Below are 144,179 nucleotides of genomic sequence, written 5' to 3' on the forward strand. Positions count from 1 at the left end.
ACCCCAATTCGGGGCTCAATCCCAGGACCCTGGGATCACGACCTGAGCTGAAGGCAGAGGCTTAACCCACTGAGCCACTCAGGTACCCCTTGGCTATTATAAATAATGCTGAAATATGTATAGAGGTACATATATCTCTTTGAACTAGTGTTTTCATTTTCTTTGGATAAATATTCAGTAGTGGAAATAACTGGATCCCATAGTATTTCTGTTTTTAATTTTTTGAAGAAACTCCAGAGTGTTTTCCACAGTAGCTGCACCAATTTGCATTTTTTTTGCACTCCACCCTCCCCTCCCCCACTCTGTGACTCCCAATTTGTGTTCTTAATAGGCACACTTCTGGGGGTGAAAGGGGGACTGACCATTACTTCTGGACAGTAAGCTAAACTGGGATATGCTTTGTGAACTGGGAAGTAAGGTCAACAATACCATAACCCAACTTAAATTGCATCTGAAATAATGTGGTGAAACATAAACAAATAAACCTTGCAGTTATTATTTGTTGTAAGGTTTAAATAATATTGAAATAGTATTTGTGATCTAACATATGTGGTCTAACTTGTAAATAATCTATGAGTGCTGAATTAAGTCCCTACTTCTTAATTGGCTATTTGGGTCCATCTTATATATCACTGAAAGCAATTTCAAAGCTCCCCAGTTAGAAAAAAATCCAATATTAATTCAATATTTGAAGACTTATAAATCTTCTGGATTTAGATCAAACATACAAAATATTTGGTTCTATGTCTGGGACACAACAATGTTACATTATATAGTTTTATTTTATTTTATTTATTATTTTTTAAAAAATACATATATTTCTTAAAGATTTTATTTATTTGAAAGAGGGAGAGAGAGGGGGAGAGAGGGCATGAGCGGAGGGAAAGGCAGAGAGACAAGCTGAGTGGGGATCCTGATGTGGGGTTCGATCTCAGGACCCTGAGATCATGACCTCAGCCAAAGGCAGACACGTAAAGGACTGAGCCACCCAAGCATTCCTATATAGTCATTTTTATCTTGATAAGGCTTATAACTTTAGAAATGGCTGAGTCATGTTTTTAAAAGTATGGAATCCCATTGTATTCCAGGTACAGTTTTAAATGGCGATAAAACATGCTAATGGAAAGGAGATTCATATTTTCGTTATGGAAAATTGTGTTTGTGTTCCAGAAAGGAAACTATTAAAGTGTGAATCTCAGGACACCTGGGTGACTCAATCCCTTCAAGATCTGCCTTCAGCTCAGGTCATGATTCTGGGTCCTGGGATTGAGCCCCTGCATTGTGCTCTCTGCTCAGTGGGGAGTCTACTTCTCCCTCCCCCTCTGCCCCTTCCCTGCTTGTGCTCTCTCTCAAATAAATTAAAAAAAAACCTTAAAAAAATAAAGTGTGATTCTCAGATATTTTTAAACTATTAGGTATAAAACATTGGGCTTTAAAAATAGAAATTTAAAGTAACTGAGCAAAACAGATGATGGAGTACACAGGAATAAAAATGATTTCAGTGCTCTGGTTCCTTTTTAATGGCAGCCACAGTATATCTTGAGATTTAGACCTCATCCAAAATAAACTTTAAAAATAAATGAAGTTTCTTTTCTTAATCCCATGCACCTTTACCAACTGCGTATTAAATTTATAAATGAGTATATTCATTTCACTTAGCACTCACAAATCTGGTTGTGATTTTTTTTCTCTTGGATTTTTCCAGGCTAAACTGGAGAAATATTTTAAGGGAATTCAAACATTAGAAAGACACATACAAAACTACATAAATGTCCAATAATTCAATGTGATATATATCTACATAATACATTACATTGACATATACACTCCATGTGTAGTGAGGTACATTTGTAATTGTGCAATCATTGTACATGTTTTTATATTTGCAATACATCGTTACACAAAGGCACAGGCAGAAATTTATTTTTCTTTTGGGAGGTGGGGACCAATTTAGGTAATTGCTGGTGAAAATTAAAGAATGGACAAAGGGACCACCTCCAATCATTAATAAAACATCTCAGGTCAGATTTCTCAGAGAAGCTTTCAAATCTGATTAGAAATTTGAAATATTGCTGTGCATATAAATGGGCAAGATAAAAAACACTCTTGAGGAGATATGAACACTCAGGAGGACGTCAGAAGCACATTCAGCTGATAGCAGGCCATGCCAAGAGATACCCAGTCACTGTTTTATTCTGTCCTCTGGTCCTGTCTTAGCAGTGCACCAGAAAACAATGCTGAAAACAAATTCGTGTCTATACTTTCATAAATATTTTGCAGACATCGGCAACTCCTCATTTCCTCCATTCCCGACCATCTTCTGCCATTTAGTGTCACTTTTCAGTTTCTCCCAGCCTTGTAAATCTGCATCTGCAGGAGCACATACAATGCAGGCTCCCATCTGCCTACCTATTGTGATGGAGTCAGGGTTTGGGGACCTGCAGCTGCAGGTTGTTGGGGACCAACAGAAGGTTTCCATGGCAACAGTGTAATCCACAAGTGGAAGGAGATGGGATGCCTCAGACTCCAGAATTCTATTTTGAAAGATCACTATTTTATCACTTTTCTATTCTGAAGCATGAATTAATTGTGCAAGATCTGGGTGGGAGAAAAGTCCTGCAGACTGATATAGGCATGTATGTACCCTTGGTGAGAGTACGTTTGGTGCTTCTGGATACCCACTGTCTGATCTAGGGGTTCTACCAGAGAAATGAACCTATATATCAGATAGATAGAGATAGAAGTTAGATAGATAGATGATAGATAGATAGATACTGATATAGGTAGACAGATAGATAGATACCTATATTAATAGATCGATAGTTCTACAGACAGACAGATACCAATATAGATAGATAGATACCAATATAGATAGATAGATAGATAGATAAATATACATAGATAGATAGGTGATAGATAGATAGATAAATGATAGATATACGACAGACAGATAGATACCAATATAGATATATAGAGAGGTAGATGGCTAGGTAGGTAGATAATAGATAGATAGACAGGTAGATGATAGATAGATGGACAGACAGAAAAGAGAGCAGCAGAGTAAAGCTTCAGTGCGAGGCACTGGAGCGTCTGATTGTGGAGCTGGCTGGGCAAATCCGACACAGCAGAGCAGGCCAGCTCTAGAAATTCTCAGGCAGGAGCCAATGGTAGCGATTTACAGGCTGCTCTTCTTCTTTCTCAGGGAAACTAGTGTGTTGTTCTTAAGGACTTTCAACTGACTGCATGAGGCCCACCCTGATTATCGAGGATAATCTCCTTTACTTAAAAATAATTGATTATGGGGGTGTATGGGTGGCTCAGTGGGTTAAGTGTCCAACTCTTGGTTTCAGTTCAGGTCATGATCTCGCAGTTGTGGCATCGAGTCTTGCACTGGGCTCTATGCTCACAGAAGAGTCGGCTTTAGAATCTCTCTCTCTCCCACTTATACTCTCTCTCAAATGAATAAAGTCTTAAAAAAATTAAGTGATTCTTAATGTTAATCACAGCACAACTAGTTTAGTGTTCAATTGCAAACCTGTGTACCATAACCTAGCCAGGATGGCACTCGAAACTAGCTATGGGAGATTCTGGACTCCAAGAAACAAACTGAGGGTTATTATAGAAGGGAGGCGGGGTAAGGGGATGGGGTAACAGGATGATGGTTTTAAAGAGGGCACGTGCTGTGATGAGAACTGGGCGTCATATGCAACTAATGAATCATTGAACATTACATCAAAAACTAATAATGTACTGTATGCTGGCTAACTGAACATAATAATAAAAAAAACCCAGCATATCAACCATAGATATTCTGAGGTTCACTTACTAGAATGTTTTGGAATTGTCATCAAGATGTGTGTCTGTCATCAGCTCAGTCTGATTATGTATCAGGAGTAGAAAGAATTAGCTTTTTTTTTTTTTAAATCTAATTACTTGGGAGGTAGAGTACAGCTTCATTGATAAAACCATGGGACTCTACACAGACTGGTTAACCATCCTGAGGTTTGGACAACAATTGCTCTGTGAGCTTCTAGCTGGAGAGGTAGGAAAATGCTCTCTGAACTTTGTTATACCCAACAGTCTTGTGCTCCAATTATCAGCAAGGACAATGATTGTTTGGGGTCTTGGGGGAACCAGGCCATACAAACGTTCATCCATACAACAAAGGAACTGAAGCCACCTACCTGTGAGGCAGAAACTCTCTATTAGCCACTGGGTTAAAGTTGTTTATGAGAGGATTGGATGAGGAGGAGTAGGGGGACTCACACCACTTTGTTGTTTTGTTTTTACCATAACCGACTGAAGCTACGGTCCACTTAGCTGTGTGGTTAATCCAAGGACTCTAGAGTCAATCAGCTTGAGTTAGTGCCCTGACATCACCACTTAACCTGAGATAGTAAACACAACAGGGTGATCTGGAGCAGTGGGAGCATGTAAGCACTAGCTTGAAGGGTAATTTGAGGGTCACATGAATAGATACATGTAAAGATCTTAGAATGGTGTTGGACATGTCCCAGGTAAGTGCTCAGTCCAAGGAAGCCAGTGTTGTGAATATTGCTGATGTTTCCCTGGGTACTCACTGCACATGCGTCACCCTCTTAAGGCCTCACAATACTCTTATGTGGTGTTTATAGTTTAGGGGACTGAGTTTCAGAGAGCTAATTACAACCCCAAGGTCACTGAGGTAGTAAGTGGAAGCATTTGATTAGCAAGTAATTTCAAAGCTGAAGATCTGAATCACGATCCTATCCTGGCTTTCTAACAGAAGAATTAAAATAATAAACTGAACATTTTTAATCAACAGAAATATTTCTACTATGCTAGTTTTGATCCTATATATTTCCAGTATCTGTTTATTATTGTTATTATTATTTGTATTCAGTCTTTCTCCGTCTTTAGCAATGTGCACACATGGATCGGGAGGTGTCACTTGTTGGGGACAGAACCTATTTTGTTCATTATGCATCTCCAGCGCTATCAATGTGTCTGGATCGTATTTAAGGCTTGTTAAAAAATAACTGAATATGATGTGCATGGCAGGAGCCACATTTTATAGTAAACCAGGATATCAATAAAGATATAAATATGATCTTTATCTGGTAATACATAACTTGTTTTGATCCTATCGACGGAGGCAAGAGAAATTCACTCTCTTGTGAAGGAAAGATGGGGCACCATCCTAAAGGAGACTAACAGAGGAAGCTGTCTCACAAGTGCAGGTTTTCAGGTAGAATTCTTCGAAAAATGGGGTGACAAAAATCTGGCAGAAAAAAATGTCTGGTTGGCTGAAACTCTAAATGAGCTCAGAAAGAAGAGTAGAGGACAAGGATGATTAAACAGACTGTCTTCCTGGATCCCCAGCTTGGTTCCATCCATAGCTAGAATATGGAGCTACAACTCACATGGTGGTAGCTTCAGTAGACACAAAGGACACACAGCCATTGTCAGCATCTGTTTCATACCTGCACTCTCTGTGAAGAGCTTTGGAGTCACCTGGTGTGACATAAGTGAAGTGGAAGGAGAACAATTTCCTCATTGAAAGAAAAACAGCTACTGTGATTCCAGGAGGATGAAAAGAAGTTGTCGTGATGTGAAGAGCTTTGAGACAAGTTGAAACTGATTCTGTGGTACAATGATCCCTGGTCTTTGAGGAATAGGGGATCAGGAAACAGGAATAAGCAAAAGGACCCCTGTCCTTCTTCCCCTGAAAGTAGGGAGGAGAACTTCACAAACAAGAAAACTGCTACTGATGGAACTAGTTGTAGAGTCAATACAAATTTTCTAAGCACAGTCACAGAGGGCCTCTTCTCCCTCTACCCCCAGCTACTGTGGCAGTCATAATATAGATGGGTTTCGGGGAGGTACACATCCTTGCACAAGTCCTTTCTGGAAGTGTCTGTAAACCAAGAGAGGAGCACGTATGATGTTCCTGCAGTTAGGAGACTGAATATTGTCCTCACAGCTTGCCGGATGGGGAGCTGAGGTCCAACTGTAATGTGGTATCCAGTGGTATGTTACAGGGATCTGTCCTCAGCTCCATATATGCCATTTGACATTGAAGGGAAATATTGGAAATTTGGGGGAAATCAAAACTGCAGAGTTCACAAATGGGGGCAAATTAGAAAACATTTCATAATAGATCCAAAACCTTAGAGGTCATGATCAACTAATCAGTAGGTTGAATAAAATTAGACAAAAATTTAATGGGAATCAATGTAATGACCAAAACTTGGGACCAAAAGGTCGATATCACATGCCCAGGAGGGAGAAGATGTGTTTGTATAGAACCCTACTTAGCTGACCCTAAGTTCATGCATGAGTAGTCAAGACAGTGTTCTGCATGCCAACGTTCTGATTTGGACTTGAACTGTTTCAAATAAATATAAAATCTATTATAAGTAATAGGAGAGCCATTTGGATGTATGAAATAGTTCTATCATATCTAGAATTTGGACTTCATTTTTATACCCGACTTTTTAAGTCATGGAACACGTTTATAAACTTCGAAGTCTTAAAACCAGGACTTGAGTTCTGACTCTTTACTAATATGTTTTCTTGGGCAAATCACTAAAGTTTTCTTTGTCTCCTTATCTGTAAAATGAGGAAAATAAGACACCATAATGTCCTTATGAATGTTGTAAATATGTTAATGCACTTACACACAATAAACAGCCAAAAAATGTTAGTGAAAATATGATTCAAGAGTCATAATATATCCTTCAAATTTACATGTTAGCATGGGGTGGGAGCTCAGACTAGGGCCCCCAGAGAGGGCTCTCAACCTGTCTTGATGTCACCAATAACACACTGAATGTGGTCATACTCCATCCTATTCCCTTCTCCATCACACCCACACTCTTACCTGAGTCTGTGGGAAGAGAGAGGAAGAAAGAGAAACTGGGTGGTTGATCTGTGTTTGGAGGCAAGCCAGTGCCACCAGAAATATACCACTGGTGTGGGAATTTAGTGACTAGAATCAGTCATTTTGCTGGAACTGAAAGTGGCTAGCCCCTATGGACTGGGTCCCTGGGACGGGACCTGTTTTGGGTTCACCAGTACTCACTTTTGCCTTTTCCTTTCTCAAGCTCTTAACTTCTCCCCTTATGGACTGTACTTGTGTCTCTAGGGACTCAAGAGGTTACTCTAAAACTTAAAATCATGAAAAGGCTCTTTGGGCCTCCAAAAGGAAGTTATTGTTTTAAAGAGCTGCTTCTGGGTGGAGCCACGTCTTAAGGTAGTTACTCCCTGTTACTAGTGATGTATAAATAGAGGCTGGATATAACTCAGACATCAGAAGGGAGCACGCAGGGGAACAAATGGTGAAAGATTTTCTTGGATGGAATTCTGTGAGTCTCGCTACATGGCTGAGTATTGTGCTATCTCTGTCAATGTGTGCCTTAGCATTTTTAAAACTTGAAGTGATAGAATGCTCTTTAATATTATATTCCACACTGGTATACTGGTATATAATGCTTATATATTTTGCAAATAGCTGTAATGTTGTTTTTACTAAATCATTGTGAGATTTATTTATTTATTTATTTATGTATTTTAGAGTGAGAAGAGACAGGGTGTGAGGGGGTTGGGGAAAAAGAGAGAGAGGGAGAGAGAGAGAGAGAGAAGTAGGGAATCTTAAGCAGGCTCCACACCCAGTGCAGAGCTTGATGTGGAGTTGGCTCTCATAACCTTGAGGTCATGACATGAGCCAAAATCAAGAGTTGGACGCTTGACTGACTGAGCCACCCAGGTGCCCCAACTGTTGTACACTTTTAAACATATTCTTATACTACCCACAAGTAGGTAGGTCACCGGTTATCATGACTCTTGTATAAAACTATTGTTAAAGTTTTGATTTACCATAATAATTTTTTAAACAAATCACAAACCTTGTATGATTTCATCCATACATATATCAATATGCATCACCTGCTTAAAAAAAGGATATTTTCTTATATAACAATAATGACGTGGTTATAATCTTACAGAATTATCAACAATTCATTGATAGCATCTAGTACCCAGGCTTTATTTAAAGACCATAATTTTTCTTAAAAGTATTATATTAGTTGATATTATATTAATGTTCTATAGTTTATTCAATCAGTGCCCTTGTAAAGGATATTTGGATTATATTTGATCTCTTGCTTTTATTTTTATTTATTTAGAAAATTTATTTTTATGTAATTTTTATCCCCAATGTGGGGCTTGAACTAAAAATCCTGAGATTAAGAGTCACGTGCTCCACCACCTAAGTCAGGCAGATGCTCCATATCTCTTAAAAATAATGTCACAAAGAATAATCTTGTGTCTAATTAATTACTTATTTCTGCCAGTGAAATAAGTTTCTAAAATTGAGTTTATTCAGTCAAAAAAAATTGTATATGTCATTTTGCTAGATACGGCCAGTATTTTTCCAAATAGGCACCATTTTGCATTTCCACCAGCTATCCATGAAAGTGTCAGTTGATCTATTGCTCTTCCAATTGAGTATGATGTCAAAACTTTGGTGAAATGTCAATCTAGTTTAAATCTGCTTTTCTTGGGGTACCTGGGTGGCTCAGTGGGTTAAAGCCTCTGCCTTTGGCTCAGGTTGTGATCTCAGGGTCCTGGGATTGAGCCCCGCATCGGGCTCTCTGCTCAGCAGGGAGCCTGCTTCCCCCTCTCTCTATGCCTGCCTCTCTGCCTACTTGTGATCTCTGTCTGTCAAATAAATAATAAATAAAATCTTTAAAAAAAATCTGCTTTTCTCATCTTACAAATGAGATTGAGCATTTGTCATATGTTTATTGGCCATTGATACTTCTACTTTGAAATATCTTTTCATATAATCTTTCCAATTTCATAACAACTGGTTGATCTTGTTTTGGGATTTTTGTTGATCTCTGTCTCTCTAATATAAGTTGCAAATATGTTTTTCCTGTGTCATTTTTCTTTCAACTTTGATTTTGTTTGTTTTTCATATAAACACTTTACTAAAAAAAATGTAGTTGAATTTGTTAATGTTTTTAATGGCTTCTTGATTTTGAATAATTCTTAGGAAGATATTTTTCTTCCTCTAACAAAATAGAAATGAATTCATCTTTGTTTTCTTCTACTTGTCTAATTTCACATTTTTATAATTAGATCTCTGATATATATGGATTTTATACTGGTTTACTATGTGAATGAGACCCATTACATTTTTATATATAAATAAGGATCATATGGCTTGGGACAACTTACTAAAAAATCCATCTAATTTGAGGTGCCATCTTTATCATATACTAAATTTTCATAGGTACTTGGTTGTATTTCTAGACTTTTTATTCTGTTCCATTGGACTGTCTATACAAGTGCCAGTATTCATTGATTTGATTAAATTGGTTTTATACCCACATTTTCCTTTTTAAGGGTTAAGCTGGCCATTTTTATTTGTTTACTGTTTTAACTTGAATTTTGTAACCAGTGTTTTAACTCCAAGAGGACAGTATCTACTGATATTTTTATTGAGATTGTATTAAATTTATAAATTATCTTGGGGGGAGCGTTTATGACACTGAGTCTTTTTATCCCACTGCATGATACATTTTTCAATTTGTTTTAGTCAAGTTTCAGGCTTTTACATATATTTGTTCAACTTTTTCCTGAATAAATTTATCATTTTTGTTTGTTTATAAATATGGTATTTGGTTCCATTACTGTATATAATAATATGTATATTGATTTTCCCAGATATGCAATCAACCCAAATAAAGATTATTTACCTCTCTTATTTCAATTATTATGTTTGTAAATGCTTTCACTTATCTAGTTGCATGGGCTATATCCTTCAACATCATTTTTATAAAGTCATACAGCTGAACAAAATCAATTGAAAACATTACTTATAAGCCCATAAACTGAAACATTCTAAATTCTACCAATTCATTCTTTATTTTGAAGATTTGGTAGAGTGTTTTTACCTAACATACCCTGCAAAGATTTTCAGATTAACTACCAAAGAGGACACATTCTAGATTACCGGTTGTTTAATATTGTAGAGAGAGCCTGGCTGGGATCAATGATATCCCTATGGTAGAATCTTGATTCTGATACTTACTAGATCTTTCACTGTGGACATAGAACTTATTGGAGTTAGTTTTCACAGGTAGAAAATGGGGTTTCTGCAAAGAATAAATTGATTTGACTATGTATAAATTGCCTCGCAAAATATTTACCACACTCATCAACTAATAATAGTTTCTTTCATCCTTCTATGAGAGCAAGAACAGTGTTTAACTAATCACAGCATTCTAGTAGAACATCTTGGATAGTGCAGGTTTTCAAAATATGTTTCCTGATTTAAAGTTTTACAGATGGAAAATATCTGCTGAAAATGATTGCTTTTATGTTTTTTCCAAGATACACTAGAGACATCAGTAAGAAGTAGAGGGAAAAAAACATTTTGTGTGTGACAACTTTCTGAATGTTCTCCCTTTTTATGCAATCACAAACCTAGCATGCGAGAATTATATGTATATTGCAAATGAGATAACTCTGACTCAGACATATGAAGTTCAACTAGCAAGAGTTAGATCTAGGAATTGAATCCATGTTTTTCTTCTACATGTCATTTAATGACCAGTACAGGCCTATTATGTAATAAGGCTAGGATTCAAAATCAGTCTCTGACTTATGGGCAGAGGCTTTCAAAGTGTTTAATATCAAGTGTTGTGTACATTTCAGAAATGAGTACTCCCATACACTGCACTTGATAATGAAGATTGTAATAAAATTTCCAAAGGTCGGTTTTGCAATTCCCAACAACAGTTTAAAAATAGTTTAGATGAGAATGCAAACTGGTTCAGCCAATCTTGAAAACAGTATGGAGGTTCCAAACTGAGGGTTGCTGGAGGGGAGAAGGGTGGAGGAATGGGTAACATGGTGATGGACATTAAGAAGGGCACATGATGTAATGAGTGCTGGGTACTATATAAGGCTGATAAAGCACTGAACTCTACCTCTGAAACTAATAATACACTATTCATTAATTGGATTTAAATAAAAAAATTGAAATTTAAAAAATCTGAAAAAAAGAAGAAAAACAGTATGGAAGTTCCTCAAAAAATTAAAACTAGAATTACCCTATCACCCAGCAACTGCACTACTAGGAAAGATACAAAAATACTGATTTGAAGGGGCACATGCACTCGATGTTTATGGCAGAATTACCTTCAATAGCCAAATTATGAAAGAACCCAAATGTCCAATGACTGAGGAATGAATAAAAATGTGGTATATATACAAACAATGGAATATTACCAAGCCATCAAAAAGAATGGACTCTTGCCATTTGAAATGACATGCATGGAATGAAATAAGTCAGTCAGAGGAAGACAGATACCACATGATTTCACTCATATGTGGAATTTAAGAAACAAAACAGATGAACATAGAGAAGGAAGGAACAAAAAAAAAAAAAAAAAAAAAAAAAAGAAAGGGAAGCAAACCATGAGAGACTCTTAACTATAGAGAACAAACCAGGGGTTGATGGAGGGAGGATGGTGGGGGATAGGCTAAATGGGTGATGGGTATCAAGGAGGGCATTTGTTTTTTGTTTTGTTTTGTTTTTGTTTTTGTTTTTTTTTAGAGCACTTGTTATGATGGGTACTGGATAGTGTCTGTAAGTGATGAATCACAAACTCTTCTCCTGAAACAAATATCACACTATATGTTAACTAACAAGAATTGAAATAAAAACTTGAAACAAAAATAAAAATAAAAAAAAAAACTTGTTTAAACCTAATGAGCAGATATTATCATATCTACGCATTTACCCTAAAGAAATCAGAAATGTAGATGTTGAATATTCTCCAGTGAGAGCTCCACATCTTTGCTTTTTCCTCTGGTATCTGAGCTTCTTACGGATCTGTTCTGCTCTCTTTCTTACTCCTCACCCTCAGCCCAAGTGAACTCAGCTTTTTCTTTTCTTTTTTTTCTTTTTCTTTTTATGACTTCAAATACCAACCTTAAATATGGCACCTTTCCAGACCAAATTTCTCCACATCTCCTTTGAAATGAAGATCTGTATTTCCGATTGCTTCATCGACATCTCAGTTTTTTTTGTCATAAAATAATCAAACACATAGTTCAAATCATAAACCCTATAATATTCTACATCCCATAGTCAAATGTGTTCCATTCTTGAGGGTCACAATGAGTGTGAATGGCATCACCTTCCACCCAATTGCTCAAACAAAACTCTGGATATCACATTTGACCACTGCTGTTCTTTATTCATCCACCATCCATTCACATCTGTCCTATCAACTTTGTCTTCTATATATCAGTGAAATCCATCCAATTCTTATTGTTCCATCCCTTTGCCACTTCTTTGTCCCGAGCTAACATCCTGTCTTCTTCAGCATCCTGTAGGGTCCCTTCGCTTGTTTCCCCTCCTGCTTTCTCTTTCTTCTTGTCATACAGTGAAGTTTGGGGCTGGACAGGGGCTCTTTCTAAAATACAAATGCAATTATGTCAATTCACTTCATGAGTCTTGCCCATAGATTCCCCCTTAGGATGAGTTTAAACAAATCAAGCATCTTGTCACCTTGCCTGCTACCAGCTCAATGCACCATGTGCCTTGTCCATGGGAACCACTGTCAACTCCAGAACAGCCTATATCCTCTTGTACCTCCAGGACTTCTTGTGTGATGTTTTCTTTGCTTGAATACCACAAGCTCTTCCCACCTACTCCCTGTCCATTTGAGAGATTTCTACTTATCCTCTATGTTGCCATTTAGACATTACTCCCTCCCAGAAGACTTTTTTACTCCCAGTTCTGAGTAGGTGGTCTGTCATACCTTCTTCAGATGCTACCACATTATGCTTTATCCAAATTGCTTACTTAACTTCCTTTAATGCTATGAGTGTGGTGATTGTATCTACAGCATTTATTCCCATGCCCTGTATCTCACTCCATGCACGATAAACATTCCACTAACATAGGCTGAGTAGAAGTCCTCCATTCAAGTGTTATTTGCAATAGTAAAACATTGAAAATAGTGTACCTTCTCAAAGATCTAAACATGGTTATAAGCACTACAGCATACCTATATAATGAAATCCTATATGATCATTAAAATTAAATTTCATGTTTTGAAGTATGTTTAAGGGCAAGGGATTTTGTGGGGAAATATAGGTTAAAAAGCAATTTGCAATGTGTTCCCAATTTTATACTGAAAATAGCTAATATTTGAGAGATTACCTTTGCAAACACTGTGCTAAATCTTTTAAATCAATTAACTTGCTTAATTATTATAAGTACAAAATAAAGTGGATACTATTACTGTATTCATTATAGAATTAGCAGTCACCCAAGTAGAGAGTGATTGAATAAAAGTAACTTTCTTTATTCAAGGATCCAAAACCAGGTTTTGCCTGACTTTTAAGTATACACTTTGAAACTCTAGGAAGAGACAGTTGGATAGATAGAGATTTGTGTGTACACACGCATATACACAAGTCAAATATAATATCTTCCTATTGTCCGTATTAGTTTATGGGAACATAACCTGTTCATGGTTCTCATCTTTGGAGGAAAGGAAGATAGGTGACTAATTGTAAAAATGGTTTTCCTCTCCTACTTTTCCCATAGTGACCATGCATTACTGCATTATGCTTCTCTATCTCATTCGTAGATTGAGAAGAAGCTACTTGGGAAACAAAGATGCTAGGACCATTTCCTCTTGCATATCCTGGTTTATGGACACATGTGTCAGCCAATCTTGCATATGTGAGGCACATATTATCTGTACCATGGAGATCCGTCTTAGACAGATGGAATGTGGTCATAGGCACATTGTTACTCTATGGACTGCATTTAGGTTTCGTTCAAATGGAACCCAAATACATAATTCTAAGAATGGAAATTGAGACTCTTATTCATTCACAATCACTTGACTGAATTTTTTGAATACTTTATATGTCAAAAACCTGGCAAAGATCAGGGAGATATAATTGATGCAAATTTCTGCCCCAGAAAGAAGGAATTCATAATAGGGCTGGGGGAAAGGAAATATTAGTAGAGGTGAGGGGTGCAGTGATTGGTCTGAAGGACACATGAGCAGTGTGACAGGGCATACAGCTCAAACGCAGGTGTTGGCTCTGATGGGCCTGGTAGAAACTGAAGTCCATGTCCTATATGTAATACCAGCCCATTCAGAGCACCCTCAATGAGGTTCAGATTTTATTTCAGATGATACTTTCAACATATGGCCCAATTAACACTGGTGTGGATAGCTGCCTTCTTCTCTTCTGGACATATGCAAATTGACAACACATTCTTTGCCCTCACTGGTTTGTGTCAGAGTTGGCGTAGAGGTCAGTTTTTACCTGTTCTTCTTTCTTGCCCCTGACCCTCTGGACTTTGTGCAGACTTAATTGTGTCCAGCTGGGTGTACTTTGCCCTTTCCCTGAATAGGACAAAGGAATACTTACCCTCACCCATTTTCAAAGGCTTTCCCTTTCCCTTTGGATTTGTGGTTCAACAAACCACATCTTCCTTAACTCAACTCCCAAATTACCTTAATAGCCTATGGCATCTAAAGGGTGACCCTCATTCTGTCCTGGATTCTCTGGTGCCTTTCAGCCACACCTGCAGTTATTTAAAATGGTGTCACCAAGCTGTGGTCAATTCCTGGCAACAGCTGTTAAGCAGCATTCAAATCTTTTATTCCTTACTGGACAGAGTCATGATTTATAATTAAAAGAGTTCTTTATGTTCCACTCTCAAAAAATAAAAAGAAATTACATCTAAATTCTCTTCTCTCTTCTCTCTCTCTCCTTCTCCCCCTACTTCCCTCTCTCTCTCCCTCCCTCTCTGTCTCTCTTTTTCTTTCCCTCCCTACCAGTGGAATCATGGCATCACAGTCCAATGTAAGAGCATTCATTGACTTCGGAACCTTAGGTTTCAGCCCCACACCTGAGAGTCCCAAATGTCATGTCAAAGCTTCAGTTTCTTCACCTGTAAAATAAAGAACAGTTTATGTTTGAGAGAAAAAATGGTGAGATAATGTTAAGAGCAGTAAACACCATAAATCAAAATAAAGGTAAGGGGATAGGGAGTATGGGTGGTTAGTTTTAGATCTAAGGATGAGAGAAAGGCTCTCTGAGGATGTGGCACTTTAACAGGAGGCCAAAAAGAATGACTGAGCAAACCATGAAATTATTTGGGGAAAGAACATCCCAGGCACAGAGGAGAGCAGATGCATCCAACTTAGTTATGAGGAGATGGCATGATAAGCTCAAGGGACAGTGAACCAACAGGTATGGCTCTAAGTCCATGAGTGAGGGGGGAGGTGATCTGAGACCTTGTCCTACATGGGCTTAGAGACAAGAAGAAGGTATTGGACTGGGGTATTTAAAGTTATTAGAGGGTTTTTAGCTGAGGGTGAGGTTGACATGATAACATTTTCATATTAGCACGAACATGGCACTGTGTGGAATATGGATTGCTAGGAGACAGCAGTAGAAGCAGGGAGACAAGGTTAAAGCCTGCAGAGGCAGAGGCTCGGACTCAGTGTTCGTCATGACATCCTAGAACAATTAAATTCAGGATAGAGGTGTGAGAGAGATGAGTAATCAGAACTAAAGCTTTTGTTCCAAGTGACTTGGTGAGAGAAGTCGCCATTTACTGAGTTTATGGGTGGACTGGTTTATGGGGGTGGAATCAGGAGGTTGGTATCAGATAGATGAAGTCTGAGATGATGAACAGGTGTCCAAGTGGAGATTGGGAGGAGAAAACTAGATTTGCAAGTCCAGTTTAAAGATGGGTCTGGAGAACAAAATTTGGAGTCATTGATGTATATACCAAATGTTATAAGGCCATTTGGTAAGGTAGGGGCTTAGCACTTGGAGTTGACCATGTGTGTTTTTGGTGACACATATGTGTTTGAAACGATGGGCATAGACTTCTGTTTTGGAGAACAGAAGCCCCACAGACTTCTGTTCTGGAGAAAATCTGGAGTAGAAACAGCTAGTATAGACATTTATATGTATGTATGTATGTATTTATATTATTATTATTATTTTTAAAGATTTTCTTTATTTGATAGAGAAAGAGTGTGTGTGCACAAGTAGGCAGAGCATCAGGCAGAGGGAGAGGGAGAAGCAGGATCTCCGCTGAGCAAGAAGCCTGATGTAGGGCTCCATCCCAGAATATTGGGATCATGACCTGAGCTGAAGGCAGCTGCTTAACCGACTGAGCCACCCAGGAGCCCCTATAAAGACATTTAAATTGAGGAGTTTTGAGACCAAAGGGGAGCCAGGAAATGATGCCTATGGAAATTCTGCCTATGGAAATTTTCTATGCTAAAAATAGATTATTTGGAAATACAACTTAATATTACAATAAGTAGAAAATTTGACCACATTTTTTTAGTTGGTCTGATCTGATCACAATCAAATGAAAATATGCAAAGATAAAAATCCTGGGAGAAAATACTTCCTAAGTATCAGTGGTGTTTTTTAAAATTTTATGGTGGGATTATGGATGATGTTAAAAAATTTATTCTTTGGGGCACCTGGGTGGCTCAGTGGGTTAAAGCCTCTGCCTTCGGCTTGGGTCATGATCTCAGGGTCCTGGGATCGAGCCCCGCTTTGGGCTCTCTGCTCATTGGGGGCCTTCGTCCTCCCCTACCCCCTGCCTGCCTTTCTGCCTATTTGTGATCTCTGTCTGTCAAATAAATAAATAAAATCTTTAAAAAAATTATTCTTTATTTTTGTATATATACCTTATCATGCATACACACTGCTTTCGATTTTTATTAAAATGCACACTTCTATCTCCCATTTGTTTATTTATTTGTTTATTTAAATTGTTAAAAATATTTTTATTTATTTATTTGAGAGAGAGTGAGAGTGAGAGAGATGATAGAGGGAGAGGGAGAGGGAAAGCAGATTTGCCACTGAGTAGGGAGACGGATGCAGGTCTTGATCCCAGGACCCTGCAATCATGACCTGAGCCAAAGGCAGATGCTTAAACCACTGAGCCACCCAGACACCCCTCTATCTCCCTTTTAATTATTTAAACACTGAAATTAAATTTAATGTGATCAGTATTGCCAATTCTGCTTCAAAGTATATTCTAGGCTCCTTCCTATAACTCGTAATGTGGGTTTGGAAAGTAATCTCTAACCTTTTCCTTATATTGCATAAATATTTAGGTACATTTGGAATCTTAAATATAATTTTCAGCCCAGAGTTTACCACTATGTGTATCTTTCTTTTTCAGTATGTACATCTTATATCTAAGCAAACTTGTCTTCTCTTTTCTCACCCCATTCTTTCATATGCACTTTACCTTAGCTTAATATCATGGAATAAACTTACAAATTGATAAAAACTTGGCAGGGTTTTATGTGTTTGTTTAAAATAATTCCTCAATAACCTTCTTTTCCATTTTGATCTTCCAATAAATTCTCCTGTGATTCTTTTAGGAAAGTCCTATAAATTGTAGAGTTTCTATGTCTGAAAAAAGTCTTGATTCCATCTAAAATTATTGCTGGGTTAATTGAGCTTAGGAATATGCTAGGTTCAATATCCTATTTCTCAGAATTTTCAGAATTTTGGTGATGCTACTTGGCCTTCTTCTATTCACCACTGCTGATGAGAAATCTGGAGTCAATCTGATTTCCATACCCTTGTAAATAATCATTCTTTTTCTACTGACATCTTCTAGGAATATTTCTTTTTTCAGTATTGATATTATGAAACTTCACTTCTTGTCTCTCAGTGTGAGTTTTTGATTAAATTTATTTAGCTCTGTGTACACATTCAATTTGAAGCCAAATGTCATATGAATGCATATATATGTACATATATATGCATTTATTTATTATTTAGGTAACAGTTCTTGGATATTTCTCCTATAGTTTTTTCAAATGGTTCTCCCTCATCCTCTCTTTACTCTCTATATAAATGTTTTCAGATGGATGGTGGAAATTTTGGTTTTATCTTCAAAATATTTAGATTTTTATTTCAACTTTTGTGTCTGTTTTTCTCTTTGTTCTGTGATCTGTAAATGTTTCTTTTTTTTTCTTTTTGTTAAAAAGATTTTATTTATTTATTTGACAGACAGAGATCACAAGTAGGCAGAGAGGCAGACAGATAGAGAGAGAGGTGGAAGCAGGCTCCCTGCAGAGCAGAGAGCCCGATGTGGGGCTCGATCCCGGGACACTGGGACCATGACCTGAGCTGAAGGCAGAGGCTTTAACCCACTGAGCCACCCAGGTGCCCCTGTAAATGTTTCTTAACATAACTTTCTATCTTTTCAATTTGCCATTCAATACTATGTAACTTGTTCTTCAGGACCCATATTTACTTCTACAAGTTCTTTTATACAAGTGTAATAATCATTACAGGACATATTTTTCTTTTTTTTAAAAGATTTTATTTATTCATTTGACAGACTGAGATCACAAGTTGGCAGAGAGGCAGACAGAGAGAGAGAAGAGGAAGCAGGCTCCCCACCAAGCAGAGAGCCCGATGCAGGACTCGATCACAGGACCCTGGGACCATGACCTGAACCGAAGGCAGAGGCTTTAACCCACTGAGCCACCCAGGTGCCCCAACAGGGCATATTTTTCTTTGCACAATCTCTCTTTTGTTTTTTTTCTTATTACCTGTATTTGTTTCACCACATACATTTTTTCTTTCTTTCTCCTAATGACTATCACCCCACCAGGTATTACCTTCTATTTTAAAGTGTTTTTGTTTGTTTAGTTGGTTGCTTGGTTTTCGTTCATTTACTTGCTCTATTGCTTTCGATATCCTGGGTCTAACATTTTCTCCTCTTTGGACTTGCTATTTCTTTTTCATGTAAATGGCCTGTCTCAAATGTTTGGTGAATCCTGGTTCTGTTCTGATCATCTGGGATAGATGCCTAAATGACTGAGCCACCCAAGCACCCCTATTTAATGTAATTTTAAATTCCACTGTAGTTAATATACAGTGATATACTAGTTTCAGGTGAACAATATACTGATTTGACAACTCCATGCACCACCCAGTGCTCATCACGACAAGTGCACTCCTTAATCCCCATCTCTTATTTTACCCATCCTCCCTTGTGTCCACTGTGAGTTCCTCATTGCTTTTCAAATGTACATATTATTAATTTTTTACATAGTTTATTAGTTAATTCACATATCTTTTTCATATCTTCCTTACTTATTTCACAAATCAACTCTCATTATTTTAAAACCATAAAAAGCTGGACATATGCTTGGTGGTAGGTGATTCCATCATTGATCCAATATCTGCAGAGGGTATGTGCTTCTGAGACTCTCATGGCTTTTTTCTCATGATGCCAACATGGCTGCTGCAATCTAGGTATTTCATCTTTTCACCAACATCCAATTAGGTAAGCTTGAAGTGGAACAAACAGGATTTTCCTTCACAGAAACTTCTCCCACACTTTCTTTCAGACTTCACTGGCCAGAAATATGATTGTGTGTGCACTCCTTCTAGGGAAACTGAAAAATGAACATTGTCTGCCAAAAGAGAATGAGATTTTTCATGATTGGGCCAGGTCAACCTCATCTGTTGGGTCTGGGCAATTATAATCCCAAAGTATATTACAAATGTGTTCCTAAGGAAAAGGGGGGTATGTGGATTTTGTAAAAATAAGTAAATCATCTACCATATTGTACCGTTTATCTAGTTTATTAAAATCCTTGATTTATAGAATCAAAATGGCTTCACTTTTATGATCACAAATAATAACAGAAAGCTTCTCAACTTTATATGACAATAACAGTGAAAGGAAAAACTTGAACTTCTAAGGGAGTGTGGGTTAAAATGCAGACTTCAAAAATAAAGAAAACTGCCTGGGTGGTTCAGTTGGTTAAGCGACTGCCTTCAGCTCAGGTCATGATCCCGGAGTCCCAGGATTGAGTCTTGCATCTGGCTCCCAGCTCCGTGGGGAGTCTGCTTCTCCCTCTGAACTTCTCTCCTCTCATGCTCTCTTTCTCTCTCTCAAATGGATAAATAAAATCTTAAAAAAAAATAAAATAAAAAAAATGAAGAAAACCAACTCCAGTCTTAAATCTTCCTCCTTTTCCAATCAGGAGGTACATGTGCCCAAAACTCTTCCAGAGAAGAAGAGATACATTATTTGTATTTGGCTCAGCTAAGATCAAACTTCTATACCTGGTTTATATAAGATTGTTTCAATGAACATCTGCTGACTGAATGAAGTTAGGGCAGAACTTTATGTGTGGATAGCGTAGGCTCTGTCTCAGCTCCAACAACAATAATAATAACATTGCTTTCCAATGAGAGCGGTCCAAAGTAAAAGTGCTAGCATTTTGACAAAATGAGGAGAAAAATGTTCTCTGCAGGGAGAAGTAACATAAAGCAAATTAGAAGATTAAGAAAAAATCTGGTGGAGAATATTTTAAGTATTTAAAAGTTTATAGTCTTAATATTTCTAGACATGATACAAATCCTTAGAAATAATAAAAATAAGTCTCCTTAAAAATAAGGAGACTAACCAAAGGAGAAGAATATAGATAACTAAAGTAAAAATGAGATTCACAACTTGCTGAAGATGCATAACAAAACAATGGCAACATGTATTTTCAAGCATTAAAATATGCAATGCAGGCAAGGGGATATCGAGACACACTTACATATTGATGATGTTGTTACAAACTGGTGCAACTTTTAAGAAATCAGCTTGGAATTGTGAATCGCAAGACTTGATTAGTGCTTATAAATTTTGACTCAATGATGTCCTTCTCATGTACCTTTCATTAGAAAATTTGAAATCCAGATAAAGTTTTGTGCATAAAGCTCAAATTACAAAACAAGAGCCATTTATACATTGGAATAATATATGTCTGTATGTTTATGGAGACTTCTTAAAGGCAAGAAAAATCCTTTTGATAAGCAGGAAGCAAAAAATCCAGATATCTACTTATTTCCGAAGCATCACCTTATTATGTAAAAGATAATTCAGGGGCTTAATCAAAAAATTTGCATGACTTCTCTCTAGGGATTTCTATTTGTTTTCTTGTATTTTTCTCCTGGTTCCAATGTTCTTTTCTGAAGGAGAGTTTGCTTTGACAAACTGTGAAATCTAAATGATAACGAGAGCAATGACATATCTGTGGTTCACCTTTGTGAAAATATTATAGGCTTTAAAACCCTTCTGCATTGATGGTTATCCCAATCCTATAAATATAAAAAAAAGGAAGTATGTTTTCTCCAATCTGAATTAGGAACATGAGGTTCAACTGAGTCAGTAACTTTGAGGTCCTCCAGCTAGTATGTGGTAGGACCTCAATTCTTGTTTCTTGGTTTCTAATTCAATGTTCACTCCACTCATCAAGATGTTTCTTTCCTTTGTATGAAGTGTGCAATTCTCTGCTTAAAGACTTCATTGTCAATTTTGCCGGCGGGGGAGGGGGTTGGTGGAATGTGAATCCCCCTTCTGGGTTTCAGTTAAACACTTCTGAATAATCCCAGGAGTCTTTTTAGTAGCTTAGTTGGGACAGGATTTTCTGTGACAAAATAACAGAGAATACAGAATCTGTCTATAGGACTAGATCTGTAAATAAACACAGAGGAATTCTCTGGATTGGTGCCACAGTGGAATCCACTGAGAAGCCATTTTGGCAGTTTGGAGAAAAGTAACATAGTGCAGGTCAAGAACACTTTCTTTCTATCACCATGACCTAAATATCTGTGCACTTTATTCTCTCTAAAATTGAGGAAAACTTTTCTTCTTCTGGCATTCTGGGTTGGGATGAGTATTAATCATACCTTTTACCTAAAAATTCCTCTTCAAAACAAAAACACCTGTGCATGCAATTAAGTATAAACTTAAGAGAGCAATTGTTTCCACTTAGTCTTTATGATCTAATGAGTACTGTATTAGTACATGTCCTCTGGGACTATTAACCCTTGCATAATATATTAATTCAAGAAAATCTAGCAATAATAAGTATTGTTATATAGTCATAAACTTACAGAAAAATACCCTGAAGAATCATGATTCAAAGAAGTTTCTGTCATATTATATAAAATAAAGAAAATATATAATAACCAGAAATAATTCTTAAAAAATAAAAATGAGCTAACAAATAACAAGGACAACAAAGAGAGAAACAGACTTGTAGATGGAGAGACTGAACTGGTGGGTGCCAAAGGGGAGGTGGGTGGGAGGATGGGTGAAATGGGTGAAGGGGATTAAGAGATACAAACCAGTTATAAAATAAATAAATCATGGGGATGGAAAGTACAGCATAGAGAATATAGTCAGTAATGATGTAGTACACTTACTGTGGTGAGCATTTCATAATGCTGAGTTCCTATGTTGTGCACCTGAAACTAGCTTAACATTATGTATCAACTATACTTCATTTAAAAACAATATTAATGACTCATCCCCACTCTTTTTTTTTTTTTTAAGATTTTATTTACTCATCCCCACTTCTTTTGAGCCACTGAGAAGAAAAAACCCTTCTCCTGCAGTAGGGCTAGTGGTATAAAACCTCACCAATCTAGCCCTATCAGACTGCTTCCCAACCCTCAAGAAACCATGTATCTTTCATTGGTCTAAGAACTTGCCCTTGCCCTTGTTCAGAATGCCCATCTTCCTCTTGCCCACATGATATCCTCCTAACATCTGCTTTGTTCTAGCACAAGGCTGATTCCTCCCTGAAACTTCTAATCACTCCTTGACTATATCTCATAGTATTTAATAAACAGCTAATTTTGTGCAGTTATATCAAAGTATTATAGTTATTTGTACACACAACTGTCTTTCCCATTGACTGCAGATTCTTTGGTTGTATGGACATGGTTCAGGCATCCTTATCACAGGAATGTAATAAGTACTCAAAAATGTTTATTTGATAAAAGTGAAGGAAAACACCCAGTTTCTTATATTATGGTTGGCTCCTTAACAGGTTTTCTCTCCTATAGTATTAGAATATGCTGAACAAAAATATTTTACAATACAGACATGAATATGATGAAGGTTTTTTCTGTACTTAAAGGAGACTTGAAATGGAAATTGACTCAGATTGTACACTTCAAGGTAAAATGAACCTCTTCAATTTTTGATAGTGAATGGAAAAATATAATTTTTTGTTTTTCAAAATGTCTAAACACAGCAATAAAGAGCATCAAAATGTATGCTTACATAGTGTTATTCTGTATATCTAAATGTATATGACCTAACAGTGGTAATCAGTGTAAGCACACATGGAAATCACCCAGGAGCTGTATGAAAATACTGATGCTGTATAAAAATACCAATTGGGCCTCACCCAGTTGGTGGCAACGTATGGTGGGCTGAGGTTAATAACTTCTGCCTTACAACTAAAAAGCTTCCAAATGTCCTATGGACAAATCTGGAAGCAAGATGGCCCTTGGTGAAGAATTAGCTCTTAGCTTCTGGTGAATGCTTAAACCTTTTCGTGAGTCATGGAATTGAAGCTGAGAAGTGTGTTATCTGCCTCTGAATTAAAACCAAAAAAGCAAAACCACAAACCTATATAAAATAAAACCTTTTCTTATTCTCTGCATTAGGGTCTTTGGCACACCAATGGACCTAAAGCACAGAATTGGAGATCCAACATGGAACCTTCATGCTCATTATTACAGAAACATGAGATAGCTCATTATCACAGGAACATGTGGTAGCATACCTCTTTGCATAATTTCCTTATGAAATACCTTCTATATTCTTTACAGATGGACTGTAGATAATTATCTGGAAACTCAAACATTAATAATTTCCTATACAGTGATTGAAAAAAGAATCCATTTGAGAAACAGCTTCCTCTCTGCCTGGAGCCAAATATCCAATAGATATTGTAATGAAAAGAAAGCAGAGACATATCCAGTAAGGGTTTAAACAGAAGTGAGTGACCTGTATTTTATTATGGTATGCAGCTGTTTTTATCATACACACACACACACACACACACACACACACACACACACACAAATAAATCATAATTAAATGACTTTGGGTACAAAGAATTTGAATCAGAATACAGTTAGCTTTTTCACAAAATCCAAATATGTGTTTTGCTTATATTTGCAACAAGCTGTGATTCCCACGTGAAAGGTATCAATCTATTTCCTTTTCCTGTCAATCACTTATGCCATGCAGGGTGCTGGTATGTTGGGTCATGACCTTCATCCTGGGCATGAGCCAAAAGCCACCAGTAATTTGGCCAGTGTAATTATTTAGACTGTTTCTAATAAGCCTAAAAATGCGATGTTAACATTTTTCACATGTTTGTAAGCTTCAAGTTATCCTCAGCATACCGTTGAATACTTTTCTGTAGTTATATTCGAAGAAAATATAATTTTTCAATAGCTGAGCTTTGACCATTGTTTTTTGTTGGAAACTACTTTGCCTATAAGACCATAAAGTATTATTTCTTTAAAACTCTGGTATTTTCCATGATAGGTCAGACTTTTGACAATAACCAAAATCCATTCAACATGAATTTACTGAGCATCTACTAGGCACTAGGTGCTGGGGATTAAAAGAAAAATAGGGCCACGTCCAGGTAACTTAAGTAGATTCACTAGCAAAAATTAAATTGACATTTACTATGAGACACACGATTTGAACCCCAGCTCTGTGGATTAGTGGGTATGTGGCTTTTGGATGTAAACATTATTGTACATACAGGGAAATGAGGCACAAATGTCCCACAGCTGGTATGAGGCAGAACTGATATCTCCCTACACCTAGGAAGTTTGACCCTAGAAAGTATAACCCATAATGGTTATTCTTAACCATTATGTCATCCTGGATCTGGAGTCTGAGTTGGTTGCTTGGTTTAAACAGAGAAGAATGTCAAATGTCACTTTGAAGAAATGGGAACATTGAACATGTATGGACACACACACACACACACACACACACACACGCACACATTTAAGGTAGAATTCAATGGTATACAAAGAGCCCCATTGCCTTAACCTGAGCCAGTGATCCCTATCACCTTAAGGAAGGTTATCCTCAAAATTAATTTTCACATGGCAAAGTAAGAATAAAATAAACTGGTGCTTCTGAATTTTTTCTGCTAGATCCAGGTCCCCATCATGAACATTCTTCAGGACTGGTTTTCCTGATTGACCTGGAGACCTGTTCCTGGTAATCACATGAGTAAAAGTCTTTAGCCAATAGCAAGAGCCATACAACAGAGTTCAAATGTTATTCAGATTCATTATTTGCAGTTGAAGAATTTGGATTCACTTAGCTCCAAAAACTTTTATTGAGTAGAAACTGTAAAAATAGCAATCTGAAAAAAAATGGCAGTCTGGGTATAACGATTAAATTTATGTGTCAAGTGGAGTGAGCCACAGGGTGCCCAGAGGAAGTTATTTCTGAGTGTGTCTATGCAGATTTTTGTAGCTGAGATTAGCATTTGAATCAGTGGAATTCAATAAAGTCAATCACTATCCCCAGTGTGGGTGGGCTTCACCAAATTGGTTGAAGGCCTGAGTAGAACAAAAGGTGGAGAAAGGAGGAATTTGCCCCTTTTCCTGCCCCAGTGCTTGAGTGGGACATTTCATGTCATCCTCTCCAGCCCTTAGACTGGGATTTACATCATTGGCTCCTCTGGCTCTCAGGCCTTTGGACATGGACTTGAAGTACACCGTGGCTTTCATGGGTCCCATCCTTGGAGAAGACAGACTGTAGGACTTCTCAGCCTCCATAATTTCATGAGCCAATTTCTCATAATAAATGTCCTTCAACATTGTGCTATTTCTGTTTCTCTGGAGAAACCTAAGAGACTGGGAATACAAGAGCAAATCTAAAAGGACCCTTGCCTTTAGCTGCCTCCTTGGGTGGAAGGGGCAAAGGTACGTGCAGGTAACATGGTTAAGGTGGAATGCTCTGCAGAAGGAGGCTCAGGGGCTGAATGAAGGCACCTAATAAGGAGATGATACCAAAAGTCAATTTTCTTATTCCATTCATTTAACAGAATGGACATTCTCTTGAAATACAAAGTAGAACAAGGCTGAACGAGTCACTATCCTCTTTACTACCTTTTGTAAAATCCTCTAAAAGAATAAAATGGTGGGACGCCTGGGTGGCTCAGTTGGTTGGGCAGCTGCCTTCGGCTCAGGTCATGATCCTGGCGTCCTGGGATCGAGTCCTGCATCGGACTCCTTGCTCAGCAGGGAGCTTGCTTTTCCTTCTGCCTCTGCCTGCCGTTCTGTCTTCTGTGCTCACTCGCTCTCTCTCTGACAAATAAATAAAAAATCTTAAAAAAAAAAAAAGAATAAAATGGTTAGTTAGGAAACACACACACACACACACACACACACACACACACACACACACTTTCAGGATAAATGTATTTCTTCGTTTATAATCCTGGCCCATCCACTTTCTAGCCATATTATTTTGAGCATGTAGATTACTTAACATCTCCCTGGCTGTTTTTCCTTCTCAGGAGTGGAGCTATTGATGGTATTAAGGATGATGTCTAACTCACAGATATATTACAGGGGATAAAACAGGAAAAAATATAAAGCCTTTATAGCATAGTGCCTAACAAACAGTGAAAGTTCAGTAACTTTTATTTATTATCCTATGATGATGATTATTATAATCAAGTGGAAATGCCTTTTGCGGACCTAAATACAAAAGTGGAAAATGGGCCAGCTATTGGCCCTCTCCCTGAGCAGGGTGAGAAGGGCAAGGGGATATCTGCATTCTGGTTCCAAAACTTCAAGGAAAAAAAAAAAAAAGACTCGTGCACCAAACGAATGTCTCAAAAGGTAGTCATCTTTGGCCTCTAACCCATACTTTGCCTGCCTTATTTATGTCATCCACCGCAAACTCTCAGATAACATTTCTGCAGGGTGACAGTCTGACAGTCTAAGTTTAGAAAAGAATCTTTGGGCCGGAACCAAAAATGCAAAATAGCAGAAGGCTGGGACTTGTCCTTCAGCGACTAGCAAAGGAAATGATAGCCCATTTGACTTAATATTTCAGGCTCAACTTTAAGCAGGTACCAGAGGCAATTCAGTTTCCTTGTCTCTGAGTTGGACTATCACAAACTTATCTGCAGAAATGAGCGAGGTGACCTAATTGCTCCTCTGCTTTTCTCATGAATTTATCTTCTTGAGTGACAGAACATTGCTTTTTTAGGCAGGAGCCTTCTGTTTAATAATTCAGTAATTAGATACACCACTGTCAGCTGTGAAATTCCTAACAGCTTTTCAGTGACAACATACTGCCAGCTTTCATGGTCCTCCAAGGTCCCTCTCAGATGTCTGCAACAGGAAGGACAGCGGGATGTGAGAGCCTCACTCAGGTGTGTGCAAATCCAGGTGCAGAGGCGGCTGTGGGTGCAGAGGCGGCTGTGGGTTGATGGCCAACGGCTCTCATTTCCTCTCCTTCAGATCACATTAGCTGGGAGAGCCTAGGCATGACTTGAGAAAGTGGGAGAGAAGCAAAAATAAAATGCCTCATCCTTCATGCATTAAGGATCCTCCCAAGACTTTAGCCTCGGGGTCATTCAATGAGCATCACCTCGCTGGAGAGGAAGGAAGACAACTCAGCACACAGTTGTGTAGATTCTGCCTCCACAAAGGTATGCGTTTTGTTTTGAATCTCAAAAAAAATTTTTTTGCAAGTATTTTATCATTTTTCCCCCCTAGAAGAAACCTCCAAAAGAAACAAAGAAAGGTGAAAGGCACTAACAGCAGCATGCTAATTAGCAACTACGCCCTAGCCACTTCGCATTAGCCGACTTAGGCACAGTGTTTTATGTCTTTGTTCATTGGCAAGGACTTCCAGCAGCCTAATAATTCACTCTCAGACCAAGCTTTATCAAGAAGACACTGTGTTTTAGAAACTATAAAAGATCATTTAGGGCAGTAACAAATTACTGCTTTTAATAAAATGCTTTCTTTTTTCACTCAATAGGATACTGTAAAAAAAATAGTCTATAGAGAAATATCTATAGAAAAGGAACATTTCTGTCTTTGAGAAAATAATACTGGGAGAATGATAATGTAGTTGTAGTGACTCATGGTACAAAAGGGGGAGAAAAAGGCTCATTGTCTGACATCTCTCTCTCTGTTGCTTCCCTGTCAACCTGCCTGATCATTCCTTTATAAACTCCTTCCCAGGTGCCTCTCTCTCCAGGCCCCCTCCTTCCTGCTGGGTTCCACAAAGATCAGTGCTTGGCTGCTTACTGATCTCACTTTCCACACTATCCCCAAGATAGTCTGCTCTAGTGGTTTCAAAAAGGAAACACGGTCCAGAGTATTTGCTCATGCAGATTCCTGGCCCCCATCCCTGACCTGCAGAGGGAGAATCGCTAGGGGCTGGACCCAGGAATCTGGGCTTTCATGACATTTTTCAGGTGATGTTAGATCTGGGAGTCTAGGTTACAACGTCTCGGAAGCTGGCATCCTGGAAGCTACCCAAAGACTGGAATGATCTGTATCTGTTGCGGTGGTGGTTCCCTTCAGCCTAAGGCAAGTCTATCTAACTGCCAGATAGATGTACATATCTGAATGTCACTGGGACTTTTCACAGACAACACACCCAAAGCGGTCCCCCCCGACCCCAATGCATCCATGGGTGACTATTGTTGTATCCAACCTTGCAGAGGAGCAACCAAGGCTCTTAACTCTCCCTCAACCTCTACATATAGACATCAAAACCTAAGATGTGCCTCTTTGACCCATTTTCCTTGCCTTGTCCTAGTTTAGGGTCACCTAAAGCTTCTCTTGGACTAGAGGCACAATGATTAGTCTGAGGCTCCAAATAGGAAGTGAATTACCTGTCACTTCTGCCTTTGGCTGCCTCATCATCACACGAGGATTTTTATTTTCTTGCCTCCATAGACTCTGGACCTAACACCTGGGACAAGGGATTCCTGTTCCCCAAAAGGACTCAAGCATCATTTAAACCTTCGACTTGTGCCTTCTTAATTACTGCAAGTTCCTCCCTGCCCAGAAGCCTGTCCCTTTCCATTTATCAGGGACTTCCTCTAGGTTTTGAGGACTTACAGTAAACCTCTGTGATCAGACCCCCAAGCTCTGCTAAGGATATGCAGAAGGAATGTTTTTGGAATTTAGAAATCTTTTATTCGCTCCACAAAGCTAGGCTTTTAAGACCACAGACTTAAGAAAAAAAGAAAGTTAGTGTGAAATTCAAGCTGAGCAATGACTTCTTTGTTCTAGATGGCATTTGCTGCCCCTCACCCCCAAACAATTAATGCCATTGATCCAAAGGGTGAGAAACCTCAGGGCAATGTGATTGACAGGGAAGGAAAAATACATTGTTTTCAATATCACCCGCCCCTTCCCTTCCCCCACCCCCCACATTTTCTCCCCAGGCCAGACCTTTGCACCTTTGAAAAGCACATTTGTTTCAAGCAAGTGCTCCCCACCCCTCCTCCCAGGAAGGAGGGTGTCAGTTTTCTGTGTGAAGCTGCCCCCCTGAAGGAAAGCTCGTCCACGCTCTGAGGTTGTGTTGAATCCCATCCTGGCAGAGCGGACTCCATCTTTAATGATGCTGGACAGAAATAAATGCCCTGAAATGAACATGGGTCCTTGTTACCCAGAGGAGGCAGAAGTGGCATGTTGGGGACAGTCGTACTGCCCATGCTCAGGACACATTGGACATGCATCCCGTGTGGGTTTGTTTTTGTATGTCTTGCCTTTGCCCCTAAGGATTTCACTCATACGTCCATTCCTGTTGGCTGTGAGTAGAGAAGAAAAGTGAAAATTGCAAACAAAGGAAGAAGCAGGGAAGTAGCTGGCTGAGTCGGTGCTGGATATTTTTGTTTTTGTTTCATTTTGTTTTGTTCTTTCAAGGGAAGCCTTAGGAAAAATAACACTATGGGGGAAAAACTTGGATTTTAATACTATTGTGCGTTTGGAAGGGAGCTGAGACATAGAAGACTATCATGGCTGGATGCAAAGTACATCATCGTGAAATTATGATGGGTAGAACTGAGTCCATATAATCTTAGATGCTGAGTTGGTTAAATATTCAACCTAATTCTTGTTTCTGAGACCATAATTACTCTCTCTCTCTCTCTCTTTCCCTTTCCTTCTCCATGCATCCCACCCCCTCCCCCCGCCCCAAGTACATGTTTGGGGGGAATATAACTCAGCAATTATGCTGTGCATATCTGGTACAACAAAGCAAAACAATTTATAAGCATTTTGTTAAAAATAAATGAAGTCAGAGCTTATAAATATTTCAAACACTTAATGACAATAAAAGTGTATTATTTGGTATAACTTTATCTGTTTAAAGAGATTTGTAAAATATAACAAATCGGAGATCTTGTAGACCATCCCAGTACTTTTTTTTGAGTTCTATCTTCTGTGTTTTCATAGATCTGTATATTCAATCTCAGAGCACAAGGGTCATGTGCAAGAGGCAAAGCTTAATAGCCCAACCTAATGAAAAATAAACTATTTTATTCACAGGGGAGCCACATATGAAGTATTTGGAAATAGTTTTTAAAATCCCCTTTCCTCTGCTACACATGTGCCTTAAACTTCAGAGTTACACTAGCACAAAATTTTCTTCTTTCTCTCTTCACTTCTCCCCAACCAGCATAGCTTCCCTTCTCTATATTCCTTATTCCTACAACTCTTATTATGCTGTGGCTTACAGTCCTATGTGCTTTCCTCACCTTTCCCCAGTGACTTTGGTTCTTTGCCTTCTTTGGTCTTTGGATTCTACATTATAAAAGTTTAAAGAGCAGAACCCTGATAATAACATTCTGTGTCTCATCAAGCTTTCTATAGATCCCCCATGGATAGCATAGTGCCGTGGACAAAATGGACCTTTGACCATGGGGCCAGGAGGGGAGATGGAGAGACAGAGAGCCTAGAGCAAGTGAAAAGAAAAGCTGTGTTAGTTTATGAATTTTTTTCAAACTCTTTGGATGGAAATTTTACAAGAAAAATCTTACACATGACGAGTTTCTACCTTCCGGATTATTATATACTGTAGCAAAACATTAACATGGACCAAAGTATTTTTCAGTTAATCATGTAGTTAAATGGATGATCAAACACAGTTGATTACCAAATAACAGAGAATTGTTGGAAGGTCAATTAAATGACAGAAAGTTTTATTTTTATCTGGAATCTTTGGCACTTGGTTCAACCAGAGTCTCGTAGGCTAGAACTAAGCAGTTCACTCACGGGACTGGAATGATAAGGATGGGGAATAAAGTCACTATATGGTGAATATTTTGGATTTGATCATGGATAGGAAGTTAGAAATGACTCAGGTGGGTGAGGGGTAGTGGCAAGTTGTTACAAAGACTGAATTCAAGAACAAGGTAACTCAAGGCTCGATGAACAAAGAAAACTCACGGTCATAGGAAAATAAGGAGCAAACCCATCTGAGATAAGAAGTTTTATCCTCAGGGGCTCACATCCCTGTACCATTTAATTTTTGTTTCAGGTATTAATATATGACACAGCTAGTTTTGCTTCTCCCATCTACTATTATAAGTGTGAGAAATAAAAGCATTTCTTACTTCTCTAAATTTTCAGATGGTCTGGTTTTACATTGTTCTTTATTCTGAGAATTCTTAGAGTAAATGTGCTGATGGGTATTATAATCTTACAAGTCAAGTTTAATATTATGTGCAATGGAAACTTGATGATGTAAGTGAGAGTTTCTTAGCCTACTGAGGTGACAGGGAAACACACAGGTGTTAAAATCTTCCATGGATTTGAAAATCTTCCAGTAGATATGTGTGCTTTGTCATAAGCTCTTAATTGATTCCCTATATCCATCTCTGTGTGTGTGTGTGTGTATGTGTGCATGTGTGTCATTTTATTGCCACCTCAATGGCTTCCTTTTGTACTTATTATTTTGTCATCACTGCTTTTACATAGTGTGGACATGTGACAAGAATATACACACCCTAGCCTCTGTCGAGGTGACAGAAACTCCCAAAGGTCAAGAGTGCCATCTTAAGCCTTTTTTCTTATATGGCTTATTTCCGGTATGTGAAAACCTAGGACCCATCCCCTTATGACACTAACTGAGAAGTTCCCAGGTGACGGGAAGGCAAGATATTGGAACGCAACTTAGGGCCCTAAGCAGTACCAAGGATAAATCTAGGAGTTCACAAGCCAACTTCTGGAGGACCTTGCTACTAGAGCAATGTTACATCAGAGCTGTAAAATTATTCCACACTAAGTCAAGTAACCCGGATTTGTTATCCTCACTTCATTTCATTCTTTCAAATATAGTGTTAGAAGACTTCTTTCATGCCTTCTTTACATTATTAGCTTCATTCTTAGACTTATTTCGCATATGATCCTTGTGCGTGTTCTTCCTTGTGTTCAACAAACCGCCAGTTGGTTGCTTGGCTCTACCTGTGTGGGGTAGGCAGGATAATGCTCCCCCACCCCCAAAAGATGTCCATAGGAACGTGTGCCTATGTTATGTTACATTGCAAGAGGGAATTAAGGCAGCAGATGGAATTACAATTGCTAATTGGCTGACCTTAAAATATTATCCTGGATTTTCCATGTGAGCCCAATATAATCAGATGGGCCCTGAAATGGGAAAGTGGGAGACAGAAGAGTATGAGAAAAATCTCACAGGCAGTTCTGGATTTGGAGATTGAGGGGACCATAACCAAGAAAGGAGGGCAGCTTCTAGAAGCTGGAAAGGCAAGGAAACAGATTCTTCTCTATAATCCACCAACATGGATTTTGGCCAGTGAGATCTAATCAGACTTTTGACCTCCAGAACTCTAAGATAATAATTTTATGTTGTTTTAAGCTATGAAATTTGTGACAATTTGTCACAGCGGTGATAGGAACCTGATGCACTGGATAAGGAGAAACAACATTCAAAAGTGTTTACTAGTATGCTTCCTCTACTAGACTGTGAGTTCCCTAAGACCAGAAGGTGGGTATCTTTCTCTTTCTTCTTCTTTCTTTTTAAATATTTTATTTATTTATTTGTCAGAGAGAGAGAGAGAGCACAAGCAGAGGGAACAGCAGGTTGAAGGAGAAGCAGACTCCCTGCTGAGCAAGGGGCCTGACGCAGGACTTGAACCAGGACCCTGGGATCATAACCTGAGCCAAAGGCAGACGCTTAACTGGCTGAGGCACCCAGGCACCCCCCAAAGGTAGGTATCTTTTACTCCTGCAGCCCCAGGATCTGTAACACTACATAATAATTTCTGATTCAAAACAGATAAAGAAGAGAGAGAATAAAGTGGAAATTCTCACTGTATGCTTAAATCTGTGCATTAATAAATATTCTCCTTACAGATAGACTACCTGAGAGTATGGGCTATGGCTCAAATACAGGTGTCAAAAGACTAAATAACAATTTTCTCATCAGTGGTTTTGATGCTTTGTTCTATGTGAGCCCTAGTGATTCATTTTCAAAACTGTTATTAAGAAGGTAGGTATTAGGGCACCTGGGTGGCTCAGTGGGTTAAGCCTCTGCCTTCAGCTCAGGTCACGATCTCAGGGTCCTGGGATGGAGTTCCGCTCAGCAGGGAGCCTGCTTCCCCACCCCCCTGCCTGCCTCTCTGCCTGCTTGTGATCTCTGTCTGTCAAATAAATAAGTAAATAAATAAATAAGTAAAATCTTTAATAATAATAATAAAAAAGAAGGTGGGTATTAAGGAGGGCACATATTGCACAGAGCACTGGGTGTGGTACATAAATAATGAATCTTGGAACACTAAAAAAATAAAATTAAATTTAAGAAAAAGAAGAAGAAGATAAGGCCTCAACCAGCTGCATAGCTAGAAAGATTTGGCAAAATACAATTATGGGATATCACCAAAGACATATTTAAGGATAATATTGTAATAATACATTAAACAGAAATAATGTTTATTAGTTAGAAAGAGACAAAAAAACGCTTGTTATTTGAAAATAATGTAATAATACACCTAGTAATTCTATAGAAATCAACTGAAATACAGAAATAATAACATTTTGTAAAGTGGCAGGATAGCTAAGTATGAAAAAATCAATAGATTTCCTTTAAGCTACCAGTAAGAATCCAGAACATACTAAAAAAGAAAAGAATGAGTCCACAACTGTTCAAAACAAAAAATTCTTAGAAATAGCTTAAGCAGAAACACTGTAAGCTTATAATTAAACCACAGAACCTTACAAAGATAAAAGAAGTTTTCAATAAATTATATATGAAATATATAAATATATCTACATATACGATATCCCATATTGCTCTAACCCCTTGTTCCTAGAATGGCTATCATGACTGGAAACAACAACAAATTCATTTATAAAACTAGGGAGATTTCCAAAGAAGTGGCATACAACTTGTTACAAAATCCTTCTAGAGTTAATCTAGAAGAATAGATGAGAAGAGGCAAGATATATTTGAAAAAGTACAGTAATAGAGGCATAGCTATTTTATAGTATATTAAAACATAAAGTTAAAATAATTAAATTATTAGATACTAGGGAATATACTTACAAAATTATTAAAAAAATGTTTATGCCCGTAAAGTAGATGTCCTTCTTTGAGTGTGTTTTGATCTATGATGTAACAGTGAAAACACTTGAAAGATGTGGAACATGACCAATCACTCAATGAATCATCATGCAAAATTTGACTATTTTTTTTTCAAAAGTAAGTTAAATATTTATGTTACAGCCATACATTAAACAACTTTATTAAACTGAGGACAATTATGAACAATTAGGTTACTTAATGTCAGGGTGGAAAAGGAATCACTAAAGTGTAAAAGTAAGAGGAAAAGTACACATAGATAGTAATATATGAAACTTTTATATCATTTAACGCTGAGGAAGATAAAAATGGCAAAAATGGGAAATGTATTCATGATGAATAAAAAAAGACCAATAACTAATATCATTTCTATTTAGAGAATTACTAAAAACCAAAGAAGAAAATACTCAACATTTCAACTGAATTTGCAAAAGACATTTACACAAAATTCACATATAAAGAGCCATAAATCTTCAATAAGCAAATATTAAATATATTTCCAATCTAACAGTAAATTAGAAAGAAAACAAGTTAAAAAAATTAGAAAGAAAACAAGTTAAAAGAATAAAAAAAAGTTAAAAGAATTACTTCTAACAATTTAAAAGAACTTAAATAAGTTAAAGAATATGGCTTTACTTTTCTAACAACTGGGCAATATACACAAAATGTTTCAATACTATTTGACCAGATTTGATTGTGATAAATTGTGTCATTTTCTATGGGTAAAAATGTAAATTATCAAAAATATCTTGAAAGCAATTTGTCAAACTATTGTCACGAGTCAGGAATATATAAGAATTGTGATTTAGAAATTCCTTTTCTATGAATTTACCTTCCACAGATAAGCAGCATGCTTATAAGCTTTGTACATAGGATGTTTATTATGGTGTCATTCTTAAAATAACAAAATATTGTTACCAATTTACATGTACAAAAGTACAACAGATACAACAAATAAAATGCATGTTTTATGAAACATTTTCTGACAGAAATTCTCTTAACACAATTTTAAAAAAGCATTATGATCTCAATTTTATGTATAATTAATACACACACATATATATCTTATATATATGTTTTGAAATGTTAGGAGGTAGGTTAACCTATTAAAATAACCATCTGTGGTTGATGAGAGAAAAAAATATTCTTTATCTTTCTCTATTTTCTAAATTTAATGTAATTTTTTACATTAATTTTATAAGTAAAGCATACACACATTTTTTAAAAGAAAGTACTGAAAAAATTATTTATTTTTAATGTTGCCCATTGAGATAATGAATCAAAAATTTTAAATTTTATTTTGGTACACACTCCAGGAAAAAAAAAAACAACAAAAAAAAAACAATTGCAGCATCCAAAAATAGATGACAAAAATAGATTTAAATAGGATAGTAAAAGGATTTATATACTGAATCTTGCACTATTAATTTGTGGTTCTAGTAAACTTTTCACTTGCTTATAGGTCTCTGCAACCAAGGCAACTTTTAAGAGTAGGGAGACACCAATTGCATAAAGAAACCTTGGATCAGGGCGCCTGGGTGGCTCAGTGGGTTAAGCCTCTGCCTTCAGCTCAGGTTGTGATCTCAGGGTCCTGGGATCGAGCCCTGCATTGGGCTCTCTGCTCAGCAGGGAGCCTGCTTCCTCCTTTCCCTCTGCCTACCTCTCTGCCTACTTGTGATCTCTCTCTCTGTCAAATAAATAAATAAAATCTAAAAAAAAAAAAAAAAAAAAGAAACCTTGGATCTCAGTTGACCATAACAAAAAAACACTGTGATATTTGGGTCAAAATCACAGCTATGAATTGTTGCACTGGTTAGTTGTCAATAGAGAAAACTCTTCCCCGAGGAAATCATGGAAGAAAAAGGAGGGTGCTGTGGAAACTTGACAAATTTTTTAATATAATGGTTGAATGAGAAAAACAAAGAAAAGTAAACAAGACCTTCTTGAAATTTGGAATTATTTGTTGAAAGGCTATTTTATAAGAAGCAACAAATCATTCTGAGTTTTGATCAGTGAACATTGCCCAGTTCATTTTTAGTTAGTGCTCAGTTAAACTCAGCTGAGATATCAGAAAATGAATTATATTATTCATTTAAGAAATAAGAAACAAGAATGAGAAAAAATAAGAAAAAAGTCTTTAAATTTAGGAAGAATGAAGAATATCCTTGATATTAGAAAATATGGCATGTTTCCCTCAAATAGTTTTGTAGACTTTTTTTCATTGTATTTTAAATTTCCCAGTGGCTGTTGGACTCTTTAAATGATAGTAACCATACAGGGAAAATATAGATAATTGCCCATTTGGGGAGAAAACAGAATTTTAGTTTATGCTTGCCAGCTTCTTTTTTATTAATTAAGTAAGCTATTAATGTTTAAATGTTTAAAAACTCTGTCTCTGGAATTTAGAAGTCACAGAGAGAAACTCTACTGGAGAAAAAATAATGTTGGAAATGTTGCCCTCCTTTGAAGAGTATTCCAAAGATTATGGGGCTGTGTACTTTGCTTTTTCTCCAAGTTAGCAGGATAATAAAGATGATTTTGGTTTTGCAGATGTTTAAAGACATAATGCAAAGACAAATTTTTTAACTGGAACCCCCAAGAAATGTCACTTCTGTGTCTTGCCAAGAGAGATCCAGCGTTCTGTCTACGTAAACATCTGCTGGAAAAATTTTAAAGGGAGGCATTTTAAATAATGATGTTTGTAGCTTCATGCCTTTAATAAGCTAGGAAAATAATGAAAATGAATTTGTGATACATTCCCTCCCAAAGCAACTTTTCTTCACTAACATGCATCAAATTAGAGGATCAGAAAGTGAAAACATGAGCATTGTGTTGGGTGGAAATGGTTAAAAACATTTCTGTGAATTGTCTATCAATCATCCCTGAGAGACACTCATAAATCACAGGTTCCTTTAACTCCAGAAGCTCCACCAGTTCATTGTTATGCTCACTTGTTTGTGGCAATTATGCTATGTTTATATTTACATAATAATTGGATTTTCTATTAAATTAAACCAAAAAAACCTTTAAAAGCGGAGTCAGGGAACCATAAGTTAGCTATACAACCTGAACAATGCAAATTCATTTGTAGTTAGAATGGAAACTTCATCTTGTTCAAACCAATGTAGATGTTTGGGGATAATTCTCTGTAGGAAATGCAAAATATATAGCCAGGCTCTTTAAGGTTCCAAGAAAGAGACACACATGGATTGCCTTTGGTAATAGGTGTTTATTGCAAGGATACACTAGAATGTAATTTAGCAAGAAATGTTCTCTCGTAGCTCCTCTGGGTTTCACTGCTTCAAAGAATCAGAGGTCCTGCAGGCATCAGGAAGTGCAAAGACAATTTAGTGTAAAAAGAGCTCAGTGTCTTTTGGATGAAAAACTAAGCTCAAATGATCTCTCCCATTAAACAACATTTTTACTTCCTCCAAATAACTGATTTGCTTGATAGCTTTGCCACCATCCAGAAAGGAGAATTCCCATCATTAAGGCTTTCAGAGCACCTCAGCTCAAGGTACTCACGTACCAGTCTCTAGATGGAAGGTTTGGATTCTCTTGACACATGGAGTTCAAGAAGTTGGTGACCAATTCAGTGAAGTAATGGTTTAGGTTTTTTTCTAGAAGTTAGCAACAGCCATAGTTGAAACAGTTCTCTTGGAGTCTTCTTGCAGCATATTCAATACATTAATAATGGATTGAAATGCATAAAGCAAGGATTCAGTGCACAAACCTTCAAATAGAGCTCATGAGGGTCACCTGAAGCTAGCTTCAGAGACCCATGCTATACTAAAAAAACAGTATTGGTATTTAGTACTTCCTGAATGGTGGCCTGAAAGCTCACTGGACCTTCTCCCCAGTAAAACAACAATTAAATTGGTGAAAATTCTGAGGAAACAATTATTTGTAGTTTATGAAAAGTGTCCTAGGGGCATATAGCAAATGGGTAAATTTTCATTCAAGAAAATCAACTCAAACTCAGTAAGAACAGTGAAAGTCTGTGATGCTGGAGCCTCCACCTGCTCCCTTCATGCTGCTTCCTTCCTCAAGCTCCATATTAGAAGGTCTACCCACCGCGGCTCTGCTGTCTATCAGTGCAGAAGACAAGGGAGTCCTTGAATGCATTCCTCATACCATCTACAGAATGATCACTGTCACAAAAGGCTTGAGTACAACTTTTGAGCAAACTACCTCTATGATAACTTATTCTGACCTGAGGGTAGCTCCTAGGAATCCAGGCATAAAACTTCCTGGTAATCTGGAAGACTGTGTGCATGCTTAAGGTCATGCCCTTTCAGAAGTAATTGGAGGGTAACTCCAAGCTATTAACCTCCAGCTACAAATATAGCTTGAGTAAGTAAATAAGTAGATAAGTAAACAAGTAAACAAACAATCTGAATTGTGATAGCAGCCCCAAGCCACACACATATCCAGTGGTAAAAGGTAAAATTCATCTGACTAAGTGGGTGTAGTGGATGTAAATGTGGTCTTTGATGAATAAGTGGTTTATGTTGCCCCAGGAGCAAATCCAGGTGGCAAGAAGAAAACAAGGGTTAAAATCTGAGTGAGGATATCAGAAACTTCATACTGTATGGAAAATAGATTTGGCAAAATTAGTTCAGCAAAATCACTAAACAAAGAAGCAAACAACCTAGCAAAAAGCAATGTGTGGGTGAAGGGAATCAGTATATAGAGTTGCCAGAATATATAATTCAATTTTTTTTGGTTTGTTTTCAACAACAACCAAAAATGAAGTGTGCAAAGATATAGGAAAGTGTCAATCACAAAGGAAAAAAAAATAGATATTAGGAAATGCTTTTAAAGAGGTCCATTTTGTGGACTTAGACAAATATTTCAAAGCAATTGTTGTAAATATATTCAAAGACTAAAGGAAACTATTCTCCAATAATTAAAGGATGGTATAATGACAATATATTATCAAATAGCATATATCGGTAAAGATACAGAAATGTTTAAAAATAATCAAATGGAAATTCTGGCACTTAAAGTGTAATAACCAAAATAAAAAGTTTACTAGCAGGGCTCAACAGTAAATATGAGCAGGCAGAAAAAGAATCAGCAAACTTGAAGACAGATTCAGAAGACATCATGCAATCTGAAGAAAAGAGAGAGGAATGAAAATAACAACAACAAAAATAGGGCCTCTAAAAAATTCAGGACAATAATAAATACACTCACATACACATAATAGAAGTGCCAGAAGTAGAGGAGAGAGAGAAAGGGACAGGGAAACTATTCAAAGAAATAATGGATGAAAACTTCCAAAATTTGATGAAGACGTTAATGTAAATATCCGAAAAAGATCAATGAACTCTCAGTTGGATAAAAGCAAGGGGATCCATCAACATCCAGACACGTAACAGTCAAATTGTTAAAAGTCAAAGATAAAAATAAACTTGAACGCAATGAGAGATAGAGGACTCATGTACAAGGATTTCCCACTATGATTAATGACTATTTTTATCAGAAACAATTGGAGGTCAGAAATAGTGGGGTAGCATATTCAAAGTGGTAAAAGTGAAAATAACTGTCAACCCAGTATCATATATATAACAAAACTTTTTTTCTAAAAAATGAAGGTAAAGTAATACTTTCTAGGCCAAATAAAACCCAAGGTAATTTTTTCTAGTGGACCTGCTTAATAAGTACTAAATAAAGAAAGTACTTCGGACTGAAAGCATTAACACCACAGTATCTCAAACCCAGGTGGTAAAAACAAAGAGTATTCAAAAGATAAATATGTAGGCAATTACAAAAGACAAGGTAATTGCCCATTTCTTCTCCTTTCTTCTCTTAACTCATTCAAAAGTAATCAGCAAATGGGGCGCCTGGGTGGTTCAGTTGGTTAAGCAACCTGCTCTTGATGTCAGCTCAGGCTTTGATCTCAGGGTTGTGGGATCAAGCCCTACATCTGCTCCACACTCAGAGAGGAATCTACCTGAGATTCTCTCTCTCCCTCCAACTGTCACTCTTTGCAGATGACATGATACTGTATGTGGAAAGCAAAACTATTTAGTCTCTACCCCAAAAGTCTCTACCCCAAAACTATTAGAACTCATACAGGGAATCAGTAAAGTGGCAGGATATAAAATCAATGCACAGAAATCAGTTGCATTTCTATACAAGAACAATGAGACAGAAGAAAGAAGAAATGAAGAGTCACTCCCACTTACAATTGCATCCAAAACCTATAAGATACCTAGGAATAAACCTAGCAAGAAATCTGTACTCAGAAAACTATAGAGTACTCATGAAAGAAATTGAGGAAGACACAAAGAAATAGAAAAATGTTCCATGCTCATGGGTTGGAAGAACAAATATTGTTAAATGTCTATGTTACCTAGAGCAATCTACACATTCAATGCAATCCCTATCAAAATCTCATCAACTTTTTTCACAGAACTGGAACAGATCATCCTAAAATTTGTATGAAAACAGAAAAGACCCTGAATAGCCAAAGGAATGTTGAAAAAGAAAACCAAAGCTGGTGGCATTGCAATTCCGGACTTCAAGCTCTATTACAAAGCTGTCATCATCAAGACAGTAAGGTACTGGCACAAAAACAGACACATAGATCAATGGAACAGAATAGAGAGCCCAGAAATGGACCTTCAACTCTGTGGTCAACTAATCTTCAACAAAGTAGGAAAGAATGTCCAATGGAAAAAGAGACAGTCTCTTCAACAAATAGTGTTGGGAAAATTGGAGACACACTTCAGATTCAAAGATGCAAACAATCTGAAACAACTTGCAGACTATAACCAGAAAAGACTGGAATGGCTATGCTAGTATCAGAAAAGATGGGCATCAAGCACAAAATATTACTAGAGATAAAGATAGATATTTTACAGTACTAAAAGGGTAAATCCATGAGAAAGATATAACAAATATAAACACGTATGCACCTAGTAACAGAGAGAGAGATACTGGAATACTGGAATCAATACTGATAGAATTAAAGGAAAATACAGCCAATTCAAAACTAATACTTGGAGGCTTCAATCCCCACTTTCAGTAATGGATACAGTAGTTACAGCAGAATATCAACAGGAAAATAAAAGGTTTGAGCAACAGTTTAAATCAACCAGACTTCACAGAGACCTACTCCCACCAAAAGTTAATATATACATTCTTTTCAAATGTCCATGGAACATTCTCCAGGACATAACAAATGTTAGGCCATAAAATAAGCCTCAGTATTAAAAAAAAAAATCTAAATTAATACAAAAAATATTTGTTTAGCTCACTATAAAATGAAAATCAAAATTAATAATAGAACGATATTTGGGAAATTAATGAATATATGGAAACTAAAGAGCACAGCTAATTAACCAATAAGTCAGAGAAAAAAATATCACAAGGGAATGTAGCAAATGCTGTGATATGAACTAGAAATACATACCAAAATGAGTAGGATGTAACTTTTAGTAACTTAACTTTTGGTTAAGAGGGAAATTTATAGGAGTGTCTGGGTGACTCAGTCGGTCAAGTACCTGCCTTTGGGTCAGGTCATCATTCCAGGGTCCCAGGATTGAGCCCCACATCAGGCTTCCCACTCAGTGGGGAGTCTGCTTCTCCTTCTCCCTCTGCCCCTCCCCGCACTCATGCTCTTGTGCTCTCTCTCTCTCTCTCTCAAATAAATAAGTAAAATCTCTAAAAAAAAAAGAGGGAAATGTATCACTATTAATACCCATAAGGAAAAAAAAAAGAAGAAAGATCTCAAATTAATAATCTAAACTTCTACCCAGAGAAAATAGAAAAAGAACAAACTAAACACATAGCAAATAGAAGGCAGAAAATAATAAAAATAAAAGAAAATATAAAACAATAGGAAAAAAACAAATAAAATAAATGAAACAATAGATAAAAACAACAAACAATGTAAACAAATACTAATTCTTACAAGAGATCAATAAGACTAATAAAATGTTAGCTGGAGTGACAAAGAGAAAAACAGAATCAGACTGTGAAAATCAGACATGGTAAAGGGGTCCTTACTGAAAATCTTGCAAATATAAAAATGATTCAAAGGGAATGGTATGAATGATTGTAGGATAAGAAATCAGATACATAGATGGAAATGGACAAATGCCTAGAAAGATACTACTTACTTAAGTTGACTAAAAAAAAAAAAAATAGGGAACATAAATAGATTATATTATGTAAACATTTTGAATTTGTAACCAAAAGAACTCCTTAAATGCACAGAGAGCCCAGGCCCAGATGAATTCCCTGGTGAATCCCACCAAACATTTAAATAAGCATTAACACCAATACTTACAAACTTTTCATGGAAACAGGAAGAGAGAAATCTTCCCAAATAATTCTAGGAGGCCAGTATTACTCTGATACCAAAATCAAACAAAGACATCAGAAGAAAAAATTTATAGGTCATTTTTTTATACATATAGATGTAAAATCTTCAAAAAAACATTAGCAAACTAAATCCAGAAACATATAAAAATGATCATAAATCACTTAATGTAGTGTATATACCATATTAGTAGAACAAAAGACAAAAGCAAGTTATCTAAATAGTTGCAGAAAAAGCATTCAGCAAGATCCAACAGACTTTCATAATAAAAAGGCTCGATGAATAGGAAGAGAATGAAACTTCCTCACACTGATAAAAGACACCTATGACCAGCCTAATTAATGTGAAAATTAATGTGAAAATTAATGATGAAAGACAGAGTGCTTGCCCCTGAGATCAGGAACAAAACAAGGACACCTACTCTCACCTTTCCTATTAGTATGTACTGGAGATTCTAGCCAGGGCATCAGGAGAGAAAAAAAAGAAAAAAAAAACCAAGAAAATAAAGTAATAAAGTCATCTATATTAGAAAAGAAGAAGTGAGACTCTCTCTATTAGCTGATGACATGATCTTGTATATAGAAAAATGTAAGAAATTTACAGAGATAATATTAGAACTAATAAATGAGTCCAGCAAGTTTGCAGGAGACACAATTAATATATAAAAATTAATTTTATTTCTATACAGTTGCATTGAACACTGAAAATAAAATTAAGATACAGTGACCTGTACATAAAAGGTTTATTAGAAAACTATCAACATACTAATGAAAGTTATGGGTAAATAGGTACCTGGTCATGCATTATGTTAAATGAGAAACTCGAGTTTAGGCAGAGTATAGCTATTCTAATATGTCTGAGAAAATTTGTATATAAATTTGGAAGTTTAGAACCAAAACTGATCCACAGATCTTTTGGGGGTTAGGTCTTAATTTAGGATAGTAATCTGGAGAATACATTATATTCCATTCCCCAGATATTTAATGGAACCATGTTTTAAAAGACAACTCCTGCACATTTAGAATGGTCTCAGAGTTGGTAAAAAGAACAGATTTGGTTACCAGGTGGGAATAGAGTGGCGGGATGGTCATTCTCTTAATGGATAGGAGAATTCATCATCACAGTGATTGGTACATAGGGCAGAGAGCCATTTTTAAGAACTGCCAATCAAGTCACACCCTTCCTCTACTTCCAAACCTTCAATGGCTTCTCATCACACTTGAGTTAAAGGTGAAACTCCTAAAGGCACCTATAATCAACTCCTCCGAGATTCAGCTCGTCTTTGTTTTCTGGATCAGTGTGTTCAGTCTTGCTGGCCCTTTCCCAGTTGCTGATACTCACCGAGCTCATTCTCTCCTTGGGGTTTTGCTCTTGCTGTTCCCACTGCCTGGAGTAGTCCTTGGAAAGCCCTCCTGTGGTTCTCTCACTGAGGTCCTTGCTTAGACATGGCTGTCCTCACTATTGACCTGAAATAACTCCCACGTCCACTCACTGCGAAGTCCTCTAGCCCGTTTCCTTTCCTTCAATGGACTTACCACTCCCTGAAATTATGTGCTACATAAGCTTGTGTATTTAGTTATTTGATTACTCATTTTCTCTCTCCCCCCAACTAGAACGTCATCTCCTTGAGGGTGTAGGTTTTTCTATTTTGTTTACACTTCAGACCTAGTGGAATCCCAGGTACAAAACAGATATCCAATAAATATTCAGTGAATGGATTAAATTGGGATCATCCTGTGTCGTCTACTGCATTTGAGTGAAGAATTCAAAAGGTTAACTATTCTTTTTTTTTTTTTTTTAAACTGGCCACTTATGTTTTTAATTAATGGCATGAAAACCTGGGATCAGTGAACCTTAAAATGAGAAACTATCTCAGGAATTGAAATAGTCTTGACTGTTGGGTTAAGAAAGTCCCAGAGAAAAGATTCTGGTAGAGGAACAAGAGGTTCCATAATATAAATGGTATTCTGTGGCAGAGCATTTGACTGCATAATATAAGTGGTATTCTATTTATTATGAAATCAGATCCATTTCACTACTGTTTTTATCCTCGAGAAATATAGAAAACAAAAAGCCCTAAACTTAAAACTACTATAAAAAAGACCCTCAAAAGGTGCTTTAATAGATTACATATGTGCATATATGTAGATAGGAAGTTGTATACATATATGTACACACATATATTTATAGTCTCACACACACACACACACGCACACTGAAGACATGCTTAGCCCCCATTGTGGAATCAGATACGCCTGGTCCAAACCTGGGCCCTGCCATTTCCTAACTGTTTAAACAGGTTATTTGACGTCAATAAGACTAAATTGGCTCCTCTTTAGACTGGGGATTAAGCCTAATTCACAGGAAAGGTGTGAAGGATAAATGGCTATAGTTAAGTGCTGGGCACAGTGCCTTGGACAATGGACGTGTTCAATAAATAAGAATTCATGGTTTTCCCCGCAGAACATTTCAGGCTTCCATTCTTCTCTCTTTAAATCTTTCTCGGCTTTATAAGACACATGGTCATTGAATTCGAATCTTCCAGAGCCCCGTTTCTTCTTGCAGACTTCCCCCAAGTACTACAAATTTACCTGGGATGTGACAGGTACATAAATTTGGTAAGCTGGCCCCTCCGAACAAAATAAATAAAGAGAAATGGAATAAATGATGGAAATCCTCACGCAATCTATTTCTGGTAGAAATAGTTTATTAGGTTTTCAGAGAGAATCTAAAAACAATATCGAGTGGAGCAGTGGGTGCTTCCCAGGTAAGTAACCAGAGGCGCACGTGTTGCAGTATATTGAGTTTTGTCCAGACGGAAATGCCTTCAGGATGCTGTCGTGATGTGAAACTTTCAAGAGGACAGAGAAGGGGGCAGAAGTTCTGACAGAGTGTGAATTGTGGTCTGCTAGGCAGGATCCAGATGCTAGCCTGGATGGAACTTTAGCCCTAGTCTATGGTGGGGGAAAAAAAAAATCAGGAAATTCTTTAAATTTAATATCTATCCTATCATACCGTTTCATTCTGGTTTACTTACCGAAAGCCTCAAGTGTGTTTAGCTAACACTTTTCATAGTATAGACAAAAATTCAAACGATCTCTTGTTTCCCTCTTTTCTTTAACAAATGGGAAGGAGTGATTTTCAGCCCCTTCCTGGGTCTAAAACACCTCTGCAAAGTAAAGACAAGACAGTAATTATTAAAGGCTCCAATATGCTGGTGCATCTAGAATACATTCTAAAGGTCTCTTGGAGCTGGATTAAAAAAAAAAAAAAAGTCATCGACTGAAACACTGGCCAGACTTTATCTTGGACAATGATCTTCAAAAGACTTAACCGGGCTGAGAAAATGACTCTGTATATAGAAAGGTTGACTCTTCAGTTTCATGGAACATATTTCCTGTCATTCCAAGAAGTTTTTGTAAATCATGTTTTGCTTTATTTTGTTTTCTGATTTCTCTAGGAATCTGTACATCTCTGTGTCTCTTCTCTGCCTTTTCCCACATTACCCCTGCAGACAAATAATAATAATAACAATAACAATAATAATAATAAAAATTAAAAAGTGGGCTGGAAGCATTTAGCAAGTTGCTAAAAATGCATTACTTAGAAGCTTACTAACACCCCTGTTCTTTGACTTTAGGTAAAGTCAAATTCATCCCAAAGATGAATCTTCTCCCAGGGAGGGGAGGGGGCCATTTGATTTCCACAGCAATGCCTGCTTGACAGATGGAGGGTCCCGAATTCAGTGAAGTGTCCATGAACTGGACCCTCTTCCCTGCAGGGATTAAGAGATGGACCCTAGAGAGTAATTTTATTAGGGCCTTAAGAGCAGTATCTCAGTATCAGTGGCTGAAGCCTTAACTTTCCCCCTTTCCCTGTGTCTGTGTGCAGGTATGTTCATTTGTTTGGATAATTTTTTTTGGTTTCAGATTGAGAAAATGCCTCTCTGGGAGAAATTTCTATATATTTAATATGTAATCTTTTATGGGCCTTTTACAAATAATCCCAAACCCATTAAACAACAACAACAGTACTTAAAACCATGTTTTGCATATTTTGTGGTTGGTTAGAAGCCAAACACCCAGAAGTAACATCAATATCATTATTTCCCTGTGGAAATACGGTGAACATTATAAATTCCTGCTTACTTGAAAACATATCAGTGATTACACATTCTTAAAAAAAAAAAATGAGTTTGGGACTCCTGGATAGCTCAGTTGGTTAAATGTCTCACTTGATTTTAGCTCAGGTCATGATCTCAGTGTGGTGAGATCGAGCCCGCCCCCCGCCCCCGCCACCCCCTGCACTGAGTCCTCCCTTGCCTCCTTTCTGGCTGTGGTGTCTGCTTGAGATTCTCTCCCTTTCTATTCTGCTTCTCTGCCCTCCCCACTCCATCTTAAAAAGATGTCTTTTTTTATTACATATTTGTTAGTAGAGTTAGTATTTTCTAAATATAGTTTTAATGTTAGTCCCTAGGTTAGTTTTAATATCAGTCCCCAAATTTGAAACCCCTACCCTTATCACTTATTTATGATGCATTGTACCAAACAGATTTCCATATCATCATGGAACTACCTAAATCTTCTAGCTCACACCAAAGTATACATCATCAATAATATGCATTACAACAAAAAACAATTTACTATAAAATATTAGAAAGTTATCTTAGAGACACTATACTATATATTTTGAAGTGGTTTTTTTTTAAGATTTTATTTATTTATTTGACAGACAGAGATTACAAGTAGGCAGAGAGGCAGGCAGAAAGAGAGAGAGGAGGAAGCAGGCTCCCTGCTGAGCAGACAGCCCAATGCAGGGCTCGATCCCAGGACCCTAGGATCATGACCTGAGCTGAAGGCAGAGACTTTAACCCACTGAGCCACCCAGGAGCCCCTATACTATATATTTTGTATAGGTTGTTTTTAAATTGGGGGGTGTAGGAGGGAAGGAGGGGAAAAATGAAAAAAATGAAAATATTTCCTTCCCTTTTTCTCTTCCTTCAAATTGAAGAGAAAAATGTTGGGAAGCAAAACAGCTTTTTCAGAAAGTTTTAGTACAGTGACCTATAAACAGTGTGACTACCTTTTCACCTTGGTGGCCCCTTGGATGTGGGCCCTGAACTCAATAATAGAGCCACCACAGCTTACACATTAATATTTTCTAATAAGCAGACTAAAAAAGAAATCAAGGGAGAAACTACAACATGAAAGTTACCAAGGGAAGAAAAAAAAAAAAGTCATGTCCCAATCTCTCCAAATGTATTGATATTCTTCGGACTGATAATAATAAAGAAAGCATTACATGCTTAGTTCCAGAAATTCTCCATTTCCATTATTGCTGGAAAAGCCATCTAAAAAGCACTTGAAGTTGATGATGTATGTTGTTTACTCTCTTGAAAAAACATCCTCTCCAAATAGGGGGAAAGGTTAGAAATGATTTGTACTGCATTGATCAATTTATCCGAGTTGTCTTTCGACAGATTGTATTAATGGAACTTCATTTTCTTTTATTCAGTTGACGGCCAATTTTTTGTTGTCTCTTAAAAAGATCAATGAACATGTCTCGCCATCTTTTCACAAAACAAGATGATTTTCCCCTTAAACTTTAAAAAAGACTTTATTATTTTGTTGTAATAGATTTTTGTCTCCCTCTTTTTGCTTTCAACCCCCTGCAGTGAGTTTTCTAATGCCTGCCTTTTCTTTTATACCTCTTTGTAGTTTCGACTTCAATACCTTGAATTTCACTGCTTTTCCCCATCATTCTGGGTGCCACAGATATCTTCAGGGACAGCAGCTTCTCTCCACTTTGAGCTGCACTGGGAGGACAGGCTGATGGCTGTTCACCACACAATGCAGAAACATAATGTAAACGAGCTCCTGCAAGAACAAGAATGCATTTCGATCTTTCACAGTCTTTCAAAATGAAAACTTGCTGCTTTTACCAAGGCTAGGTGGGAATATCTGATTATCTTTCTGTGCAAGGAGGGTCGGGGGCCTAGTAGTACCCCTTATTTGCCATTTCTTGACATTTAGAGTATGTTTCTATGAATGTAAATGCATCTTTCTGTCTAGTGGAAACATTCTTTTTGTTTGTTTGTTTTGTTTTTATTGCAAGGGAAAATATGAAAAGTCAAAAGACAGTAAACCTCAATTTATCTACCTGGCTCTTCCCAGTAGAGGCTGATTCTTGGTTCCTTCTACTTCTCTTCTGCCCTCTTATAATTACTCCCACGATCGCATCTTGGGCTAACACATCACCAGCCACCTGGCATTTTTAAAGAGTAGCCGTGCCTGGAGAGAATTTGCACATTCAGAAGGTTTTGGTTGTGTGTGTGTGTGTGTGTGTGTGTGTGTGTGTGTTTGTTTTCCTCCCAGATCTTGAATAGCTGTGGAAGCCATGTGATATATACTGACTTCTCCCAACCACCCTCCAAAAATTTAAGAAGCACAGGATGAATGACTTCAACACTTTTTCAATACACGTATTAAACACAGGAAGTATAAATGTCTACATCTTGAATATAGGATTTCACTGCTTCATTTTTATAGACTCAAAAACTTCCTTAAAACAGATTTCATGGAGGAAAAAAGAAAAACAGTATTGGGACTCTCATGCATGGATTTCTTTACAAAGTCATTAGAGGCAAACAAAGTGAAATCCTGATTTCTTAAATTGAGGGTCTCTTCCCAAACCATGACTTACAGGGGAATAAGCCAGTCAGGATTAGGATTGATCATAAATCACCCCTCGATTTCTGGATGCCATGGTCTGTAGAGGAGGACAAGTGGGTATCTGGACTCCCCAATGTGGGGGAAGAGGACAGAGTGTTGTTTTTGTTTGATTGTTTTGTTTTGTTTTGTTTTGTTTTGTGTCTTTTGTTGTTGCTGAAGATGATTGTATCATTATTGTTCAAGCAGGACATCTGGGCATAATGCTATATTCCCCTTTCTTATGTAAGCCACATGTATAATCGATCAACAAATCTCCCAGCTTGTCTTCCCTGAACATCTCATATCCATCACCTTCCCTCTTCCTTTTGCCATTTTTCCCAGTTCAGGCTTGCATCATTCCTCACCTGGATGAGTGGGGCTAACCTCCCAACTTGTCTCATTTCCTCCAGCATGGCCCTGGGAGTGATCCCACATACTTGGCCAAAATAAGTTTTGTGAACTGCAAATCTGATCCTGCCCTTGCATTCCTCAAATTGCTGGACAGCCCCAGCCCCTGTTAGTTGCAGGATGAAACTCACGAGATGACTATTTCTCCTCGGGGCCTCCCAGGCCTGTCTCTAGCTCCTCTCACAGACACATGACCCTGTAGAAGTAGGAACTGTCTGCAGCTCCTTCGTTCATTCTGACATTTTACTCATTTGAACTTTAACATGTGCTGGTCCCCTGGCCAAGAATGCCCTTTTTCTCTTTTTTCATTGAGCAATTTCCTACTAATTCTCAACAGAAAAACAAGCAAAGATAATGGAGCAAGCAATCAAGCACAAAACACAATCTCTAACGAAATATTGTTTTCTTAGGGGTCTCAGCTAGATTTCTGAGTGCAACGAAGTGCTCCTTTTCTAGGGTTTCAGAGCAGCGTCAACTAGATCTTCACAGAATTGACCACAGTTCTCTGTTGACTGATTGATGCTGGAAGCTCCCTGGTGCTGCTCTAGCTTTGACTCCCTAGTGAGAATAGGTGCATAGAAGACACTCAATATTTTTGAATATTAAAGAAGGGATTTGCACTCCACATCTAGCCCTTAATAGGCTCTTCTGGTTGGCAATCACAGAAACAACCCAAAACTAATGTAGTACTGAAAGGGTCATGACCTATGAGAAAATCTGTTCATCATGGGAGCCAAAGGCATGGATTATTAGTCTATGAAAGCCTGTGCCAGAGAGCATGGGGAAAATCAAGTCTCTTTCCTCCATCTGTCTAGGATTACATGCTTTCTTGTCTTGGCTTCTCTTTGCATGTTTCACTCTTCTCTACCAGGTTTAAATGTGCTCAAGCATGTCCTAGCCCCAGCTTTACAGAACATTCTTGCCCCTCTAGTATATAGAAAGACACCGCTCAGAGCATTGAATCATCATGCCAAAGTCCTAGTTGAGAGAATCTGATTTCTCCTCTGGATCTTGAGTGGTCTTTACCCTTGGCCCAGGAAGGTATAGCATCTGGAGACAAAGAAATGGATTCATCGTCTAGTACTGTGGGCAGGGCATTTGAAAGGGGTCAGTTGTTGTAGGAGGATGATCGTGGGTCTATAAGCATCAAAACAGTGAATGGCCAATTCTCAGCCTTATTTCCCAGTTTATTCTAATAGCTTCATACGGTCCTAGACTAGCAAGCCATCTGATCTTTCTCCTTAAAAATGTGATTTTCTGAAGGTCACTTGGTATTTTACAGAGTTGATCCATGAAGTCCTTTTCCAGTTGTACTATTTGGTAATGCTGTGCTTCCCTAGAACTATAGAGCCTACCCTTTTGGAGGCAAAACTGATGGTCAGAAGGAAGAAAAACCTTCACTGTTAAGGATTCAATATAAATGGTGACAAGAATAATGCAGTCCTAAACAAATATGGTTGGCTTATGTTTTTGTTAATTAGTAATAATGCTAAGGACCTAGTTGAGGATATTCGTTGCTTAGGTGTTGTGTGTTCACTTGGAAACAAGTTTGACAACTCTTTTGTGGAGCACAGTATTATGGGTTGACTTGTGTCCCCCCTTCAAAAAAAATCATATAATGTAGTCCTCACCTCCATTACTTCAGACTGGGACCTTATTTGGAAATGAGACCATCGCAGATGTAATTAATTAAGATGAGGTCATATCAGAGAAGGTTGGTAATCCAATGTGACCAATGCCCTTATAAAAGGGGAAAATTTGGATATAGACATAGAAGGCCATGTGAGGATGAAGGCGGAGAGCAAAGTGATGCATCTACAAGCCAAGGAACTGCAGAGATGGCCAGAAAGCCACCAGAAGCTAGAAGAGATGCATGGAGCATGTTCTTCTTCACAACCCTCAGAGGGAACCAATCCTGCTGATGCCATGATTTTGGACTTCTGGTTTCTAGAACAGCAAGAGAATACATGCTATGTATGTCTTAGCCACTTAATTTGTGATAATCCTTCAAAAACAATGAGAAATTTGATAATCTAACATTAACTGTTCCAGAAAGAAAGAGGTGTGTGTTTAAGATATGCATGCAAAGTGCTCAGTTCACTTATTGAAGGCTAGAGTTTGGGAACTCCATACTTCTGTGAATATTTCTTGGAAGGTTTTGCTGCCTTCTTGCCCCTCATTTAACTTAACAACATTAGATCCCACAAAAATTACCATTCCAAGAAATATCCCACATCAATACCAAGGCATGCTTTGCAACTTCAGTTTCCTTATCTGTAAACTAAATACATACCGGAAAATATGTTTTAGAGTTTTAGAGGACTGAGTGAGACATAAAATATATAGTCTGGTGCCTCACACAAAGGGCACAGTAGAATTTTTTTTTTTTTCTTCTAAGTCAGAAAATATTTGTACTCCCTCAATTTGATATCCAATGTCTGAGAGGGTTTCCTTAATTCTTTGTTGATTGAGCTACATCTTTCTAAATAGATCATATTTCAAATAGATCTGTTTCCAAATAGATCACTTTGGGAAAGAGAAGATCATGAATTTTCTTTCTGTGTTTCTTCCCCTTTCTTTCCAATGTCCATCATAATTATAAGCACAGAGTATATAATGCTTTTTGTACAAATGTATGATAAATGAGGAGACTAAGGGGTAAGGTAGATTTGACCAAAAAAAAAAAAAAAAAAAGGTCTAACCATCCCAGGTGGTTTAAGAGTCACTTTGGAAACTGGCCCTATAACAATATTCCTAATTTTGAAGTTTCCAGGTACATAGAAACAAACAAACAAACAAATAAACATGACATGCACTTTGTCGTTAGTTAGTTTCAAATTCTATTTCTGCCACCAATTTGTTCTGGGGACTTGGAAGTGGTTTAACCTTCCTGAACTTCAACAAGCTTCTCTGTAACATGGTGGCTCCATTGAGAAGATAGAGAAGATACACGTAAAGAACTTTGTAGAGTGCCTGCCATTTGGTAGGTACTCAGTAACATGTGCTCTATGCTGGAACCCCATGGAAATTAGGTAAGTGGATAGACAGATAGACAGACAGATAAACTTCCACAAAATTGGTTTATGTGATTATGGATGGGGGTGCAGCATAAACATGTCTGAAATTCCCGGAGCAGGCAATCAGTAGGAGATGATAACGAATGAATAGGCTGTAATGTGGGCATAGAACAAAGTTGTTAGCCTCCCTGAAGTGTTGTTCAGTCAAGTTGACCTATCAAATACCCTCACTCACACATAAAAAATAAGCAACTTTCAGGGGCACCTCAGTGGTTCAGTCCTTTAAGCCTCTGACTCTTGATTTTGGTTCAGGTCATGAGATCGAACCCCATATCAGGCTCCACGTTCAGCACAGAGTCTGAGTTTTTCCTCCCTCTCCCTGTGTCTCTTCCCCAGCTCATACTTTCTCTCTCTTTCTGTTTCGAAGTAAATAAATAAATAAATAATTTTTTTTTAAAAAAAGGAAAAGCAACTTTTGAATATAAGAAACCACTTCTCCTCTTTACCTTCATCATGGTAGTGATCATCTCAGACCGAATGAAACAGGGGCTTGATGCCCCTGCTTCACCTGCTTCCAAAAGTCTCATCCTATATGCATAGTGTTTGTTTGCTCTCTCTACATATCTGAGCTTTTCTTTTTAACTAAGGTAATGTACACTCACAGTTAAAAAAAATAAAATTGTCTAAAAAATTATCATGCAAAGCAACTGAAAAAGGAATGAGGGAAGAGGCAAAGAAGATAGAGTACAGGTATTGAGAGCATGTAGGTACAAAGGCACAAAGTGCTACCTCTCACTTTCCCATCAGGAGCTACATAATGGAACCATGTAGAGAACTTTTTCCACTTTAAAGACATCACGAAGCTGAAACAAAACTATATATTTGGTTGCCATATTTCCTGATTGGTCAATACAAAATTGTAACTTGTTTATGAATTTCCAGGAAAAGAAAAATCTAGATTTTGATATTAATCTAGAAATGAGAAGTTTTTGTGAGGAATCAAAGGTACTGTTAATGCAGGGAGCAGAAGTTTAAGGCTTTATTTTATTTTTTTAAAGATTTTATTTATTTATTTATTTATTTATTTATTTATTTGACAGACAGAGATCACAAGTAGGCAGAGAGCCAGGTAGAGAGAGAGAGGGGAAGCAGGCTCCCCGCTGAGCAAAGAACCCCACGTGGGGCTTGATCCCAGGACCCTGAGTTCATGACCTGAGCCGAAGGCAGAGGCTTAACCCACTGAGCCACCCAAGCGCCCCGGTTTAAGATTTTAAAAGAGCAAAGAGAAACAAAAGGGGCAGTGAGAAAAGTCAGGGGAGGAAGATCTGAATCCCAGCTCAGTATGGTGGGTTGGACACATGGAAGTCCAGTGACAGTGAAGAGAGTGAGCAGGAGGTGACTTTACTGCAGGTGGGAGATTGTAACAGATTTCCGGAAAATGGAAAGCAGATGGCATATGCAGAAGGATGAAAGCTGCAGAGATATCCAAGATTGAGAATTTGTACACAAAGTCCTGCAGCTGCGCAAGGAACCTGTCCTTTCAGCCAAACCTAGGGAGAACCACTAACCTCAGGGTTGAGGGATACCTTACATAGGGATTAGAGGTTGGTCTAAAAACAGAAATTAAAAGCTGACCACAGAAGAGCTGGGCCAGGCATGCTGCAATTCATCTTTTGCACATACCCTGTACTCATGAACTGTAGACCTTTAGGCATTTTCCACTCAGGGGGTTTACCTGAAGAATTTAAATGAACCATCTTGGGAGAATTTGGACTTCCAATGAGAGCTTTGATGTCCCAAAGTTAACCCAAGTCCTTCTCCTCCTGGAATTCCTTCCCCAGGCTAACCACTTAATGGTTGGACTTCCACTCTCTAACTTAGAAGGGAAGGGAAGTTTTGGACTATCTCTGTGCATCAGACTACCAGCCAGCCTCCCAGGTAGGAAGCAAAGTGATAGACTACCTTACTCATGGCCAGTTTCTTAAACCATCAACCAAGCTCTTGATTCACAAACATGCCATCCCCATAATTACAGTATCTAAAGCATCTCCAGGTTAGGAACAGTTTTGCTCACATCTGTTTATCCCCAGTATCTAGCACAGGCTACGTGAAGACAAAACCGTAAAATCTTCACATTTTCCTATGAAGGCCAGAAGCTTCCCACCGAGTGTCCATTCCACTATTGAGTCTTTCTGTCTTTTAAAAAACACGGTTGTTGTTCATCCATTCGTTCATTAAAAAAAAGTATTTATTGATTACTTATGACTGCCAAGCACTTTCTACAGACAGTGACCAGAACTTCCATTTTAATATTAATCTATCGTGAAAGCATTTTGGAGATGCCAAAAGAAAAGTCTCATGATTTGAAATAAAAGATGTCCTTATTTTCACTTACAGTTGTTTATATCTAACGGGGAAGAGCGTGATGATGGTAGCTCTTACTCTTTAAGACGAGCCAAGTGTTGATTTCCTTCTTCTGGTTTTCAATCTCTCGCATTTCATCTGAGAATTATTCTTTATGCTTAAGAGAGAATGTATGTAAAAATACAGTTTTGAATTAAGACATATTATCACAAAGGGATGACTGGAGAGTAATGAGGGCTCAACATCAAAGACACAATGATCTTTGCAAATGACATCAAAAAATAAACACAAAAAATGCCTAGATGAACCGTGGATCCCCGCTTTCTTCACTCGCTACTTAGTGATTTTAGAAAGTTATGCCATGTTTTTCTTCTACCTTAGTGGTTGAGGCCTTGAAGTCAACTGTTATTCAAAAGGTGAGAACAGATGGTCAGATATTTATGATAGCTCATCTTGTAACTCACCAATAAAAGGTAGGAGGAAAAACCAACCAAAGGAACAGCAAAGCATGCTTGGTTGAATAAGGAGTTCTCACGGTCACTGAGCTTCATTACCAGTAGTGATCTTAGCAATACAGACACATAAAGCATCCTTGGCTTTGCAAAGCCAGTGCCTGGGGAATAAGGGTTAGGAACAGGGGAAGGGGCAGGGAATAGAGAGATAAACCTGGGACCTCGAAGTGGTGGATAGCATCTGTCAGCTTGCACTCTGTATCTGAGTGGCAACAGGAAAACTCTCTCCTGTGACTGTTTATGTTTTTGTTTTTAAGATTTTATTTATATGAGATAAAGAGCCAGAGTGAGATATAGAGAGAGTGCTAGCTGGGAGTGGGGAGAAGGGGCAGAGGCAGAGGGAGAAGTAGACTCTCCACTGAGCAGGGAGCCCAACATGGGGCTCTATCCCAGGACCTCAAGATCATGACCTGAGCCAAAGGCAGACACCCAACGGACTGAGCTCCCCAGGCATCCTTACTGTGAGTGTTTATAAAAGCAAGTTTGCAAACATATACCTTTAACACAGAATTCAGTTAATCTCTGATTGTATTCAAGCCAAATGGGAGATTTGGTTTAAGTACAGGGGGCCCATACTGGTAGTGTTCTAAGTGCCTGGAAAGAAAAACACAAATTTTCTGTGCTCTAATAATCATTGTTTTGTCTTACAAAAAAGGAAGATCTAATTGGCATATAAGAAATAGCACATATTTAAATCATTCAAATTTGGTAAGTTTTGCCATATGCATGCACTTGTGGAGCCAGGACTACAATAAACGTCATCCTCACCCAAAATTTCCTCGCGTCCTTCTCAATTCCTCTGTCCTATCCCTTTCCACCCCTCTACTCTCTGGGCCCAGACAACCAATGATCTGTTTTCTATAGATAAGTTTGCATTTTCTTATTTTCTTGTATTTTATATACATGGAGTAATACAGTACATGCTGGGTTTTTATTTTTATGTTTTTATTTTTTTTTTTGTCCATCTTCTTTCGCTCTGTGAAATTATTTTGAGATTCATCCATGTTGTTGTAATAGTAGTTCATTTCTTTTCCAGATTAAAAAGTGGAGAATGGAGCTGTCTTTATTCACAGAAGACATTATCACTTATATGTAAAATTCAGTGGAATCTACTAGAAAGACAAATGAAGGGGTGCCTGGGTGGCTCAGTGGGTTAAAGCCTCTGCCTTAGGCTCAGGTCATGATCCCAGGGTCCTGGGATCGAGTCCCGCATCGGGCTCTCTGCTCAGCAGGGAGCCTGCTTCCTCTTCTCTCTCTGCTTGCCTCTCTGCCTACTTGTGATCTCTGTCTGTCAAATAAATAAATAAAATTTTTTTAAAAAAAGAAAGATAAATGAGCTTAGAAAGATTGTAGAATGTACAGAAATCAAGTGTCTTTATATGCTAGTAAGAAAAATCAGAAGTTGAAATAAGGAAAATACCATTTGTAATAGCATAAAATATGAAATAGGTATAAATCTGATAAAAGCTGTACAAAATCTATATAATGAAGATTCAAACAAGTGGCTGAGATAAATTAATGAAAACATAAGTAAATGGAGAGATATATTGTATGTTGGGAAACTCAGTATTTTTGAGGTGTTAATATTCTCCAAATGAATCGATAGATTCAGTAGCATCCCACCCTCCATTTAAAAGGATTTTTGTAGAATTTGTCAAGATGATTCTAAAATTTATATAAAAATTTAAAGGGTGTGGAAGATTCAAAAACAATTTGAAGAAGAACAAAAGTGGAGAACTAATAGTACCTGATTTCAAAAGTTATAAAGTCATAGCAACAAACTGTCTTTTTTTGCATCTTATTTGCATAAAGATGTTCAAATAAGTCAATGGAATAGAATACAGAAAGATTCCCCCTACAATATAGACAACTGAGTTTTTACAAGGTCATTTAGTGTAGAAAGAATAGTTATTAATAAATGGTTCTAGGGACACCTGGGTGGCACAATTAAGTGTCTAACTTTGGCGCAGGTCAAGATCTCAGGGTCCTGGGATCAGGCCCCATGTTGGGCTCCTGTCTCAGCAGGAAGTCTGCTTATCCCTTTGCTCCTCCTGCTGCTTGCACTCTCTCTCTTCTCTATCTCAAATAAGTAAATAAAATATTTAAAAAATAAAAATAAATGGTACTAGAATATTTGAATACCCATAAGCAAAAATTGAAATCCTCTTCATACCTCACGCTATATAAAAACTCAACTCAAGATGGGTCATACACTTAAATGTAGAAACTAGTACTATGAAATTCCCAGAATATTGGAAAAATCTTTATGAGCCAGAGTTAGGCAAAGTTTTCTTAGCTATGGCATCAAAAGCATGATGTATAAAAAACTAAACCAATAAATTGGACTTCATCAAAATTCAAAGCTTCTGCTTTTCCAAAAGACTTGGAGATGGTGTGTATCTTGGAGATACATGTATCTTGGAGATGATGTGTAGCAACTAGAATTCTCTATGCCATCAATGGGAATGTAAAATGTTAAAAATACTTGGAAAGTCACATCAGAACTTTTTTAAAAACTAAAACACCATATATTTTACCTTATGATTCAGCCAATCTTCTCTTGGTATAACTGAAGCGTAATGAAGGCATCATTCATTCCAATACTTTTACATCGATGTTCATACCCCCATTATTTGTTATAGCCAATAACTGGAAACAACTCAAAAGTCCATTAGTAGTGCAGATATTTAAAAAGATGATATATCCCTACAATAGAAGACTACACAGCAATAGAAAGGAATGAGTTACAGTTACATGCAATGACATGGATGACTCTCAAAATAATTTTGCTGAATGAAAGAAACCCAAGAAGAATGCCTTTTGTATCCTTTAATTTATATAAAACTCTAGAAACTGCAGACCAATCTACAGTGTCAGAATGCAGATCAGAGGTCACATAGATTGGCAAAGGGCTGAAGGGATCTCTTGGCTAATGATCAGGTTCCTTGTTTTCGTTGTGGTGATCATTTCACATATCACAGGTGATCATTTTATCATTTCACAGCTGTATGTATATAACAACACTTATACATTGGTACACTTCCAATGTGTGTAATTTGTTGTGTGTTAATTATGCCTCTCAATAAAGCTATTAAAAAAACCAGGAATGATAACAATAGTAAAATAAACAACAAACATGGCGCTAAGCTAGCCAGGCATACAGAAGCACACTCTCTGTGATTTCCTTTACATGGGGTTCTTGAGGAGACAAGACTAATCCAAGGTGATAGCCCTCAGAATAGCAGTGCCTTCTTCTGGGGGTGGGAGGGATGACTGGGGAGGGACAGGTGGGAAACTTTTCAGGGCAGAATATTCTGTCTGGATCTGTTTCATATTTATGTGAAAAACTTGATACGATGTTTAAATGAAGAACTTTTAGCAACCTAAAGACACAATACAATGGAAAGGAACACAAAGAATTGGACTTTGGAAACTATTTCCTGTGAAACATTGATGCTTCCTGTCACTCTCTCTTCCCCAGAGATTTTGAGGCAATTAGCATTTCAGAGGCTCTGAGGGTTTTGCAATATAGGAGCTTGCTTAACTTTGTTTTAAACCAGCTTTTCTAAGACTTGCTGGACCACTGAAACAATTTTTTTTTTTATTTAACACTTTTAAACATCTGATGGAACAAGTGTTCCAAAGGGATATATTTTAGGCAACACTAAACAAGCCAATTAAAAATATACTGTTTAGAATCTCTGGAGGTTTAGAGAGGTTAATTGTTTTTGTCAGAGCTCACACTGCCAGCAAAGGACAGAGGCAGGATTGGAAACACAGGGCTGTCTGACTCAAAGGCCAATCCTTATTCCTCCCAGTCCTTGCCTACGTGCCCTGAGCCTCAGTTTTCTCATCTAGAGAAAGAGAACAGAAGCCCACATAAAGTGCAAGATAACAATCAACACCCTACTTTCTTCATTTGTGTTTTGGGGAGTTTAATCAAACTTTCTGATTTCAGGTTCTGGAAAAAGAATAATTTCACCCTAACTGAAATGAGTATTAAAAGAACTTCAGCAAAACACCTAATGCTTCTTGTCTCATTTTTAATTTTTATTTTAAAAATTTTTAAAAGATTTTATTTATGTATTTGACAGAGAAAGAGAGTGAGTGCACAAGCAGGGGGAGCAGCAGGCAGAGGGAGAAGCAGATCCCCGCTGAGCGGGGAGCCTGATGAGGGACTCAATTCCAGGACTCTGGGATCATGACCTGAGTCGAAAGCAGGTGCTTAAGCAACTGAGCCACCCAGGTGCCCCTCTTCACATTTTTTAAATCTAAAAAATGACCAGGTAAAATAAGAGATGTTTTCATAACAGGTTACGGCTTGCTTTCTGTCACCTTTGGACCATTTTGCTTGTGAAAGATTGTCAGTTAACTCTTCTGCTTTGGGTTTCCCTCAATGAATACCAGGCTTGGCCTACAGCTACATTCGTTAACCATTCTACTTTGCCCACACAGCTTTAAAAAAACATAGGAACAATTTTTGTTTTAATATTTGATGTATTTATAAGGGGAACAAGCATCATTTATGATTTAATACACCTGATATCATGCTACTAATTCATTGCTATAAAATATTATTTCATTTAATCTTCACACAATTCTAAGGAGAAATTATCATCCCCATTTGTGCCTTGGAGAAATACATTTCAGAGTATTTAATTAAAGACCAGAAGGAGGTATGTGGGGGTATTAAGGGAAACCGCCATTGATAACTGATCCCTCTTCCCTCTTTGGTCTCTCTGGTCCCCTCTAGGTCACTACTGGTTGGAGTGTTTCATTGTGCTTTTTTTCATTTGTTTTTTGTCCTCTGTGTGTGTGTGTGTGTGTGTGTGTGTGTTGTTCTGTTTTTAAAAGATTTTATTTATTTTTCAGAATGAGAGAGAGAGAGTACAAGCAGAAGGGGCAGAAGAGGGAGAGGGAGAAGCAGACTCTTTGCAGAGTAGGGAGCTCAAGGTTGGGCTCCATCCCAAGGTCCTAGGATCATGACCTGAGCTGAAGGCAGACACTTCACTCACTGAGCCACCCAGGTTTCCCTTTCATTGTGCTTTGAGAGATTCTCACGGACCAGGGGTCTATCTAGGACTTGCTGTCTTATTTTCTATCTCATAAAGAAGAACAGAATGGATGCAGGGAGCCTCTGAAGGTTTAGAAAATACAGTGTTTTTCATTGTGATCACTATTTATCAAGTTCTTAGGCTTTTTCCAAATTTCTCTTTGAGAAACATAAGAATAACATCAGTTATTTCAAATGGAAATAACAGAAATGGAATAAAAACATGGAAAATGCCCCCCCCCAAGTTAAGCTCCCAAAAGCCAGGTGATTTTTTCCTTTACATTCATGGAAAATGACATTATTGTAGCATGTCCTTCCAAATCACCAAGAAATAAAGGTATATTTATAACACCCTAATTCATTATGCAAAACACATTAATTATGGGAAAGCAACATGTGACATGTACACAATCCTGTGTGAATAACCAGATGTTATCGATTGGATTATTTTTTAATCATTGCTCTGCAAACACCAACTTTTTATACAAATTAGCCAATAATATTTGCTAACCATTTATTCATAAACAAACTCATGTTTTCTGAGTGTCTGCTATGTTTCTTGTCCTGAGGTAGACGGCACATAGGAAGATAAAGTGATGCTTGATTCACTGTTATATAACATGTTGATATTTTAAAGGACATTAAAAGAAAAATGGAAAAAGCCACAGGATTATCAAATAAAGCAAATAGTCTAAAAAGAAAAAGGTAAACTAAAATAATAAAATGTCAATAAATTCAAGGGGCCATGATGTAAAGTTTGCAATGTTCTGTACCATCCAGTCCTTTTGGGCTTGTCTAGTCTCCCTCAGTGTTATATCCCTTGACTGTCTACTCATGCTAAAATCGTGTGAGCAATGTGCCATTTCTTACCCACTTCTGATTCTCTTTAATATATTAATGTTTTAGGATTTTAAGTATCTCTACTTTTTTGTTTCTATAACTTTTTCTTTTATTATGATTAGTTGTGCATACTGTTAATAACAGTGGGCAGAAAATATAAGCCTTGACCTAAGAATTCACTGACTTAAGCACTTCTTCCTAAATATTTACTGAAAGTCTATTAGGTACAGGCACCAAATTAGGTGCTAGATTAAGAAGATGCCTCTGTAGTTGGATCAATCTGAGCCTTCTTGCCAAAGATCAGCCATGCCCAACAGTTCCCTTCAAGGACACAGGAGGTGAATTGATGAAATGCTCCTATTTTTAAATATTACAAACCATACAGTATATCTCAAGTCATGCCTAGGTCTTCTGCACAACCATTTTATTTGACAAACAGGATATAATATTAATAGCTTGCATATTGTTGGAGTGATTAGTATACTCAAATACATAATTATCTCATTTGATCTTATTCAAGTTTTAGCTTTCCATAGCATATTGTCTCGAAAGTGTTTTTTCTTCCTTCCTTCCTTCCTTCCTTCCTTTCTTTCCTTTTTTTTTTTTTTTAGATTTATTTATTTGAGAGAGAGAGAGCGAGAGAGAGCAAGCATGAGCAGGGGAGGGGCAAAGGGAGAGGATCTCAAGCAGACTCTGCTCTGAGCAAGCTACCTGAGGCGGGGCTTGATCTCAGGACCCTGAGATTGTGACCTGAGCCAAGATCAAGAGTCTGACATGCAGCCAACTGAGCCATCCAAGCACCCCTCAAAAGTGTTTTTTCCTTCCTTTCTTCTTCTTTTTCTTCTCTCTCTTCCTCCTTCTTTTTTTTTTGTTTGTTTTCTTTTATCACTGTCTAGAACACACATGCTAAGCCATCAGTTTACAGTCCAGAGAGGCAAACAAACAATAACAACACTGATGTGATCGCATGCTATTTTTCCAGAGTTACAGGAAGTTAAGAAAATATGAGATAAGGATAAGGAGTCAGAAAAAGTCACTCTGATCAAAGCTATATTCTTGAGATTTGGTAGGCTTGTTTTTATACGAGGTCTGCAGGCAATACTTGGTTGGCTACCATATATATATTTTTAAGGTTTTACTTACTTGACAGAGAGGCAGAAAGGGAAGACAAGCAGAGGAAGTGGGAGAGGGAGAAACAGGTTTTCTGCAGAGTAGGGAGCTGATCTGGGATTGGATCCCAGAGCCCTGGGATCGGATCCCAGGACCCTGGGATCATGACCTGAGCTGAAGGCAGATACCTAAAGACTGAGCTACCCTGACACCCCCGGTTACCATATTTTTACATTCAATAGTCCATTGGTCCTGATAAGAAACAAAGTTTCTAAGAGAATAGTGGCCTTCAGTAACAGAATGGAGGGAATGATGATCTGACCTAAGATCTCCAGCTTTCCAGAGAGAACTGACTGGTTGGTGGGCTGAGTTATGCTAAGCAACCTATTGATCCAAAGTTCTGATTTCTCAAGCCTCTTACAAAGAACATGACCAGGACACGATAAAGTGCTAAAGCTGAAGGAAGACTTGCTGATGAGAAACAAAAGATTCTGCCATTAGCATTGATTGCTAATTGACGAAAAAGAGAGTAAGTGCAAACCTACACAATCAGTTCAGACAAGAGACACATTGACTGTTGGCGGCAAAATGTCTGCTTTAATCTTGTTCTACAAGATGCTTCTCAGGAAAGGCTATTCTGACTAGGAGATATGGACCCTGTAGTGTAAAGAGAGACTCATGTAAGGAATGTAGACATGAGAAATACAGAATAACATTGTTTTTAAGATTTTTATTTATTTTATATAGAGAGAGAACACGAGGGGTGGGGTGAGAAGCAGACTCCTCACTGGGCAGGGAGCCGTATGTGGGGCTCCATCCCAACACCCTGGGATCATGGCCTGAGCCAAATTAAGCCATGCAGGCACCCCCCAGAATAGCATTTTTATAAATGTAGAGCTGAGTGTTCTTCATTGTGGAACTATATTAATTATTAGATCCACACCAAGCTATTTAGGTAATTAGCTATTTCTGAAAATTTCATTATGGCCATGAACCAAATTCCTAATATGTTTTGGAAACTGGGGAATCTGTTTTGACAATGCCATATAAAGCTGAGTACAATGTTCTGCTTCTTCAGGTACAATGGACTCAGCAATGGATGGAGACTGGGAAGGCAGAACTTGGCATACGTGGTATCATCTTGCTCTGAGGAAGGAGACAGAGACAAACACTTGTGTCATGAGAAAAGTGTGTGAGTTATTGTTTTCAATGGCTTTCAGGTGAGTAAAAGGACAGAGCTTCTTCCTCCTGCCCTGGAACCCACTGCACTTAGTTGTGAAAGACCAACAAAAACGAGATGGCACCAGCTTCTAGGAGAGCATGTTACCTTTTAAAAGAGGGGGAGAAGGGTAACCTAAAGGCCCATCAATAAAGAGATGGTTAGATTATGGTAAAGAGACAAAGTGAAATGCATATCAAGAATGAGATATTTATATTCTTACTGATATGGAAATATGTTCGGACAATTGCTAATGGACAAGGACAACATAATTCTCCTCTATAAAAAATACAAAAGCACATACGTATTATCTGTAAGTATACAGAGATGTCTATAAACACATGGGAACAGGTCAGGAGCACCAGATTTATTAGGTGAAGGGATGGCTCTAGTGGGCAGAGAATTGCTCATTTAGTATCTCTGTGTGTGTGTTTGTGTGTGTATCTGCTTTCAGAAAGCCACTAAGTCAGTTATCTTTCAATTAATTGTGTAATAGAATACTTTTAAATTTGGGTGTTTTGATATGAAATCATAAGTAAAAAAAAAGTCGTAAGTAACTGCTATGGACTCTAAACTCATTTTTGATTTAAGGAAACTATTTCCTGGTAATGAGTAATAACATGAGACCTAGAAGTGTTTTGAATTAACTCTAATGACTGTATAGGATTTCTTCTGGCTATTGCTCTCTTGGTAATTTCATGTGTAAGTTTCCTTCATGTATCAAGACATTCTCAAACATTTGCAATTTTCAATCAACTTGGACAGAGTAATGTGTAATCAGCTTATAAGTGGAGTTTAAATTCCTATCTTTTTAGATAGAAGGCAAAAAGAGTCCCCAATAATATTTGGTAGCTGGGTATGATTGAGATCATAGTATTTTATCCTTATTCTTTGTATCCGTGCAACCCCGAATAGCAAGCCCACAGTGTAGGACTTCTAACACTATTTGAATAAAATCAGTACTTGATTTGCTCCCTCACCCCCAAATAGCTGCCCATTTTCCAACCAACTTCTCTCCAGTGTCTCCTGAAATTTAACCACTTGACTCCACCCCTAACTTTAGCTCTTCCTCTCCCCTTCCTCCATCCTCCAGCTAAGGTATCTGGCATCAGCCCTGATAGAACCAGTGTGAATGATGCATCACAGTGTATTCTCAAGGCAGAGTGGGACTGGGTATAGAGCTGTGATGGTTTTCCATGGGTCAACCTAGCAGAGCTGGAAATAAGATTCCCAGAATTGCCTTCTGGCGATGGTTTGCATTCAGGTTGGCTACAGAGCAATTTGTCAGGATTGGGAAGGTTAAGTGAACAGTCATCACTGTGCTCAGAAAGTTGGGTTGGGACTTTAGATACCACCGTGGTTTGTGCATGCTGTCCCTGCCCTGCTGGCTCACCTGCCCAGCTCGAGACAGCAGTAGGCTCCATCCACTCAAACATTCACTGTCTTTCTTCCTTCAGGTTCTGCAAGTCTTAAGTCAAGTCCATGTAACAATATGTGGCCAAGGGTATCAGCTCCTTCCGCAGGTCACTTGTGCTGCACAGGCTGCAGTTAGTGAAACACTGGAACGGAATCGATTTGTCCTCATGGATACCCCTTTGTCCTCATGGGTTCCAGTTTGTCCTCATCAATTTCAACTGGCCTTTGCTCTCCCCTCCTTTTCTTCCAACTACTGGCTCTGCTGACCCACCTTGAACTCCGTGCTCATCACCAGGTTCCACAATTCTGTAAGGTCCAATCCCTGTGATATTTTCTTATCCTAAATTTCTCATAATGGTTCTAATTCCCTTACTGAAACCTACAGAAGGAAATGACAAAGGCATCTCTCCAATATTTGGTAAATCAGAAAGGTCCAAGCACTGCACAGGAGCAGCTATGGGACTGGTGCTGCCCCGTTACCTACTGAAGTAATTCTTGTGTATAAAAGCATTTGACCCAACTCATGGAGCAACTCAGAGAATTCCTTATTAGAAATAATTAAGAACACTCACAACCTAGCTTTGGACTCCAAGCAAAATTATTTCTTTCTTTTTTTCTTTCTTTCTTTCTTTCTTTCTTTCTTTCTTTCTTTCTTTCTTTCTTTCTTTCTTTCTGATTTTATTTTTTTTATTTGAGAGAGAGAGAGAGAGAGAGAGAGAAAATACAAGCAGGGGGAGGGACAAAGGGAGAGGGAGAAGCAGAGTCCCTGTTGAGCAAGGAGCCGGATGTGGGGCTCTATCCCAGGACTCTGAGATTATGACCTGAGTTGAAGGCAGATGCTTAACCCACTGAGCCACCCAGGTGCCCCTCCTATCAAAATTTTCTTAAGTGTGTTCTTATGGGAAAGAGAAGTTTTGTGTTCCCCCTCCCTGCCTTCTTGAATGGAAAAATATTCATAACCCAGAAGTGTATATAATATTCTGTTTGTATTACTGAAGTTCTAACGGTGTTTACCTGAAATGTTTCTATCATTCCCAAACTTTCAGGTTTCTGTTGGTGATTGGCGAGGAACAGATTGCACTTTCCTGAACTGAAATCTAATGAATGCCACAAAGTGAAAATAAACTAGAGACACTTGAAAAAAAGAAGAAGAGAAAAAAAAAAAAGAAAGAAAAAGAAAACTCACTTCAAGAAATCTCTGCTTTTATTTTTGTCCTCCCCCCCTTCACTTGCAGCCAACTAAGCTCCCCCACATTCTGATCATCTCCCCGCACTATGTCTGTGGTGGTGACAACTGATTCATGTGTTCATTTGCATATCCCCCGGTGCCAGCAGCGGAATACAGAACGAGGCCTCCTGCTCTGGCAGCCGACACAGCACTGGCAAATCAGGGGGCTGTCAGAAACAGCTGTCCATTAACAGAGTTTGTGGAAACAACCAGGAGCTGTTTGAAAATGCTAGGTGGTAGAATTTAATTGGAGTAGCAACTGTTCAAAATTAAGATTAAAAGGACCAGTCAGTCAATGTGGATTTCGTGACACCTTAAAAATAACATTTCAGGTTTGATTAATGCTGCATCAAGTTTGCACGTCTCTCTTCTTTGCCAATAGTGTCGATTTGCTTGCTGGTGGGTGACGCAGGGCACATACCTAACCACGGGAGCTCAGGGGTTCCCAAGGTTGGATATCTGTATCCCAATGCTGAGACCTTATTGCTTTCAGAAAACAGGATTTTAATAGGAATCCCACACGCACAGTGAATAGGACAGAGCCTAGTGGTCCTGGAGGAAGCAAGCTTGTAGTTTTGGAGACAAGCATGCTTCTCTTTGTCCTTATTGTGAGTGCAATATGGACTCAGTTCAATATGGACTCAGCGAGCTGCCCCACCGCAGACCCTAGGCTTCCTTCTGCAGACAGAGAAATATATAAAGCGCCGTTCGCTTCCAGGCCCTGAGAGGGGGGAGAATAGGGAGTCTGGTCTCCATGGCCCATTGGCTCCTCTCCTGATTACACCAAAAAGGATATCAGGTGTTGGTGACATTGAAGAGGTGGTGACGGGGTGCGGGTGGGGCTTATGAGGACTAGCAGTGATTTCCTAAAAGCACGTTTTTGTCTCCTGAGAAACCTCAACTTTAACATTTCCTTAACAAGAGAAAAGAATTCTAACATGCCAGAAATAGCTACTTACAATTTGGAACTGAACTTCTAACTCCAAACCCTGATTTTTAACTATTTTAAATTCATGATTGAACTCTTTGGTTACTCATCAATATTCTCAGTTCCATATTGACGATGTCTGTTGTCATGAGCTGGACTACAAATTCAAACCGGATGTTCAGTTTAACTCTCTACTTTGGCTGCTAAGTCGACTGCATAGAGCACCATTCCCTTACAAACGTCCATTCTAAAGTCAGCTTCAAAGGGAGCATATTGAATTTAGTTGTTAATGAAAGCAAATGTACAGTATGATTAAATAGCAATCTCTTTTAGGTAGACCTTTAAATAAATAAAAAAAAGACATCAGAGCAGATAGAAAAGGAAGGACAATAAGAGCGAGAAAGCACTTGCAGATAGGTGGTGCATGGTGGCCAGAAGAGGAAGTGACAGCTGGTGGCTTAGTAAACAGATTTCAGTTTAGTAGTTTCTGAACATTTTAATATGCTCCACTGTATCTTTTGTTCCCAGTTCAATAACAAAGCCATTTTCTATTTGTTGCCTTGAAATATCAGATCAGTTAGACAACAGATATAGAAAAGATAAAATCAGGTGGCATTGAGACAAAACATTTTAAAGTATCTGATGCGATGTTCCAGTGATGGGGTGGGGGAAGGGGGGGTGGTGAGATGAGGGAAGGGAATTTATCCAAAAAAGAGAGAGCAGGAAAATGTTTGCAAATGGCAAGGCATAGAAGCCTCTCTTTCCTCCCAGGCTTTTTTTTTTTTTGCAAATGATATTCTCTCTCCCCAAACATCGCATATTCCCGAACTTCTACCAAACTGATCAAGAGATCTAGCTGACTGGTGGTGGCTGGAAGGAAAACAGAAAAACTGTGAAAAAGTGAAACTGACAATGGCATTGAAGGCATTACTCCTATTAACAGTCTTGCTCGTTTCAAAGCAGGGAGATGTCGAAGGGGACAGTTATATTGAGACCCATGGTATGTGTGGCATGCATTGCCCATCTCAGTGAAAAGCATCAATTTGTGTGTTTTGTAAAGATCTGTAAATACTGTCCAATGGCAGCTAGTTTTTAATTGTTGTCAGCCTCTGAGGAAAAGGTGATTGAGTTCTCTGTGCTGCTCACATGGTATGTGGGAGATGTAATAAGGCAAGTGGAGCTGTTCTTTGAGTGAAAATGTTCCTCTCCAGCCTGAAAGAAAGGGAGAGAACGTTTCAGAATCCAGCACTTTCCCTTTCTACTTTTAGAGAGATTAGGTTCCTTTCCAATGATACTATTGCTGCAGGGACCCATGAGAAGACCAAAGGCAACTGCTAATATTTCTGTAACTTAGAGAGCTTCTAAATGAAGTGGTTCTTGGGAAATCTTCGTTTGGAGGGAAAGGATAATTGAAATCAAGGATTAAGGAACTAAGCATCACTTGGGAAGTTAGCGTTTCACTTCACAGCATTCTACTGAGAGGACCGTGCAAGGAATTCATGTTTACATAGGACGCTGGTCTCTGTTTTCTCAATTCTAGTTCACAAATGGAGGAAGGGTGCAGATTGCACCAATAGATTTATGAAATTTACAAAATAGACCTATATAAATGACCATCCATTTATGGAATAAATCTATTAATATTATTTCTCTCAAATCTGTCTCCTCCTGGGGTGCCTGGGTGGCTCAGTGGGTTAAGCCTCTGCCTTCGGCTAGGGTCATGGTCTCAGGGTCCTGGGATCGAGCCCCACATCGGGCTCTCTGCTCAGCAGGGAGCCTGCTTACCCCTCTCTCTCTGCCTCTCTCTCTGTCAAGTAAATAAATAAATCTTTAAAAAAAAAAATTTGTCTCCTCCTGTAACTGTGCTGCTTGGCACAAGTCCTTTGTCCGGCACCGACTCACGTCTTTCGGCTTGTACCTGTAGCTGGTCATTGAAAACCTGCCTCCTGGGGCGCCTGGGTGGCTCAGTGGGTTAAGCCGCTGCCTTCGGCTCAGGTCATGATCCCAGGGTCCTGCAATCGAGTCCCGCATCCCGCTCGCTGCTCAGCAGGAAGCCTGCTTCCCTTCCTTTCTCTCTGCCTGCCTCTCTGCCTACTTGTGATCTCTCTCTGTCAAATAAATAAATAAAATCTTAAAAAAAAAAAAAAGAAAGAAAAGAAAACCTGCCTCCTAGTGTTCCTACACATGTGGCTCCACCCACTTCCCAGCATCCCTTGCAGGGAAGGGAGGTCATGTGACTCATCTCCACCAATGGCATCTGAAGAGAAGCCACGGTTTCAAGCTCAGGCTTTAAGAGGCGTAGATTTCCCCCATGCACCCGCCCTTTCCCCTTGGGGATGGCAAAACCGCAAGGCCCTAGGGAACAGTAAAACTCACAGAGGAAGGATCATGGGACCCCCAACCATAGCTTGAGGGAAGCCACTACGGACCAGAAGCATCTAACATAACATGGACCCTCACATGAGTAAAAATAAGATTCCCTTCTGTTTGGGGTCTTGAAAGCATTCTTAGTTATTGCTTCCTGTGCAAAGTGAACATAATAGACACGATCCCGAGCCTCATAACACCAATTCTCTTCCTGCCTCCTGCCACTCACTCCTCCAGCACACCTGTTCCCCACACCTACCTGCCTAACGGGCCAGCTCATGGTTTCCATACGCCAGCTCGGTCTGATGGGCTCTGGACATTGTGGGGTGTCCCGCACTGCTGGCCTCGCCTGTGGGATGTTAGTGTAAGGGCCACAGGGTAAGAGAATGAGTGCCGCAGGGACCACAGGAAACACTCCACTTCCACCCCTGGAACGAGCTTCCAGCAGAAAGCAAGCTTTCTGAAATCAGTTCTTCAGAGCTCAAAAGTGTACAGAAAGGAGTCAGTGTTACCACTGAAACACCCGCCAGGGTTGCTACCTTTTCAAAGCGGATTCAGAGTTAAAGTGGCATGAACCTGAATTCTAAATGGAGCATTACTGCAGACATCTTCAATGTCTGTCTTTCTTACAGAACGACTCTTCTTCTTCCTCTGAAGAAGATACTCTTGGGGCACCTGCGTGGCTCATTTGCCTTTGGCTCAGGTCATGATCCCCCGACCTGGGGATGGAGCCCCGCATGGGCTCTGTGCTCTGCAGAGAGACTGCTTCTCCCTCTGTGCCTCACCCTGCTCATGTTGCTGTCTCTTATTCTCTCTCTGAAATAAATAAATAAAATCTTTTAAAAAAATAAAAAAGAAGAAGATAGTCTTTTGTTGATTCACGTATTCATATAAGGAATGTGCTCTTTGTTCGGTCCTTCAGGATTTCCCAGTGAGGAAGGGGGCACCAGGATACAAGCTCCATATTGGGTGCTGAAGGTACAAAGCTGGGGGGCAAAAACCACAGGTTCTGTTCAGAATTCTTTGCATAAGACAGACACCCACAGGGCATGTGTGCTCTACAAATGTGCAAAATGCTATAGAGTCACATTGGGTCAGAGGCAACCTTTAAACAGGTTATTCCAGTTCATTTGACTTCACAACTGAGAGGATAGTGGGAGGCAGGGTGATGAGTGTATCTTTTAAATACTGGGGTGGGGGAAGGGGGCAGACATACTATTTTTACTGTGATAACAGGTGTATCAAGTTTAATTTTTTTTGTTATTTTTACAAGAAATGGCATGAATAGTGCGTTCCACCCAATAAGAGAGTATCTTTCAAATTGATAACTGTTTTTCTTCTTTAAGTGTCCACTTATTATAATCTTTCAACTCTTGATTAAATGTGCGTATTAATTTTTATGTACTTTTAGAGTGAGGACAGTTCTAAGACACCTTCAGTTGAAGCACTACTGTTAAAATGCAACAATGAATAGATTGGAATTCACAGATCAAAGAACCCTAACCTCCATCCCTGAGCTTATTTAAGCAACCCAGTAGGGTGCTGGTCCTGGCACGATTGAAAGGTTTTTGACTTATCACTATTATGGCTCCCTGGACCCCTTCCTTATGTCATGTGTCAGCAGTTGCTTGGGATTGTGATATATTATAATTCATTCACTCCTAGATCCCAGTATACTGCAAGTAGAATCAACTATTTTGAAATTTAACCACATAATGGAATAAGCTGATATAACTGACTTTATCTAGAGGATGAGAGTAAAAATATAGATGTGTGGATAGTCCCAAAATAACCGGGAATGATTTTTATGCAGCTTGCCTACGTGTGGAACACGGTTCCTGGAGAGAGGTAGAAATGTCGGAACAGCTTGGGGAATGGTATCATCACTCATCAGCTGGGTTTTGGAGTTCTTGACTAAACATCGCTGTGTTTATTAAGACTCTCTGACCACAATTAGAACACAAAATGAGCTGAGAAATTTACTGACGTCAGAGCATAGACAAAGGGGACCAGGAGTACTCTCCATTTGTATTGATCATGACTGCACCATGTGACAACTCAGGAGAACATCATGAAAGGGACAATTTTGTGCCACAACCAAAAAGGAATTTCTGTCTTTTTCACCCAAAGATGATTTGTCAAAACTCAGATGATGTGATTCTTTCCATACTTCTTTGGCTCCGTCACTTTTTGTGTTTCTAATGGGCATTTGTTATTCTCAGCTGTACATGAGTTAAGTCTTCTGTAAGTTCATCCATGTCATCTCCCCATTTATTTTGCACTTTAGCACTTGAGCCATTTCTGCGATATTTTCATATTTAGACACACAATGGCGTCTTAGAAAATGTGAAGGTCACGGGAAAATTGATATGGTCTTGTGCAAGTGGACAATAGAGGAGAACTCTAACACAGGAGGTGACCTATTATCTAAATTCATGCTATGCTGAGTTCTCTTTTTAATGGTGTTTTGCTTAATCCTTATAGTAATAATGTCAACTAGAGAACAACAGGAACATAAAGAAGAGAGGGAAATTAGGAGGAGCAAAATAGTGTGGTGTTGGAGAGCTCTGGCTCAGGGAGTAGGAGCCAAACCTTGCTAGCACCATAATCATGCCTTTGGATAATATTACGAACATCTTCTTGAGCATCAGTTGACTTCTTGGTAAAATGTGAAAAGCATGATTTGTTTGAAGAAATAGATAAGTTGCTGCATGTTATGTGCTATGGATGAGCCCTAGGAGCTAAGAGTGGTCAACCTATCTTAGGTGCTGTTTTATTGGTGAATAGCTCTGCATCACAATCTCTGACAACTCAGGCCTCAAGACATGGAGGTTTATGTCTTTTCCATCCTTTCTTCTATGCTTCTTTGTCTTACATATTTTGATCTGCTTTTATATCAGTACCTTTCTGGGGGAAACATTTAAAGATCTATATATTTTTTTAAAGATTTTATTTATTTATTTGAGAGAGAGAGAGAGCATGAGAAGGGGGAGGGTCAGAGGGAGAAGCAGACTCCCTGCCAAGCAGGGAGACCGATGCGGAACTCGATCCTGGGACTCCAGGATCATGACCTGAGCCGAAGGCAGTCGCCCAACCAACTGAGCCACCCAGACGCCCCCCAAAATCTATATTTTTTAATTTAAATTTTAATTAACTTTTTTTAAAGATTTTATTTATTTCTTTGACAGTGAGAGAGTGAGAGAGCATAAGCAGAGCTAGCAGCCAAGGGAGTGGGAGAAGCAGGTTCTCCCTGCTGAACAGGGAGCCCTACTAGGACCTCGATCCCAGGATCCTGGAATCATGACCTGAGTTGAAGGCAGATGCTTAACCAACTGAGCCACCCAGGAGCCCTTAAAATCAAATAATACTGCCTTTCTAAAATAAAAGTTTCCAGTTCTTATTAAAATGGTGGCAATTTGATTGCAGGTTACATTAAAGAAAATGTAACGCTTTACGATTTTATTGTTACACATAGTCTTGTGTGAGAAGTCATTGTCCTCTAACACTGACAAATTAAGTCCTGATATGGAATCGTTATGTCATAGTAAACGCCACATAACATGTTCACTCCATAGGAAAGGTACCATGCCTAACCTCCAATATCGGGATTATAAAAAGATATGCTGAATTTTCTCATTCAATATTTATATCCTTTCAACAAATCTTTTACAAATTTGTACACTCTGGTCTTAACATTTTGACGACCGGCTTGTCATCACACCTGTGCCTTACTAGATACATACATGCTTTATGCTGGCAGTTACACAAATATGCAACTCAAAAAAAAAAAAAATGAGCCCTTCATATCCATGCTCACCAAACTTTAGGGAAGTTCTTCTAACTAAGTAAAGCCCCCAGATCTAAAAGTCAATAAATAAATGAAAACGGCATGGATACATACAGCAACCCAGGTTGCATTGCCTATCCTAGCAACCAAGATCCTAGCAAGAGTTAAGATTACAATAAATAGAAATGCAAATTTAAAAAGGAAAAGGGTGAAAAAAAAGGGGGGGAAGAAGAAGAAGCCTTAGGAGAAGAGGCAGGCTGGGGAGAAAGGGGCTGTCGCTTAACTGGGAAGCTGCTGCGGGGTCACATGGCCCACTCGTCTGTGTGTGTGCTCCGTGATTCTCATTCAGTTTGGCAAGATTCTCAAACAAAGTCCAGTGTCCTAAAAATATTTGGAACTATTACAAAGCATAAATTATAAATGTGTCAGGAAAATGGAAAAAGGTGTCTTGGGCCTACTTAAAGCACAAAATGATCTCAGCCATTATTCAACAATGATATGAACATCTTTTATTTCATTTCTCCTTAACAGTTCCTTCTGTTTGCTATCATTTCCTGCTCAGCACCATGTCAATAATTACTAAATTAGTAGGACGCCTGTACAATTTCAGCTCAAGTGTTATTACTGACAAGTCAAACAATGGGGCTGATAGAAAAGATGGGACTCCATCTCCTTATTTAAATGGACCGTGTTCAGAAGGAAAGATTGAAACCCCCTTTTCCTTCAAAAGAGGGAGGGAGGGAATGGTTTACATTTTGTGCAGCTCAAGGACATGGAGTCAGAGGAAATGCCTTTTTAATGTAAACCTCTTTTCATTTCCAGGGGACAAAAATGAAGGTTATTGAAAAAAATCATGCTTGGTGGAAGAAGTAATTACATTTTTTTTTTTCAAATCTCAGAGGAATAATGCTTTTATATTTCCTGAGATGACCCAATTTGCACTGCGCTATGCTCCCTTAAGTGTAAATGTGCGGATGTCCTCGCCCTGCATTGTTTTTCGCCCCCATAAATATGCCCCTGTTGTATCTCTGATTAATTTGAGTCCTGATCTCCCAGGGTGCAAAAGTGACTGTATCAGTTGTCACTCCTTACCATGATGAGTTAAAAATGAAAAACTTCTCAGCTGGTTGTCCCCTACCTCTCCCACCAAACCAAACCAAACCAAACCAAACCAAAACAAAATCCCAAAACCCCAGTCAGCTACTCAAGTAACTGCAGCTGCAAACTGTCTCCTCCAACTCTACAAGGTGAGGCCACCACCCTTGGAGCAAGGAAGGTAGTTGCCTGACACCTTATTGTCTGGAAAAGGAGCCTGAACTTCTGGGGTCAGCAGCCAGTGGCTGGTAGTATGTGCTGGCCAAGCCTTCTTAAGATAGCTCACTCATCTCCAACCTTATGTATACATGGGTATATTTCAAGGACGCTGCTATCTATAGCTAGATAGGACCCAGCATCCCCAGAATATCTTTTCTCTGTATTTGGAAGTAGTGTTTCTTCAACTTTCTCGAATATTTGTTAAAATGGGCTTACCTAATGATATCATTGCTAATGAAGACTCCAAAATGTCATCTCTACACCTCTGAAACATTTTGATGACTTCAATTAAAATGCTCCACGTGCTTTCTGGAAATGGGTTTGGTTTTGATACAGATGGGACTTTCATGGACATAAAACTAAACTTATTTTTGAAATGTCAAGTGAACCTTCTAAGACCTCTGGCTCATAGAGAGGTAAACATTTATTTACAAAACACATATAATGCCTGTTCTGATATATACACCAACAACCTCTTAATCTCTGGGAAAGTGATCTTGTTGATGTTTAACATATTGAAAGGCCCTAATCTGATGGTCATCTTGATCATGTTAATGAGGTTACTGCCATTCTTAAAGTAAGTTTTACTCTATTTCTCTTCACTCATTTTCCCACAAGATGTGGAAAATTTGGGGTGATTTGTTTTGAGAACTGACAGGGAAGTGGGGTTCCTCTCTCTTGCAATACCTCAGGGAGGTCAACACAAGAAACCCTAGGGATCATCAGAAACTCAACAAATCTCATGTAGTATGAGACTCAGAAAAAGAGAAATGGCTTGCATCTCATGAACACGAACTGCCAACATTTTACATAAACTCTCATAAAGTTTATGTTTAGATGTCAATGAACATATTTACGTTGCTTGGCTGCTTCTTCTTCTTCTTCTTCTTTTTTTTTTAAGATTTATTTGACAAGACATAGAGAGCACAAGCAGACAGAGTGGCAGGCAGAGGGAGAGGGAGAAGCAGGCTCCCCACTGATCAGGGAGCCTGATGTGGGACCTGCACCCAGGTCCCGGGGGTCATGACCTGAGGTGAAAGCAGAAGGTTAACTGACTAAGCCACCTAGGCACCCTTACCTTGCTTGACTTCTCAAGAATGATTTGATTAACTATACTCAATAACAAAGTTGATTTGGGTAATTTTATTATGAATCTTAGAGTAACAATAAATGCACAGTATTGCTATTTCAGAAATTTATTGTTGATTTCAGAGCTGGCTACTAATTGGGGGGGTTAAGAAAAGGGAAGCAAATAGCAACAACAACAAAAAGAAAATAAAGGCAAAGAGTCTGATTGAAATCTTTCTAACATTTGAATTTAGTGATTTTACCTGGACTTGTGTATGGGTCACTCCTTCAGTCAACTGAGTTTTTTCCCACTAAGTTGACTAAATTCCCTGATTGTTTCACTTGTACTGACCCTCTTGAATGGCTCAGTGTGTTTCGATGAACAGGATATATGGAATCATTTTTGGAACTATTACTATTTGAGTTAGGCTTTTTCCTATTGAGATTAGTTTCTTCCTTTGTTTAATATTAATATTTTTGAAAGAAGTTTCTGAATTTTGAGGTGTTGCCTAGTAATTTGTGTAGACTTGTAGATGATGCTTTGGTAGAAATATCATAGAGAGGTGAATATAATAGGTATTCTTTTATGACACTACTAGGGATTAGGGGTATTATAAAATGTGAGGTAGCAGATCCTACAAAGCAATACTTTTCAGTAGAAGTAAGGAGCAGTGGTTAAATCCTGGATATTGTTGCATATGCTGAGGGATTGGATATGATGTCTGAGAGGAAATCTGCAAGGAAGACTTCTGCTTGAGGAATTAGGTGCATGGAGTGTCCTGTGACCAATATCAGTTTTTTATATTAGGTGTCATAGTGCAAGCAGCAGGTGGGGTGGGGATATACAAGCCTGGGACCCAGGAAGGAGATCTGAGCAAAACCTAGAACAATGCAAGTCACTGTCATGCACAAAGTATTTGAAACCTTGACATTGGATGAGACAATGAAGGCAGTGACCATGGATAGAGAAGAGTGGAAGAGTAGATGAAGTCTGAGACAGGATCCAGCAATACGGGGAGTCATCAGTAACTTAGCTGAGAGCAGCTCTGCTGGAGAAGTGGAATGGTGAAGAGGGCTTAAAAGAGAAGGAAAAGAGAATAATTTGAAGGCATTACATATAGACAAGGCTTTTAAGAAGTTTTTATTGTCAAAAGGGGCAAAGAAATGAAGCTAATAGCTTGAGGAGGAAGTAAGAATGTGTGTGTGTATGTGTGTGTGTGTGTGTGTGTGTGTGGTGTAATCTTTCAAATGAGAGAAATAAGTTGAATGTGATGGGAAAATCCAATAGAAAGCAAAAAGTTGGTGTATGACAAAGAGGACAATTGTAGGGATGATGTCTCTGAGTCAATGAGAAAGGTTGGTGTCTAATATGCAAGTGCAAAGACTGGCTTAGCTGAGAGGGAGGTGCTAGAAAAAAACCAAGTGTGTTGGGACCGATGGCGGCAGGTGGTAGACGTGATAGTGGAAAGACTGTGAAATTCTCTTGATTGCTTCCGTCTCTCCAGTGAAACACAAAGTAAGGTAATCAATTGATAGTCAGGAGAGAGGGAGAAAAAGTACTGGGGAGAAAAAGGAGAGAAGGGGTGCCATTGTGTTTAGGATAGTGGCTCCATAAGTGTGCATGCAGTGTGGACTGTGGGTCAGCAGAGCCCATGATGAAGGAAGCAGAACCATTAAGAATAACTAGTCTTATAGTTTTACAGCATATTCATGTTATCTCAACATCCAAACCCATAATCCATACCAGCAAATATGGTTTTGTGCTTACTTTGTGTAGGAATATATTCTTTTGATCGCCTGGCTGTGATGTCAGACAAAATATTAATTGAGGTGTTAACTAGATTATGAAGCTTGCATGGGAATCTAAATCAGTACACTGTTCCCTTCATTGAGAATGTTTTGCTGTGAAAAACAAAACAAAACAAAACAAACCTCTGAGCTGAAATAAATAGTGACTTAGTGACATCATAAAAATTGTGAGTTACACAATCATTAAACTTAAATATACTCATTACTATGTGATGATATAGCAGCTAAATGTGAGCAGTATAATGTGCTGACATATGATGGTTATGGAGAGAAAAACATTGTGTTGTAAAAGCTAGAACTATAGAATGAATGCTTTGAGTTTCTGCAAAAGAAATAACAAGTTTGGTCCCAACTTTGTAAAGATGTGAAACAACCAGATTTGTTGATTTCTCCCATGTCTTTGATATTTTAAATTAATCATAATATTTTCATGCAGGTGGGAGGTAAGATCAAATAGGAAAAACAAAACTTAAGAGATTGGGAGAACAGAGTTTTACAGATTGTTTTATTGTGTTTGTAATTAACAATGATTTTAACAAAGATGGATGATCTTCTTGCGACGCCTTTATGCAAGGTTATGAAAGAACAGTTTTCAAGTTGATAGAAAGTTTAAAATTTTTCACTTTCCATCAAAAGCAACTGATATTTTGAAATTTACAGATCTAGAATTCACCTCTTTTCATTAATATATCATTTAAATTTATCTATGACATGCCAGGATAAATTATTAGAAATTGTTACTGGCAAAGAATTGAAAATTACCTTTGAAAATAAAGCACTGCTTGTTTGCTTTGAATAAAAGGAAAAAAAAAAAGAATATTCTGAGCTTGCTGAAACTGCTTTATAATCAGAAATCTCTTCTTCTGTTCCCATCAACATACCTATGAATCCTGAGAATTCTTCATACTCTTATGAGTATTGTTAAAATGAAACTCTTAAATGCTATTTATACATTATCCCCTGCAGGTAGGTTTGCTATCAATGTAACCTAGATGCGATGAACTAACAAGCAAGGAGCAAACTCATTTTTCACACTAGCAACTTCAGGTATTGATATACATGGGTATTGGTTGAAAGTATACTTACAAACATTATATATAGGGACATACAATTTCCTTTATTATCTTATTTCTGACTGCAGAACCACAGAAAGTTACAAGTGTAATAGATTTTCTATCTCTGTTTTCCATACTTACATATTTTTTTCAATGCATGAGTGGTATAGTTTTTTGAAAATTTTCACTTCCCCTATTTCATTCTGATTATATTTACCAAAATGTAACTTTATATCTGGTCAGTCTAATAATAAACACTGGATTTATATTTTGTAGTTTCTTTTTTTTTTCCCATTTCCTTTAAATTGTGTTTTACAAAAATATTAATCTGAAATAAATTGGATAAAAACTAGTGCTTTACTGCAAATGGTTTGAGAAGCATTATCTGTCATGGAGAACTACGTAAGATTCTCAAGTCAAGGAGACATGTGGTTAGAATGTACTTTGATAGGTTAGGAGAGAACAGATTGATAGAAGGGCTAATTGTCTGAAAAACCATATAATAGAAACTGAATGAACTAAATAGAGGTAAAGGCCTGCTATCTTAGAGTTGCAAAATGCAAATATTGCCAAAGGAATTTTTTGAGTGGTACTATGTTTTTATGGGAAAGAAATCTAAGATTTTGGACACTGAGAAGTTTCCAAGGCAATGGGAGAAGGAGTCATGGTTTATCATGAGGTTTTAAAATTTGTCAGCTGGATGGTATATAGTAGCAATGAATGACCAGAGGATTAGATTGGTGAAAAAAGAAAAAGATTCAGTTGTTCAATATTCACTCAACAAATATTTTAGTACCCAAGGAGTACCAATTCACTGTTCTAGGCACTAGTAAGATAGCAGTGAATAAAAAGTCGAAGTCCTTGGAGTGCTAGGTGGCTCAGTTGGTTAAGCCTCTGCCTTTGTCTCGGGTCATGATCCCAGGGTCCTGGGATTGAACCTCACATTAGGCTCCCTGCTTCTCCCTCTCCCCCTCCCCTGCTTGTGCTCTCTCTCTGTCAGATAAATAAATAAAATCTTTTAAAAAAGTTAATCATATCAAAAAATGGGCAGAAGATATGAACAGACACTTCTCCAATGAAGACATACAAATGGCTATCAGACACATGAAAAAATGTTCATCATCACTAGCCATCAGGGAGATTCAAATTAAAACCACATTGAGATACCACCTTACACCAGTTAGAATGGCCAAAATTAGCCAGACAGGAAACAACGTGTGTTGGAGGGGATGTGGAGAAAGGGGAACCCTCTTACACTGTTGGTGGGAATGCAAGTTGGGGCAGCCTCTTTGGAGAACAATGTGGAGATTCCTCAAGAAATTAAAAATAGAACTTCCCTATGACCCTGCAATTGCACTACTGGGTATTTACCCCAAAGATACAGATGTAGTGAAAAGAAGGGCCATCTGTACCCCAATGTTTATAGCAGCAATGGCCACGGTTGCCAAACTGTGGAAAGAACCAAGATGCCCTTCAATGGACGAATGGATAAGGAAGATGTAGTCCATATACACTATGGAGTATTATGCCTCCATCAGAAACGATGAATACCCAACTTTTGTAGCAACATGGACGGGACTGGAAGAGATTATGCTGAGTGAAATAAGTCAAGCAGAGAGAGTCAATTATCATATGGTTTCACTTATTTGTGGAACATAACAAATAGCATGGAGGACATGGGGAGTTAGGAGAAGGGAGTTGGGGGAAATTGGAAGGGGAGGTGAACAATGAGAGACTATGGACTCTGAAAAACAATCTGAAGGGTTTGAAGAGGTGGGGGGGGTGGGAGGTTGGGGGAACCAGGTGGTGGGTATTAGAGAGGGCATGGATTGCATGGACCACTGGGTGTGGTACAAAAACAATGAATACTGTTATGTTGAAAATAAATTTAAAAAATGATTATAAAAAAAAAAGTAAAAAAGTCAAAGTCTTTTCCCTCACCAAACTTATATATTCTAGTTGGGGAAATATAGACAATAAAGACTCATTAAATTGTTAAATATACAAAAACTAATGATAAGTACAAAGTATAAAACAAAGCACAGTGAGAGAGATGGCAGTGATGAGGTGAAAATGGAGTGGTTAGTAGTGTTTTTATAGGATGTTCATGTTAGACCCAACTAATATTTCTCTTGGGCAGAGGCATGGAGATAGGTGAGGGTAAATTGGCAAAATACCTGAGTCAGAGGGGGCCTTGATATGTCTGAGAAATAGCAGGGAACCTAGTTTCAGGGCAGTGAGCAACATTGGAGCACAGAGTGACATTAGTAGGAGATGGAATCAAAGAAGAGGCAGCAGCCAAGGTCCACCAGGACCCTGAAGGACAATATAAAGATTTTGATCTTTGATCTGTGAGAGGGAGAATATTTGGAAGATATCAAGAAAACAAATGACATGAATCTGGTGATGTTTTGAAAGGTTCACTATTATGCTGAAATGCTTACAACTGGGAGCAGTAGAAGGTTGAAAGAAGGCAGATCAATCGTGAATTATTACAGTAATCCAACCGAGAAATCGAGCTCAGTCTGGATAGTAGCAATGGTGACAAGAGGAAGTGGTTGGATTCTACATATTTTTGGAAGCTACAGGTGTTGGAAAATGAGCATTGAGGGAAAAGCACAGGTTGGAAATATAACTTGAGAGTGAAAAAAAAAAATAGATGGTGTTTAAGGAAAATGAAGCCTGAAGAGAGAAGATGTGTAAAGACTGATTCTGGGGCATGCCAACATTTAGATGTTGGGGAGGAGAGAAAGATTTAGTAAAGACAGTAGAAAGGGAGGCATTGCTGACAATGACCAATAAAATTAGCAGCATGGAAATTATCACTTACCTTGATAACAGGTGCTTCCCTAGATATCTGGAGAAGAAAACCTGAATGGAATGGAAATGAAGTGGGAGCCTATGACACGAATGCAATGATTAGAAGCAGGTCTTTCAAGGAGTTTTCCTCTAAATCGGGGTTTGGCAATCTATGGCCCATGACCTGATTTTATAAATAAAGTTTTATTGGAAGATAGTTTTACTCATTCCTTTATAGATTGTCAATGGCTTCTTTTTTTGTTGCAATGACAGACTCGAGCAGTTGCAATAGAGACTATCTGGCCAGCAAAGACTAAATTATTTGTTTTTTGCCCTTTAAAGAAAAGTTTGCTAACTGTCTGCTCTAAACTGGGAAGACAAGTGGTGGTATCTTGAGGGAGCTGTGGGAACAAGACAGACATTGTTAAAAATGGAAGAAATTACAGAATATTTGTATGCTAGTTGGAATTATATGGGAAGAGTGAATAATGAAACTACTGGGGAGTGAAGGGACAATCAAGAGAGCCATACCTTTGGAATTGGTCTTGAAAGGGAATAGAATCCAGAGGAAATCAGAGGGATGGTTCATCCAGTAAAGAAAGACAGATGAGCAAATTATACATATACCTACATGTATATATATATGTGTGTGTGTGAATAGGTGGTAAATGTGGGCTATATTTATGTATATTCTGATTGTTTTCATTTCCTCATTGATATAAGAAACAAAATCATTGGAGGGCGCCTGGGTGGCTCAGTGGGTTGGGCCTCTGCCTTCAGCTAGGATCATGATCTTGGGGTCCTGGGATCGAGTCCCGCATCAGGCTCTATGCTCAGCAGGGAGCCTGTTTCCCCATCTCTCTCTGCCTGCCTCTCTGCCTACCTGTGATCTTTCTCTCTGTGTCAAATAATAAATCTTGTGTCAAATAAATCTTAAAAATCTTTAAAAAAAATCTTAAAAAAATGAAACAAAATCATTGGTTGACAATGAGGAAGAGGACTTGAGGGGTTGGGTTGGAGGTTTGTGGAAACAAGAAAATAGAGGAGGGGCACCTGGGTGGCTCAGTTGGTTAAAGCCTCTGCCTTCGGCTCAGGTCATGATCCCAGGGTCCTGGGATCAAGCCCCGCTTTGGGCTCTCTGCTCAGCGGGGAGCCTACTTCTCCCTCTCTCTCTGCCTGTCTCTCTGCCGACTTGTGATCTCTGTCTGTCAAATAAATAAATAAAATAAAATAAAATAAGAAAATAGATGAAATAGTCATGAGGCAAGTTGGAAAATCACCACATCAGGAAAATCTAGTAGCTGGGCAGCTTCAAGAGCTCGCAAAAAGTGATGAATACCAAATGCAACTACCCATCATGATTTTCGATTCTTCCAGTCACGGGGAACAGCTCTAGAGTATGTCGGAGTTGGATTTATTGTGGTTGGAGATTCTCCTGGTGAATATGATAAAGGGGATAAGAGCATGGAATTAAGTATGTATATGGAAGTGCTTGTTTTAGAGCAATGATCCCCAAGCTTAAATGTACAGAAGAATCACCTGGAGATCTTGTCAAAACACAGTATCCCGTCATCCTCTATGGAGACTCTGAATTAATAGATGATGATAGGGCCCATGATTTTCATTTTCCCTAAGCTCACCAGTGATATTAATGCTGCCACACTTTGAAAACCACTGTTTTGGACTGTACAGTCTAAGCTAGATAAGTAAGGACACGAGGAATGAGGTGGGATGGGCAGTAGAAGATGACAAGTTTGATGCATTGTAAGAACCTCTGGATTTAGGAGAAGTGAGAGGGAAGAGTCGGAGGCATTGGATAGAGAATATGGAGATTATATAAAATGTTGCTAATAAGAAATTCTCTGGTATAACCTCTTAAGTGGGAGACTGAGGTATAAGATGTGAAGCAAAATCCCCGGAGGTGAACTGTTCAAGGAACTCTGAGGCTAAGTTATGCTGACATGGTATTTAGATATTGACATTACAAGAATTTTGATAGTAGTAGGGTGTGAGAGAGTAACAGTGAGCTGGGTAAGTATAGAGAGTCTACCTGTGCCTCCTACAGTCAAATGGTAAGAGGGATATAGCAGTGAAAATGGACAACATTGGAAAGGGTCAATGGGATGGGAAAAAGTATTCTCAAGGGCCCATCAGGCTTCAGTCAGAGTAAGAAATTGAAGGAAGCAGTCACATATGTATAGATCAGAGGAGTTTTTCTAATGATGGATAATATATTCCAAAAGTCTCAGAGAAAGGATCTGAATGAATATTAAGGGGGGAGGGGTAGATACGTGAATTAGATGAGATAATGTCTATTCTTTTTATGAATTAGAGTTGGGCACTGATGGGTCACCTGGGAGTTTTGGCTTCTTAATGAATAACAGAGCACAAGTAGAAGGCATGATAGGTGTGTATGATGAATTGTCCCATGTTAGGGGTACATGAGGTCTTTCCAATCCTGTCAGGGTTCTTGAGTGCTTCTAATCCTCCCTTTTCATTTGTAATAACTCACAGACTCCTACAATACATCAATCTTACCACCTTTTCCTGTCCATCATACCTCCTTCTTAGTGCTAGGCATTGTTCTGGAGACAGGGAGCACAGACAGAAACCAAATAGACGTGTTCTTTTCAGACAAAACTTGCATAGAGTGATGGAGAATGAAAAATAAGTAAGGAAATGGGTATATAAGTTCATCAAAAAGTAATTTCAAAGAATGATAAACCCTATGATGAAAATCCTATACAGACATGAATCAGAAATCTGATGGGTTTTGTTCCAGACCAACTATACGTTGAATATCACAATAGAGCAAGTCAAAGAATTTTTTGTCTGTTGTTGCTCAGGGTATATAAAAGTTATATCTATACTACATTATGTTCTACTGAGTGTACAATAGCATTACATCTAGCAAAACAATTTACATACCTTAATTTAAAAATTCTTTCTTGCTTAAAAAATGTTAACCATCATCTGAGCTTTAGGTAAATGGCAATGTTTTTGCTGGTGGAGGGTCTTGTTTTGATGTTACTCGCTGCTGACTGATCAGGGTAGTGATTGCTGAAGGCTGGGGTGGCTGTGGCAACTTCTTAAAATAAGAAAACAATGAAGTTTCCTTTCACAAACCATTTCTCTGTAGCATGTAATTCTGTTAATAGCATTTTTCTCATAGTAGAACTTCTTGTAAAATTGGAGTCAATCTGCTCAAATCTTGCTGTTTTACCAACGAAGTTCATGTAATATTGAAAACCCTTTGTTGTTATTTCAACAATCTCCACAGTATCTTTGATTGCATCTCAAGAATCCACTTTCTTTGCTCAAACATAAGCAACTCCTCCTCCATTCAGGTTTGACCATGAGAGAGCAGCAATCCAGTCCCATCTTCAGGCTCCACTTCTAATTCTAGTTCTCTTGCTGTTTCTGCCACATATGCAATTACTTACTCCACTGAGATCTTGAACCCCTCAAAGGCATCCATGAGGGTTGGAATCAACTTCTTTCAAACTCCTCTCCATGTTGATATTTTGACCTCTTCTCATGAATCACAGGTGTTCTTAACGGTATGGAGGATGGTGCATTCTTTCCAGAAGGTTTTGAATTCATTTGGCTCAGATTCATCAGAGAAGTCACTATCTACAGCAGCTATAGCCTTATAAAATGTATTTCTTAAATAATAAGACCTGAAAGTCTAAATTACTCCTTTATTCATGGCTACAGAATGGATGGCATGTGAACAGGCACTGATCACAGGTGACCATACAAATATAATCCTAATAAGAAGTTTGAAAGATTGCATGAATTACTAAAATGTGACAGAGACATAAGTAAGCAAATGCCATTGAAAAAATGGTGTCTCTAGATTTCCTGGACCTAAGGTTGCCACAAACCTTTGATTTAGGGGGGAAAAAAAGGAGTATTGGAAGTGCAACAAGGCAGAGTGCAATAAAATGAGATATGTCTATAAAGTAAATTGAAATATCAGTTAGAGAATATTTTTAATAGAATGGTTAGAAGAATTCTGTCTGGAGAGTTGATATGTAACTTGACATTGAGGTTGAAAGAAAGAAAGGAGTGGGAGAGGTGACAAATTATTCCTGCCAGAGGAAATATTTGAGTGGACAGGCTGTGGGATGGGAACAAGCTTGGCTTGTGGCAGACCAGAGAAAAGGCCACTGAGCTAGAATGTTGTGCACAAAGGGAGTCAGAGATATGAGGTCAGAGAAGGCAGGGCCAGATCAGACCAAGTTTAGAATGTGTTCCGCTTACGATGGGAAGCATTGAAGGACTGTGGGCAGAAGAGTGGCATATATTTATTTGTGTTTTAAATGAACTTTCTGGGTACTACGAAGCATTAACTGTGGAGGCAGAAGACAAAATAAAGGTAGTTTTGTTTTCAGCGGTACTGAAGTTCTAGCAGACTGAGATCTCCATTGATGTACAGCAGATGTTCCAAACATGGAGGTCAGTCATGTTAAAACCAGTTTGGAACATGATATACCCACAGCTATGAGTCACTTTGTCATTTCACATCCAGATCATAAGACCATGACTCACCAATGTCGCAATTTCTCCTCTCTAGTATAGATTCCTTGTGTAATTGGATTTTATATCTGTTCTGATGCTGATAAGAGCATCTATCATTGCTGCATTAGAGATAGTGTTCGTGTTGGCAGAAAACAGTCATTTCTGTTGTTGTTGATTTTTACGTCCATTATATGGAATCTCAGCAACTCATAACATCCAGAACAGAGAAAAAAAAATCATGGCCAATTTTTCGTAAGTGAATAACTTAATCTGTTTGTTGCCTCTAGGTCAGATAATTTAATTTAACAAGTAAGAGGGAATGCACTGCTTACATTGGAGATACGAACTTCTGAATTAATTTCCAGCATTCTGCTCAGAATAATGGATGCTAACAGAGCACAAGAGGACCCTACAGTAGAATGAACAAGGGCCAACCTTCAATTCACATCCACAGTTTTCATGTTTTAGTTTGGTTCTGACTTAAATGTCAAAAAAGACAAAGAATTTAGTTGTGAGCAATGACTTCACTGGTTTTTAAAATGATAAACTTAGAAGGGCCCCCAAGGACTCTCAGGGTCAGAAAAATTAGATGGTTCTTTACCTCTCTTATTTTACTAATTGAATTTCTTGGACAATTTAATGATCCTCTCCATGTTTTGGTATTATCTTATATAAAATAGAGAAAATAAAATGGTCTTTAAAATGTTACTGAAAAATTAAATACATTTTAAAGTAAATGCTTAATTAACAGAACACCCAAGGAATATAACATAATTGTTATTCACGTGCTAGTGCTTGTGTCTCTAAGAAGAACTCCAAAATTTATATTTTCGGTTTGCCTCTAAGAAAATGTAAACCCTTTGTTCAAGAAAGTATAGCTATCACTAGTACTGAGACCATGGCATATGCTCATTTGTGTATTCTTCTAAAAAGGGTTGTATAGTGAATTACATAGTAGCTTTCACAAGATCATCACAACAAGCAAACAGCAACCTTTATAAGGCTGATCTTTGTCAAGTTCTTTAATGTTAGAAAATGTCTTAAGAAGAAAAACCTTTAATAGAAATCAAAGCAATGTCATGGCATAGCCAATGAGTTAAAACCTTATCACAGACCTTTGGACTCTTAGGGTATCTTGGGCAAAATGCATTACTAGATTAATGATACTTTGGGGGGATACACCATGCCTTTGAAAAATGTTTCTTATAAACTTTAAAAGAATATGTGAGGATGCCTGGGTGGCTCAGTTGGTTAAGCAACTGCCTTCAGCTCAGGTCATGATGCTGGAGCCCCTGGATGGAGTCCCCCATTGGGCTCCCTGCTTGGCAGGGAGTCTGCTTCTCCCTCTGACCCTCCCCCTTCTCATGTTCTCTCTCTCTCTCTCATCCTCTCTCTCTCTCTCTCAAATAAATAAAATCTTTTAAAAAATTAAAAGAATATGTGAGAAAGAATGTTTTTCATACCTTATAATATTTGTGGTATGTCTCAAGTCCTAGGAATTCCTTCTGATTTAAAAAAAAAATCAGTTTAGTAGCTTTGGTCCCAAGGTATCTTTTTTTGACTCCTCCCTTCACCCAGTCTATATTACCCATGGAGAAGCTGAATGAGTTATTCATAACGTGATAGCTCTTTGAATTGATATTGGCTAGTTCTTAAAAAAATGTTCTTATTACGAAGAAACATATAAAAAACACAAAAATATGTATATAGGGGAGGCTGGGTGATTCAGTCAGTTAAGCCTCTGACTCTTGATTTCAGCTGAGGTCATGATCTCATGAGTCATCCTGTAATCAAGCCCCACATGGAGCTCTGTGTTCAGCAGGGAGTCTACTTGAAGACTCTGTTCCTCTGCCCCTCTCTCTACTTGTGCATGCTCTCTCTCTCTCTTTCAAATAAATAAATAAATAAATAAATCTTTAAAATTTATTTATTTTAGAGAGAGGAAGCAAGAGTGAGAGAGTACACATGTGAGTGGGGGGAGGGTCAGAGAAGGAGGGAGAGGGAGAGAATTCCAAGCAGACTTTGCATTGAGTGTGGAGCCCAGTGCAGGGGTCAATCACACAACCCAGAGATTGCAACCTGAGCCAAAACCTGGGGTCAGATGTTTAACCGAGCTACCCAGGTGCCCCCCAAAACACGTATATTTTTAAGAGGAGGATGCCTTTTCCAGAATTAAAGTATATAAAACAATGAGTATTGATGAACCAACACTCTTTTTTTTTTTTTTTTTTTTGAGAACCAATTGACCTGGTACTGACTTGTGGGGTACCATCATTTTTTCACTTCTAAGTCTTGCAGATTTTTCCTCCTAAACCTTACATCTAAATTCCAAGAAGGAAAATGCAGATTTTCCAAACGTTCAATCAGAGGGGATTTCTTTTGGGTTTATTTGGAGTGAGAAAGATGGCAGTTCATTCATATTTGCCAAGACTTCAAGTGTCTTGTTTTATAGATCATTATTAAGGGCCTACTATGAGTCAGGCCCTGTACTAGGCATTAGAGACTAAAAAACAAAAACAAAAACAAAAACCCTGAGTGACTAATTTATGAATTGTCTGAGGGCTGTGCTTGGTGGTGGAAACATGGAAACACACACATGTGGACATATTCAATTTACTTTCTGAGAGCTCAGGTAAATGATTTAGGAGTAAGTTTCATTTTTATATTCTATAATCTGCAGACTGAGTTATGATAGTAACAAAAATAATAATAAACATTTATTAAATGGTAACAATGGTTAAATATCTACTCTGTAATTTCTAATACCCAGAATAATTCTAGGGGACAGGTGTTATTACACAATTTTACAGTTTTGAAAACTTAGAGTTATTTAGTAACTGGCTCAAGGTTATATGAATATTAAGTTTGTGAGTCAGCACTTACACCCAAATCTATCTTCAAAGGCTATTTATTTTCTTTGCTAGTTCTATAAATATCATGCCATCTATCACTGTGAAATATCTTTTAGGAATTGAGTAGTTTGGGTGGACCTTTCATCCTGCAGAAATTAATACAAGGCAATTAATGAAGAAAAATATTTTCCTTCATATGTTCAAGTTAATTTGCATTTTATTTCCAAAAAACATCTTATTTTACTCTCCACACTAGAAATAGAACTATTGTACTGTTCCTAATATATCAAAGAAGAAGATAAGGACCAATGAGATGAGACGCCTTGCTTCAGATCATACAATTAGGGGTGCCTGGTGTCTCAGTCAGAAGAGGATGTGACTTTTGATCTCCAGATCATGAGTTAGGTGTAGAGATTACCAAAAAAATAAAAACAGAACAAAACAAAAATAAGAATTTTACACACACAGAAATGCTATTTGCTTTTTTTTTTTTTTTTCCTTTTTTTCCCCTCACTCTTTCTATTGAACATGCAATGCTGGATTATGCCATCCTCTACTTGCTTAGGGTGGGAACACATATCCCAGGATCACTTTCCCTGTATGGTTCTGAGCTGGAGTAGACCAAAGAAGGATCTTGCTGAGCTGTAGAAGGCAGAAGGTTATTACAATAAAGCAGAGGTTATTACAATGGGGTATGGTGATAAAGAAATGAGGATAGTTGCTGGGACTGGGTACCAGCTCTCCTTGTTCTCTGCCACTTTACCGTGAAGCTCATCTTAACTACCAGCTTTGAAGATCAATAACAACCCTAGGCCTATCACCGGATACTTGACTGCAGACCCACAAAGACAGCTACAAAGAGGCAACAGCTTCCCTATAGCCTTTTTTGGGATCACCTCCTATGTGGTTCCATGCTTGGCATTTCATATTTCCCTTCAAACTCCAGTTTTTCAGCCACATCCCTGATTTTTTACCCTCTGACCTCTAACTATACCTTTTGAACATACTTTTTTCCATTCCCCCCTCATTTGTGTAAGTTTAGTTCCTTTAATCAATCCCTATTCTTCTAACACTCATAGGGGCTTTAATGCCCTGAGTGAACTTTGACTAGTAGAGTTACTATTCCTAGAAGTGATTCTACAATTACTGAACCTTAAAGATTAAATTAGTTCTCTCTTTGGATCCAAAATTATTCAAGACTTTGATGTCACCAATAAATGATGAGACTGATTCATGGGATGCAGTGGCCAAGCATCACTTAGATTATTATCTACCATTGTCTGGAGTCAAGTGCCCCAAGAAGGTAAGGCCTTGGGCAAGTAGCTAAAACAAAAAATATTTTAATAAAAATAATGAGCGTAATGACACTTGGACTTGTTGACTACAAAGGAGAACTTGAGTAAAGAAAATGATAAGTTCAAGTTTTTAAATTCTTGGCTTATGGTCTGGATAAAGAACCTGAAACCTTTTATGACTACCCTAAAATAAACCCTTATCTCTGATAGCCTCAAGGTCAAGATTTCTGAAAAACAAACAACAAAGCTAGTCCTGAAGGGGACTGAATAAAAATAAAAGTTGAATTAACAAATTTTCAAAGTCTCTTAAGATTAGGACCATTATAGGGAAGAATGGGGGGCTTTCAAAATTAGAATGGAGACAGATGGGCAAATACCAATGAAGCTATGGATGGAGACAGATGGGCAAATACCAATGAAGCTAATGCCTGCAACTTAAAATTGTGCTAAGCCTCTTTGCCAGTTGAGGGCGCCATTCTTCCTCTGTCCAAAGAGATACCCCTTCCCTTTCTTGAATAACCTGCCATAGTCGTTGTCTTTGCACTGTTAATCCTCTTCAGGTTTTACCCTACTGTCTCTCATTGATTGTAGATCAATAACCACCCAACCCATACCGTTCTCAGGGGTAGGGAGTCCAGATACCAGCAGATTTGTAAGATGTCAATTTGTACTGACAGAAAGCTGGGAATAAATTATGTTATTGGGCCATAAAAGTGTTGGATTAGGCTAGAGGGAGAAAAAAAGATGTTGAATTAGAGAAAATATATTAGTAGAAATATACTAAGTAGAGATTCTAGATTCTGGTATCTGGAAAGGAGGCTTGGAATGACTGTTAGCAGTTTCCATAATTATTTGTTTGAAACCTGAACAAAATAATGGTCTACACTAAATGAGGCAAAGAGTTCAGAACTTCCTTTGTAATCCAAAGCTGAAGATTCCTGAAGGCTTAGGATAATAGGACTGTTTTAACATATGCTTACACATGATTTCCTCACTTATCATCACTTACCACTAACTGTATTGCTAGGTTGCCCTAGCAGGGTCCAGAAAACACCACCTTTGCTGTTCTCTCAATGTGCTGAGAGATACATTGGTAAGGGGAACATTGTCATCCCTGAAGAGTTCTGTGGTGGCTCTTCTCCTTAGGACATGATTATGAGTGAGAAATGCTATTATAGAACCAGGCCTTTGTGGAAGAGTTCTTGAGTGACAAGGGGCTGAGGGGGGCAGTTAACTACAAGAGACAAGCTGGGAGTGGTAACTCTCACAGACAACAGAGTCAGAACAGTGATCAAAATGGTTTAACCTTCAGAGATTCTTGGTTTGGTCTAATTGTGACATCTCTAGAACTGAAATAATTGAGAAGTCTTCAAAAGTCTCACTTTGTGTGAACGGCAAAGCCTTAGGTTTGTTAACAGAAGTATGACTCCTATCACCACATATAAAGAGTCACAGTCCCTTACTTAGTGTCCTTTAAATGGTTAAGAAGTTCCATCCCTAATAGGGAAGAAATGAGCAACTCTGCCAACAATATATACTATAATATTCTGTCTCATGTCCGCTCAAGATCCCTGTCATTACTGAACAGATTAACTATATATTAAGAAAGAGAAATTATTCAGAGTTTTCAGAGATTACTGTATACTGCTTCTGACTGACATTAATTCTGGAGTCCCCAGACACTACGGTTGTCAAGCAGTCACAGTCAGGACTTACAGCAGCCAGGAAATTAATTAATGGAATTTTGATTCAGGTCAATTTCACAACGAGCCAAATTGACCCTTCCATCTGGCCTGTGGTTATTTTCTCAGTTCCAGAATGAATAGTAGGAATAGATATATTTAATAACTATCAGAATCTTTATAAGATTTCTATGATCTTGATAATGAGGATTATTATGGAAGCCCCAGTGTTGCTGCTACCACCCAAAAGGTAATCTAAGAACTATAGTGCATTTATAGAAGAATTTCAGAAATAGTGCCACTATCAATTGAAGAAGAGGATTTCTATCATATTCCCTTTCAACTTGCCCATTTCATCTGTGCAGAAGAAATACAGAGCTCAGAGAATGATAGGTTATCTTGTGTTAATTTAGTGGAGATTCAAATTTCAGCTTCTGTTCTAGCAGCATCTAGCATCTAGTAGGTAGTTACTGATCTGTTTAATGTCTCCTCTGTATACCTGTTAAATGAGACTGTCAGAGCAGCTTGCTTTCATCTGGCAGGACCAACAGTACACCTTTACTGTCTGCTTCAATTCTCCAGCCCTCTGTAGAGTTGTCCAAGACTCAACAAGGAAAGGACCAAACAGTCAATATTTTACATTTCCAATGAGTATGTATATAACCGTGTTTCTTAAAAACCTTTTAAAAATGTAAAAATCATTTTTAGCTCATGGTCCATATAAAACAGGGCATGGTCCAGATTTGACCCATGGTTCAGAATTTGCTGAACCCTGATGTAATAATCCAAAGGGACCTTGGTTATATCTCCATTGCATAGGACCTCTTATTGACCCATCCTGTTGATAATATTATGCTGATTGGACCTGGTGAGTAGGAAGTTGCAATTATCCTAGTAACCTCGGTAAGGCACAAGTGTATTAGAAGGTGGGAGATAAATCCCAGAAAAATTTAGTACTGCTTCCATGGTGATCTACAGAGATCTACTGGTGTTTGCATATTAACATAACCTTTCTAAAGTAAGGAAAAACTGTTGCATTTGGGTCCTCTTTCCCGTAAGAATTTCCTTACATTTTGGAAGTAACAGGTACTTCATTTTGGCATGCTAATCCAACCCATTTATCAGATAACACCTAAGATTGCCATTTTGAGTGGGGCCCAGATTTACAGATAATTCTCTGATCTCAAGATGCTCTGGATCTTGGATAATATTATACCAGAGTAAATCCTATGGTGCTTTGAAGAGTCACTGGCAAAAGGCATGTTGTATAGAGCTTTTGATGGGCTTTCATAGGTGAATCACAATGTAGTTCATTAAGATTTTGAAACAAAGCTTTTTCATATATGTTTATTTTCCTTTTGCAAAACAGTTCCTGGTTTGCTATTAGACACTAGTAGAAATGAAACAATTATGGACCACAATGTGCTTCCAAGTCATGTGACCTGACCTACTGTTTATTAACTGGTCATCTTTTGATCCACATGGCCGTAAAATTGGCCATGCACAGAAGTACTCCATCATCAAGCAAAAGTGTGTGTATGTGTGTGTGTGTGTGTGTGTAAATATATAGATATAGATATAGATGACATCACTACCTTTGTCAATAGTATTCAATCAAGAGAAAGAAGGAAATCTTGCCATTTGTAATAGCATGGATGAAACTCAAGACGTTATGCTAAATGAAGTAAGTTAGACACAAGAAAAACAAGTATTGTATGATATCACTTATATGTGGAATCTAAAAGGCTGAACTCAGGGCAGAGTAGTGTTTACCAGGAGCTGGGGTTAGAAGGAATGGGGAGATATTGGTCAAAGGGTACATATTTCCAGTTTTAAGATGAATAAGTTCTAGGGATCTACAATACAGCACGGTGATTTTAGTTAATAATACTGTAATGTATATATGAAAGTCACTAAGAAAACAGATCTTAAATGTTCTCATCACAAAAAAGAAATGGTATTTATATGATAAGATTGAAGTGCTAATCATTTTGCCATACATTAGAGTATCAAATTAGTATCAAATTAGAGTATCAAATCAGCATATTGTATACCTTAAATTTATACAATGTTATATGTGAATTGTATTTCCTTAAAGCTGGAGTAGAAGAAAAAAACACAAAATTAAAAAGTAAACACTAAACAAATAAATAAACTGATAGCCTGTTCTGTAAATGTCATTCAGCCTTCCTTCTCGGTTTTTGACCCATAGTCTCATGACAATTGCTGTGGTAATGGTGGGTTTTGGTGGCTTCATCTACATGGGTTTCCACTCACCAAATTCAAGATATCAGTAGTTACTGCTGAGCGTTGAGCTGGCCCACAGAGGGTGAAAATAAGCACTTATTTACTCTTCTACTTCCTGACTGAACCTAAGACATCTTCTTTTGCACAGTGCATTCTTCAAATGTTAATGACTGGATACAATTAATTTGCATCTCTTAACCCTTTAAAGGTTTGGAAAATTGATTTACCTTAAATAATCCTAAGTATTTTGAACTCATTAAAATTGAAGTGATTTTTTTTTTTAGTAGAAAAAGTGATGGAATCTAATCCTTATCCAAAACTTTGTATAACCATAGCAAATAGTCTTCCTACACAGCAATACAAACAGTTCTCCATCAAATATATAGAAGTACTCCATCAAAACCCCATAGTTTTGGCTAATATTCTATAGAGAACAGAAAATAAGCAAGACTAGCTGATTTAAAGCTCTCTAGTGTCTAGAGACTGTCTCATAAACCCTCAGGTATAATATTTATTCCCCTTGCCCATCATGATTTACTCTATAATTTATAATCACACTTGAACTGTCAGTTCTAAATCAAAGAGCATTTTTGAGATGGTAACACAATCCTGTAGAGGACTACTAAATCTCTCCCTTAAGCACACTTGAACTTTCCAATACTCCTTGGGGAAGACTCAAGATGCAGCACCATGGTATGCAAGCTACTTATGTGAAAACATTATGATTTTTGCTAATTGGACCATTAAAATATAGGTTTCGATAAAATTTGAACTATTCTTTGAATAGGCTCAAGTTTGGTAACTGGAATTGAACGCTTTTTCACATCATACTCTGTAGAGCTAAGCACATCAGCGTATCCAGCCAGGCAGTGAACTTGTGTTGGCTGGTCAGATATGATTGATTTGTCAGGTCCAACCAAATCTGCTATGAGTTATCTAAATACCAACTAACTGGACTGAGGATCAAAATAAATATATATATATGTATATATGCATATATATATATATATATGACATTTCTGGACAAAGTCAATGGCATGGAAGAGGTAAGAGGAAATAAGAATTTCGTTTCTCCGATGAAGCTAATAGGACGCCATGTTAGATGGGTGTGGAATACCAGGGAGAGGAAGGAAATGGGCGTGACGTCACTGCTTTCGTCATTCTCCATGATCTTGTAGCACCCCTGCTGTGCTTCTATGGCAAACTTTCTTTCTGGTCAGATTGACTTGCCTGGTAAGAATCTAAGCTACTGTAATTTGTGGAAGAAGAAGAAGAGAGTCAAACATCTATAAACCTGGGCTTATTCTTTTCAACATCAATTTCCTTTTGAAACGTAGGACAGCCATGCTCGAGGTTGAAAAGCAAAGGTGCTGACGACTGTATCTAAATTGAAAATAATTGGATGCTTGTGTGTCAAAGCCCTGAGGCACATAAAGCCAAGTATCTGAACATCAATGGAAAGGCAAGAGGGTCAGAAGATAACCCGTATCTCCTGTGTCCCTCTATATTTCTACTTTCTTAAGTTTCGTTTTGGATTCATGATGTTCCCTCGTAACCCAATGAAGTCAAAACCTCTTATTATAGTATGTTGATAGCTCTGGACAATTCAGACCCCTGGTATGGAAAGGAGTCGTCTTTAAAGGCTTGAGAGAATGTAAGAATCTAAAATAAACCTTGGCAAATCCCTATACTAAAAAGAAAATATTTAGAAATATTCCTAAATCAAGTATCTGAGTATAAGGAACATTTCTAAGTTAATAAGAAGGTGAAGACAATAATTGGAAAAGCACAAATCAGTCACTTTGATGTGGTAATTAAATTATAAATTTGCGCATGTAATTCTCACAGAAGAGGAATTAAAAAAAAAAAAAAAAGACCCTACTAAATCTCACTCAAGATTTATCCCCAAAAGATACTGAAATAAGAGGCACATCATTTCTTGACATGGAATTTTGTTATTTTTAAATTAACATTCTGTGATGTTTGACTGCAGTTTAGTATTCAGACTTGGGAAATTACTCAAGGGATGAATATATTTTCTATTAAGAGTTTTCAATTTCATTCGAGGTTTTTGATGACACTAAATTCTGGTATGAAACATTACAGATCCTAGGCACTAAAAAAATGATTCTACACCCCACTTTGGAAATAACCAAGTTCTAACAGAGTTCTGGGAATCAGGCTATAACATCCAGAGCATGGTCTGTAATCAGTGACCTTGATCAACATCTAGCTTGTTCACATCCTAGTTCTGTGAATTCAGGAAAGATATTTAACCTTTCTGAGTGTCAGTCTCCTGCTTCCTAAAATGGGTATCACAATGCTGTTACATGATTTGCTGTGGTTCTCAAACCCAATAACCCATCTAATGGAATAGTAAATGCTCAACATACATTTGTGTAGTTTTCTCTCCTACCATTCTTCTCTTATTTCCATCATAAAAGGACTAAGATTAGATTTAAAGGCAAGTGACTGAAAATCCAAAATAATAGTAGCTTAAAGACAGAAGTGTATTTTCCTCTTCTGAAAATGTAGGCAACCTAGAGCTACCATAATGGTTCTGTGATCACCAACTCATGGTTCAGTAGAGTTCTCCAGTTTGTCACAGAAATATCAGAGGGGAAAAGGGTGGGAGACAACTTCATGTCTTTACCTCAGAGTCACTACTTAGAATTCAGACTCAGTGTCTCTGTTGTCTGGTAAACTGGGGAGACACTGAACCCTGAGGTCTCAACACAGCTTATCTCAAAGATGTGGCAGAAGGCTCTTGGTTTCCTCACAAGAAATAATTTAAGGACAGATGCAGCACAATGGGCAAGCCACAGGATTGGGAAAGTTTATTAAAGTGGGAGTACACTCCAGAGATATGAGAGTGGGTAAGCTCAAGAAAAAGAGTGCTGTGTCCTCAGGGTTGAGGTTTCTTCCTGTTATGGTTGTTAACAAGGGGTGGAATATTCTTTACTTGGGGATGGGACTTTTTGGAAGCAAGATTTCATGGCTTGCCCTTCCTTCCTTCCTTTCTTCCTTCCTTCCTACCTTTCTTCCTTCCTTCAAGCTTCCTTCCTTCCATATTCTGTTTTCTTAAATATTTTATTTATTTGTTTGAAAGAGAGAGAGTGGGGGATGGAGAGGGACAAGCAGACTCCACACAGAGTGCAGAGCCTGACATAGGTCTCAATCTTATGACCTTTAGATCATGACCTGAGCCAAAACCAAGAGTCTGTGCTTAACTGACTGTGCCACCCAGGAGCCGCATCATGGCTTTTCTTTCTTATTTGGTTAGGAATTTTCAGCCTATTCTGTCAGCCATCTTGGGCCTGTCTGGTTTGACCTGGCTTCTTGTGAATTTATTCTAGAGTGCTGCTGGGACAGGCCTCTGACTTCACTGATAGCTGGCCATGACTTCCTCTTTGCTTAGCTTCCAGAGTCCCTATTAGAACCTCACTGACTGCCTCTAACACACTTATTTTAATCCCATTGGATAGGACATTTAGTGACAAGGCTGCATTGATGGCTAATTTTAGGCGTCAACTTGATGTGGTCAAGAGGTGTCCAGATGTTTGATTAAACATGATTTCTGGGTGTGTTTTCAGGGTGTTTTGCAATAATATTAGCATCTGAATGGGTAGACTGAGTAAAGCAGATTGCCCTCCCAGTGTGGGTGTGCCTCCTTCAATCCACTGAGGGTCTGAATACCACAGAATGCTAGAGGAAGGAAGAATTTCTATCTCTGCCTGATTACCAAGCTGAGCTTTTAGGCTTTTTCCTGCCCTCAGACTGGGACTTAGGCTTTTAGCTTCCCAGTTCTCAGGTGGTCCGTCTGACATAGGCTCTAACTGCACCACCTGCTGAGTCCAGCCAATTGTGAAACTTCTCAGCCTCCACAGTTGTGTGAGTCAAATCCATATCATAAACCTCTTCATATACGTATATATCTCTTTTTTATACATAAATGGGTCGAGAGCTGGGAAAGGTAGTCTTTATCCATGAGGTCACATGCCCCGTTAGAAACAGGATTTTTTTTTAATTTTAAGTTTTATTTTAATTGCTATGGAAGAATAGAGAATAGATAAGGCAGAAAACTCTAAGAATAGCACAGAGGACATTAGGAGAAGGAAGGGAAAAATGAAGGGGGGTAAATCAGAGGGGGAGATGGACCATGAGAGACTATGGACTCCGAGAAACAAACTGAGGGTTTTATTTATTTATTTATTTAAGATTTTATTTATTTATTTGACACAGAGAGAGATCACAAGTAGGCAGAGCAACAGGGAGAGAGGGAGGGGGAAGCAGGCTTCCCGCTGAGCAGAGAGCCCAATGCGGGGGCTCGATCCTAGGACCCCGGGATCATGACCTGAGCCAAAGGCAGAGGCTTAACCCACTGAGCCACACAGGCATCCCCAATCTGAGGGTTTTAGAGGGGAAGGGGGTGGGGGGATGCATTGGCCCAGTGATGGGTATTAAAGAGGGCATGACATTGCATGGAGCACTGGGTGTTATACGTAAACAATGAATCTTGGAACATTGCATCAAAAACTAATGACGTACTGTATGGTGACTAACATAATAAAAAATAATAATAAAAATTAAAAGAAAAGAAAAAGAAAACTCTAAGCTTCTAATACACTTCCATTCCATCTCTGCTACCACCACCTGACTGGAGTCAGATATTTCAGTGGAATTATAACAAATGGTCATTGCAAAGAGAGGTATAGCTTTATCTCTATGAAACCAAATTACTCTTTGATCAATGGACTGATTTAACTGAAATAGTGAATCATCTGTTGATTTGTCATTGTATAGAATGAGTCCAAATAGAATTCTATAACTTTATTAATAATCCACATAGTATATGGCTTTATTTATGTCTATATTAACCTCAACAGCAGAGAAATTTAGAAAAATAGTGAAGAAAAATCAGGATAATTCCATAGCTAGAAACATCAACTTTGTAGTCATAATAAAAAGCTTTATTTTTAGGAGAATGAGTTGAGATCTGAAATTGAAAAATTACTTTCTCACGTATTTCCTCCAAATAAAAAAAGAAAAAAAAAGTAAGATGTGTCTTTGCACTAAGAATCCAATTAACAGATGAAAACCACCAGCTAAATCAGTTTTCTGCTTTCATATGGGTAGAAATGGCTGGATAATCAATTTAATTGTACATAAATGGGCCTATAGGGAAGTAAAAATAAATTTGGCAGAAATATATTTTACTCCGGGGTTTGGGAATGTGAGTTAGAGGAACAATGTTGGCTTGAAGTGAAATTGCACATACTTATGTCTGTGGATGTAACAAGTTTCCATTTAGCTGGAACCTAACTTTCATATTCTTTGGCCACGCGATACTTGGCCTTTGACTCTCCAGCGTAGGCCTGATCAGGCCTGGAGATGGGTTCTAGGCCAGATCTTCCCCCAAGGAACTTGGCCTTCAAGACTTTGCTGTGAAATGATGAGAGAGTGAATGATTTCAATAAAGCTCATTCTCGCTCTGGGATCCTCTGCCCCTATGACTTCATGACTTGAATTTTCTGACAATTTACTCAGTGCTTGGTGTAGGATAGAAGCGTTTTGTCCAAGGTGACCCAAAGTTGCCGTGGCACCTCTGCTTGGTGAGATCCTTCTAACATTGGAAAATCTTTGCCTGTTGCTAGTGCGGTGTTGCTTTGAATTTGCAGGATTTCCCACTGCTGCCGTTTAAATGATAACAGCAGGTTCAAGTGATTTGCAAACTGTCAGAAAAATGACCTCAGACACCCCCATCCTTTTCAGTGACTGTAGATACACCCTTAGGCTAAAGCCCCAGCAGAATTCTCAATAAAGCACGAAAAATCCAAGCTAACTTCCCCACTTCTGACACTTCCAACAGTCAAGAAAGCCTCTGCCTCGTTGCAGTCCCTGTTTTGTTAGAAACACCACAGTACCTGCAGAGGGGCACCCAAGAACTGTCATGTTCAAAGGAGAAAAAAATATAACATCTACTTTAAATTTCCATTATTAATATCGTATCGGAACAATGGGAAGGGCCCTTCCCTTCTCCTGGCCCCGAAAGTATTGAGGGTACATTTAATACAATCACCACAATTTATTATTTTCATAGATTCTTCCTTTTTAAAATGTGACTTTTCTACCCAAATTTTATCTCTTGAAGGGCAGGGCACATGGCTCCCTTATTTGACGTTGTTTTCCCTGGCCCACAATTGGTGCTCAATAAATATAAGTTGAATGTATGAATTAGTCAGTAAATAAATCCAAATTCAGAGGGAAGTTCTTACATCACACGTAAAGAAATTAGCACGATTGGGGGAGGTGAATAATTAACCTATTTAATAGGTACCCCTGCGTTATTCGGACATAGCCATGCCCTTCTACCACTTTGGGCAAATTTCCACCCACCATTAAATTCTCTTGTTTAATTTGGTTTCAGGGAACATCATTTTTCTCTCTGTGGTAATCAACTTTTTACTGTGCTATGTAGATTTTCGAGATGTATATAACATACCCAAGATGGCTCATTTTATTATCAATTTCCTTAACTGCTGGCTCTCTAATCATTAACTAATTGTCTCTGTGCTCTATTGACAACTTAGCCACCTACTTGCTAATTTTTGCTGACACGATGGAGGCTCCTAAGAACCAGACTAACCTCTGGCTATTGGTTCAAGAGCCACAGGTGGGAAGAAGATCAATTGAGCTGGCCTCTGTGTTCAGGAAAACCTCATCAGTGTTCTGAGTGATTTGTCTAATGAGGCATCATTAATTGACAATGGGCAGATGGAGGAAGAAGTTCCTCTACTATGACCATGATTTTCCTGAAATGGACCAGAGCTTAGGAACACAGAAGCCTCGGTGAGAGTGGAGTGAGTGATGGACTAAAGATTAATTTGGGGCCTCAGGTAAGAAACTGAGGCAGCTTCGTCAAATTTCTGGTTGTGTGTGAAGTTTATATAAGATGGAAATACACATTTAGGGGAACCTGGGTGGCTCAGTTGGTTAAATGATAATAGCAGGTTATCTGGTTTCAGCTCAGATCATGATCTCAAGATTCTGAGATCGAGCCCCATGTCGGGCTCTGCACTTAGCGCAGAGTCTGCTTGTCCTTCTCCCTCTGCTACCCATCCCCCTGCTCTCTTTCTCTCTCTCTCTCATAAATAAGTAAAATCTTAAAAAAAAAAAAAAAGAAGAAGGTGGAAACGCACGTTTGAAGGAATGCCATGAATATTTCACAGTTACAACATAGGAGGTAGCCATACAGAATTAGGGATGTGGTATCTGTTTTCTTTAAAAACAAAACAAACACCTAGCTGGGGCAAGATAGAACAATAGCTATGAAATGACTGGGAGAAGCTGGCATTGGGCTTGAATGTGATATGGCCATATTACACCAGCCAGCAATAACATTCATTCATCCAAGCAGTATGTATTAGGTCCCTGTATATGCCAGAGGCTGTTTTGGTATATGTGCATATTTGAACCGTTGCTGATACACATATCAGTTTAAAATAGAGATAAAAATATGTCTCCCCACAAGGAGCTTACCTTCTAATGGTGGGAAAGAAACAATAAACAAGGAAGATAATATATGAGTAAAATATGAAATGTTTTAAGGTAATACGTAAGTGCTCCTTACTGGAAAAAGGGGGGGGGAAACTATACAGTGGGGTTAAGGGAAGATGGATGTGGAGTTTGAGGTGCAGGGTGGGGGGGGTGGAAAATTTAAACAAGGTGGTTAAGGTAGTTAGGACAGGCGCCATGGAAGTTCCAAGAAGTCACAGAATTTAACCAAGCTAGAAAACAAGCATGACAGGCAGAGGGAACAGAAGCACAGAGTTGATCTGGGAGTGGGCTAGGGGCATTGGAGGAAACAGATGGAGCCTTGTGCTGGGGTGGAGTGGGGGATGAGCTCAGCAAGGTGGGTGTGTCAGGGGGAAGGATTAGAGCAGGTCAGAATCTTTTGGATCTCAACAACTTTGACTTTTGGTGGTAGAGAGGCGAGAAATTAAGACAAGGAATTTCAATCTAGTTGATACATTGATCTAAGATGGGCAGGAATAAATCTCAGGCTATGTTGGGAAAGGAAGACATACACACATATGCATATTTTTTAATTATTAGAAAGGTCAGTGTACTAGATTGGCATTGCATATTTACTAACATTCACTACACTGGAACTCTTGGTATTCCTCGAATTATTTTCTGGGAGGTTGGTGTGGAAAGGTTTTGGTTGGTTTTCAAGGGAGCTTATTGTATTTCTCAAGGGAACATGTCAAGGAAAGGGTTAGGGGGAGGAAACCTCATGGAAAGATACACTAAAAGGGAGCTGAATTGTGGGGATTTGGTGTGAAAATACCATGGATTAGTGGGGGCCGTGAGAAAATGAGTGTCTCATTTTAGCAGAGCTGATACTGTAACCAGTTGCCAAAAACAAATATATCACCTGGTATCAAATACCAAAACAAGAAAAAATTTGGTGTACAAATCAATCTAACAAAATTTCTTGATCTTTAGCTGCCTGGCTTACTGAGGGACTGAGGTGGGAGAGAAATGTAATCGCTGTGTCTCATTTTGCAGACTCAGAATATAGAGAGAAGAATCAGAAAATATAAGAAAACCTCATGATTTTTGTTACCCAGCAAAAAATCTTTATTAATTTTTTTTATGTTTTCTTCCAGGTTTTTTTTTTTTTTTTCTTAAATAGTCGATCCTATGATCCTATGGTCTTCTTTGGAACTGAGGTCACAAATACCTTGAACATAATATGTGTTCAATGACCATTAGTTCAGTGCATATGTCATTTCATATTTTATGTCTCAATCCCCCATCATGCTCTTCTCAGGTCTTTGAAGACCCTCTCTAAGTTTCACTTTAATTAACTACATGTACTTTTCTATTATATGAGAGGCAATACTGAGTATTGGTACGAACACAGAGTCTGTAATAATATGAGTCTGATTTGAATCCTGAATCAGCCACATATTTCCTGGGTGTCTTGGGAAAGTTATTATTTCTCTGAGGTCCATTTCTTCCTCTGGAAAATGGGGGAAATGACCTCTATTTCATAGGCTTTTTAAGAGCATTGAGATCATATAAGTAAACTGTTTGGCACATTTCCAGAAACCTAAGACTGATTTGATAAATAAGTGAGAGCTATTATTACTATATTAACCTACGATAATATTTATTGCCTACTATTTTTTTTCTGGTTTTTCACTATGAAAATAATTCTACGTGAACATCTTTGTAGTAAAGTTTGTTCTCATGTATAAATATTTTTATGCGGAAAAATAAATAAAATCTTTAAAAATAAAAAAGAAAGGAATTGTAATATATAGAAGCAAATTACTTTAAAAAAAGATTTTATTTATTTGACAAGAGAGACACAGCGAGAGAAGGAACACAAGCAAGGGGAGTGGGAGAGGGAGAAGCAGGCTTCCCATTGAGCAGGCAGCCCGATGTGGGGCTCAATCCCAGGACCCTGGGATCATGACCTGAGCTAAAGGCAGAAGCTTAAGGACTGAGCCACCCAGGCACCTAGCAAATTGCTTTTCAAAAAGGTGTACCTGCTTAATTGTATCCCATCATCCTTAAACTTTTGCTAATAGGCAAAACAAACAACAAATAAATTACCTGATTGTTGCTTTAGTTTATTTTTTCCTTTCATTAATGATAATTAGGAATTTCTGTTTTTAGCCACTTTTGTGGGTTGTCTTTTCATGGTCTCGGCTTTTTATTTTACGGTTGTAGGGGAAGAAGTCATTTTTTTTTCTTTCTATTGATTTGTATGAACTTTTTATATCTAAGTGGAATTAGGGATTATTGTTGAACAGAAAATTTCAAAACATGAAGTTTAGATTTAAGGCATTTTATGGTAAATAATTTTACTTTTACTATATTAAATGAGGGTGGATTACTTTTTCTTCTCTCTTTGGAGACTTTGCTTGTTAAGAAGTGTTAAAGGTTAGCCCTCAACATTGTCTGTTAAGTTATATTTATTATATCTTACATTGGTGCAATTAGTAGAGATATAAAATTATACACCAGGTCTAGTGTCATTTATAATAGGGCTACTAATACGGCAGATCAGGGACTATAACATATCAAGATTGTGACAGAAAAAAAGAATAATAGGGAAAAATAATTAAAATTACACACAGCTTGGCCGTGTGAGGCCTGTGCCAGAGAGTTCTCCTTAATAATACCTCCATGTTCTTGGAAACTCTTGTTTCTTTTTTTGTTTGTCTTTTTTTTTTTTTTTCTGTTTTATTGTGTATTCTGCACTATTCATTTGGCTCAAAGGTCTTTTTTTAAAAAGTAGTAAAACTGCAACCAAATCTCCATGAAATCAAATTTTATTACACTACAGGATTTGGCAGGTTTGGCTGTATTTGGGGAAACAATGAAAAGTGATGTGTAGATTTAGTTCTCTCCCTGCCCCAGTCTGTTTCCTTTCCTAAGTAAACCTGCACTGGTACCATCACATTATGATTTGCGAGTGTCTGATTCATTCTCAGTTGTAGGCATGAACAAGCAATCTGTGACTGCCTTCCGGACGGGCAAAATCCTCAGTGACATCAGAATTTCCAAACCCCCACCCATCCCAACCATAAACAGAGAATTGAGTCTGCTCATCAATCTTTACGGTCTGAGGAGAGGGCTGGGTTTGGGCTCTGAGACCTCCCTGACTCCTCAGGGATGCCTGGATGTGGGGGAGGCATGCAGGTCCCACAGGGAGCTGCTCCTCAACAACTTGGATCCAGACAACCCACAAGAGAGAGATTGCTCGTGTTGTCGCGTTCGAATCCTTGCTTTCACCGTAGCCAAATTATTCCGTGTCCTTACTCAGAAAACAGAGAATAAGAGTAACTACCCTCGGGGGCACCTGGGTGGCTCAGCGGGTTAAAGCCTCTGCCTTCGGCTCAGGTCATGATCCCAGGGTTCTGGGATCGAGCCCCGCATCGGGCTCTCCTCTCAGCGGGGAGCCTGCTTCCTCCTCTCTCTCTCTGCCTGCCTCTCTGCCTACTTGTGATCTCTCTCTCTGTCAAATAAATAAAAAATATCTTTAAAAAAAAAAAAGAGAGTAACTACCCTCGAATGGTTTTGTAAAGAGTGAATAAGATAATGTATGCAAAGCACAGAGAAGAGTGATCAGTTCTGGTAGGATTTCAGTCAGTGCCGTTGTCATAGTATGATAATTGCGACTAATATTGTTATCTTAACTGTGATTTTGTGTTAAATGCGTCTTCATCTTTTCTCACGGACTCATTATCCCCAATGATTCAGAGATTTGGATTCAGTTCATTTGGACAATCAATCAATAGGAAAAGAACTAGTAAATTTGGAAAATAGTTCTGACTTGTGCTGTCTTTTTGGGAGTTCCAATACCAGCTTATTAGTATATACAATTCTTTTGCAATTTACCATTATTTATATTTATGAACAGGGGGTGAATCGTCTGAATGGGAATGACAGTTTAGTTTCTATAGGAGGAGTGTCTTATTACCATAACAATGCTAGTAACATCTCCAAGACTGAAGAGACACTCTAAGTGTTTGGAAGTGTTAAATCACCCCTTTGGGGGCTAAACATTTGAAATAACTGGAATTCAGATTCAGAATCTATTGTCCAGTCACGAGTAGGTATGCTTAATTTAAAGAGAGGGATCTACCAAATAATGAAATATTTTGGAAGTCAACTTGAACAAAATTACCAAAGAGAATGACAGATCAATTGTTGACATAATGTCATTGCTGATCTCTGTAGGTGGAAATCAATTCTATGTCTCAGCCACATCTTTCAGCACAAAATCCTCATTGGGGTTTGACGTTTTGACAAAGGATTATTACTAATTTTCTTATTAGTTTGTTTTTATTATTAACTTACTGTTCAGAGACCAAATCAGCGTCTGGTCCTAAAGCGCAAAATTCGCATAGTGATATTTTCTTTTCCACCTTTGTTGTTTCTAATTTTGCCAAAAATATAATTTACCTCTCCCCTGACAATTCATTTTTTAATAGTCTGATAAACTCTCAGTCACCATCATGATAATTTAGTTTTAAAAATGTTTACAGTGCAGTATCTTGACCAGAACACTGACAAGGAACTTTCTCTGTAGCTCCTTTTGTTGCTAGGCTGAGATGGGTTACCATGGAAATAATTTATTATTGTTGTCAAAGATGGACGGTCCGCATACATTTTAAATAAAGGTAATGTGGAAACTTTTCATATAAAAAGACTAGTTCTGTCATTGTCTCTGAGTACCTAGCTCTAAGAACCAGCCTGTGATAATGCAGTTCAATTATGGGCATTATTAGCATAACGTTTTCATAAATATTTTCAAGAATATTTTTAAAAATAATCCATCTTTTTGAAACTTTCTGGTTTTCTATTACTCTTCTCAACAAGCTAATATTGCCAAAAAACTGGATTGTACATATTCATACCTTATTTTCATTATACACTATAAATTAGACTGTAACTAAACACAAACACACTCACACACACATATACGTACACATTTAAATTAGGTAAACAGGCAATTTCTCTTTTAAATACTATTTTCTTAGTAAACAGTAAAATGGTATTAGCCAGGAAACAACAAGTTGGCTTCCATATGGACTAACAAAGACCTGTATTTAATATTGTGTCTGTTTTCCCCCAGAGTTTCTATGTGTGTATATTCATCTGGGATCGCAAATTTTCTAGGTGTGTTTGAGAGCTGTAATTTTTTTATATGACCTTTTTGGGGTCTGTTAAACTAACTCATTCTTGTATTTAAATGTGTCATTATAATTGTTTTCCAGATACGCAGAATCCCAATAAATTGACAAGTGTGGCAAAACTTAAAACACATGGCGGGGATTAATTTCTTGGCACTGCGATTTTCCTGCTGAAATTGTGGAAACCAAATGTTGCACAGGTACTTCTCAGTAAAATTTTATACTCACTTAGAAAGTTGTTCTCTGTAGTAATAAGTAGACAAAAGAGATTTCCTTAAAATTGCTGCGTAAGGATAATCCAGGGCCTTCCGTACAATATGGGTACCATAATTGATATAAATTGAAATTAAAAGCATTATCTTCTTGGAAAGATGGTAACACAGTAGGGTGACCAATTCAACATGGTTTGCCAGGACTGTCCTGTTTTCAAACAGGATTCCATATTCCAGGAACCCCTTAATCCTGGTAAACTAAAGTGACTGGTCATTCTCCATAGCATACTTAGAGGTTTTATTCTCTATCAGTCAATCAGTCTGTCTATCATTCCGTTTATCTGTCTATCTAATCTTTACTGTGTATAGATATGATTGCCTAAAGACTTGCCTTTTTTTTTTTTTTTTTTTAAATAATGACCCGTTTATACCATGCTTCCATCAAGACTGTCTGGAAAGAGACCTCATTAAAAAGAGACCATGAATTTAGTTTTTCTCTTATTAGAGTACTGGGCAGGCAGTCGGGGTGGCCAGCATGAAGAAGAAATGCACAGTTCAGGGTACATGTGGCCAGAAGACAGCCTGCTATCCTTCTGCCCCTGGAACCCTGTAGGTGGAGCCCTGTGCTAATTCCTAGGGTCTCTCCACGCAGATTGACTTTCTTTGGGTTGATGATGATTGATTATGGTGGTTTCTTCATTACTTTAAACCTAATCAGTGCTTGGAGTAATTTGAGTAATGATTGCTCATTATTGGCAATTGTGAAGTTTGAGTCTTTGTTTTGCTTCACAAGGCAGCCAGTCGGGAAATATGGGGAGGCATCCTGGTTCACACACATTTTCAAAGAGAGTGGGAATAAATGATTCACAAAGCTCAGTGATAGGAAGTCATGGAGGTTTTGCAAAAGTTATATTACATATTTTCTTGGCAGGGAACAGTGACAGTTCCCACTAGATCAAATGTGATAATCAAAGAGACAGTTCTTACTGGATTTGAAAGGCATTCAGCCTTTTACTGAAATTCCCAGGTTCAATAAATCATGCTATTTCATATAATATTGTTATACCACTCTGTCTTATAAATGAAGATCTATGATTCTCCAACCAATTTGCTATTGTTAAAAAAAGATAATTAATGATACCAGCATATAAACTAATGCCGATTTATATTACAACTTATTAGAAGGTGCATTTTTAAGGTGCTTTCCCCACTCTCCTCAGTTAAATCAAGTTTAAAAGTAAGTTTGCTTGTATTGGTTGATTGATTTACAGCCTTAAAATTGGCTACACCAGAGGGAGACATTTTAGGCTATTCAGCAAATAAATAATTAGCAAAGTCATTAGATACCTAAGAATATTACATATGGTGGGATTTATTAAATTACATCCCAATACTGCTTAAAGACCCAGGAATTCACAAAAGAATGCAATTTTAAGATACCACATTTACAATCTAAAAGTGCAGATAACGTTGCCTGTTTAGGGTGTGTGTGTGTGTGTGTGTGTGTGAGAGAGAGAGAGAGAGAGATGAGGCTAATCTCATGACATTTATATAGCTATTCATAATTTACATCACCTTACATAGAGCTATTATCCATTACAAACGTTTTCTATGTGATTCTTGTATTTAAACAATTTTTGTTTTTGGGACGCCTGGGTGACTCAGCCGGTAAAGTGTCTGCCTTAGGCTCAGTCAGGTCATGATCTCGCCTCAGGCTCTCTGCTCATTGGCGAGTCTGCTTCTCCTTCTCCTTGCCACTCCCCTTGCTTGTGCTCACTTTCTCTATCTCTGACAAATAAATAAATAAAATCTTTAAAAAAAAGGAATTTTTTTTTTTATGTCCCAAATCTACATTAAGGAGTTTCAAAAATTCCTTTAAAGATATGTGTGTGTGAATACACACACACACACACACACACACACACACACACACACACACACATATAATTTTATTTTATTTAACAAGAACACATAACATGAGATCTTCTCTCTTAACAAATTCTTAAGTGTACAATACCTTATTGTTGATCATAGGTACAATGTTGAATAGCAGATCTCTAGAGCTTATTCACCTCGATTAACCAAAACTCTAGATAAAATATTTAACTACCCATTAAATAGGGTAATTGTCAATTCATAAAGATGTCAATTCAGTTTAACCTGATCTCAATTAAAAAAATCAAAAAAATTTCTAATGATAGATTTGTTGTAAATTTTATGTTAAAGAGAGATAGGCCAAAAAAAAAAAAAAAAAAAAAAGAAAGGGAGACATGCCTTCTGAGGCATCAAAATATATTATAAACCCCTTATAAATAAAGTGGTATGGAATTGCTATACTGATAGGTAACCAAAGAAAGAGAATAGAAAATCAAGACAGAACTAATGGACATTTTTGTACAATAAAACATGGTATCAAACTTAGGGAAAAAAACAGACTTTTTTATAAGATGTCTTGGGATATTTGGAGAACTTTTTAAATTCAATTTATTTCTCAGAATTATGCCAGGATAAATTCTATGTGAATAATGTACTAGTAGAAATTATGGGTAAATTACTTTATAGTATGGAAGAGGGGGAATTTTTGTTACTATGACTTTTTAAAACAGTTTATTTATTTTAGAGAGAGAGGGAGTGGGAAAGGTAGAGGGAGAGGGAGAGAGGGAATGTCATGAAGATTCCCTACTGGGCATGGAGCTGACAACACAGGGCTCTTGATTTCATGATTCTGAGATCATGACCTGAGCTGTAATCAAGAATTGGTCCCTTAAGTGACTTAGACGCCCAGGTGCCCCTATTACTATGGTTTTAAATCACAGAGCAATGAGGAAAAGTTATTGATAAATTTGATTATTTAATATGTACATATGCATATATATACAAACACAAATGTCTATAATATACATATACAGATATATTAGAATATATTATATATGTCATAACATATAATAGGTATTATATACATAAGCATATCAATAATACATATTATATATTATAAATATGTGCTGTAAAATATGCCATAAGCAAAGTAAAAAGACAACAAACAGGGAAAATTAACAATTTATTTCTCAGAGTTCGTCTCCCTATTACATAAATAATGTAAAAAATGGAGGGAAAATGACTAATTATTCATAAAAATGGACAAGAAATATGAACAGAATAAGAAATTCAAGTAGCCCTTACCATATGAGAAGAATTGTAGATTAAATCTAAATTGAGATATCAGTTTTCACCCATACTCGGGTGAAAATCCAGAAGTTTGACAACATGCTTTGCCTGAGAGGCTCTGGGTAAATAGTCACTTTCATACTCTGAGAGTGGGAACATGAAGTATATTGCCCAAAGTGAAAATGCTAAACCGAAGCATTAAATTCAATTAAAAACAAAAACAAAACAAAACAAAACAAAACAAAACAAAAAATACTCTTCCCTAGTTCAGTAGCTGAATGCACATCAGGAAATACTTGCTTAATTTCAATCAGTGTCTTATAATCTTAAATGTCAGTACACTCTAGGTAATGTGATATGTGGTTTTTCTGAATTTCCTTGAGCAGCAGCTTTGGACATTTTTTTAACCAGAGACCTAAGTGAAAAACTTAAACTTACTCTCAAAATGAAGCTGAATATTTATCATATATTTGTTTGTTATTTGTATTTCCTTCAATAAAAATGATGTTCAACTGGGAGAGGATTACTCCATTAAAAATCTGTCTATGAACAGGGTTTGAATGTATAAGACAACTGACAAACTAGCGTGAGGGGGGTCTGAGGAAATCCAACTTTATAGGTAAAGGCCATGCACTCCCCAGGAAGAAAAATCAGTGGTGTTAAAAGACACTGTTGATGAGAGTTACCCTGCCACAGCCTAGCCTCCACTGTCAAGTGCACACAAACACACACACACACACACACACACACACACACACACACACACATTCAATAAGTTACACTACAAAACCAAAGACTGTTACGTTAATAGAGAAGATGAAAGGATCTTCCCAGGAGAAAGTGGACAGAACTTAAGAAAAAAGGAGGGAGAAGAGAGAGATTTTTAGAGACACGAAAGATCAAGGTCAGGTCAATATCACTGAGGGCAGCTTAAATAGAACATCTTTGTTGGTAGGACTGAAGCATCAAGTGGTTTAAGGGAAGGATGTATGGAAAAGAAGACCAGAGGACAGCAGTGCAGAAAACAGATGCCTGGGAATATCAGAGGTTAAGGGAGGGTCAGCACATTCAGGGAAGACATGAGCAGTTCATGGCACTGGAGGCAGAAGGCATTAGCTAGAGCAAAAAAACAGGGGAAGCACAGGTGGTCATACACATATCCTCCTCCTTTTCCTTGGAGACTCCTAGAAAGAGTAGTGAAGTGATAAGGTCCTGCTACTTGGTGGGTGAGAGCTACTGTTCCAATGGATGCAGGGACCAGTGAGCTTGGTGTACCTCTATCTCTTACTATTTAAAATATGCATAAATTAATTTCCACTTATTAGGCTTTTTAAAAAAAATCAATCTATATATATTGTATAGGGATTACTTACCAGGTGATGTTCTAAGTCCTGGTAATGACATATGATTGATATATAGATCAATGGGACACAACAGAGATTAGAAACAAGCTCACATATTTGAGCAATTGTTTTTTGGGGAAGGTGCTAAGGTAATTTAATGGGGGAGAGAATAGTCTTTTTTAATAAATGGTGCTAGAACAACTGGATGGCCATTAAGTAAAATAATTAATCTTGACCCTTTCCTCACACCATATTAAAAAATGCATTCCAAATGGATCATTGACCTAAATGCAAATGCTAAAACAGTAAAACCTCTAGAAAAGAAACTTAAGGTAAATGATTCATAGGGCACAAAAGATATAAACCATAAAAAAAATATAATTACAAATTATATTTCTTTCAAATTAAAATTGTGTACTTTCGGGGGCACCTAGGTGGCTTAGTCAGTTAAGGGTCCAACTCTTAGTTTTGGCTCAGGTCATGATATCAGGGTCGTGAGATCAAGCCCTGAACTGGGGTCTACACTTAGCATGGAGTTTGCTTGGGATTCTTTCACTCCTTCTCTCACTGTCTCTTCCCCCACTCTCTCTCTCTCTCTCTCAAATAAATAAATAAATCTTAAAAAATGATCCGCTTTTTGAAATGAACTATTAAAGAAAGGAAGATGTAAGCTACAGACTGGATGAAAATATTCAGTTCTTATAAGTGAGAATAACATGTATTCAGAATATATACTTCTGCGACTAAAAAACAAGAAAACAGACAACCCAAAACAAAGGCAAAATATATTGAACAGACAGTTCATAAAAGAAGACATAAATTGGTAATAAAGACATGGAAAAATACTCCATATTATTAGTCATCAAGGTCTCACACAGTAAAACCACAGTGAGATACCACTACATGTACACGCAAATGGCTAACAGTAAAGAGGCCGACAGCATCAAGTGTTGGTGAGGATATGGAGCAACTGGAACACCTATGCATTTCTCATGGGTATGTAAAATGCTAAAACCACTTTTAGAAAAACAGGTTGGGAACTTGTAAATAAATTCAAATGTAAACACATCCCATGGTCCACCACTCTTAACTATTTATTCAAGAGAAATAAAATGAATGTCTACATGAAGACTTGCACATCAATATTCACAATAACATTTGTTCATGAGCCTCAAAAAACTGAAAACAACCCACATGTCCATCAACACATGAAACGATAGCCATAAAGTGGAATAATATTCAGTAATAAAAAGTAACAAATGAATAACGCACGGAACATCATTGGAGAATCTAAATATGGGTGCTAAGCAAAAGAAGCTAGATGAAAATGATGCAAAATCATACTATAATTCCAATTATGTGATAATTTGTTAAAAAGAAAACCTAATCCATAGAAACAGATGTCAGACCAGGGTTATCATAGGGCTCATGGTTTTGGGGAAAAGGACTACAAAAGGGCCAAGAGAACTTTTTAGAGCAGTGGAAATATTCTATATCTTGATTAGGTGGTAACTACGTAAGAGTATACATTCATTTATACTCATTGAACTCTGTATTTAAAATGGATACATTTTCCTGTGTGTAAGTTGACCTTCAAAAATGTTTGTTAAAAGAAACACATTCTTACACTTTAGCAAATGTTGGTAAAATTCATGAGCTAAGTTCTGCCTCCCAATGATATTAACCTGAACTAAGTAGTTACATTATACACACACAGCTAAAATCATTTTGTTCAAAATACACGTTTTTGTATTTTGGCACTTTTTAAGTCATTGACCTCTTTTGTTAAGTTCAAGTGTATATAGTCCATGGATTACAGATCAAAGAACTACATTTTTTCCATTGGTTTGAGACTATCAATTGTCCTAGTTTAAAAAAAAATAAGTTAAAACTATGGGTTTTAGAAACTGTTCATAAATCGAGTGTTCAAAATAGAAAACAATGTGATCTAAGCAATAGGTTTCAAAAGAAATTTAATAATTCATTTATATTTTTCCCAACATAATTTAAGCAGTTATAGATCAAAGTAAGTCACACATTTTTACATGTAACCTGTGATAAGAAACTTACAGTGAAAGTTTCTGTGTATTTTATATTGAAACTATATCTGTTACCTAATATCCAACAATAAATGAATGGTTGCATAAATTCTTTAATGAACTTATTTTTGCCTTTTACAAATAATAACAACCATGTCACCACAAAAAATGTTTGTAGTATGACATTAAGTGTAGAAAAAGTAAAATACAAAATAATATAGTCAGTATAATAATAATTGTATGAATTTGTGTGCACATTAAGGACTGAGAGAGTGCAAAAAAGTAATACCAGTATTTCTACTGTTTGGTGAATCATAGGTGCTTTTTATATATACTTTTTCCAAACTTAATTTAGTATTTGCCATAGCCTAAATAGTTATGTTTACCTAAATTTATATATTGAAACCTAATCCCTGATATGATGGTATGAGGATGTGGGGCCTTTGAGAAGTGACCACATTGTGAAGGTAGAGCCTCCATAAATGGAATTAGTGCCCTTATAAGAAAGACTCACAGAGGGGTGTCTGGGTGGCTCAGTCAATTTTGGCTCAGGTCATGATCTCACGGTCATGAGAATGAGCTCCATGTGGGGCTCTGAGCTCATTGTGATGTCAGTTTGTCCTTCTCCCTCTGCTCCTCTCTCTACTCACACACTCAATCTCTCTCTTTCTCTCTACCTCTAAAATAAATAAATAAAACAAAAAAGAGAGAGAGAGAGAGACCTCCTTCTTCCATTTTTCCATGTGAAGACACAGGGAGCAGATGGCCATCTATGAACCAGAAGCAGGCTCTCCCCAGACACTGAGTGTGCCAGTGCCTTGATCTTGAACTTATCAGCCTCCCAAATTTGGAAATAAATTTCTGTTGTTTATAAGCCACCAAGTCTCTGGCAATTTTGTTATAGCAGCCCAAAAAGACTAAGACAGTGTTATATAATTTTTATCCAATAAATGATATTGAATGTGAAATTCCTAGTATATTAGCACTCAAGGCAGGTTGGTTTCTTTTAAATTCCCAAAGCTTGGAAATGTGAACGCAAGTCTGGTAGTAATGAATATTGGGTTTGATTCTTTGGGAGCAGTTTAATGGTTGTATAGTCTAGGGTATGTTATCTCAACTCTCTGATCTTCAGTTTCCCAAGCCATGGATTGAGGCTAAAAAGAGCAGTGTCTACAGGATACTATCATAAGGATTAGATGAAATAAGGTACTTAGGGGGAGTATAGCACACAGTACTCAATGAATGCTACCTAGAAGCAATAATAATAGTGGCAATGGTAGTAATAAGAGTTGGGAAAGAGTCTTCATTAGTTAAATAGCTAATTAATTAATGCAAGCTCATGTGTGCTTGAGTGCATGTGCTAGCAGAGGGGAGGGGCAGAGGGAGAAGGAGAGAGAGAATCTTAAGCAGACTCTACCTCCAGCACAGAGGCCATGCAGGGCTCCATCTCACGACCCTGAGACCATGACTTGAGCCAAAATCAAGAGTCTGACGTTTAACCCACTGAGCCACCAAGGTACTCTGGGAAAGATATTTTTTTAATGCTATAACACCATGTGCTTGGAATTAAATAGGGATCAAGGATATTATCATAATTTCCTTCAATGTTTAATATTTAACTGTTGTTTAGGAAGAATTGTCTGGTGGTTTCAGAACCAACATACTTTTTCAGAAATAGCATAATAGAAAAAAAAAAAAGAAATGGCATAATAGGAGGCCTAAATGTTGAATTAAATTCAATAACATGTCCCCTTATCATCTGACTGGGGAAGCTATTATAGGCTATTTCTGATAAAATACTCCATGTAGGGACACCTGGGTGGCTCAGTTGGTTAAGCAGCTGCCTTTGGCTCAGGTCATGATCCCAGCGTCCTGGGATCGAGTCCCACATCGGGCTCCTTGCTTGGCAGGGAGCCTGCTTCTCCCTCTGCCTCTGCCTGCCACTCTGTCTGCCTGTGCTCGCTCTCGCTTCTCTCTCTATGACAAATAAATAAATAAAATCTTTAAAAAAAAAATAAAAAAAAATACTCCATGTAGTATGTCATTTAATGACATGATTTTTATTTGCATTACGCACAATTCTGGGCAATTGTATAGGTATAATTTGCATTTGAGGGCAGAGTATTTTGACATTTTTAGATCATAAGGATGTAAATTTCCAAATGATAAGTAACTGTGATTTTCAAAATTTATTTTTATATTCCCAACTTAGATTCTCTTTGTCAGAATTAGGTCTCTCTTCCCAGCCAATGATCATTATGTTCCCATCCACCTCTTTGTTCTTTAAAAGTTTTTTCTGATCTTGACCAAATTTGGTAATAGTGTAGAATAAGAGAACCCTAAAAGAAGAAATGATGTAAAAGATCCTATAATATCACCCTCACATTTTACAGGTGAGGAAAATGAGCCCTAGAAATGTTTCATAATATTTCCTGCTCCGGGGTGCCTGGGTGGCTCAGTTGGTTAAGTATCTGCTTTTGGCTCAGCTCAGGATCCCAAAGGCCTGCGATTGAGTCCCACATAAGGCTCCCTGCTCAGCAGGGAGTCTGCTTCTCCTTCTCCCTCTGCCCGATGCTCCCCCTGCTTATGCTTTCTATCCCTTTCTGTGTCAAATAAATAAAATCTTTTAAAAAAAATAGTTCCTGTCCATACCCATAGTTTTGGCTCATGACATCTGGCCCAGCATCTTTCCATCACACCAGGCATGCTGTATTGGGGAAAAGCACCATAAACACACTATGATTGAGCTCTTGACTATGAACCCAGATAGATAAGCAGCAGCCCAAGTTTCCCAGTGGAATTATATTTTGTGATCTGCATGAAACTTAATGAAATTTTGTAGGAGTTATGGACTAAAATGCATTGTATTAAAAAGTGGCTACCTATTATGTTCAGAAAAAAAAAAATCTTTATACCTAAGATTAGTGGATGTACTTGGGATGTTACTCAAAGTGATTTTATAAATTTTTATGGCACTTGATCCATGCAAATGCACTTGAATATTCACTGAGTCAGCATATTTCAACCTCCAGCACAGCCCTGGCCATCATCCCCATTTGTGCTTCAAGAAAGTAATGCTCATGAGGTCAAATTTCAGAGTTCCCTAGCTCTCAATTTTTGTGGAAGGCTCAGGCTAAGCAGAAACTCTTTAAAACTATAGGAATGATTCATGGCTTTCATCACCATGTCTATCAGTTTATCATGATTATTCTTGGAGGTGAAGAGGTAATGCTGCCCTAGATACAAGATTCTTCCTGCCAATGAGCATCCTGATGTGGCAACTAAAATTTAAAAACCAATTAATTGCAACAGCTGTGACTCTTGGTCTCATGGAGCACTCCCACCTAAGGAACATTCTGGTAAGAGAAGATACTTCTTATGCATGCATAAAGCAGAATTCATACAGATTTTTTTCCCTCTCACCTTTAAAAAATACAAAAAACAACAACAAAAACTGTTCTAAGTATTACCCAAGGTAAACATGTCACCACTCTAAAGTCATCCTAAAAGCAGAAAGTCCTTTGAACTTGGCAGCCATGCTGGTTTAACGGGTGGTGGTGTGGGTCAGGGAGGGGGGAGGTGTTTCTGTGTGAGACTTCAGGAATTCCTAAGGAAGCATTTGATCTAAGCCCTGAATCAAGCTCTACATCCCTTTCCCATTTTCTTTCTCCTTATGCAGGGGCAGGGAGCACCTATGCCAATGTCAGTTAGTGACAACTCTTCTGATATTTGGAAGAAAAAACTCTAACAGAAATATGCACAGGAGACACACTGCAAGGTAATAATATACCAGCCAGATCCCCAAAGTTACTGACAGAGAGGGTTTTTCTATTTGGCCTTAGCTATTCAATTTCTTAATATGTAGGAATATCTTATAAATATAATTATAACATTTTATTTAATAGTTTATACATATTATATATAATGATATTATATAATAATATACATTATATATTACTATATTAATTATATATTAATTTTATAATTATAATTATTTTATTTAATATTATATATAATATATTATATTATATTTTTATATTTATTTTATTGCTATTATATTAATTATATATAATTATATTATTGTGATTATAATTATTTTATTTAATATTATTAATAATCATTATAATTACTATGGTATAATTATTCAAATTTGTCATTGACTTTCTTTTTTTAAGATTTTATTTATTTATTTATTAGAAAGAGAGAGAGAGAAAAAAATGAGAGGGAGGACAGAGGGAGAGGGAGAAGCAGACTCCCTGCTGAGCAGGGAGAAGGATGTGGGCTCCCTGATCCCAGGATCATGACCTAAGCTGAAGGCAGACACTTAACCAATGGAGCTACTCAGGTGTCCTTTCTTTCCTGTCACAATCTCAAGAACTTTGTTTCTGAAGCCCCTCTCCCAGGCCCCAGGATTACCTGATGGGCTTTCTTCCCGTTTCAGGTCTGATCTACACAAACATGGGTTGTATAGATAATGCCACCAGGAAAAAGGCAAACCTTGGATCTAAATTAAAGTTGGTTTAAATTGATCTTCTTTTCCTTTATTTTATTTAAAAGATTTATTTATTTTAGAGAGAAAGTGAGAGCATGAGCAGGAGGGACGGGGGGAGCAGGAGGGGGAGAGAGAATCCCAAGCAGACTTTCAGCTGAGCACAGAGCCTGACATGGGGCTCGATCCCAGGACTACAAGATCATGACCTGAGCCAAAACCAAGAGTCTGACACTTGATGGCACCACCGAGATTCCCCATCTTCTTTTTCCTTTAAACTAGCATTTTTCGTCCCCCCATAACTACTTCCTTTTTTTCTTTGCCTCCATGAAGTATGGAAAACATTTAACAAGCCAACATTAATAATTACTCATATGTAATAACTCTGAAAATCAATTAATTAATGCTAAACAAATACATGTGCTGAACAGAGTATAACATAGTCCCAATATTTCCACTACAGCATGCATAACCAAGGATTTGAGTGTTCTCTCTTCCCCTTCCCTTCTATCCCAGACCCACAGGAAACAATCAAACAAATAAGTAACCTGCACAGAACTCGTCACAGTTTGATTCCTGCTATGAACAAATTAAACCTTCAAACTGTTTGACATTTGTCTATCTCCCATCTTGATAAGAATAAACTGTGGGAAACAAGTTTTTTACCCCAGGATTTGACTACAGTGATTCAAACCATTTCTAGAACTATCTTTATCAGCTTTAGCTGAAATTAACTATTAGTGCTCTCTGTGAAGTCAAGGCAATCAGCCTCTGAGAATGACACAGAGTTACACAGTGTGTCAGAAAATTCTACACTAGAACCAGTGTGCAGTGATATCAAATGGCAACAAAACTCTACCATGTTCCAAAATTGTTCAGATTAGTCAAACTGTTATCCGGTCTTCTTTTTGATTCCTAGGTGATTGACGTGGAGATCAGGTTTAAGCCTTGAAGCACTCAGAAACCACAAGGCATGCAGGCTGCCTCCCGGAGAGAATTGAGGCATTTTTGCAAACTATTTCCAAATGGTGCACCCCAGTTAACCCTGCTTAAAATGCAACCTATTTTAGCAGGTGGAAGCGGTTTAGCACAGCATACTTTCTCTGTCAAGTGTCAGAAAAATGATTTGGAATCACAAGTGCCACAAAGCACAGTAAACGTCACCAATTAAGGATTAAAATATCACATTTAGCAGATGTTTGAGTGTTTGCCCAACAAGGGCCCAGGACTTTACCTGAGATTAAACTTCAATTTAATCTCATCACTCTGGTGAAATGAAATTAGTGTCTCCCTCCTTCCCACCCCCTCCCCCACCACTCGGAGTGAGTGTTCAGGTTCTGTGGATTTCTACCTCTGTTTCAAAGGTATTGCTTAACCCAAGTTTGTCAGATCATGAGATTTACCTGAAACAGCTGTTAATAAAAATCATCTCCCTGAACTACCCATGCAAGGCTCTCCAGGAGATGTGCCAGGGAATCAGTATCTTTTCCAAGGGACCCAGAAGAAACATTTAGGAAAATTGGCCCCAGACAATCAAAACATACATTGTCAAAGGATTCTTAACCGGAGGATACAGAATGACTTACTTCTCATCTAATCTAGCAAAAAGACAGGGCTTTAAACTACAGCATGAAAAATGAAAGTTAAGGTGGGAAAGAGCATCATTAATTTTATTTTTGAAAATCAAAAACATGGCATCTTATTATTTTGTTTTTTCTAGATTTTATTTATTTGTTTGACAGAGAGGGAAAGAGGGAGAGAGAGAGAGAGCGAGCGAGCGCACAAGCAGGAACTAGGCAGAGGAGAGTGAGAAGCAGACTCATCTCTGAGCAGGGAGCCTTATGTGGGGCTTGATCTCAGGACCCTAGGATCATGACCTGAGCTGGAGGCAAATGCTTAACTGACTGAGTCACCCAAGCACCCCACATGGCATCCTTTTAAATGGGTAGGATAATCATTCAAATACAGACATTTGGCTCATTAGGTTGCAGATCTTGAAACTCTAAGCTCAACAAGCACAATGATAGAATTATCATAAAATGTTTATTAATTTAAAATGGACTAGTTCAGCAAGTCCCACACCTTAATACTGCCTTCAAAATCTGGCAAAAACCAGGATAAGGACCACCCATTAGTTTAAAAAGTTATATCACATATGTAGAAAAAAATAAAATAATTCAGCAAGCAGAAGAACTTAAGAGAATAGAGTTTCAGGAATGCAGGGAGCAGGGGAAATAGAGTAGAAATATATCAAGAAATGTAAAGTACATACCTCTAAACTCACAACAATATATAGGAAAAATGAGAATATGTAGTTAAAAGATAGAGCTGAACTAATTCTCTTTATTTTCTTCTATCCAAGTTTTTATTTAAATTTCAGGTATTAACATACAGGGTAATATTAGTTTCAGATGTAGAATTCAGTGATTCATCACTTACATACACTGCCCAGTGCTCATAAGTGCCCTCCTTAATCCCCAGCACCTATTTCACTCACTGCCGCCCCCACCCCCACCTTCTGGGAGCCGTCAGTTCTCTATAGTTAAGAGTTTGTTTCTTGGTTTGCCTCTCTCTCCACACACCTCCACCCCATTCATTTGTTTGGTTTCTTATATTCCACATATGAGTGAAATCATATGGTATTTTTCTGTCTCTGACTGGCTTATTTTGCTTAGCATTATACTCTCTAGCTCCATCCATGTCCTTGCAAATGGCAAGATTCCATTCTTTTTTTATGAGTTAGTAATATATATATATATATATATATATATATGGATATATAAAAAGAATATTAAAAAAAGAAGATATATAAAAAGAATATATGTGTGACACACACATATATTCTTTTTATATATTCTATTTATATATTCTTTTTTAATCAGTTGATGGACGTTTGGGCTCTTTTCATAATTTGGCTATTGTTGATAATGCTGCTTTAAACATCAGGGTGCCTCTATCCCTTTAAATCTCTCTAAAAGCAGCAAACAAGAGATGGTGGATGGCTCAACTAGTTAAGCACCAGACTCTTGACTTCAGCTTGGGTGGTGATCTCAAGGTCAGGAACTCGAGCTCCATGTCAGGCTCTGTACTAAGCATAGTCTGCTTGTCACTCTCCCTCTGCTCCTCCTCTTCTCTCTCTCATATAAATAAATAAAATATTTCTTTAAAAAGCAGCAAACAAAATGTGAAAAGATGAGAAATGCAAAAAACAAGTTAAGAGCTATGGAGGATAGTTCTAGTATTTCTGACATCCGTCTAATAGGAATTGCAGTAAGAGAATCTAGGGAGAATGGAAGCAAGGAGATGGTAAGATAATGACAGAAAAATTGATCCAGAACAGGCATAATACATGAATCCCCAGTTTGAAAAGGGGTATTGAGTGCCAAGTCAAAAGAACAAGTAATTTTTCTTCCAAATAAACAAAACAGCTATGCATCTAAACTTATTTAGGTGAAATTTCAGAGAGCTAATCAAAAAGAGAAAAAAGCTAAAAGTTTCAAAAAGTCAAACACACAAACATAAAGCAAAGTATCTTAAAGTGAGAGAGAATTTGCTTGACATCAAACTTAAATTGGCATCACTAAATACAGTAAAAGAATTGATGAGTATCTTCAAAGTCCTCAGGGACTATAATTTAGAGTATATTATTCTATATCATCCCAGATTATTTCTCAAATATGAGTACAAAGTAAAATGAGACAATACCAAGATATGGGTGTCCAGGATAATATACTCATAGTCTCTCTTTGAATGGAATATTGGAGGACATAATCAATAAGAACCTAAATCGGCCCAAAAGAATGGATGACATATAGAAAGCAATGGATATCAAAGAAACCTAAGTAAAATAAATATTCATATTTGAAGAGGAGGTAGTGATCTGAAACTACGAAGAGAATATCAATAGGATAGGTGAGTAGAAATACTAATTCAGCAGATGAAATCAGGCTGAGTCTTGATTGATTCAGGGAGAAGATTTTGCTAGACTAACTCTAAAGTAATCACACAAAATATATTTGTTTCTTAAATTTCTGGGTAGTAACTAAAAATAGAAATAAAATAATTCAAAATCAGTCCTTATAAAATGAGAAAATGAGCTAAATTCAGCTATTTGAAAGCAGGGTTTAAGACTGAGTCATGAAACAAAATCCAGAAATACACCAAACAGTTCTTTACTGTTCTCCTAAACAAAGCAATGGGGGTGGGGGGAGGGATATATACCAATCAAGCAAGCAGCATAAGAGTAGTGATATTTACTTCATTAAAAAATAGCCAAAGTTTTAAAAGGGAAAAGGAATAATATTTTCAGCCAGTGGAAAGAACAATGTGCCAAGAAAAATTAGGTATTGATCAACATAAAGGAGAAACAAGGAAATGTAAAGCCCATTTGCTATAAGACATTCAGTTCTAAGTAATCATTGGATTGATAACGATATGTAAAATGCAATTTAGAACTACTTCAGAAACAAATGTGAACACTACCTGACTCAATCCTTTGGAACGAGGCCAAAGTGGTACTCAGAGGAACAGTCATAGTCTCAAAATTAGGTGAATCCCATATAGCAGTAAAAATGCATGATTGAAAATTACATGTATGAATGAATCTCACAAAACGTTGAGCAGAAAAAGCCAGACACCTGATGTGTGCTATGATTCCATTCATGCAACGATCTGACACAAGAAAACCGGCACAAGTAATCTAAGCTGTTAGAAGTCAGAATACTGGTTCTGCTTTCAGCAGGGTGTGTTGGAAAAAAGAACCAGGGCTGGCCTCTGGTAACATTTTTTTTTTTTTTTCCAATCTGGGAGTTGGTTTCACAGGCATGTTCAGTTGTGAAGTGTAATCAAGCTGTGCTCTTAAGACATGCTTGCTCATATATAGACAGACATTGCCAAAAAGTAATTTCAATTGCTTTCAACTCAACCTTCAACTCATGAGGCTGGGAAAAATACACCACCAAAATATCAATTAATGTTATGATTTGGGAGAATGAAAGGCAAAAACTATTATAATGAGAAACTATTACTATTACAATTAAAGGAAAAAGTGTCCATTAACATTTTCCCAGCCATTCCATTTCTTGATATCTAATCTAAAATGCATTTGCACATCTGAATAAAAACTAAGTTTCCCAGCTAAAATACAGGGTGATCATTACATGTGAATTTCAGATAAATAATCATTTCTTGGCACAAGTATATTCCTTGCTATATTTTGATTTGATAAATCTGGTAACCATAAGGATGGTTTCTATGGACACTCATGGCAGCATTAGTGGGAATAATGGAAAGAAAAGATACCATTCTAAATGTTTGTTAGCAACAGGATAATTACATGGCATAGATGGTGTATCCATACCAAGAAATACTTTGAAGCTATTAAAAAGAGAAAGTCTGTACTATAGATACTACCACAGACAAAATCTTCAAGTTTTTTTTTTAAGTTTTATTTAAAGAACATGGGACTTGAACTCACAACCTTGGGACTTGAACTCACAACCTTGAGATCGAGTCACAGGCTCTTTTGACTGAGCCAGCCAGCCGTTCCCCAAGACATTTTTTAAAGAAAAAAGCAAATTAAAGATAAAACTCAGCCATAGAACAATGTTGAATATTTTTCATGAGTCCAGATTTATTGTGTGCAGACTACAGAAAAGGGCCTGAAGGATACCCATACTCCATTAGAGTGAGTGGTTGATTTTCTTGAGGGAACAGTGGCGACTGGTAGCTGGGGGTACGTGGTTGTGGGGATTATGTAAAGGGCATTTGGGCTTTATTTGTAATTGTTTATTTTTGCCAAGAGATTGTATTCACATATTATTTGTGGAGAAATGAATCGCATATTGTGATTAAGAGAAATACAAATAAACTCAAGCCATGGGGTTAATAAAAAATTATTTTTTAATGGGAAGTCAGGTAATATTGTGTGAGTTCATAACAACAAATTGGCTCTTCAAATAATGCATTGCTCTAAATAAAGCAGCACTGACTCCTTAGATTTTCTTTATTTATTTGACAGAGAATAAAGCTATGACAGTCCATACAATATCCCTGCCCAGAGTATTCTTATTTGCACCTCACATTTTTGGGTGAGAAAACAAAGATGTGGCAAAGATATGGCTAATCAAAGACACGAGCTACTTTGAATGTGACCCAGGAAACTCATCAGAGAGAGTTTTGTCTACTAAATTAATTACCTTGTGTCTTTTCCACATTTTGGGGTAGCTATAGTTGTTAGAAGATCAGAAGGCTGATGAGAATGAATTATCACCACTCCGAAGTAAAACATCAAATGGGAAGAAGATTTACGCAGTAGTTCAACTATAGAAAACAAGATAAATGCAAATTATTTATTGATAAACTCTCCTGGTTCAGCGCCAATGTTGTAAATAAGCCGGGAAAAGAAGTCTGACGATTTGAAGGAGCGAACGGTTCAGAGAATCATCATTTCCACGTCAAGTTCAGAGCCTATGCAGGATTCAGTCTCTAATTTTTTTCTTTCAGGAACATTTTATTGATGGTTCACAATGAAGTGCTGAGACCTGTCTCCGGGCTGCAGATTCAGCAGTGAACAATTCAGGGATAAACATGTTCCTCATCTTCTTGAAATGACTCGTGATGATGTCTTTCAAGTAAGTATTAATCATATTAATGATTTTTTTTGAAAAGCCTCACCACTTGTCAGGCTGATCTGCTCCCGCAAAGGGAAAAACCACACCCCATATTGAGAATACTACACATGCTTGAGTTGCCGAAGGGAGAGAGGAGAGCCAGGACAGTAGAGAGGTTAAACAGAAAGAGTTTTTTAATCTAAACCACTGCTCACATGGACACGGTTCAATGCTACACTGTGCTAATAAGCAGAAGTCTTAAAACCACAAGACTAGATCCTGTCTGAAACAAATACCTGTCAGTTTACTTATCCTGCCTTACCACCCGGGAAAGTACTCTCTGATTTGAAGGGTTTTTGTGAAATCTGAAGTGTTACAGTGCCTATCAAATTTCCTAGAAATATAGGAGTATAGAAAGAGGTCGCCTTATTTTGAATCTAGGATCTTTCTTCCTAAGTCCTTTTCCTACTGAAATCTGCTACTTTAACTCAGCTATGAATTGAGCCTGTAAATGCACCCATTAGAGGAAAGATTTATAAAAGGAAAGAGGTACTTAATTTTTTTATTTTTTTAACTTACTGGTTATAGCAAGCCGGACCCTCTTAAGATGGGGTATCTTTTTAATTCCAGCTGTGCGTTTATATTGGAAAGGAATCTGCCTTGAGGATTGTGGTTGCATACACGTACTATGTTTAATGTTTATTTATGGGGTCTTGGCAAATCCTCATAGAACCATTTTAATGCCAACTCAAAATTGCAGAAGCAAACGTTCTTTTTCTTAGACAAATTGCGTAAGTCACTAGCATGAACAAGAAAATATCCTTTCCAAATTAAGTTTTCTTAGGACAAAGTATATACTTTAAAGCTCTAAATCACTCACCCAATTTTATAAGAACACTAATACTTCCTTTCACAAAACGCTACCAAACATATCACCCACCAATTTAGGGTCTTAAAAATCCCATTAAAAGAGTAAGTACCTAGTCAAGAGCAATTACGAGGCGGCGGAGGTATTCAATAGGGTACATTTTGCCACTTTTAACCACTTATCTCCTTCCTCCCTTTCCCCATGAATGCCTGTGAACTGGGAGTTAAAGCAGGTATGCGTTCCTTCTGGGTGAGAGAGCAGGTGTTTCCCTGCTGAACCGCGGTCCAATAGATGCTCAAGCTTTTTAACAGCTAGTCCGGAAATTGTAACATTTCTTCTTTCTTTCCTTGCCTTTTTTTTTTTTTCCCTGTGATATACTTGCGCCCTTGAAAATTACTTTTCTACAAAGAAGCTCAGGTTTTACAAAGTCCGAACTGGAATGAAAGCCTGAGGATATGTTTGAAAACTTGGTATGTGCACAAGAAGGGAAATAATTAAAAGCAAAAATGGGTTCTTCCTGAACTTACCCAGCACCTGCTATGTAACGGGCACTGAATATTCACCGTGTGAACAAATGCATTTAGTTCCTTGCTGGCTTACTTGATGGATTTTGAGTACCTACTAAGCACTGGAAAGTAGGTCTTGGGGGATTCATAGGTAAATAGAAATGATGAAGTCTGGAACAGTGTTCCTAATTAAGACTATCCTTCATAAAAATATGGCACTGGAACGTAACACCACTGAATTCAATTTAATTATGACATGGAATGACCTTCAAGATGTTTTCTGCTTCTCATGTCATATATATTCCTACCCAGGAAAGTGCTTTAAGGGTCACAGGAGCTTTTTGAGTCTGTGTGCAAGTGTGGATTCTGAAAGGAGGTATGATACTTATGTTTCAGAAAGTCAAGGCAGACCTCAAGCAAATCAAATTCAGAAGATAACACTTGTCTTTATAACCTTGCACAGGCAAATCCTAATTTGTTTGAAACTTCAATTGGTGCTTGTCTTGATGAGTATTTGACATACTATTACTTAAACTAATTCCCCTGCCAGGTCTTTGGGAGAATTCTACTGAGTGCCAAACAGTCTGTTAAAATCTTGTTTTACAAGTCTGTGTATTCCAAGCTGGAGCAGGCAAGCAGCTGCTTCCCAAGTCCAAGGAGAAAGAGCCGCATTCTGGGTCCTGGCTGAAATTGCATGTTGTCTGCTTGGACTCCAAAGCCCTCCTATCAGACCTGCCTACTTGTAATTTTCCTAAGTCCTACCATATCTGGAGGGTGTTAACAACGTCTTAATCACTGCCAGGTAAATTATGTCATTGGAGCCCTTCAACCACACAGCCAAGGTAAGTAAAACAAATATTTTAATCTCCATTTCAGAGCTGAAAAACGCTGAGCCTCATGGACACTGGAAGTCTTGCCCATTAAAGCTGATCTAAAACCCAAGCTATGACACTGGGTTCCAAATCCTGAACCATTCCATTAGACCACACTGCCTCTGACTTTAAATTTGAATTAGTTTGTATAAGATACCTTGAGACCTAGCTTGGATTTGAATCATTGTAATATCATAAAAATTTCCAAATATCATTTTATATTAGAGTAACCTTTGCATAATACTTATATAACATAGGTATATATTACATATATATAAATTTATATATAAAATTGCATGATTGATTATGGTATTAGTGGTGATGAGAATTATGATGCTTCTGTTTGGTCTACTTCCTCTTCTCCTCTTGTATCTGTTGGTGATTTTGAGAAAACAAAGCCAAAAAGCATTCTAATAAGCCCCTTGGTAATGGAGAGAAATTACCTTGAAATTAACACTCCTAAAATAGCCTCCCTGTTATGGCTGAGGCAGATCAAAATCAGTTGACATTTTGAGATCCATTTTGATCTGGTTGTCACACCTTATCAGACTTTGACTATCACCTATTGAAAATCAAACGTGTATAAATTTCAACAATTTAAATTAGACTGTTAGAATGCCCTTGTCCTAGTTCTATATCATGGCATGACCCTGTGGCTTGAGGGTCTTATCTACGAAGGGAAAAACCTGAATGGTCTCTAAGGTCTCTATAATCTTTCCATGATGGTGGCTGTGACTTTGTCTGACAGCAGTGCTCTACCATAGAGTACCATGGCTAACTATTTTACAGACCAGCACACTTAGTATATATCAAGTCACACAATGCCGAGTTTAAGTCATTCACGGAATGTTGTTTAAGAGACGACATCTAACACCTATGAGATTTGAAAAAACATGGTCAGCTCTCTTTATGTTACCACAGATGACTTTCCAATAAATTCTAACCTGCATATATGCCATACAGACATACAGATATTTATACAGCCATTATCATCTGCCGCAATTTAGCTTGTGACAAGCTAAAAAGCTGGTTGTTAACTATGTAACCTCTGCCTATTAAAAGTGGTATTGATTCAGGGTTAAAAATTGTCTTTCTGTTAAAACATTTATGATATATGGGGCGCCTGGGTGGCTCAGTGGGTTGGGCCTCTGCCTTCGGCTCGGGTCGTGATCCCGGGGTCCTGGGATCGAGCCCCGCATCGGGCTCTCTGCTCCGCGGGGAGCCTGCCTCCACCTCTTTCTCTCTCTGCCTGCCTCTCTGCCTACTTGTGATCTCTGTCTGTCAAATAAATAAATAAAATCTTTAAAAGAAAAAAAAAACATTTATGATATATAGATTCAATGTATATGAATCTATTCTATTATTTACATACTTTGTGCTGCTCATAGATTTTTTCTAATTTTTTTTTCTTTTTAAATTTTGCTCATGATCTCTGAAGACCTATTCAGTTGACGTCCAGACTTTCAGACCTTCTAGAGAATAACCATATTTAGTATGATTATTTTTCTACATTCTGCTACAGTTGAGTCCTGTCCAATGGGGGAGGGGACACACTCTTTATGCCATTACACAAAGAATCAATCTTAACTTGGAAAATTATACCATAACCAGTATTTCATAGCAAATGGTATTATAATCTCAGCTCACTATCAACAGAAGTATCTCAGCATAATACACTGATATGGGGCACAACCAAATTCATACATGGTGAAGTAGATAGATAAATAAATATATAGTTATGTAAACAGATAGGTAGTATAGATTCATATGAGTTTTCTTTTTCCTTTTGTTTTGTTTGGGGATTAAAGGATGCAACCTATAATACAAGGTAAGAACATATTACCTGTAAAAATGATTTCCAATGGGGAAAAAAATGGTTTCCAATGAAGTACTTGAAGGAGTTGTGGTTAATATAGGAGAATGCAAACATTATCCTAAGTCTTAAATGATGAAGTTATATATGAAAGGAACTATTCTAAGTTGATTACAGATAAGAGTATATGTCAAGAAAATGAACTGCTTTATTTTGAAAAAAAAAAACAAAAAAACAAAACTGTGCAAATGTACCAAAATACATGCCAATTTTAGATTTTATATTCAAGGCTTATCATAAATGTTTCCAGGTAAGCATGACTCGTAATAATTGGTCAATGCTACCAACCAGGACTTGAAATGTGGAAGATGGCTTCATCATGAATTAGCAAAGAATGATTTCAATAGTTCACGTGTTTCTTTTGGGAGGGAGGTAGAATTGGAAGTATCTGATGTGTGTTTATACCACCAAGCTTCACACTAATATTGTTAGCAATGCAGCCTAGCAATTTTTTTTTTCTATTTCACCACATTTATAAACCGTAGTACATTTGGGTGCCAGGTGTGAGGGAATTCCAACTCTGAGATCCAAGTTGGATTTATTTTATTTTATTTTTTTCTGGCCAGGCCAACAAACTAAATAAACTTAATAATCCAGGAAGCCCATCTTTTGGATCCGTTTCCTTTAAGAGTGCAGTATATATGATAATGACTTCATTGTCATCAAATAGAATACAATTAATTTTATTTTTTAGTATGTTATCAGCAAGCAAACCACCGGTATTAGCTTGATACCATCTGGGAGTGACAGTTTCCTTATTACAAAATATGTAAAAATATGGATTCCCTTAAGGAATCTGTTGCATTGCATCTGCTCAGATTTTTGTTATATGCTAATGGTTTTAACCCAGCATATGAAGCATGCAAGAAAAAAAAAATAACTGAAATTTTTCAGCTGAATTACTTGTTTCACATTTCAAGCATCTCCAAGATGGAGAAAGCAGCATTTGCAGTATTAGCTATAGGGCACTGAGCAGAAACAAAGAAGGAAGGAGCGAGCCTCTCTCCTTACCTGATGTTTACTCATCCCCATCTTTGTCTCTGGAGAGCGCCTGACTGCCCACATAATTAAGGCCACTTGATATGTGGGGGGAGTGGAGGGAGTTGTGAGATGCTAAATCCCAAATGAGCAGTGGTTATAACAAAGAGATTGTGACTGATAAGACAATTATTATCCTTATAGCTCTATGTTCATGATATATTAAACAATCACAGTGATTAAAACGAGCTATTATAATTATGAAACCATTCTCTGGGATAGGGTTTCTTTTATTTCAATCCCTGGCCTTTCTGAATTTTCTCACCTTTCCTTTACTTGGATGCGGGAAATTCATTTCAATGAATTCTGCCTATTGACTAAGGGAGGACTTGGGTTTGAGCCAAAAACATGTAACAGATTTCAAATGCTGGCCTCTGAGTATCAACCATTTAAGGGAAAGACCCATTTGTCAAGGAGACCATAGAAACACACAGAATTAGGCTTATGGAGGGATGCGGGGCGGAAGTTTCGTGTTGGGGTATTGCTTTGGCTGTGTGATTGTGAAGAGCTATTGCTTGAGGCTAGCAGGATTTTCACACTTGGATAACAATTTGGTAGGAATTGCCTAACAAATTTCCTTGTATATATGTCCTCAGGCTCCAGAATGTGGAACATACCAGGCATTAGATTTTTGCTACTTTTTATTCCAGGATATACCTCTGTGCTAAGTTCAAAAATTATTATCAATGCTTTGTCATTTATATTTATTCATCACAATTGGTATTTTTCTTTTCTGATAATAAGATAATGTTTCTTTGTAAGTAACGTAATGGAACCTCTATAGCCCAGGGTAACTCTTTAATTTCTTGATCATGTTAGCAGTTTTGGTTTCCCATATATAAAATATTCTCCCCCAAAAGGTGGAGTATTGGCAAAACAGGTTGATACCAATAGCCAAGTTGATGATTCATTGAAGAAAGTATCATGGTTTGCATGTAATGCATCTTTTGCAATCCTTCTGCTCCGCATGGGATGTCTTTTGGGGATTGTGCTGGTGAAAATGTCTGAAGCATATTAAGAAAACAAATATCTCTAGCCTGAAAAGACTCCCATAGGTCAACTGATTCAGTCTTATACATTTAAAAACAAAACAAAACAAAACAAAACAAAACCAAAAACCAAAAACCAAACCAAAACAAAAAAATACCCACTAACATAAAACAAAACAAGTGCATTTTTTCTTTAGCTGCTGATCACAAAACCTTTTTTTTTTTAAGCTCCTCCTTCACCATAGTTACCTGTCCTGTTGCCTGCTGGTTTCAGTCTTGTTAATCTGGGTTACATACGTTGACCTGGTTTAATCAATGCTTTTGCACACACGGTGTCATACCAAGAAATAATGCTTTATGGTATAATTTAGAGCATAGTCACTGCCAGTATGCCTTTCCCAATAAGAGGGTGGCTCTAGTTTTTGTGCAGAGCAAAAATAGGGATGATATTTAGTGGTGATTGAAATAAAAACATTTATAGACCTTCAGATAAAATACTTAATTGCCCAGAAGTAGCTCAGGGGAAGAAAAAATGGCTTCAAAAATGAGATGAAGACACCAAAAAAGATACTTCAGCTATGGTTGAGTCAGCATACACCAAGAGGTGAGAGATTTCCTTTCTGCTTAATAGGCATACATTAAGCTCCACATCTCCACATCTCCTAAGGAAGAATGGTCACAGCAAACATTGCATGCATAACTATCTTGTAACGCATGCTCATTCTTAAATCTCTTTTGTCTTTAATATCACTTTGATTTATTGAGAACTTGAACAGCATCGGGCTGTGTAATGAATGCTTTAATTACAGTTTCTCATTCAATTCTTGCAATGAACCTCTAGGATGGTATCATTTTAATCCCATTCTGCTAAGCAAAACTGAGAGTTGGAGAATTGAAAAAAAGCTCCTTGGTTGAGCTGGGATTTAAAACCAAGAATTGGCAAGACCAGAGCTCAAACTCCTAACCATGGTGAGGCACAGGGGACTATTGGGAGGATTTGCTCACCACATCAATTGGGTATATTAGAATGTTTGCTACAAAGTGAGGACTGAATCAAGATCTGTTGGTGGGGATGCTTGGGTAGCTCAGTTCTTTATCATCTGCCTTTGGCTCAGGTCATGGTCCCAGCGTCCTGGGTTCGAGCCCCATGTTGGGCTCCCTATTCATCAGGGAGCCTGCTTCTCCCTCTCCCTCTGCCCTTCCTCCCTAATCATGCTCTCTCTCTCTCTCTTTCAAATAAATAAATTAACTCTTCAAAAAAAAAAAAGGAGAAGAAGAAGAAGATCTGTTGGTGAATATGGAAACTCCCATGGGGAGGAGTTTTCCTAGAAGTCTTCATTTTTTACTAAACCTAAAGGAATTACCACTTAGACACTTAAATCTTTTTTTTTAAAGATTTTATTTATTTATTTGACAGATAGAGATCACAAGTAGACAGAGAGGCAGACAAAGAGAGAGAGAGGAGGAAGCAGGCTCCCTGCTGAGAAGAGAGCCCAATGCGGGGCTCCATGCCAGGTCCTGGGATCTTGACCCAAGCCGAAGGCAGAGGCTTTACCCACTGAGCCACCCAGGCACCCCTTGAATCTTTTTCTTAAACTGACCTCATACCAAATAATCCTTCAATGTTTAAATCCTTCCATGGGAACATTCTGTTCTAGAAGTCCCCTTGGATTTCCTTGAGCCGTGTCTTCCACATTCATGCGAAGGAGCCAGGGAGAGTCAAGCTTCATAAGGTGGCCTTAACAGAAGTTAATATTCTGTTGATTTTAGATTTGAATGCTAATTGATGGGGGTCCGAAAGAAGAATTACCATTCATCTTCTTAAGAGCTAGGAATTTTTCATGTTACAGCTAGGCACCTCTGTGAAAACAGGGCCAAAGGGAGTTTGTAATGGATCATGATGAAGTCAGAGTTGGAGTTTTTTTTTTTTTTTTCCAGGATATTTCTGATGAGGTATTCAGTAACAGATTTAAGCAGTACTTAATGTTTCCCCACTGCATGCTGTCAGTAGACTTTAAATATAATCGACCTAGAGTGTGGCTTTAAACTTGGTGAGCCAGGAGAGCTCCATAGAACTTTACTGATGAGTTTGCAAAAGGTAGTTTAAGTTTGTGGAGATATAATTAAAATCATAGCAGCGTGATGCTTGATAAAGTCCACCTTTTAAATAATTCAAGAGATGAAATGTTACTTTTTTCTCTACCCTTTGATGGTATGTTCCTATAGATACTCAAGCTATTTGTATTCAAAATTTATTACTGTCCTTGGAAATAAAATGTATTCATATGCTAACATAATTAAAAAAAGAAAAAACAGTACTAGGAAGAATAGGCAGAATGAGTTACAAAGACAGAATGTCCAAAAACTAATTTGTTTTGTGACTCTGTGTAGTGGACATTTGCAAGTTCAGAAAGGTAATATCTTTGTCTACCAGTTTCTGATAAAAACATATTATATTTTGTTTGAAGAACCATAACAGCTCCTCAGTCTGGTGGTTCTGGGGTTGGGGGGACAGGGGTTCCTGTCTTACTCCTCATCTGACCTTGCACTTAGGGTTTGACTCTGGCTTGGCCACATGATGGTTAGTGATGGGGGCACTGTCCATCGTTGGTCCACAGAAAGTTTCATTCAGTGCCAATGACTGAAACATTTTGCAGAGTACCTGGCATAGGTAGAATGTATCATTGTTATTGTTGTTGTTGTTATTAACTATTATTAACTATATTGACAATTAAATTATTAATTAATTAATAATTCAAAACACATATTAATTAATATTATTATAGATTATAATAATTAATTAATAATAAAACATATTAATTAATATTTGTTTGTATATTATATATTTATATTATAATATTATAATATATAATTAAAATTTATATTATAATATAAATATTATATATTTATATATAATATATATAATTAACATATATTATATATAATATATTATATAATTATATAATTATATAAATATTACATATATAATATTTATATTATTAACTATAATTATGCTATTATTAACTATCAATAACTATTATTAACTATTATTATATTATTATTATTAATTTGTCAAAGATTTGGAAATAACCTGAGTCCTAACACTAAGTAGAAACAATCTGCTAAGTAGACATAAATCACTGCCTCAAAGACCTAGGAAGGGTGGGGTTGGTTTGTACATTTATGTGCATGAAATTTTCAACCAGAACTTCCTACCTCATCAGATGGAAGCTGAGAGACTACAGTCCACAGCAGTGTTCCCCACACTTTCTTCTGTGAGGCCAAAGATTGTTCACTTCTTTTGGGCTTGTTTGTTTGTTTTATTACTTATTTTATTTGTTTGTTTGTTTGCTTGTTTACTTTTTAAACATTTGGTTAGCTTGTAGTTACCTTGGTCAAAGCCACGTGGATCCGTAGTCTGTACCAATCTTCACGCATCTTGACTGGAATACCAAACCTCCTCAGTGGTGAGCCTATTTGCACTTTTCATGTCTGCAAGTTGCCAATAATAGAGAAATCCAGATTTTTCTTTACTCAAAAGTAAAGCTCAAAAGCAAAGGAACTTGTGTCCTCTTTTGACAGGGCTTGGTCTTGGTGTTCTTAATCTAGCTACTGTCTGCCTCTGCCCCTGGGGAATCCCCACTGAGCCCTTGGGTATGGAAGAAGACTCTATCTAGTAGGGGAGAAATGAGAAGACAAACCAGAAAAAGAGGGTGACTTCTCTCAGATGTTTGTGTAACAAATTGCCCTGAAGGAATAGAAAGGCGATTTTTGCTTCAGGGTAGTTAACTTTGATAAGGGGAAAAAACAGATAAAGAAATCTGATGAATGTCACTTAGGTAGATCAAAGGCACTCATTAGAGAGTGTGAGGGAGTTTTGTAAATCAAGACTGATTCTTGCAAGCTTTGATTTGCTTAAAGTTCCTAAAACTCTTAAGTCAGAACCAGCCCTTTTTCTCACCTTCATGATAGACTTCTGACTTAGATTTGCAGAAATCATTCTTGATTTTCTTAATCCTCAATTATCACTGGAATATAAGAGACTTCAAGCAAAGTTACTTTAGAATGATATTTCGTCCTTAGGTCTTACATTTATTTATTTATTTTACAGTTTTGAAATATCAATGGCAAAAAATTCTTCCTATTGACCCAAGGCTTTTGAATAAATGGTCCAATGCTTGTTTTAGAAATGTTGTTAGTTGCTTTTTTTTTTTTTTTTAATTTTTATTCATTTGACAGAGAGAGAGAGAGATCACAGGTAGGCAGAGAGGCAGGCAGAGAGAGAGGGAAGCAGGCTCACCGCTGAGCAGAGAGCCCGATGCGGGGCTCGATCCCAGGACCCTGAGATCATGACCTGAGCCGAAGGCAGAGGCTTAACCCACTGAGCCACCCAGGTGCCCCTGTTAGTTGCTTTTGAAAAGAAAAAGAACAGTGTCCATCTCAAATAGTTGTGAGAAACACGTAGGAGCGTTAATATGCTATAAAATTCAGATTCCTAATGTAACTGATATGGCATATATAAAATAAGCCATCAACCAAATACAGTAGACCCCTCTTATCTGTAGTTTCCCTTCCCATGGTTTCAGTTACCTATGGTCAACTGTGGTCCAGAAGCAGCTGCTTTTCCATCTGATGTATTCTCAGGTCAATAGTAGTCTAATGCTACATGACAGTGCCTAGGCCATTCACCTCAATTCACCTTATCTCGTGGGCATTTTATCATCTAACATCATCACAATAAGAAGAGGGTGAGTACAGTACAATAAGATATTTTGAGAGTGAAAGAGAGACTACATTTGTATAACTTTTATTAGAGTATATTTCTATAATTATTCTAAAATATTATTATGTTGTTAAACTCTTACTGTGTCTAATTGATAAATTAAACTTTGCTATAGATATGTATGTATTGGAGAAAACATAGAGCACATAAGGATTCGGTACTATGGTGGTTTCAAGCATTCAGGGGGGTCTTGGAATGAATCCCCTACAGATAAGGGGGGGGCACTGTAGCAGAATGTTAACATTTAAGCAGAGTTAGTAGAGCAAGCATTTGACTTTGTAGATCTAGAATCTTTATTATTTTTTTTTAAAACTTAAAATTTAATCTAAAAGACATTATCTCTTTTTTTCTCAGATTAACAGAAATTGACAAATTTAAAAATCATTTTATTTTATTTTTTTTTTTAAGTAGGCTCCGCACCCAGAATGGAGCCCAGTGTGGGGCTTGAACTCATGACCATGAGGTCAAGACCTGAGTTGAAATCAAGAGTCAGACACTGAACTGACTGAACTACCCAGCTACCCCCAAAGTCATTCTGACCACAGCATGCCAGCATATATTTGCTGAGAAACTTATTTTTGTATTCCCAATACCAAGCACATGATACAAACTCAAAAATCAATCTTTTTAAGAAGTCAGCTCATAAAGACCTTAATGTAGTAGACATCTCAGGGAGGCTGAGGCACACATGGCCTAGAAAATGCAGAGGGAGGCAGGGCATTGTAGAAATAAATTTAGGAGGTCAGACTCCATCTTTGCCTGTCTACGTGATCACAGGCACATCCATTAAAATCTCCAGGTAAACTCACCCTTTCACTATTTCTATTCCATCCCTGATCAGATTGGTTTTACTTTAAATTCATGATCAAAGGTCATTCAACACGACGTGGAAATTTTATAATTTCCTTGTAAGTTAATTTTCACTTTGACATGTTTATTTAAAACTTATTCTGTCTTCTCAAATCTCTGCAGCCCTCCCCACTGGGCACCACACACAGTGTCACAAGATACCACCACTCAGTCCTACAATCACTCCTCTTTGCATATTGTCCCTCCTCCTTGCATATTGTCCATCATCTTTACAGGATATATTCCATCTTTTTCTCCTTCTTCCTGTACAGTTGAACAGCTGACAGTGGACACCTCTAACTTTATTGTGCTCAATAGGGCAAGAGATGATGGGGGGATAAGCTCCAATCACAGGGACCCTGTGGGCTGATTAAGGTTTTATGGCTTTATCCAGAGTTAAGGAAAGCCATTGAATAGATTTTAGCAGGGCAGTGACCTGATCAGATTGCATTTTGGAAAGGATTTTTATATGGTAACTCATTTAATCCTTATAATAGTACTGCATGAGGAGTGGTGGTGCTAATATACTTCATTTCAGAGCTAAAAAATCCTGAGGCTGGGTGACGTGAAAGAACATTCAAGAGTTCCACAGCTAGCAAGGTGTGGATTCAGGATTGGAATCCAGGCCATTTGGTTCTAGATTCTGTCCTTTTGAATGTTGAAAACATCTAACTGTAGACATCAATGTTTCATAGATAATTGGGACTAAGGTTTAATAAGAGGTCTAATCTAAGGTTAGATTTAGGGGTCATCAATATATAGGTGGTGACTAAAAATCACGTTAACATGTTATGATACCTAATTGAAGGTACAAAGGGATAGGACAGAGTACTAGGACAGAGCCATGAAGGATGTCACAATTGAGTGATTGGAGAAGAGTGGTCAGAGTTAGTGAGGAAAATAGGAAAGAATGGGGCCCCAGAGTCTAAGGGAAGAAAATATCACACATTTTCATAATCTTGAGTACTTCTTAGAGGTAAAATACAATGGGGCCAAAAGTGTCCATTGGATTTAACAACACAGAACTTATGATCTTAGTTGTGATCTTAGTCAGAGTCTTGAAGGAATGGAGGGGGGTAGGAGCTAGATTAAAATAAATTTCTTTATGGTTCTAAGAATTCTGTGATTTTGAATTTTAAAGATGGCTCCCACCTGAGGAAAGTAATAGCTTTTGAACGAGGTATGATATCCAGGGGCCAGTTTAAAATCATGTGGCCAGAAGTGAACTGTTTCGCTAAATCTCGAAGTAGAAAATCCTGTATTTCTAAGTTAGCAAGAATAATAACATGTTCATTCTTCTTTCAGCGCTGCCCTTTGGATGCTGGAAGGTGCCGATGGGAAGTGGTAAGAAAAGCCTACATAGGCTAAGAAAGACGAGGGTGGGATGTCTCAGACCCCTGAAGAAGATGATTTCTGCAAACTCTATGTCCTCGCTTACATAATCAACTCTTCAGAAGACCGTATCTGACAACCAATTAATACACATTTATCAAGCAAGGCACCATGCTGCCACAGAGTAGAGCTTCTTTCCAAATAGGTATAATTTGGAAAATGTGCTTTTAGCCTAAACACTTTTGTTTTCTGTTTGAAGCAGCTTCAGGTTATTTCCAGTCAAGTCTGAAGTAGTCCCCAAATAGTCCTTGTCAAACCACTACAAATATGAAAAAAATAATAAGAAAAGTTGTATTTTAACTGGTTGTGATTTTTCTGCCATTTAGGGAAAAATATCCTAATTTAATTGCACTTTTTAAAGTTATTTTGTACGTAATTGAATTTTTTCATTTTTGGACAGATATCTGATCAAATCATTATGTCTATAGAGGCTCCCCTTTAGTGGCATTGTTGAATATAACAGAAGATAAGAATAGGATCATATTTATAAAAGTGGCCCTCAACCAAGAACTTCTTTATAAATGACATGTGTAATGATTTTCAAATTATACAATACTTTTCAAGTTTTGTGTAAGACCAGGTTCAATATGTTTGTTGTTCACAAGGGCACGTGGTATTTGTTGGTCATGTTTTTGTTTTTATTTGTTTGTTATTTATTATATTCATTTTCTTATTTTCTGTTTGTTTTGAAAATTAAACTTTCTCCTCTATAAACTAATCTAGCAAGTGAAATTTAAGGCAGTAAGATGATTTCAGGAAAAATGGAGCACACATCCCCCTTCCTAGATGTTCTACTTCAAAGATTTCACAAACCCTAGAATTCCTGGACTAATCTAGTATCAAAAAAGTAACAGTTTAGGGGTCCCTGGGTGGCTCAGTTAGTGAAGTGTCTGACTTTGTCTCAAGTCATGATCTCAAGGTCCTGGGATGGAACCCTGGCTTAGGCTCTGTGCTTGTCAGGAAGTCAGCTTGTCCCTCTCCTTCTGCCTGTCCAACCTCCATATCCTGTTCTCTCTCTCCCTCTTCCTCTCAAATAAGAAATAAAATTATTTAAAAAAGGAACTGTTTAGGTTGTTTGGTAACACATTTATTTTCAGTTCTTTTGAAACTTTTTTTTTTTTTTAACTTAGAATATAATCTCCCATAAGCACCTGCTCCATTATTCTTGGGGAAGAAAATACTGACTCCATATTAGCCTCCAGGTTCAGCCTGTCTCCCATGGGAATCATCCCCAACAAACCTTCTCGGCATCAGTGATTACAATGATACTCTTACTGTGGGGACTTTTAAATAACAGGACAATCAGCACACGTTCCTTTTCATCTTTGCCTCCCATAATTTTCTTTGGTAGAGGTCTTGTCAAAAATGCTTGATTTTTTCTTCCCCCAATTAGAACTCTTCAAAGCAGAGAAAATGTGACTTGGAGTCCAGGTTTCGTAGCAAATGCTTTAGGACCACAGCTGCTCTAGCTTTTGAAGTCCCCTCTGCCCACCTCTTGATGCTGAAACCCTCTTAATAGCACCATTAGCTATTTCTGCTTCCTTTTCTGACAGGATTGGTGGAGAGTGAGGGAAAACCTTTCATGTAGGAATCTGCTACTCTCTTCCATGCTTGAAAGAGAAACATCATTTTTATATATCTGGTCCTGGTACATACATGTAGTTTCATTGTTTTGCTTAGTAAGCAGTAATGGCTACCACTAGATTTTTCTTTATTCTAACTTAATTCATGGCAATTAGAGCTCTGTACAATTAATTTAAAAGACAGTCACTCAAAGTTGCCTTGGTTCATTGAAATGCAAGTCTAAGACACAGATTAAGCTCCAGATATCCCAAAGAATAAACTCTTTTTACTTCTGGTCAGAAAGGGCTAAGGAACAAGATGAAAGTGTGTTGAGGCCATTTTTTTCCCACTGCTAGGCAGGAGAATCATAAGATATCCTGGATAGTTATTTAAAAAATTAAAAGAAGGAAAAGCATACAATAAAAACAACAATTTCCTTCAGCGGAAGACAACTTTAACATTTGTAGCTTCAGTCCTGTGAGGGCAAACCATACACAAAGTCCTTTTTCTCAGCATTGACACCTCCACACCCCCGGATGAACACCTTCTTCTCCAGTACAGAGTCAATAGGCAAGTTCTGCTTCTTGGTAAAGCAGAAGTGGGTGAACAGGCTGATGATAATTTGAACCATGCAATGTGGATGTTGAGCAAACACTCTATGTAAGCAGATGTTTTGGCAAACACTCAATGCCGACACGTTCCATGAAGCTATTAAATTTCCTGTCCCTTCCCAGCATTTTCTGACTTGCACACTTGATTATACCTTTGATTTTGATTTTTCTGGAGGAAACCTGAATGCTCCTGTTTGGAACACAAGTGAAGTGTTTTGCATTGTCAAGTGAATTGGGTGCATCTTCTGGAAGCCTTGGATTTTTGCAGGTTGTTTCTGGGGAAAATATGATGTGTACTTTGGCTTTTCCATCACATTTTGCACTTGCTCTTTGAGAGCTAAGTCAGATATGTATTTTGAGAGTTGAGTTACGTGTGTACGGCTGTGGCTGGGACTTCAGGAAAAAGGTACTCTGGCAGGAGAATGTGAGAAAAAGACAGTTGGGACTGAGGCAGGGTGACCTGGGCTTCTCCTGATGATCTACCTGTGGGATTATTTGACAGGATATGTCCCTGGCAACTTACTATGGGCTACCCTTGTCAAGATTCCTTTGTTCTAGGTAGTGTTTTCTCTGAGAGTTGTGAGAAAGCTCAGTGTCAGTGTGTCAGACCTTGATGCATAGATAGGAGTTAGGTTTAAAAAAGTTCTTTCTATATATTTGGTGTTGTATGCTGAAGCACTGAGACGTTCACAACTCTGCAAGGGGTGGTGGGTAAGGTAAGACTTACCTCATATGACAGCTCAGGTTATTCTGGTACTGCTGGCTGAGTATGTGGAGGTTGTCTCTACCTTCTGAAGGTCTTGTCCTAGCATTGGAAGAAGTTTGGGGAACAGAGATCCCCTATACCATCATGACTGCCTACTCTTCACTTGTACCTCAGCTTGGTGGGGATGATGGAAATGTGTAGAGAGCTCTGCTCCATGGAAAAACATCTGGGGAGTTGCACTGTAAATGTAGCATTGCACAGTAAAGAGCCAAATCAGAGGAGCCCTGGGGAGCCTGTAATTGACAGTCTTCTAGGGAGTTCTCAGAAATGGCCGGGAAACAAGGGAGGAGGAGAATGATCAAATGTGTTCACTCTCCAGATGAATATGATCAATACTCCACAAACACGAAAACTTTCAGATGAAACTTGTAGAACAAACCAGTTCCCCGAATCTCCCTGTCTGGATGCCACAAACATAATAAAACAAATAAGGAAAACATTTGCCAGCAAGGACTAATTAAGGAAAAGGTTATGGCTCCTGTTATAAAATTCTAAAAGATATAGCCAAGGGGAATAAAAATAAAATCTTAAAGCCCTTAATTATATACCCCTTCCAAAGAAATGGCACTGGGGAAAAAAAGGATGAGTAAACAAAATTCTGAGAGTTCTTATTAAGAATCCCACAATTAGGGAAAAATCAAATTAAGAATGGGCATTTAACCCTAGGTAAAGCAAGGAATGATTCTGGTTGTGGTAGACAACCCACCTACTTCCATCCATAAGATGTTGGTGGAGATTGAAGGGATTCATCCTTTTTCCAGATCTGTGGATAATTAGATAATTGATCTGAATTCTGCAGGCATACCTCGGTAAGGCCACATGGAGTGGAGTGAACTCTGTTAGAAGACATTAAACTGTCTCTTAGATCTGGGATCAACCAAACTTTGGAGAGTGGGTTTGTCCCCTGATTTGCAAATAAAGTTTTATTCGAACACCACTATGCCAATTTGTTTATGTATTGTCTATGGTTGCTTTCATGCTACAAGAACAGAGTAAGCATTGCAACAAAGGCCATAGGTTCGCAAAACTTAAAATATTTATTGTCTGGCTTTTTACAGAAGAAAATTTGCCCACACTGTCTTAGATGAAATGAATGAGTTGAGGTTTCCCGACAAAGAAAATCATTATGAGATAAGATGGATAGTGTCAAGGAAATTTTACTAACTTAATTATAGGATACACTGAAAGTCTAAATAGAGACATTTCTATTAAGTACAAATCAGATGGGGGGAAAATGACATTGTTATCTATGTAAACACAAAGAAGAAAGAACCGTAAAACCCACTTTGGAAGAACATATAACTGAAGAAAATATAAAAAGAGTGCCTCATATCATAAAAATTGCTGAGGAGAGTATGAATTAAGTAAACATTTCAGAGACAAGATGATAAACTAACCTAAAGTGATGAACGTGAAAATTGCAGAGTTAAGGAAATGATTAGAGATCATAAAACAAAACTTAAAGTCATCTTTATAGTACCACTTTATAGTACCACTAAATGAGTTTCAAAGAACCAGAGATGAATAGATGTAGTGGAAAATCAAATTGTTGACAAAGACAAAAGTCTTGAGATCACCATGATGATTGCAGTAAAAGGGTGGAGGGGTTTTAAAAAATAAAGAAAGCAAACAGTTATGGAAAACATACAGAGACGTTCTGATGACAAGGGTATTTACTATTCGTACAACAGAGAACAAAATGCATAGTATGGAAATTTTTCTTGATATAAAGGATGAAATAACGTTGTCAGCTTACATGAATATGCCATATTCCAGGAAAACCTGAAACAGAGGAAGAGGTGTCTTATTCAATTTCTCAAACTTCCATGATGTAGAAGAAAAGATAAACCATTTATAATGGGGGGGGTATACTGAAATAGTCTCAAAAGTTTCTACAACTTTCAATGCCAGACAAGGGAATAATAACTAACCTCAACAATGTGATCCTTAACCAAGATGTCCTTCAATTATGGGGGATGGAGGTGACAGATTGCCTAATTCATGAAAGAACTGACAGACTGTAAGACCTCCTGGGACTTCCTAATCCCCAAAACACACTTATACAAACTTTAATGAAATGTAATCATTCAAAGGAAGAAAGAACAAACCCTCATACAAAGATGAGCACAGCAGTAAATACCAGAAGAGAACAGAATGGTGTTTCCAGGACATCGAAGAAAAGGGAATGTGGGTAATATTCTTATATATGAGTTATCATGTTAGCAGAGAGGCATGACACATTCTCAAACATGCAAGAATTTAGGAGCTATCTTGTTCAGGAAACAAAGTAAAAATAAATAAATACTTAAGTAATGAAAAAACACCACCACCATCTAATCAGTCAAGAACCCACAGAGAGAGAAAAAATTAACAAGCTCAGAAATAGATGAGCCATAATAAAAATAACTTGTGTTAGCATTTACGGCAATTACTGAAACATCTACAACAGAATTGTAGATATAATATAAAAGCATTATCAGCCTCAAAGAGGTAAAAATATATGTTGAAACAGGGGGATTAGACGTGGAAGAAAGTATGCAAACGTTCTAATTTTTCATGGTTTGGGATCAGTAGATATTGACTAAAATTGAAGTCTTGCTTCAGAAAAAAGTAATAACCCCAGTGTATTTAATTTTTAATGGTTATTTATTTCTATAATTCTTAATATTTTGTGGGAACTCACAGCTCTTGAGGTGATAAGATGTTATTGAAGGTTGAGTGATTCCATCTGTTACATCACAATTTCTAGTTTATGAACTTTAATAAAATTAAATGCCCTCAAACTTAAAAATTGCAGAAATATAATTTATGACAGTATTTTTATTTATCCATCCACAAACATCCATCTATTTTCCTACCCATTTAGTCTCTCTCTCTTTGTTGGTTTTATATTCATATATTTATATTTAAGAATCTATATTTATATTTAGAAGTATTCACATAAACTAAAATGTGTGGAGTGACATCCCAATGTCAACAACAACTGTATTGATATAGACATGTTTTTAAAATTTTTATTTTCTTTTTTTGTGCTTGGTT

Source organism: Enhydra lutris, unplaced genomic scaffold (genome assembly GCF_002288905.1).
Source record: "Enhydra lutris kenyoni isolate GAN:26980312 unplaced genomic scaffold, ASM228890v2 scaffoldscaffold29, whole genome shotgun sequence".
Classification (NCBI taxonomy): Eukaryota; Metazoa; Chordata; class Mammalia; order Carnivora; family Mustelidae; genus Enhydra; species Enhydra lutris.